Source organism: Monomorium pharaonis, chromosome 10 (genome assembly GCF_013373865.1).
Source record: "Monomorium pharaonis isolate MP-MQ-018 chromosome 10, ASM1337386v2, whole genome shotgun sequence".
Lineage (NCBI taxonomy): Eukaryota > Metazoa > Arthropoda > Insecta > Hymenoptera > Formicidae > Monomorium > Monomorium pharaonis.
In genome coordinates, this window is record NC_050476.1 from 15,735,011 (window position 1) to 15,879,189 (window position 144,179).

Sequence of the window (144,179 nt, forward strand, 5' to 3'; positions counted from 1 at the left end):
CCTTGTCCAACTTTTGCGTCTGTTACTAAGGGTGCAATTATATTTTTATATTTAGACCCTTTGTTGCCCATTACTTGATTATGTGCAATATGTCCGCGTCTATATGCATTTGTCGCCAATAGAATGTTTTTATAATTCTGCAGGTCATTATTCGTGTACATGTTGGGCATTTTCATGAAAATTAATTCGTACAGACCAGGCGTTTCCACATATATTTTACCATCTATGACTATGTTGTCATTCTTATGTATGTCGACGCGTTTATCGCCGAGCATCGTTCCAAAGTCGGTGAAGTAAACTCCGTAAACAGTATCTATTATGACTGGTTTTTTACCATTCAGAACAGCTCCCATATATTTTTGACCTAATGGACCATAGTGTGTGTGCAACTTTTCACGTCCTTCTTGCGTTGCCAACTGTTGTCGAATAGATGTCACAAGCGGTTCATTGGCTGCGATTTCAAAAACGTCTTCGACAGAAGGTGCATAACTGTACGATAAATCACTATCATGTAATATTTGCGATGTTTCATTCAAATTAGTTGGTACAGTTTTTGATCGTCTCATTTTTTTAACAGGAGTAAAGGTCATTATAGAATTGTTAAACGAAGCGTTTAATCGCTTTCGTTTCGGTTTTGGTTCTGCATATTCATCTTCCTCCGAAAAGAACGTTTCATTCTTAATCGGATCTGATACATCACCAACGGTGTTTTCAACAATCTGTTTTAATGGTTCGACAATGGGCTTAAAGTGTCTCTCCAACGCCATCTCTTCTTGCACTTTACCCGCTTTCAAAGCGCGATATTTTTTGCGAATTGAATCACTCGTTTTCGCAATCTCTTTCACAATCTTCTCACGATTCATACTGTTATCTGTGTTATCCACGTTGAGAAACGCTACTACTTGGTCAACGTATCGAAAACAACTAACTGCTTTATGGCATTGCAAAGTCATTAAATCCTTTTCGATATCGTCCATCAGCGAGTGCACTATCCTTATCTATCACTAAAAATCCATACTTTTGTTGCCAACAGGTATGACATAAATTGCTAAAATCCTCCGTAAGACATATCGGTATTTACATGATCGTTGTACGCATGTTTTAGATTAGTACCATCCTGCTTGAATAAAATTAGCAAATTCGCATTGTCGCGTATAAGATGTTTCGGTATCTTTGCATACGTCTGACAGAGATAGAAGCAGTCGACGTCCACGTGTCGCCCCATTGCAAAGTAGTCTCTTATCGTATCTTGCTTATCACACGCCACGTCATTAAAGATAAAAATGGAATTCGGAAGCGCTTCACTCGGCTGAATGACATCACAGTTATTGGAGAATGCAAAATAACTAACTTCTTCAATCGGTGTCAATAAATTTTCCAAATATCGATATTTCGGTTGTGTAATGATTTTGAGTACACATACACATTCTCAAAACGTACTCCATGCGAACTTTCCAACAAGCTTATTAATACGTTTGTCTTGCCACAATTTGACGGACCGCAAATTATACCGCGTATAGAACTCGGCAACATGTTTCCATGTCTCCGTATCTTTCGTTCGGACATTATCCTGTCATAAGAACTGATAAAAATTATATTAACAAGGGGACCTTACGGGTCATGGAACACCGATTTTTTTTATACTTATAGGATTTGAAGATCAGTACCCGGACTTCAATTTCCTAAAGCAGTACGACGCGCTTCTCAAAAATACTCGAGAAAATCGATTTTGAAGATTTCCGATATCTGTAAGTACAGAAAATTTTAACCTATTGTCAGAGCCGCTCGTAGCCGAGCGCACAGAGCTCTAGTTTCGTAAGCGCGGAGTCGCTGGTTCGATTCTCGCTCTGGCCTCAATTTTTTTTTCATAAGTTAATAAAGTTTTTTTTTAATCCTATATCTTAACATTTATCAAATTGAAATGCTAATTAATTATTAAATATTTATTCGTTATTTTTTAAATAAAAATTAAATTGGCTCATGTAATACTGACGAGTAATGTCAAATGTATTTATTATTAATATATTTTATAACATACATGAATTAATAACTCATAAAAAATAACAAATAAATATTTAATAATTAATTAGCATTTCAATTTGATAAATGTTAAGATATAGGATTAAAAAAAAAACTTTATTAACTTATGAAAAAAAAATTGAGGCCAGAGCGAGAATCGAACCAGCGACTCCGCGCTTACGAAACTAGAGCTCTGTGCGCTCGGTTACGAGCGGCTCTGACAATAGGTTAAAATTTTCTGTACTTACAGATATCGGAAATCTTCAAAATCAATTTTCTCGAGTATTTTTGAGAAGCGCGTCGTACTGCTTTAGGAAATTGAAGTCCGGGTACTGATCTTCAAATCCTATAAGTATAAAAAAAATCGGTGTTCCATGACCCGTAAGGTCCCCTTGTAAGACCGATCTATTTATAGAGACGCGCCGAGCAAAATTGCTCAGTATATAAAATGTTTCTCATATTGTCACATCCCTCTGATATACTCGATTTGAGCGCCGAACAATTAGAATTCGTATCGAAACCTATTTTGTTACGCGTGTGTGGCAACTATATCGAACACGTGTGGGACAGGCTTCCGGAACATATAAAGACTGATCCAGAGGTTCAAAGCTATCGTCGTTGTTACGAGCATTATAATCAATCGTGGCAGCAGACGCACATCGACGGCCCCGCACCATTGATAAAGAATTGTCGCGAATGCCAGCGGTAGGTCGCGGCTTGTTAAATCGTGCGATAAATGCGCTTCCTTTTGAACTGCATATATCTGGATATCAATTTTGCGGTCCGGGTACTAGGCTGAAAAAGCGATTGGCCAGAGGCGATCGGAGTATTAATCCGTTGGACGTGGCGTGTCGCGAACACGACATTGCGTACTCCCGGAGCAACGAACTCACCGACAGACACGCAGCTGACAATATACTCGCTGCGGAAGCGCGAAAACGCATTACAGCGAACGATTCAACTTTCGGAGAAAAAGCTGCTGCAGCAACCGTTTGGACAGCTATGAAAACTAAGACGAAAATCGGTATGGGCTTGAAAAAGAAAAAAAGAGATAAAAAGAAAAGACCGAGTAAACGAATACTTCCGGTAGCGAAACGCGGAGGTGTTTTACCCATTCTACCGCTATTGGGAGTTCTCGGGTCGTTGGTTGGCGGAGCGGCGGGAGTTGCGAAAGTTGTGAATGATAACAAGGCAGCGCAGCGTCAGCTAAAAGAATTGAAACGTCATAATCACGTCATGAAAGGTCATGTAGTTTATCTCGCTCCATACAAGCGTGGACAAGGAGTTTTGATGAAAAGAAAAAAAAAACGTCAAAAAGACGTTAAAAATGCCGAAAGGTGTAACTACCAACATACAATTATTACAGCTAACAAAATGTATGCGCATTCCATACTTTAGAGGAATTTTTATGCGTACGGCATTACCAACGGCTGGAGCATATCGAAACGAGAGTGGTATTGTAAATTTAGATAATGTTGAAGGATCGGGTACACACTGGATAGCATACGCAAAGAGGGGAGATCGCGCTATATACTTTGATAGTTTCGGCAATCTTAGACCGCCGAAAGAACTGGTGCAATATTTAGATGTAAAGCGGATCGAGTACAATCACACGCCATATCAACGTTACGATCAAAGCAACTGCGGTCAACTGTGTTTGCGTTTTCTCCAAACAGTTAATAATCAATTTAAAGGCTAACATTGTGCAATTTAACTCAGTATTCGTTTCAATATGTCACTGACGTTTACGCTAAGAGTAGCATCCTCGCGGTAAGCTATTTTCCAGCCGTAGATTTGAGCGATGGCGATTACGAGCTCGGCCTCACAGATTTTGAAACATATTATACCATACCTAATGTAAATTCATCGAATAACAAATTTTACTATGACAAAGACGACAAGGAAATTATGATTCCGGAAGGATCGTATGAATTGCGTGATATAGATAGATATTTGAAACGCGCAATTTTACAATCTCATCCCGATGTTGCGGGAAAGAGGACGTTTCGCAAAGAAGATGAAGACGAGAGCGAATATCCGCTGGTGATTCATGCTAACAATAATACAATGAAGAGCGAGATTATATGTGCTTATCGGATAAATTTCATTAAACCTAACAACATCGGATCGCTGTTGGGATTTTCAACGCGTCGTATTCTTGAATCGCGATTGTGGCATGAATCGAATGCACCTATAAATATCATAAACGTAAATATTATTCGCATAGAATGTAACGTGACTGCAGGTGCGTACAGCAACGACAAGTGCGTACACACGATACACGAATTTTCGCCGAGGGTGCCACCAGGATATAAGATATCGAAAACACCTGCACAGATCATTTACCTTCCAATCGTCGCACGGAGCATTACTGATTTGACGATTCGCATTGTGGATCAGGACGGTCAATTACTCGATTTTCGCGGAGAGGAGATTACCGTTAGATTACACGTACGAAGACGATAACGTGAGATGCTTGTGTTGAATGAGCAGGTGAAGGACACAATTTTTACACCAATCAAGAATATTCGGCCGTGTGACATAAATTGTACAACAGTTAAAAATATTCGATTGTCTGATAAAAAGAAACTCTCCGCGTCAAACGTTGAATTTTTAAAATCATTGGGATTCGTCGTACGAAATATCTAAGATGTCTAACATCTTGAACATTGGAGGCGAGCCGATCTTTGACAGCATCGTCAAGATTGAGACTCATACGTACAATCCGTACGCCAACACCATTTTTGGATACAGCGATGAAATAAGGATACCCATACAACAGCAGGATTTATACACGTTACCATGTGAAAGTTTTCTCTACGTCGAAGGAAGATTGGTGATGAAGAAGAAAGACGATAAGGATAAGGATGAGATAAATCTCGGAAATAATTGCGTGGCGTTCATGTTTGATGAAACTCGATATGAACTCAACGGTGTGGAAATTGATCGCAACAGAAACGTTGGAATAACCAGCACTCTCAAGAACTATGTATCGTTATCATATGACAAAGCAGTAATTATGCAGAATGCAGGATGGGAATTTTCGTATAACCTACCAGAAGGATACTTCAACTTTTGCGTACTGCTTAGTGTATTATTGGGCTTTTGCGAAGATTACAAACGTGTGATTGTTAACGCTCGTCACGAATTGATCTTGATACGAGCGCGCAACGATAACAATTCTATCGTCGGAAATTCTACGGCTCAACCGGAAATTGAATTATTTAAAGTGCAGTGGCGAATGCCACATGTTACGTTAAACGAAGTCAACAAATTATCATTGCTGCGAGCTTTGGAGAGTGGACATGTCTAAGTATGAGTTTTCGCTCCTGGGATCTGTACGAGTACCCTTTGCTGCAGAGTACGACGAAACATTCATGGGCTGTTAAAACTGCAATTCAGCTCGAGAAACCGCGCTTCGTTATCTTTGCATTGCAGACTGGTCGAAAAAATATCATGTCACAAGATGTTACAATCTTTGACGACTGTAATTTGACCAACGTAAAACTTTATCTAAACTCCGAATTTTATCCGTATGACGATATGAATTTAGACTTTCGTAAATCTAGATATGCAATTCTGTATGACATGTATCGACGTTTTGGTAAATCTTATTATGGATATGAGTGTGAAACGCTGCTCAACGTAATCACATTCCTGGAAAAAGGACCTTTTGCGGTCATTGACTGTTCGCGACAAAACGAATCCGTTAAGAGTGCTACCGTAGATGTGCGCATAGAATTTGATTGCAAAGAAAATGTTCCCGCGAATACTACCGCTTATTGTCTCATTTTACATGATCGTGTAATTGAATATTGTCCGTTGTCCAACGTAGTGCGCAAAATTATGTAACATCAAACTGATAAAAACTGAGATATTTGGTATTAAAGTACAGTCTTGAAGAGTTACTCATAATGATCGTACCGACATTTGTGGATCTGCAAGGATTCATTGTCGATAAAAAATTTATCGTAAAGGAAGTGGCGGTACTGAGAAAAGGATTTGTTCTCGCGCATTACATTTTTGCTAGCCCCATGCCATGGCGTGTTCTTACAAAATCCGACAAGTCTTGCGCTTCTTGGTTGATTGCATATCATCATGGATTGCAATGGAAAGACGGAATGATACCTTACAGCATGGTGAAACGTCTGATTACATCTGCTGTGTGTAATACGGAAGATGATGACAGAAAAATTATCGTATACGTTAAGGGACTTCAGAAACGAGAATGGTTGTTCGCGACCGTGGGATTCGCTGTAGCGAGGTTGGCGGAATGGCGGAAAAATGACTCAGACTGAGTTCACTTGCACTTTACTTTAATGATAGTTTCACACAACAAAAAAAAAATATTTACATATAACCAGTTGCCGGACACACCATTAAACTAACGAGCGCGTCGCGGTGCCCGCTAGACGCGGAACGCGCAGAAGGCGAGCGCCGGAAAATCGCGGGCGCTGAGATTGCGCGGCGTAGCGCGGAGAGAGAAAAAGGCGCGAGACGTACGGAAAATTAGTGGTGACAGCGACCCGTTCGCGGTACCGACTCGGCAGATTCTGGCGGCAGGGCGCGAAAAGTGCCCGCTATCGCCCGAGGAGATGACAACGGTCTTTTGGATGTCAGTCGTGATTGGTTCGCTGTCGCCACCACCAATGCAAGATAGTTTTCGTTGCCCAAAAAATGCCCATATAAGGCAATGTTGATATCAAATGCGGCTGCCCTTCGGGCGCCGACCGAAACTCCGGTGTCAACGGACGCGCTCGCGAAAACAAAGCGATCGAGAGAGCCACCGCCGTCACGTTCCAGATGCGTGCGCGGCTGTTAATAAGGATTCCGTTGATACGGAACATGCCGCCCGCCTCGTTAGGGAGTGCTAACGATAGACGCTTAATGCTGAACCGTGATTGGCCCGACCGCGGACCGCAGGACGCGGGGGGGTTTATGAACGCGGTAGTACGTCGCGAATCGCGGATCGTCGACGCTGAGCTAGCCTTAAAGCTTCCAGCACAACACGTGGGCGCGAATGAAAACATGATCGCGCATGGTCGCGTGTGTAGTGGCAGTGAAGTGAGCTCCAATGGTCCCTTCACTACGGTCGAGCCCGGGGATGTGCCGCCCGCCGTCCGAGGTGCAGGTAAGTGGCGAGTCGCGAGCTACTCGGTCGAAGGTCCGGGCTGACTCGCGGTATCCTCATCCTGTTGTACGACGTCGCAATCGTGACGCGGCAACGGCACGATCTTGACCACCGGTCGCTTGAGTGTTGTGGTGGCCGTACGCACTGTGACCACCCTCACCATCCCGTCGTCACCCGGATGGACCCCGACGATGCGTGCCAACGGCCATCGGCATGGTGGGAGGGCCTCTCCTCGGAGCAGACACAGATCGCCCACGAGAGGATTTGGCTCCGGCCGGCACCACTTGGGTCGCACGGCGAGCGCGTGTAAGTATTCGGCCGACCATCTGCGCCAGAAATCGTCTCGCATTTTTTGTAGGCATCGCCATCGGGTGAGACGATTGGACGGCTCCGAGGCCAGTGAGGGCGCCGGCACAACCTTGAGCGCGGCTCCCGTTAAGATATGGCCAGGAGTCAAGGCCTCCAAGTCCTCAGGATCATCGCGGAGTGCCTGTAACGGGCGAGAGTTTAGACAGGCTTCAATCTGGGACAGGACAGTGCTCAGCTCTTCGAAGGTAAGCGTAGCTTCTCCTATAACGCGTCTGAGGTGATGCTTAACCGATTTTACGGCGGCCTCCCACAGGCCCCCAAAGTGAGGAGCAGCAGGGGGGTTGAACTTCCACTCCACGCCCTTGGTTGCCAGGGCGTCCACGAGGCTCGGGTTTTCCGTGACGGCGGCTCTGAATAAGGCTCGCAGCTGGGCGTCGGCTCCTACAAAATTGGTGCCTCGATCGCTGTGCAAGGTTCGGCACAACCCTCTACGAGAAACGAAGCGGTAGAAGGCCGCCAAGAAGGCCTCGGTGGAGTAATCCGAGACCAGCTCAAGATGCACGGCTCGCGAGGAAAAGCACACAAAGATAGCCATAAAGGCCTTGTGAGCTTTGTGTCCACGGCCCGGCGCAGTGCGGACCAGGATGGGTCCCGCGTAGTCCACCCCCGTATGCGTGAACGGTCGAGAGACGGTGACGCGCGAAGGGGGGAGCTGCCCCATCAAGGGGTGCGGTGAAGCCGCCCGCCATCGCACGCAAGTCACGCAACGGTGGATGTGGCGCCTGATCTCCTGTCGGCCTCCAGGGATCCAGAAACGTTGCCGAACCAGGCCCAGGGTGAGCTGGATCCCGCCGTGCATGGTCTCCAGGTGGTAGGCGCGAATGACGAGAGCAGTTAGGTGCGACCCTCTAGGTAGGATCACCGGGTGACGCTCGTCCGGGCTCAAGATGGCATGTTTGAGCCGCCCGCCAACCCTAATGATGCCCTGGTCGTCCACAAAGGGGCTCAGTTGGGCGAGAGCGCTGCGGTTCGGCACCCCCGCTCCCCTGATCAGGGCACGCCGTTCCTCGGAGAACCAGACCGCCTGCACGACCCGGATCCAACGCTGTTGCGCCTCCTCAAGCTCCAACGGGGCGAGCCCGGCAGTGGGCGCAGGAGGTCGCTTGCGGCATGCGACCAGCCAGCGAGCGCACCACGCGGTCACCCGCAGCAGTCGCGACAGTCGGGAGAAGGCGCGCAGTATCTCAGGCTCCTCGGTCGAGGCGGTCGTCAGGTGGGTCCTGGTCCTTTCCTCCGGCGGCGACTCCACCACCGGCGGCTGGTTAATCCTGGGAGAGCCAAGTCGGTCCGGTCCACCACAGTGAATGCGAGAGGAGTTCCCGGGGAGTTAGACCCCGGGAGGCACAATCCGCAGGGTTCTCGCATCCGGCCACGTGTCGCCACCGACCCTCCGGAAGGACCCGCTGGATCTCGGCTACGCGGTTGGCGACGAAGGTCTTCCACCGGGAGGGGTGTCCCTGGATCCAGGCCAAAGTCACCGTGGAATCGGACCACAGATAGAGTGGGGCGCCGTGAAGTCCCATGACTTCCGTCACGTGCGCCGTCAGCTTGGCCAGGAGCGTCGCCGCGCACAGCTCGAGACGGGGGAGTGACACCGGCTGCACGGGGGCCACCTTGGTTTTAGCCTGCAACAAAAGAACGCGCCGACCGCCCGCCGCGAGCGGCGTTCGAAGATACACCGCCGCAGCGTAGGCTCTCTCCGAGGCGTCGGCGAAACCGTGGATCTCCAGGTCTGCGCCGGCACGGACGGTGGACAGCCAACGCGGCACGCGCAGCTGCTCCAGCAGGGGCAACTCCTCCAGGATGAGCCGCCACGACCGCTCCTCCGTCGGCGCCACCGGTTGGTCCCACTCGAGGTGTTGCAGCCACAGCGTCTGGATGATGATCTTGGCCGCGATTACCACTGGCGCCAGCCATCCCATGGGGTCGAACAGCCGGGCAGTCTGCGATAGCACGGAGCGCTTGGTCACGAGCTCCGTTGCCAAAGGTTGAACCCGGAAGCTGAAATAGTCCCGTCGCGGATGCCACAACAGCCCCAAGGCCGAATGGTCAGCGTCGGCTTCCCAGGCGCGGAGGTCCTTAATTTGGCGATGGTCGGGGGGAACGCCCAGCAAGACCTTTTCAGAGTTAGCCGCCCACTTGCGGAGGGGGAAACCCCCGGCGCTGCAGAGTCCCACCAGCTCGTCTCTCAAGGATTGCGCCTCGGCAAGAGTGTCCGCTCCCGTCATGATGTCGTCCATGTAAGTGTCGCGCCGAAGCGCGACAGCGGCGTGCGGGAAGCGCGTCTCCTCGTCGGTGGCCAACTGTCGGAGCGTCCGGATGGCGAGAAAGGGCGCGCACGCCAGACCGTAAGTAACGGTGCACAGTTGATATTCTTGCACATCCCGGGAGGCGCCTGATCGCCATAAAATCCTTTGCAGGTCTCGGTCCTCAGGATGCACCAGGATCTGGCGGTACATTTTCTCCACATCGGCAGCCAGCACAAACCGGAACTGGCGCCATCTCAATAGCACGTCGGCCAGTGCCGGCAGGAGGTTCGGACCAACGGAGAGGTAGGCGTTAAGGGAGTCGCCTGTCGGCAAGCGGGAGGAGCCATTGAAGACCACTCGAATCCTCCTCGCAGTCGGGATCCCCTTGAGGACACCGTGGTGAGGCAGGTAGCAGAGTCTCCTCGACGCGTCGTCCAGTGGCGGGCACGCCACCATATGGCTCAACTGCTCATATTCACCCATGAAGGTGTGGTAGAGTTGGCGCAGTTCGGGGTCGCTCCGGAAGCGGCCCTCCATGCAGCGGATCAGGCGCTCGGCGGCGCGACGGGTCCCGCTCAGCGGGGGCAACTCGGGGGCCACCGGGAGGCGCACCATGTACCGACCGTCAGGCTGGCGGGTGTGAGAGGTGGCGTAAAAGTCCTCGCACTGCTGCTCCTCCGCCGTGAGAAGTGGCAGCCCACCGGGAGGCTCCTCCTGATGCCAAAATTGCCGCACGAGCTCGGTAAGGTCAGCGTCGCCCAAGTGGCACTGGTGAACCGACACGGTAGCGACGAGCGCGGAGGCGTCGACCACACCGGAAAGGATCCAGCCCAGGGCGGTACGCTGGGCAATCGGAGCTTGGGGGCCGCCCTTGCGCAGACCGTCCTCGATAATGGTGGAGTATACGTCGGCGCCCAGGAGGATGTCGATTGGATCGCCAGCGCGGAAGTCGGGGTCGGCTAGACTCAAGTCGCGAAGATGGGGCCAGTCATCCGGGGTCGCCGCGACGCGAGTTCCATACGCCGAGATACGCGGAAGAACGAGGGCCGAGACGCGCAAAGTAAAGGTAGAAGTGGATGAGCTCATTTCCAGGCTGACGCGTCCGCGGGTGGCTCCGGTCCGCTGACCGCCAACACCGTATACGGAGACCGAGGCTGGCAGGCGTGGGAGACGTAGCCTTTGCGAGAGGGTCTCGCTGATGAGTGAGAGCTCGGACCCAGGGTCGATCAGCGCGCGGGCAGCGTGTTGATCGCCGTACCTGTCGGTCACCCTGACACGGGCTGTGGCCAGCAAGACTGCAGCTGCTCTCTCCTCATGTTGTTGTACGTGGTGAGACGACGCGGTGGTGTCACCCGGAGGGCTGGCCTTGGAGTATGCGTCGTGGATGGTAGTGTGGTGTCGCGCGCTGCACGCCAAGCATGACTTCTTCGACTGGCACTCCGACAAGGGGTGCCGACCCAGACAGTTGATGCACAACTGGTGGCCCTCCACAAACTCTTTCCTCTGGACGGGCGTCTTCTTCTGGAAGTCGCTGCACTGCAAGACGTAATGGTCCTTCTGGCACGCAGGACAGCGGCCCTTCCTTTGTTGGTTCTGCGCCAGGTTCGAGCGAACCGCTCGAGAGGACCCGGTCGTCGGCTTGGCGGGTGTCGTGGCTCCAGCCTCGCCCCTCGCGGAACTGAGCGCTTCCACCGTTCGCAGGCGGCGCTCGAGGAACTCGCGGAGGTCCTCGTATGTCGGTGGTTCCCGGGAATTGCTCGCGTCATCCTCCCACTCTCGGCGGGACCTAGCATCCAGCATCTCGATTACAGTGTGCACGAAGAAGTCGTTGTCGTACGCGGTTTTCCGGCCGATGCTCTCCAAATTTCCCGCGGTTCGCAGCATGCAGTGGACCAGGCGCTTTAAGTCTGCCACGGACTCGCCCTTTATCTTCGGGGTCGCGGTGAAGGCGGAAAGGCACGAGCGCACTAGGACGCGCTTGTTTTCGTATCGTTCCTCGAGGATAGCCCACGCTCGCTGGAAGTTCGGACCGATGGTAGGCAAATTTCGGATACGTTCCTCCGCTTCACCCTGCACTCTGGTTTTTAGGTAATGCAGGCGTTCCACGTCGGTCAATGCCGGATGCTGAGCCAGTATGGAGCCGAACAGGTCTCGGAAGGCCGGCCAATCTTCGATGTGACCGGAGAAATGCGGTAGCTCGATGTGCGGAGGCTTCCGCCGGGACCCGCCGTCCGACGGTACGGCGGAGGGGTGGCCCGACCGATCGTCCCCACGTGTACGGAGAGACTCGAGCATGTCCAGGAGGACTCCGCGCTGCTCGACGACCATATCTTCGGCGGCAGCGAGGCGATTGGATCGGAAGTACTCATGTTCCGCAAGGGTTTGTCGGAACTTGGCGCGAATTATGTCGTGGTTCTTTTGGAACTTCGACCAGTTCGACTCAAGGGTTTGAAGGCGAGATTCCACTGTACCTTTTGTGAGCCTTGACGTTCCCAATCTTTTCAGGTTCTCCTCGGTACGGGCGATGCGCCCCAGCAGCTCTGTTTGTGTCTCCAGCATCAATTCGGCCTCCAGACTCGTGCTGGGGTCAACGGCGGAAGCGCGCACGGCCATTGGATAGGATCACGCACAGGTGGACGTTCACACGCGATCCGGCTCGAAGGACCAGAATGTTCGCGACCGTGGGATTCGCTGTAGCGAGGTTGGCGGAATGGCGGGAAAATGACTCAGACTGAGTTCACTTGCACTTTACTTTAATGATAAAGAGTTTCACACAACAAAAAAAAAATATTTACATATAACCAGTTGCCGGACACACCATTAAACTAACGAGCGCGTCGCGGTGCCCGCTAGACGCGGAACGCGCAGAAGGCGAGCGCCGGAAAATCGCGGGCGCTGAGATTGCGCGGCGTAGCGCGGAGAGAGAAAAAGGCGCGAGACGTACGGAAAATTAGTGGTGACAGCGACCCGTTCGCGGTACCGACTCGGCAGATTCTGGCGGCAGGGCGCGAAAAGTGCCCGCTATCGCCCGAGGAGATGACAACGGTCGTTTGGATGTCAGTCGTGATTGGTTCGCTGTCGCCACCACCAATGCAAGATAGTTTTCGTTGCCCAAAAAATGCCCATATAAGGCAATGTTGATATCAAATGCGGCTGCCCTTCGGGCGCCGACCGAAACTCCGGTGTCAACGGACGCGCTCGCGAAAACAAAGCGATCGAGAGAGCCACCGCCGTCACGTTCCAGATGCGTGCGCGGCTGTTAATAAGGATTCCGTTGATACGGAACAATGGTTGATAAACATACTCGATACCGATGATGGGATATATATCAAGACATTGGATGCGGATTACGAAGACATTGAATCTTTAAATAATCTAGATGTTAGTAATACTATACGATGTGAAAAACATGTTAAGAATTGTGCTTTACAAAATGTATTTAAAATATATAACTGGTGGTCGCAACACCAAAATAATTGCAAAATTTTTTCAAAATAAAGAAAAATAAAACGCAATAAAATGTTTATTTCTACCTTTTCCTGTACATATAAGATATATAGATGTATGATGCAGTTTGATAGCTGTACAATGCAGTTTGATAGCTGTACGATGCGGTTCAATAGCTGTATGATGCAGTTTGATAGCTGTACAATGCAGTTTGATAGCTGTATGATCCAGTTTGATAACGGTTAAATAGCTGTACAATGCAGTTTGATAGCTGTATGATCCAGTTTGATAACGGTTAAATAGCTGTACAATGCAGTTTGATAGCTGTATGATGCAGTTTGATAGCTGTACAATGCAGTTTGATAGCTGTATGATCCAGTTTGATAACGGTTAAATAGCTGTACAATGCAGTTTGATAGCTGTATGATCCAGTTTGATAACGGTTAAATAGCTGTACAATGCAGTTTGATAGCTGTATGATCCAGTTTGATAACGGTTAAATAGCTGTACAATGCAGTTTGATAGCTGTATGATGCAGTTTGATAGTGGTTACATAGCGGTTCAATAGCGGATCGATAGCTGTATGATACGGTTTGATAACGGTTCAATAGTGGTTCGATAGATGTATGATGTGATTCGATAGCGGTTCAACCATGATTCGGCAGCTGTATGAAGCAGTTTGATAACGGTTCTTTATCTGTACGATGCGGTTTGATAGCATTTCAATACCATTGCATGCAATGTAATTTCATAGACATATTCGTAAACGTAGTCCTTCGTTAAGGTGTATGCAGGTATACGAGGTGATTAAGGTGAGCTATCATGTCATGATTGAGATATATGATCCCGCGTTCTCTGAAGCCTATCATCATTTTGACAGTCTCGCGACTGTCGTACGGTCTTCTCAGTTCTCCATGTTAGTCGTCTACTGTTTTTTATGGTGTGCATCACGTTGTGTATATCATGCGTGTATATATTCCATTACCCCCCGCATCGCCCATTCCGGGCATTTTGTCGATTGTAGACGCTGATGAAGATGCGGGGGAGGTAGTGGACGAATTTGTAGACCTTCGCGAAGTCTCCGATCGGGAAGAGAATGACAGTGACAGTGACAGTGACAGTCACAGTGATAGTGATAGTGACAATGACGATTTCAGCGGGGATGATGAGCTAGAATTTAATCCCTGCGAAGTCCTCCAACCCCTTGCGGTCCCCAATATGGACTACATGGGGGTATCAGACTTTGAGGAAGAGGATGAGGAGGGAGATAATGACTCTTCCAAGGAGGGGGAGGAGTGACATTAATTACAAGTAGTTTTTATGTAGTCATAGTGTAGTTGTAGTTTTAGTATTCTTGTACTTTCCCACACATACTGTTCTCACTCTCTTTCTCTCATATTCGTATGTGCTCTTTCGCTCAACCGTTCCACGGTGACGGCCACAGCTGTGGAACGTGCCTGTGAAACATGATCCCGGTGGTAAGAGCACCGCGGCGATGGCTGCTGAAAGAGATCGCGTACGGGCGAGAGAAATAGATTCGCAACAGAGGGAGAGCGCAAGCACCGCGGCGGCGGGCGGCGGGCGGCGGGCGGCGGCGGCGGCGGCGGTCGCGGACCCCGATTCCCCCTCTACCGGTCGCGGACCCGAAAATCCCGCGTCAGCAATTCCCGCACCGCGGCCGCGAACCCGAAAATCCCGCGTCAGCAATTCCCGCGCCGCGAGATCCCCCTCCTCACGTGACGTCATGCCCCGCGCGCCTACGAGTTCCCCCCGCACACCCGCTCCCCCCTCGGAGCACCTGGGTTAGAACCGGCTTAGTATTAACTACTCATATGGCAGTCAGAATGAGTGTGAGACAATGTTGACTGTACGTAAATAATTTGGCTTTATTCTGATTCTAGAACATGTGATAGTGTTGTGTGTCGATTGAAACAATAGACCTTGAATACACTTCCTTGTGACGAAGTTACTTGCTTTATTTTATTAGATCTCAGTAAACGTGACTAGTGCCGGGTGTCCATATTGTCGTTCGTGAGTTTTTTTGTCTGCACGCTTAGTATACAAGCAAAAAGAAGCTGAGTTAGCGCCACGATACGGTGGGACTTACGGTCCCCGTTCTAGGAACATTAGTTCACTAACGGTGATGCGAGCACGAATAATTAAACTGTTTGCAAATTAATAATGTTGAACAAAAATGGCAAGTGAAAGACAAATTTTACAACTAAATAAACCAACTTAACATGCCGCCCGTCTTGAAAAGCATAGCTTTACAATAATTTATTAATGATATAAGATATAATCGTGTTATGAATTACAATTTTCTTTAATTGAAAGCAAACAAGATTGACTGGTCTCTTGAAATAGTCTTTGGAACCTAATGGTAACAATTTTGATAATTCCATTCTTTCCTGGATGGATTTTGTAAACACGCCCTGTAGGCCAGTGTAATGGAGTGGTGTTGTCTTCTTGCAAGAGAACTAAGTCTCCTTGTTGAATGGAAACTCCTTGAGTTTGCCACTTGTTTCTTTGTTGAAATTGATTCAAATAATTCTTAGACTATCTGTTCCAGAAGTGTTGTTTTACTTGCTCTACTCTTTGGTAACGACTTACGCGATTTTCAATCATCTAACAGAATAGTTTCTGATATAGCGGCAAGAATGTTTCCCATCAAAAAATGCCCAGGAGAGAGGTAGGAAAAATTATTGAGATTGTTTGATAAGTTAGTCAACGGACGAGAATTGAGGATAGATTCAATTTGTATTACAAGGATTTGCATCTCTTCAATTGTTAACAAAGATGAACTTGCAACCTTTTTTATATGTGACTTAAAGGCCTTTACGGAGGCTTCTCAAATTCCTCCAAAATTTAGTGTCCTTGGAGGAATAAAATGCCATTTAATTCCTTTGGTTGTTGCTGCAGAGAACAATCTTTCTTCAGTATCTTGACTTGTGAATTTAGCCGAGTAGATGGATGGTCTTCCCCTTCTGGCTATGAAATGTTTGAGAACATTCAAAAAATTTTTTATTGTCAGATCTGAAGTGAATTTTAGGTGAACTGCTTTAACTGCAAAGCATACAAATACTGCTACATAAGACATTACTGTCTTGACATTGCGTCTTTTGAACACGAAATTCTCGAACACGAAAAGACCCGCAAATATCTATTCCTACGTTGCAAAATGGACGTGATGGTTGAACTTATTGCTCGGGCAGATTGCTCATGATTGGCTGTCTTGAAACATTTTATGCATATGTGAATGACTTGCCTAATGGTTCTGTGACCGTTCAACGGCCAAAATTTTGACGATTTGATGCTAGGATCTTCTCTACCAAGACGCGTACACACTGTATCAACTTTTACACCAAAAGTTTTCATATTTACGTTACAACCGTAATATTGACGATGTGTAGAAAGCCGATTTGATCGAACTACGGAATTAAAAGTTACAATGATGATATTCTTATTTACTCGTGATTATTGACGTGCTCAGTAAATTTGTCTGGGTAGAATCGATGCGCGACAAAACGAGCAATACTGTAATAAAAGCTTTTTATCGTGTATTCTCAAGAAGCAAAGGACGTTTACCCGTATATTTGCAAACGGACAAAAACAGAATTTGTCGCACAAACAGTGCAAAAGTTTTTGAAAGAAAATGATATCTGTTTTCGAATAACGCGTAATCCCGACATCAAAGCCGCGATGGTTGAACGTTTCAATAGGACATTCAAGGAGAGAATGTGGCGTTACTTATAAAAATACGCGATGCTACATCGACGTTTTGCAAAATATCGTTTGCGTGTACAACTATACCCGTCACTCGTCCATCAAAATGCAGGCGATCGTTACGAGAGAAAATGCGCGAATCGCGCGTGAAAATATATTTCGTCGATGGAACGACGAGGATCAAAGATGTGAATATTGCGTCGGAGATCTCGTTTGCGTCAGTAGATCGAAAACTACCTTCGAGAAAGGATACGAGGCTGGAGATATTTGGCAAACAAGGAGATATTTTGAATTCATCGCGTTCACGAGTGGCGAAAACCTCGCGTGTATGAAGTGAGAGATTTAACGGGTGAAATTATAGGCAATATTTTTATGAACAGGAATTAGCTCGATTCGAGAAGAATTTGCGAGAGAAAAAGTTCATCGTCGAGTAATAAAGAATAGAGGGCGCGGAAAAAATAAACAAGTGCTGGTCCACTGGCGTGGTTATCCTAGTAAGGTTGATACTGTTGATAGTTGGATTTCCGCTTCGAATTTAGTCGCTCTTTGAAATGAGAGACGATCGATTTTACATCTTCCGAGCAATAGCAGTATGCGACATTTTTCGCATAATATGATGACATCTTTCACTACGGAATTACCGCAGACTTTACCTTTGCGTGGCGAATGGAAAGTCGCGCTTATTGTTAGTGAGATTCAATTTCCTAATACTTTTTTCATATAAACAATGACGAAAACAAACTCAGCTTTATTGATATTGATCCAAAGGATAAAGACAAGAAAGTCTTTAAGTTAACAATGATGGAAGTTTTAATATCAGCTGGTATTTAAAAGATATTGATGAACCTTTCCACGATTAATTCCGCGTGGACAAGGTATGGTGCGCATTTGCATTTTGGACATCGTAAAGAGGAGGGGTTTAAAACTTACATCAGCATTAAATGTCCATACGAATGTAAAAAAATTCATCATTTAAACATATCCGACAATCTTCTGAAAATATTCAGTTACACACTCACACTGAAATCTCCACTGGTTGGCCCGCCGTACTACACAAAACTCATGGCATTAAAACCTAACATTAAATTCCACGAAAGATTTCTATACAGCAACTTTTATTAAACTCGATAGAGATAGATATGCTTTCTGGAATGAACAACCTTATAGTTTGATACGCGAAATTTCCAATAAAATGTTCGTTTATTGTGATATTTGCGAATCTTACATAACCGGAGATGTAAAGACTATATACCATTATGGCGAATGAATTTCTGTACGATCGAGATAGATATAAAAGACGAGCTTGATAAAAGTATACCATTTCTCATCGGGATGTTAACGGTGACGTTGCACTTTAGACGTTATAAGTAACTTGGACATTAACAAAAAGTTAAAATAAAATAAATTTAACATAAAAATAGTACTAGAGGAGGAGGAAGAAAAAGAATATTATAATTCAGCAAACATCCGACGGGAATGGATACTGCGAGTTTTCGTCGGATCGCCATGTCAACGCAGACACGGAATCAGAAGTTTTCGCGGTGGATTATTCAGAAAGACACTTTTTTACTTGAATACAGGTGTACGTGCGATCGATAAAGAAACTTTACGTGCAGGTATTAACGTGAGACGATGTTGAAAATACTCCGTTGAAGGGGGCACTCAGAAATCGATTTAAAGAATCTCAAGGAAATCTCAAAAGAAAATCCGAAAAGAAAATTAGAAACTCAATGAAGGGATCGAAATATAAAATATTTTCTCACGAGAGTAGAAGTTAAAACATTTATGTTACATTGGAACCTTGTAGGAGAATCGATAGATAACGTGATCCTCGGACAACTGCCGAAACGCGTAATTGTCGATTTTGTAGATAACAAAGTGTTTAATGGCGATAAAAAATTAAATCCCTTTAATTTTAAAAAATTCCACATAAATTTCTTTTTGCTATACGTCAATGGTATACAAGTCCCCAGTAGACTTCTACAGCCGAACTTCTTGAAAGACAAGCCGCTCTACCTCAAAGCCTATCATATACTCTTTTCAGGAATTCACCGGTATTCACTTTTTGAACGAAAATAATTCTATAAGTAGGGAAGATTATGCCGTTGGATACACGCTTTTCGCTTTCGATCTCACTCCCGATTTATCCGAAAATTTCGCCGGCCATTGGAATCTCGTAAAATATGGCAGTTTATGATTAGAAGTACGATTTGCAAAGTCACTTTCTACGACCGTTAATTGCTTTTCTCTGCCGAATTTGATGTACTAAAAACTCATTTTTCTCGTCAAATTATCGTCGACTTTTGCGGTTAGACTTTTTACGACAGCTAACATATTCGGTAACATTCCGAGCGTAAATTATATCCTCACCACCACCACCTCGGCTACTACTACCACCTCCACGATTCTTTTCGACGATATTTTCAAAATTATACAGAGAAGAGAAATCAGTTTTGTACAAGACACAAAGTCAGTCACACTTTTAAAGAGTTGAAACAAAATTTCAACCATGGACATAATCATTGACATTCAAGGCTTTCGTAATGGCGAAGAAAAATTTATGCCAAAAAACTGCTGTTGTCGCGATTAACGCTCCGATCATGAGTCATTGAATTACGCTGCTATCTTGTTCGTTTGATGAATTGCCCAAGAGATCAAGGCGTAAAAACTAATAGCTTTCGCGAAATTACCATGGTATTGGGTGGTTCGACGGCAAAGCCAATCCTAAGTATTTTGTGGGACAACTATGTGATATTACACGTGAAGTCCGCTACATCTATACCAGAAAACAAGAAAAAGCAGATTACTTGCGTAATCTCAAGAAACGTACATAATCTTGAAGCAAATTCACCGCCATTCAAAAATTTGCCTGATGCCAACAAGCTTGGACATTGTTGCAATTATCACGGATTTCGCACTAGCGCAAAATTTCTTTGCACGTTACGCAAAGCTTACAAATTGAAACGGATTCCGCGAAACGTCCGGGATATACAAAGTTTTTTAGGGCTCTGTTCGTACTTTAAGAAATTCGTGGAAAGTTTCTCGGTCATAGCCAAGCCTTTATATGATATTACTAAAAAGAATACGGAGTTCCAATTCGGGGAGACAGAGAAGCGATCCTTTGAAGCACTAAAAAATCGTTTAATCGACGCGCTCATTCTAAGCATATATTCCCCACGGGACGCAACTGAGCTACATTGCGACGCGAGCACGATAGGTTTCGGCGCGATTTTGATGCAGAGGAATACTGACCGGAAGTTGCACCCAATATTTTATTTTTCCAAACGAACGACCAACATCGAGTCGAAATACTACAGCTTTGAATTAGAGACCCTGGCCATAATTTATGCCCTCCGCCGATTCCGAATATATTTGCTCGAGCTTAAGTTTAAGATAATTATGGACTGCCAAGCATTGAGTCTAACGTTAAACAAAAAAGATATAAATCCGCATATCGCGCGATGGGTGCTTGAAATGCAAGATTTTGATTACACTTTAGAGCACAGATCGGGATCTCGCATGTTACATGTCGACGCGTTGAGCTGGCAAGTATTAGTACTCGAAGATAATTCTTTTGATAGAAATCTTGCCCTATGCCAGAACGATGATCCTGTGATCACCAAAATCCGATCGGATCTAGAGCAGTCGGAAAGCAAATTATTCGAAATGAGGAACGGATTGGTTTACAGAAAACACCGAGATAAAGTTTTATTTTATGTTCCCGCGGCATTAGAGTCGAATATTATTCACAAGTACCATAATGAAATGAGTCATGTTGGGGCTAAAAAAACTCTCCGGAATATTCAAGACTATTACTGGTTCCCGGAGATGAGATCGAAAGTTGAGAAATATATTAAGAGCTACCTTAAGTGTATCGCATTTACGCCGAAATCGGGGAAACCGGAAGAAACGTTGCATAATATACCAAAGGGCGACGTACCGTTTGCTTCGCTGCATATTGATCATTTAGCCTCTAGTTCTCGATCAAAATCCTCTAAGTTTCGTTATATATTTCTGGTTGTCGATGCCTTTACCAAATATCCAAAATTATATGTTACGAAGACTACAAATGCATCAAAAGCCATAAAATGCCTTAGGTCCTATTTCGAGCATTACAGTCGACCGTTGCGAATTATCTCCGATCGAGGTAGCTGCTTTACGTCTCGAGAGTTCGAAGAATTTTTGAAAGACCGAAATATTGAACATGTGAAAATTCCTACCGCCTCACCCCAAGCAAATGGTCAGGTAGAGAGATACAACCGTACGATATTACCGATAATAGCGAAATTAGCCGACGAAAGAAGCACGCATTGGTATAATGTCATCAAAGATGTAGAATTTGCATACAACAATATCGCATCGAAGGCCACGAATGAATGTCCAAGTATGTTACTTTTCGATCTGCATCAGCGAGGAAACGCGATCGATGGTTTGCGAGACGCATTCGAAGCCATCGGACAAATGAAACCGCTTCGCGATTTAACGAATTTACGAAAGCAAGCTAACGAGCGGATTAAGGAAAGCCAGAACGCTAACAAACGCGACTACGATCGGAAGCATAAGGTCGCGGAAAAGTACGAGGTAGGAGACAAGGTTATGATCCAGAATTTCGATAATATGGCAGGAGTTTCGCCAAAAATGGTACTGCAATTTAAAGGGCCTTACCGAGTAAGCCGTGTTTTGAGAAACGATCGTTACGTAATCACGGACATTGAGGGATTTCAATTGTAAACGCCGTATCACGGGACTTGGGAAGCATCGAACATGCGATTGTGGAAACCGGCGCAAACAGAGTAATTTAGGATAATGTTAACGTAAAATTAAGTTAGGTTAATCAATACTACGGCGATATAATAATTGTTTTATTTGCGTTTTATAATTTTGTATGATCTAGTTAAAAATGAAAACTTTCTGTTACATCCAACTTCTCTAAGTTCATTTGTTAAGTTGTTTCTAAGTTTAAAATGTCAATTTGTATCCAAAGGTGGCTTTTATAATTTTCTAATAGTTTTTGTTGCTAAAAAAAGTATCATAAATATTGATGTAATTGCAGTTTATTCTATGAAAAAAATATTGCTTTACATTAAAAAAAAAATTGATAGTGATTTGTTAAATATTGTGTGCTCTATCACTTCCGCCAGTTCAAACAACGTTATTTTGAAAAAAAGTGTTAAAAATTTCAAGTTTAGTTTTTATTGATATAAATAATGACTTTTATATTTTGATATTTACAATTAATCAGCTATATAAAGAGGGATTGGAAGATGGTGCACGGTGATTGTTGGGCAGGAAGAGTGCTCTGGTCATTGGCCTAGTTCACACCGCACGACCTGACCTATGCCCTGATCTATACCGCGACCTAAGGTAAGCTAGTAACAAATTGTTTACATCATGTAGACCTATACATAAGTTTGGACTAGGTAAGTAGTTTATATGTGTATGCTATAAAGCAGACCCATCTATTAGCATTTGCTGGTACACTTACCCGCTTTATAGTACACCACCGTTTACACGCGTTACGTTGTGTGGCCTAAAATGGGTCAGGGATGGTGAATAAGTGACCTGACCCAAACAAGTTCGCGAGTGTTTACATCGTTGTAACTTATCGTGTTTGGGTCGAATATAGTGCATAGGTCGCGGACATTATGTGGTGATAAATTATGAGCACGTTTACACCGTACGTTTAGTCCGCGACCTATACACTATATTCGACCCAACCCTATAGTTCACAACGGTGTAAACGCTCGCAGACTTGTTTGGGTCAGGCCACTTTTTGAAGATCCCTGACCCATCTTAAGCCACACAACATAACGCGTATAAACAGTTTATTAGTAGCCTACTTTAGTCGGGGCATAGGTCAGGTCGCGCGGTGTAAACTAGGCCAGTGAAAAAGATAATGAAGGAAATGATAGTAAACGGAGGAGGTTAAGGAGGTAAAGAAAAGATTTGGACATTGGAGGGAAGGGGAGAGATTTAATGGCACACAGTACAATTAGACACGTTGCAATTGCCCATCGTGCTATTAGACACAAAACATTGCGCACCGTTCAATTGCGCACAGTTAGTTTGGACACAGTTCATTTGGACACAGTTCGATCGGACACCGTTCGATTGGACACAGTTCGATTGGACACAGTTCGATTGCGCACCGTTCGATTGCGCACTGTTTAATTGCGCACCGTTCAATGGCACACCGTTCAGTTGCACACCATTCAGTTGCACACCGTTCAGTTGCACACCGTTCAGTTGCACACCGTTCAGTTGCACACTGTTCAATTGCACACAGTCCAATTGCACACATGTCAATTGCGCACATGTCAATTGCACACAGTATAATCAAACGTATATTAAGGCTGCGTTTCAATATTCACTGTCAGTACTGAAATTCTACAGTGTATGTGACGTAAACTATAGATTTTCAGTACTGGCAGTGAATATCGAAACGCAGCCTAAATATTCATATATTATGGCTGCGTTTACAATGTGTACATAGATTAGCGGCTTGGACGGGGTGGGTGCAGGAGGGGGACCGAAGGCCCCCCTTGCACTCCCCGTATGTATGTGTGTGTGTGTGTGTGTGTGTGTGTGTGTGTGTGTGTTTGTGTGTATGTAAAGCATTCACTGCACTACATGGGTTTGCGACTTAAATGGTGTGCAATTGAACGGTGTGCAATGAAATGGTGCGCAATTGAACGGTGCGCAATCAAACGGTGTCTAATCGAACTGTGTCCAATCGAACGGTGTCCAATCGAACTGTGCCCAATCGAACTGTGTCTAATCGAACGGTGTCCAATCGAACGGTGTCCAATCAAACGATGTCCAATCAAACGGTGTCTAATCGCACTGTGTCCAAACAAACTGTGCGCAATTGAACGGTGCGCAATTGAACGGTGTGCAATGTTTTGTGTCTAATAGCACGGTGGGCAATTGCAACGTGTCCAATTGTACTGTGCGCAAATGAAGGCCTCTCAGAGCGAAGCGCGGGGAGAAGGAAGGAGAGGTAGGGGATTTGAAAGATCGGATTAAGTGCTGGCGGATGAGATAGCAGTTATTTCGAAGAAGATGATAGCGCGCATGAGCAGACGGAGATGGAGAAAGAGAGGACAGGAAGTGTGTGAGACAGAGAGAGGCGCTAGAGGTAAAGAGAGTGAGCCGAGGAGCAGGCAGATGGCGTGACGGGAGGTAGGAGAGGTCAGAATGAGCGATAATTCGATTCATCAATCTACGAGGCGAGAGGCAAGGATTGGTGGAGAACACGGCGCAGGAAGAAGATTGGTGGTTTGGAAAGCAGGAGAAGATTGGGTGACAGGAGCAGAAGGGCCAATAAGAAGAAGGAATGGCGGTAGCGGGTTTGGGAACGTTTATGTTTTCATACGCGTGGTCCGTTAAGGGAAGCGTGAAAGCGGAAAGAGTTAGAAAGTGAAAGTATGAAGAATAATTAATCAATAAAGAAACACGAGTGATGGAGGAGATAGTGAAGAAACTGAAGGAGATAAGAAAAGGAGTAGAGGAGCTGATGGAGGAGATGGGACGTGGAGGGAGAGAAAAAGAAGGAGGAAGTGAGGTTAAGTCAGGCAGGAGGGAGGTGAGAGGGCAGAAACAATGCAGGGTAGACTGGTAAGAGAGGAGGAAAAGGAAGAAAGTAAGAAGAGGAGTGAGATGGAAGAGTTGCGGAGAGAAAGGAAAGCAGTGGCGGAGGGAGCGAGGAGAGGAAGAGAAGGAAAAGGTGGAAAGCAGCAAAAAGAGGGAGGAGCTGTTAGAAGATGAGAAAAAAAACGGGAAAGTACACAAGAAGAAGATAGAGAGAGAAGAGAGTTGCGAAGTAGAGGAGAAGAGAGGGAGAGAGTCAACGAGCCCAATAAGCACGGAGGTAGGAGAGAGAGAGAGAACAAGCAAGGAACGGGAAAAGCAGGTGAACAGGAGGAAGATATGAGCAAGGAGACCGGAAGAAGAGACGGAAAAGATGGTAGAAGAGAAGAAGGATGAACAGGCAAGCGGAAAACGAAGAGGGGGAGAGGAAGAATGAGGGGGAATAGAAGAAGAAGAAAGAGAAAAGAAGAGAGATGAAAGAGAGAAGGAGAGCACGAAGGATGCGGACTAAAAAGGAGGAAGAAAGGCGGTGAAAAGGAGAAGCTAGGTTAGAAGCAAGAATAGGGAAGGGAGGAGAAGGGTGTAAGGACGCATATGGCCAGGTCGCGTGGCAATGATTAAAAAGAAGAAAAGGACGTAAGAGGATAGAGGAAAGGCGGCTGGGAGCGAAGAAGACGGATTGGGAGAGGCTGGAACAGGAGGAGAGAATGAGGAGGTGGTTCGAGGAAGAGAAAGAGGCCAGAAGGAAGAAGAGGGGAAAGGTACATTAATTAGAAAATGTTGAAGATGATAACCAGGAGGTGAGGGAAGACTACGTGAAGATGATTTTGAAGAAGCGGGGAAGAGTAAAAGATTAATCAGTGGAAAGAGAGGAAAGAGAGATGTTATTTGTAAGGTCACATATGGCCAAGTCGCGAAGAGATTAATAAGGGGGATTTATGAATATACGGGCATAGATATGATAATATGTAGTACGGAATATAGGAAGATAGTGATAGAGGGTCGAGAAGGGAAGGGAGGTGTTAGCTGTGAAGCTGCAGATACCAGGGCATATAGGGCTAAAAAGTTATTCTATGTAGAGAAGAAATGAGACTGCAAACTCCGAGGGGACGCAGTATAATAAATATCTATCTGATTGTGAACTAATCAGCTATATTGTACATACTTAGGACTATCAAATTATGCAAAAAATACTTAAAAAATTTTAATGTAATTCGGTAAAATGGACCCTTAAAAGATTATTAAAATATTTTAGTTATTTTTACACTGGTCAACAAAATTAGTGCATAGGAAAAGTTGTGCCAAAATTTTACACAATTTCAAATAAGTGTAACACAGTGAAAAATTATCGCAATTTTATTTTTTAAAAAGCATTTTTAAGCTTAAACTCTCTACTTTCGAATAAATTGCGAATTGAATTATCCCTTTTTCACGAAACGGCACAATTATAAAGCTTGACCCATCAAAATAAAAATTTTTATGCAATTTTGCTGCATTACACCTGCTGTCGAAAAAATTTCGAAAACTTTCTGTTACTTGCATCTTACAGCGGAATTTTTTTCCATCTATCTTGAGTGGTCGTTCATCGCTGTGCGATTTTTTTTAACCGTGTTATTGAGATTTTAACAAAAAATGATCATTTTGATTTTCATCACTTATTACTCGTGAATAAGTCAACGTACAGCGCTCCGCAAAAAAAACCATGGAAAATTGAAAGTTCGTCCTTTTGAATGTAAATTGATAAGTTGGAAAAAGCGCTTAGGCAAATTTAGGTACGAAATTCCACGAGACATTATTGAGAGATGCATAAACATATGAGAACAAGTAGTAATTTACAAAAAGTAAAGTTTGATTAAAGAACGTTAGTATTTATTACTAGGGAGTAATTGTATTATAAAATTTTGCTTTAGCGATGTAATTAGATCTTTTTTCACTACAATATATTGAATTAAATAAAAACTGTAAAATATGCTATTTTTTACGTAATCTTTAAACGCGATTTGTTGTTAGAAAAAGTAAATTTTCGAAAAAAGCAATAATAGTATTCGAAAGTGCAAGCTTTCAACTTTCTATTGTTTTTTTGTTGAATGCTGTATGTTGATTTTTTCACAAGTTGTAAGCGATCAAAGTCAAAGTGATCACTTTTTATTCAAACATCGATAACTTGGTCAAAAAAATTGCACACCGACATAAACGACCACTTGAAATAAAGGGAAAAAATCTCGCTCTAAGATGCAAATAATAGAAAGTACAGAACTTCGCGATTTTTTCTACAGCAGATGCAATGCAGCAAAATTGCATAAAAATTTTTATTTTGACGAGTCAAGCTTTATCATTGTGCCGTTTCGTGAAAAAAAGGATAATTAAAATTGCCAAAATTTATTCAAAAATAGAGAGTTCAAGCTTAAAAATGCTTTTTGGAAAAAAAATGCGATGATTTTTCGCAGTGTTATACTTATTTAAAATTATGCAAAATTTCGACACAAATCTTTGTATGCGCTAATTTTGTTGACCAGTATGTAATTATAAAGCAGGAATTAGTAACGTGGTGAGCTACTACGATACACACAACAATGTTATATAATAATGAATAATTTTAATAACGATGAAAATTTTGTACATATTTACAAGTTTGTAAACATTTATTTGTAATACAACACGTATTAAGGGCCTTAACACACTATTTTGTATGAAACGCGTTTCTACTTGATTAATGGATATGAACGCAACGTCTCGCGCGTACCACGTGGATGTCAATTTCGCGCCTCAACGTGTCTCAAAGCGATCAAAATCACGATGCAAAATGTTTCCAAATCAATACAAAAAAAAATATGGAAAGGATCTATTTTAAGTATATTGAAATGCTGCGTATTCACGTTGATTCAAATATAATAATATAGGCGCACTACATAACTTGCGTTTTTATCCTGGAAAGAATAAAAAAACATCCAAATTTTTTATTCTACTATTGCGAACACTGCATCGGTATAAGATTATTTTAAAAAATTCTATATCGAGATGTATAATTTTAAATTACAATTTAAAAGATATATGAGCTTTTCTCTTGTCTTACATTCCCATATAGCACGATTACAGCAACATTGCATAAACATTTTAGCACAAAATTGTAACATTACAAAAATGTAGTAAAATGTTGCTATAATACAGAGTTACAATATTGCAGCGATTGTATATTATCTGGTTTTAGAAAAATAGTAATGCCATATTGCAGCGCTATTATAATATTACATATAATAATATACAATATGTTTTAGTATTTCTAATAATATTTTAGGTGCTATTGTATTAACTTATTTTGGCACATATAATTTTCAGGAATATCATATGCCTTGAATTTATTTTTACGCAAAAGAATAAAAAAATTTACTGTCAAAATATATCTCATTTACTTTTGTTTTTGAATTCAATTTTAGGGATTTCCTCAAAAAATTATCCTATCTAAAAAAATGCATGTATAGTCGATTACTTGCGTCTCTCAAAATTTATCGTTGTCGCTTTTCAACGATACCAATTGATTTTCTCGTTGCGTTTACTTCGTGTTGCGAGAGTAACTGTCGTTGCAATTAAATTTTGCAGTTGTCAAATTTATATAGGTGGTTATTTATACAATTATCGTTGTAATTTATTTTTAAAAAGAAGTGAAATAAGAAATAAAAAGTTAAGTAGCGCGCGCGAAACATGCATCTGTGTTCTACTTTCATTAAAATATAGATGAAATACATCTCATAATATTGCGACGTCTTCTATTCTAACTAGAGTGTTCTTTTTTAATTACGAAAAGTTGAATTATTTGCCATATTTATCTGACTGTGGTAACATACATTATTAACAAAAAAAAAGACAAATCAATCTTAATGTAAATTTTTACCTAATAAATTTCTAAAGATTGAGAAATTAGAAAATAGATAAATATTTTTTTGAATAGTGTTTTTTGCTTAGATAATTATACTATTAACTCTAAGTTTATATTTAAAAAAATTTTTTATTTATTTTCTTTAAATTTGTTTATTTATTTATTTGTCTTTTTATGAAATATTTTGCTTAAGATTAGAACAAAAAAGCCAATATTTATTTTTTAATAATTAAAAATTAAAATTAAGGTCTGAGATAATTACTTGATCTTAATCTTATAAAAAATCTGCAATTTTTGAGGGATAAAAAATTGATAAGATTGAAGTGACTAACAAAAAAAATTATTTGGTGACGCTTCAGAAGACTTGGGAGGACATAACTGAAAAATATCCTTAAATCTTTGTGGAGAGTATACCAAGACGACTTCAAGTAGTAATTAAGGCAAAAAAGTCTTATTAAATTGTATTTTTTTTGCTTTTATTAAATTTTCTGTAAATTTTAATACGATATTATTAAAAATAAATATAATATCTTTTCTTGTCCAAATCAATTCAAAAGAAATTTCTGAAAAAGTTAGAAATAAATTTAAAAAAAAAAGTCTTTTTTAAGCATTAAATTTAATTAATAAACAATTAATTATCTGAGCAAAAATATTCAAAGCTTTTTTCATAAATTTATCAGGTAGAAATCTGGAACATTAGAGATTTTTTAAATAATTTATTGTTATTGGTTACGTGTAAAGCGTAGAACATTATTTTTCACAATATTTTTGAAACATTGCTGCAACATTGCTAAAGTAATTTTTACAAAAAAATGTTTACTATGCTTTTGCAACATTACAATATATAATGTTGCAATATTGTAGCAATGTAACTGCACATTTACGTACTATATGGACTCTTCTCAAAAAATCGTGTAAAAATGTATAATATAAATCTGCTAAAGAGTATTCTAAAAAAAAAAAACAATGCTCTTTTTTTTACTTTATATTTTCAGAACATTTTAAAATTATGTTTATATTGACGGACTTAGTAAACGTTTATCGTACTTTTATTATTCAAGCGAAGAATAAACTTTTTGCTATGCGTTATACAACAAAAGACACATAAAAAAATTTGTCATTTAAACATGCAGAAAGTCAATGCTCTTTGTCGCACTCGTTCTTGAATATTATTCTTAGATTTTGCTATTATCTCTTCCCAGGATAAACCATGCGAAGTTGACGTCGCAGCACCAAAAAACGCGAACCTCTCCTTTTTTTAAAGATATGTGTTAATTTTTCCACGGTTTTTTTTTTAGAATGTGCAAAAGCGATAAATCTTTTCTATTTCACAAGAGAAATACACCATTTGTCGGGTTGGAAAATGTAATATTTTCGTCAAATATTTGTGTCGTATATTTTTCACCATAAAAAACGCTCCTAACGAAAGATACGTTTTCTCGCTCGAATAAAGAGAAGGAAAAAGAAAAGAACAAGGATTAAAAAACGACATATGGCGTAACGATGCTCATATCGAGAGCATTTTTTTCTGTTGTACAGTCTACAACTTTTTTTATATCGAGTACTCTCGTGGACGTGTTCTATAGACTTCGCTATCACATAATACAAACTTCAATCACAATATTTTTGTTGTTGTATCTTTTGTTAATGTAAGGTAATAACATATATGTCGCACAGCTCAGTGTACTCGCAACAGTTTTTACTCAAAGTATATTGTAAGAGCAAAATTTAATTTTTTACCGGCGTAATTGCGTAATTGATCGTAATATTTAAATATTTAATTGTAATTATATAATTGATTGGCATCAATAGTTGATAACATGCGACCTGCCCATGATAATTTTTCAGGCTTTGTACTACTTTTACATACTTTTATTTTCCAAAAATTTGTGCGTGCATATGTACGTTTATGCGTTTGTGATTAGATTTACGTTTACGCTTTTGTGCAAAAATTTAAGATAAAACCACTTTTAATTATTATATAACAATAAATAAAGCGATATTAGTAATCATCAAGTAATCGTAACTAAACGGAAGAAACTTTATTCTTAGGTTATTATTCAATAAAGTTAGTGAATAGTATATCGTCGATTGCATCAATAATCATCAGTCAATAAAAATTTCAGCAATATTTTGTTTCTTAAAGAAATACTAATGCCATGCAAGTTTGTACGAAAGAAAAAGAAAATCAAAAAATAATTTTGCAGAGGAAAGTCGCCAATGCTAGCATAAGTATAAAGAAACACATGGTATAAATAAACAAGATGTGCTCTTGCGCATGAAAATTTAACCAATTAGAATGATGGAACAAGTAACTGGCCATATATATTCATTCAATTAGCGTTTTCAAAACCCGCGATACTCAAAACATAATATAATTTATTATAAATAAAATAAGGTTAGTAAATGTATTTATTCAAGGTTTAATCAAGATTTCTATTGTGACTTTTACTACTTTTATTAATAATTTTTTCGTCTTGTATATTGTAAAAAAGAAACATTCTTTACAAAATCACAAGTTACACGGTCATTTCATTATTATTTTCCAATATGGAAGACAACTTGTTCCAACTCTATATATGTGCAAAACAGATCCAAATTTGATCTACCTTGCGAGCACACTTCTTTACACCATGCATAGACCTATTAAAGTTGCAACATTTTATTTTTCAGAAATTACACTATATTAATACTGATAAAAATATGATTTGTTTAGATTATTATTATAGAAATTATTATAAAAATAAAAGTCATATAATTCATACATTCATATGTGTTCTACATAAAATCTACCAAAAATTAATTTACCTTGTAATTTTTATAATATACATATATAGTCATGCTAGATGATATCTTTCAGAACAACCTAACATAAGCTATTAAGAAATAATGATTAAAAAGACATTGATTTGACTTCGATTCGACGTTATTCCGATGAATCATTTCTTATTAGGAAGGTATTTGTATAATTGTAAAAAACCATTTTACATTAAATTGAAAGATTTCCAGAATTTTCATATGTTTACTTATAAAAATATTGTATAAATGACTCATGTTAAAGAAAAAGAAAAAATGTAACCTATTTGCTCAATCTTAGAGCACAATTTCTCAGATGTTTAATTTTGATTATTTTGCATTAATTAATTATTACAACATATAAAATAGTATATAAAATAGTTAAAAAATTGTTACATTATCTAATAAAAAATATTTTTATTTTTAAAATTTTATTTTTAGCTTTTATTTCAAGAAATACTATTAAAAAACAAAGTAGTATGCCAGTATTAGTAACTTTCCTCTATATAAACAGTTAACAAAATTTATTTTTATAAACTTTTCTGTGACTATGACAAAAACTAATACAATTTTTTGGCTTAAAGCAGTTCGACGTTTTTTTTAATTCGATTTAAATTCGATAACAATTTAGTTCTTTCTGGTTTTATACGAATAAATATTCACTGGACGACCGCGTTATTCGTATTCGCGCACTATCGATCAATACCTGATGTAATTGTCTTGCTTTAGTGTTTAGAAGCGAGAAAAAAACGTCAATTTAAGCTATGCTTGTTGACGTTGTTTGTTTAATGCCGGCTTGGAATTATAAGATTATTAATTATGGCGACATGTCAGGGATGAGGCTAAGTGAAGGCTTATGTTCTTTAGGCTCGGCAGGCGTGTATTGTTAGGAGATATTTCAATATCGATCGAAAATACGATAGTAATTTTGTACGCGTGACATATACCCGATATGAGATTAACTATGCCTTACAATTAGTCAGAAGAGGAACGACAGCAATCCGCTTAAACGTTTCGTGTGGTTATCGAACGGAATTCAACTCAATCGCGTTGCGATGCCTATGACCTACGGCCACGGAATTCCAGTTTATATAACGAAAGACTCATTTATAAAAGATACTCTGGAACAAGTTGTAAGTCGAGATGACGCGATAAGAACGTAACTATAATGTTTGATAGAGATTGTTATATAACAGTTTCCCTTTTAAATTTTTTCCTTTTATGCGCGTGTTGTAGGGTATTGTAGAGTATTATTGTAGGGTATTATTATGCCACAGTATTATTCAATTAATAAAATATTATTTTCTTAGCAGCATTCAACATTCAGCTATCTTTACCGATCGAAATCTATTAGAAATTAAAGATAGGGAAATACCACTGAAACAATATGAGATAATATTGGAACGCGCATGGACGCTAAGATAACCTGACAAAGCGAGTTCTAAGTGTCCTATATATATATATTTTTTTAGTACAATCCAGCAAAATATTCATTGTTTATTCAGGTTTTCAAATATATAGATTCGGCATGCATATATTTTTAACGAGATTGTACGATTCTTACTATTGTCTATCACGCATACACAGTATAGCTTAAACAAAAATACCTCTTTTTTGGATCAATTCTTAACAAAGTGTTGCATGACTATGTGCATTCCAGTATTATAATATTTCAGTGGAAAATACATTTACAAAGTGATATGGTTGTTTTAACAAAACAGTTGGAAGAATAATAAAAATAAAAGCAAAGCGAATTTAAAAGCGTCATTTAAATTTAGAAGCATTAGACGCTGTATTGAATCAAGGAAAGTTGAAATAAATTAATTTTTGTAAGATTAGATATCTGATTAAAATAAGAATAACCTTGGTAAAAAATGTTTTAACTTTATAATTATACTTACAATACTTTTAAAAATTCATGTTTTAAATTTATGTTTTCTAAGAAAAAGTACTTTAAACTTCTTCAAATTTTATCAGTTTTCTTCTTCCATAAGATAAGAAATCTTAGAAATTTATATATATAATGTTTACATAAAGAATTCTAGAAAATATGCAGATTTGTCTCAGCATGTAGAAAAACATTGGTCAAAATAAAGCTAATTAATTCTATGCTATTTAATTACTGTTTTAGCATTGTATAAACAACGAAATATATTGTTACTTACATATAATTTAATCTTTGAAAAATGTGATTATTTTAAATATTTCAGCAAAATATTTTATTTTATTTTAATATTAAAATATTAAGAAAATTTTAAAAAGTTATACAGAAAAAATTATATAAATTTATATAAAAGTTCTGTAAAATTATTTAGCGAATTCTAAGAAAAAATTTTACCAAGGTAAACATTAATTAGTATTATAAATAAATTTTCGGCTAAACTTGTTTGGTTAAATTTACAGATAAAAACAACAAGGAATGTTAACGCCATTTTGTCAGTTTTAACTTGCCCTATCATTTATTCACAGCGTAGAAGCGTAAAAGAATCACTCGCAATTTTGCTTCATGACTATAGTTAAGTCTGCTTCGTACGGAGAAATCGCCGAAACGCGGGATGAAGAAGAGGGCCGATAGTAATTCCGAAATGAAAGCGTATTTGCGAAGGATTGTTCGATTTTGGAAAAGTCATCGCGCGAGGCCACATAATCGAATAAATAAAAATGATATGTTATCAAAATAAAAACATTCCTTTATAAAAATCGTAGTAAGAGTAACATCAAATTGTATCTCGAAAGCGATACACAAGATGACTTCGAAAGTCGTCTTTCGCAACGTTTCTCACTAAAGAAACCTTGGGCGATCTAAACGAAGTCGCGCGAGACGTCGGATCGTACGCGTTCGTACGATCCATTGCCCAATCGTCTGCCCCGCGCTGGCATGAAAATACATTTAGAGCCTAGAGCGCACGTTATTGTAGATTTCATCGTACGCGTAAAATGGACGTACAATCATTATATGTATATCGGTCTCACGTTTTATTTACGGTACGCGGATTAGAAGTTTGTAAATAGAGTGAAACCGATCTCCTAACATTTACATGATTAGGAAGCGACGTGGAAAAAAAGAAAAGAGGAAGAAAGTAAATAAAAACGCTCGTTGTTATTATCGCACGACTGCGATCGATGTGATCAGGATGATGACGAGAATTGTCCACTGGATTACAACACTAGCGGATCCTGAAACATTAAAGACAAATTTTTGTTAGTCTCTTTCTTTATTATCTTTCTTTTTCCTAGACAATCGCTTTGTTTGCAACAATAAAAATATTACAAATAAAACTTTGACTTGGAAATTTTCTCTCTCTCTCTCTCTCTCTCTCTCTCTCTCTCTCTCTCACACTCTCACTCTCTCTCTCTCTCTCTCTCTCTCTCTCGCTCTCTTTTTCTGACATTAAAAAATTGAGTTGTTCTGACAAATTGTTAGAAAATATTGAAAATAGAGAAAAATATATTCATATGAAAGATCAACGAAAATAGAGATTCACTGAAGAGAGAATGCAATTGTTAACGATAAACTCGTGTAAGAGAGAGACCTGCGAGGGATTGCAGCAAATTTGCGATATGTATCTTTTAAATGACTAATTCGGATGCCGAACTATCCCTACGAATTCATTTTGTGAAGCCCCAAGCTATGTTCTTGCCATAATTTAGTTCAGGATTTGAATACAGTGTGGTTGAAATTAATCAGTTTTTACTGCGATAGCACTATCGTGGATTAGAGCATCGAGTAATTAGTTCTCGTTGTGATTAATGTGTGTATACGGTCACGGAGATTTGTTTTAATACTTAGGACCTTAATCCGATACTCCTCATTACTTGCAGTACAACCGAGGCTTTTCAATGCCAAGAAACAAATTTTCCTTGTGCAATATTACGGAAACGCCATCGCGTTTTAAAAAATCATGTTTACTGCAAAAAATATAATTATAAATATCCGCACGAAGTACTCGGAAATTCGCCGTCGACAAGCGTGCGTCGAAAATTATTTGCACATTTATAATTGGTTTAAATCGCGAAATATTTTGGATGAAAAGCGAGAAGTCCTTCCATACAACAAATTAATGATTACACACGTTTATGAACGTCTGACAAAGTTACCGACAATGGTTCCCGATCGGAGTAAACTTGTAGAAAACCCACAGGCCGAATACAAAAAAACAAATAAATAAAATGCATTATAATATTTTGACACGAGCGTGCAGTACCGCTCTTCAATATGTTAGATTCGACAACAAAATAATCTGACGAGCTTCAAGTATTATAATGGACATTTATAATCCTTTGCGAAGCTTGACCTCAGTGAATTTTTTATTATCTGCACTCCTGTTTGCAATCAATGGTCCACTACAATTGTACTGGGTTACAAAAATACAAAGGGATTTAAAAAGTGTGCGCGAAGTATGAAAACGTTAAAGAACATTACGAGAAAAATTGTAAGTGACAGTAAAGTAAAAAGTGATGGAGGGAAACAACTTTTTAATTGAACGTACGTTTTATCCTCGGTAACAAAACTATACTAGGTGCGATTCTGCTAATTATGGTTATACCAATAATGTCGGTGCAACTGGACCTTAATTATTTTAACTTGCACCACCAACTTTTAGACAAGGCAAAAGTTGAATTCAGCATTCGGGAGAGTTAATCGATAACGTTGGGAAACGTTGCGCAATTGCGGTGTAGGTAGGTAGGAAAGTAACGGGTGTGATGTACGACGGGAAAAGGAGAGCTTACCGTTCAGGTCCTCGCGAGTGTGGCTCTGCGCCCGGGTTTCGCGGCTCTCCATTATAGGTGTTTTCAGAACGCTCTCGTCGCCCTCCACGCTTTCCTCGTTGCTCTGTAGATAGACCGTGGCTATTGTGGCCAAGCACTTTAGCTTCATGTCGCCTTGCCTGAAGTGCTTGTTCGCGACGCGGAATTTCAGACCAAGTCTCGCGGTCTCCAGGCCATTCCCCTCATTGACGACAGTAGGCCCTATCAGGTAGTTGGTGTCGGCCTGAAAGCCCATACGTTTTTACAACAAGCCTTGTAAAGGCGATTTTATAACGGAACCGGGACATCTTACGCGAGAAATTTATAATGAATCTAAGGGTAGAGATTGAAAGAGACTCGAGCAATTAGATAAATTTTTATTTTTATACATAAAGTCGCGACCTAGATTACATGGCATCGACGGCATCAATTAGGCGCACGAGAGATGAAAAACAGATACGCGATTTTGTAGAATGCAATTTGAAAACAATTAAGAACGAGAGATTGCGCTCTTTTGATCCTGGATGCAAATTTTTTCGTGAAACCAATTATGCGAAATTGCATGAAGCACCGAAGCAAGATTCTAATTATCGCACGATAATGATAATAATATTCATCACAGCGACGCGATGCGCGCGCTATGGAGGTAAAGTTATTTTAAAGTTAATCTTTAATTCGGTTAAACTACGCGTCTATGGGGCGAAAAATTTCGCTAGAATATAATGCAGTATAACGAATTTTTTTTGAAAAAAGACGCAGTTCCATAAATATTAACGACACATAAATGGGATCGGATAAATGGAAAATACATAAACGTTCATGGATTTCAAATCGATATTCAATGTTGACACGGGAGACAGCCGACGTTTCACCTTTAATTGGTAACGGTGACTACTGTTTTATCAAAATAAATTTTAAATTAGAACATTATCGAGAGATATTTTTCGAGATTATGGACACGAAAATGGACACGCGTGACGTGCATATGCATCTTTGTGATGAAAACAGAACAGAACGAAGCCTTGATTTATTTAGCAAATTGCATATACGGCAATTCCGTTATACTTCATTTCTCTCTGTTTTTCTATTTCCTTTCTCTTTTCATCTTTCTTCCTTTCTTTCTTTCTGTTTAAATGCGCATTTCATCGCATTGGTCAGAAAAGTTTAGCGAAGCATGAAATAAAGGTTACAATTATTTTATCGACGGTTTAAGTGTCTCACTTACCGGCTCGTCGTTGATGAACCAAGACAATAGCGCAGGTGGTTTAGAAGGTGCCGACGTGCAGTTCATGTGAACGACATCGCCCACCTGATACTTGGAACGACCACCGGTTATCTGCGGTCCTTCGTTAGGTAGAACTGAAACGTTGCCATGACCCTTTCTAGTGCTATTGTCGTACCCTCGGATTAGATTCCCCTTATCTTACCACGCATTTACTGTACGTATTCATTTATCTAGTTTTGCCTCTCGCAAATTACGTTCGAAATAACCACCGCGCTCTAACGCAGTTTACTTTAAAGTTAAAGAACTTTTTTATGTATATTTTAAATTATTTACTGATTTCGATTTCTCTCCGTTTCAAAAATCGTCTGATTTGAATACGATCGCAAGATAAAGAGCTGTTTTTTTTTTGGCATTTTTCAGGATTTTTGTTACAATTTTAGCTTAATCAGCACACATTTTCGCTTTTATTTTCCATGACAATACTTACCGACTACAGTCATGTCTCCATGATCAGAGACCGTCTCAAAGGCGGGTGCCTCGCCCGACACCTCGCATCGATACCTCCCCGAACTCGTCACATTCACGTTGTTCAAGACAACTGAACTCTCGGTAGACTCGTCCCTCTGAATGCAAATTCGCGATTACAAGCTGCTGCGCCCAATCGAGCGTAACGCGGGGCCTGCGCGATGTACGATGCAACGAACAAACCAGATTCTATTAGATTCGAGTAAAATGCTACTCGTCGTGAGAGAGAGATATACAAAATGTATGTGCCCTCAGCTTAAAAGGTTCCTAAAGTGACGGAATCACTATATTACAGGATACAAAATATTCTTGGTTTTACAGAGTTGAAAAATTTTTTACTTAACACTGTTTAACACTTTCAGCCATTTACATATTTTTTATTAAATCAAAATTTTTAAAATTAAATATTTTTATCTTTGGATTCGAAGTTTGCAATTTAAAAAAACTCCCAGGAAAACTTTTTAAATATGAGAATTGTTAATTGAATTTGAACAGAAAATTTTATACTTTATATACTCTTATTAAAAAAAACAATGTAAACAACATAACAATAAACTCTAAAAACATTTTGAAACATACTAGAGTGTACTAAGAGTATAAAAAAGTTTCCCTATTGATTTTCATAAAAGATTGGTAAAAAATGCATTTTTCCATGAAAAAGAACTAATTTTAACTATTTGTTTAAATAATGTAATATTTTTGCAATTAATTCATAACTACTTGTATGTTACACTTATTGACGTTCTAAGAACATCGGTAAGTGTAATATAGGAACAGTTATTAATTAATTGCAAAAATATATATATTACATTTAAACAAATAGTTAAAATTTAAAAAATTCTAAAAGCTTTGTAGAAACAAAAATTCGGTATTTGTTATTAAAAAACTAAGAAAAAATAAAAACTGTAAAACAGTCGTTGAGCGACCTATCATGAGGCAAAGGATTAAACTCAGTATATATGTATAGGGGAAAAGGGTGTAAAGTGGGTAAAATGACGAATCGCTAATTTTTTTTAAACTAATAACAGATATCGACCCAATGTTGAACTCATTAAAGGCTTTAGATAATAGTAGATTGTCTGTTGTAGTTTGGTTTCAATCGGTCCACAAAAGTGGATAATATAATAAGACATGTATTTTAAATACACACCCATGCGTAATTTTTTAGCATCTGTTTATAGGGAATGATATATTATAGTAAATATTTTTGGTTTTTAAATAAAATCATGATATAGTATAGTTAAAAACGCACATACTAATGCATTCATATTTTTTATTGTTTGCAGTGTAACCTTTTTATTAAATAGTGAATACTACGATTGTGAATAAGATGATGGATGACGCCAGATGACGCATTTGTACTTGTAGATTCTGCAACGAACATAATTGCGTTAATGTTATGCAAATTAAGTTTATAATTTGTGATACTGGTTATACTGGTAATCTGTAAGTAAATTTTATCATATGCAATTTATTGATTTCGTTATTTTTAAAAAATAAAATAGTTGTACCATTAATATAATATATTGTTAAATAAATAAGAAAATTGGTGTTTATACAGATAAACAATAAGTTACAATATATAGGTTACAATTAATTTGACTCTTTTCGCTACTGAAAGTCATCTTATTTACATAGGAAGGAAGGGCAGCAAAAAGACGAAATTGACACGTTCTTAGAAAATCAAAATTTCTTAAAATTCTAATTTATTTAACAGCTTTTAATTTTTATGGTAGATATAAAAGGCTTCAGTGAATCTAAAAAAAAATAGATTATTATTTTTACACCGTCGCAGAAATTAAGAAAAATTGACAAACTTTAAGGTCATCATCTTATCCCCCTTTCTCCTATGTCTTTCGAAAATTAACAAAAATTATTTTGTTTATTTTGATTTTTTTGCAACTTTATACCTAGTACAATTTTAGGTAATTATTATAGAATAACAGACCACCTCCTGATGTTAATGACCTTAACATATATTATCAAGGTCATCATCCTGAGTAATGTTATAAAGGTTTTACTCGGCGCTTGCATTTGTTAAAAGTTATAAACAAAAAGATTGATTTAATATCGCAACTCAAAGTTCGACTTTTTGTTTGGTGTAAAATGTATTATAATAAAAAATTACAATTAAACATATTGATATATTGAAACTTGAAATAATCTGAACGAAATAAATTTTGGAGTCACTGATTTTTAATCAAAATTAAAGTTTTGAAAAAACAAAATACAGAATGGCTAAAAATCATGAAAAATCTCGATAAATTTACATCAAATCTAGCGTTTTTAGAGTTTTTTTGGATCATTGATTTTGAATCCAAAATCAAAATTTAGAAATTTACAAAACGGCCAAATAATAAACCAAAATGATAAGTCATGCATTTTAATAATTTTTGTATTCTTTTTAATATTGTTACGATATTGTACGCATTTATAAATTTATTTCTTTGTCATTAAAAAAGAAAGTAAATCTCGGCAAAAAATAATCATTAATCAAGTAAGGCTATTTCACTACAATACTCGTTTAGAAATGAGGCAGCTCAAGGATTCTATCAAACTATCTATGTTGGGAAAGAAGTTTCATTTAATATGAAAAGTGGAATTATTCCTTAAAACAATATATACGCAAACTCATAATTAATATGTAAGGCTATCAAAAATAAACATGTACACTGAGAAAAAAATGTTACTAATTTGACTAAATTTTGCAACTAAATTAAATTTGGTCTATTTAAGTATTATATATTTTAATTAACTATTAAATTGAAATTTGTGCATTTAAGTTAAATGGATAAATTCTTGAACTGACGAAATTTTAATTTAGTTGGAACATTTTGTCAAATCAACAATATTTTTTTCTCAATATAGGTACCTCAAAACAACAGAAAGTTAACAAAGTTTGGTAAGTGAAAGTGAATATCGTTGAAAGTGAATATCTTTGATAGTTAAAATAAGAAGACAATAGGGGATTATTGTTTTCATTTTACAAAAATTAATCTTTTTTTTTACATTTTTAGTCTGCTATGGCCCGTTTCTACCAACGTAGATTAACTTTAATCTCAGTTTAATTTATTTGTTATCTCATTCTAGTTCCAAAAATTAGAAAGAAGTAAAGAGTTAGTTAATCCGAGATTAAGGATGTATCGGACTGAAGTTTAAAATAGTACAAAGTTGCTAAAAATTTATAAAATTGTTCTTTTAGTTTCCCTAATGTACTGCAAAAAATTGAAAACGCATCCACTAAACGGTTGCTGAGTTATAACTATTTTAATTTTCACTGATTTTACATGGTATCCTTTTCTATCTTATGAAAAAAGACGAGCTTGACGGATGAAACAGCTAAAAAAATATAGAAGAAATAGTACCAGTGTTTTGAATTTTTTTTGTACATCTGGTATATGAATAAATGAAAATATCTGCCAAGTTTCAATTGTCTTCACTACATTGTTTTAAAGAAATATAAAATATAACTTGAGATAATTGTGCATTTTCACTGTCAAAAGTTTAAACTTATAAGTGAAAAAAATCGCAAATACGTGAAAAATACCTTTGTAAGAGTAAAAATAAGACTCCAACTATCGTTCAAGTTTCTTACATCTAGATTTACTATGCGTTAGGCGTAGATATTTAAGTATTTCAAATTTCATGCACTTTTGTCTAAGATTGTATGTCCGATACACCCTTAAAATTAATCTACGTTGGTAGAAATTGGCCTATATTGAATTTACCATTTTAAATTTAAAAAATGTTTAAAATATAACTTTACATCCAGTGATCTCAAAAATCATTATGCACCAAATTTAAAGAAATTTGTATGTACGGAATAATGTAAGTTTCAAAAGATTAAAATATGTCCCGGGTTTGACTCTCGATCTTGTCTCTTCGCATCAATATTTTCCGTCAAAAACTACTTGGTTCGTCTTACAATATAAGTTTTTTTTGTGAAACAGACACCTCCTTCTGCTCAAAATTTATTTCAACTAAAAATCTTTTTTGGAGTTTAAATTGTAATTTAATATATCTATATTTTTATCTAATGTATCTATATCAGCCTTTTTCGAATATTTTATATAATGAAATTAATATGGAATCGAGAATCAAGAACAATCCAAAAAGGTTATGTTTTTCACAAAAACATTTTTAAGTATTAATACAAAAAACCTTTTCAATCCTATATAAATTGCATTCATATCTTTTTTATTAGCATTTTTATATTTTTAAAAATTTAAAATTGCAAATTTAATATGCCTAGATTTTAGAAAAAAAACACTAAAAAATATTGATTTTTTTATATTTAAATACGATAAAATAGTTATTTAAATTATAGTGTTGAATTAAAATACATAAGTCTATTTTCATTGGTATTTTTAAAAATAAAAAAATGGCAAAGACCTAATACACGTCTTAGAAAAAAAAAAGGTTTAGATGAATTTCTTCATAAAAGTAATAATATTTCTAAGTAAAAGTAGAGGAGAGAAGAGGGTTATAAACCACCATTTTGTTTTATTTAAATAACTTAGTAAAAATTTATGTAACACAGTTTTTGTTGGTACAAGTTTGTTACTCATAGAGTTCTACCAATCATTTTATAAGCAAAAGTCCTTCGGATAACGAACATAATTAACAATTTATTGACAAAGGGAAAAAAGATTGTGGTTATGGGGATATGTAACATTACCAACAAATATTCTCAACATTATTTTTATTTCTAAAAAATGAAAAATTAATATTGTTTAGCGGATCTTACATATCAATATCACAAAAGTATCAATATCTGGTACATAAGTATCACACAGAAGAATTAAAAGTATAAATATAAAAACTTTTGGCTCTTACAACTTTGCGTATTATAGAAATTTTGTTGTACCTTTCGGTACAACAAATATGTTTTTGGGATTGTTCCTGTCCAAAGAGTTGAAATTCACGAAAGGAGTGCTTGTGAGGCCCGGGTCCACAAGTCACTGAGACTTGTCGTTTATTGAAAAATGTTTATTCGCGTTTAACTCATTACCGCCCAATCGACCACTTTTGGATACTTGCATATCTTGGCCACACCTCATGAGAAAAAATTCCATAAATACATTTCTAGTAAAAAGGGTTACTCTTTTCATTTATGAAATTAGTTTTAACGCACAACCTCCGGAAAAATCAATATGGCGGCTCTAATAAAAGTGAAAATAAATCGACTGTTTTTTCAATATTGCAATCGTAATTATTGTTGACAGAATGTTTTTTGAATCTAAAAAATTACAAGATGACATCATCAAACATTTTTTACACTTTCACCCCTAATCCTTTTGTGATTCCACTTCCAAACAAAGGATGAAGATAGAATTTAAATTGAAATCTGAAACAAGCATCTTCGAAAACCCTGAGAATAAAAATGGCACAATTTTGTTATTTTTCCGATACTATACTTATTTAGGGGATAGGGGTTGAAGTCGAAAAAAATAACATAATTGTGCCGTTTTCTTAAGGTTTTCGAAAACGATCGTTTTGGATTTCAATTCGAATTCTATCTTCATCTCTTGTTTATGAGTGAAATCACAAAAGGATTAGGGGTGGGAGTGAAAATGTAAAAAATGTTTCACGACGTCATATTGTAGTTTTTCAGGATTAAAAAAAATTCTGTCAACAAGAATTACGATTGCAATATTGAAAAAACAGTCGGATTCACTTTCACCTCTATTAGAGCCGCCATATTGATTTTTCCAGGGATTGTGCGTTAAAGCTAATGTCAGAAATGGAAAGAGCAACTTTTTTTACCACTAGAAATGTATTTATGGAATTTTTTCTCGTGAGGTGTTGCCAAGATACGCAAGTGTTAAAAAATAGACGGTTGGGCAGTAATGGGTTAAGTACAACTTATTGTTAATTCGGTATACGCGGCCGTGTGTTAAGATTTGTATACCGGAGATGTCGCGTCGTGTTTCACGCGTAGCGAAGATACAGCGCACGGCACTGAGTTGACGCGTTACTCGGTCACTCGTACGATAAACGTTTTAATAATTCGTAAAGTTCCGCAAGACACCTTTGCGTGTTAATTTCTATTTGAGCCGTTAAGTATGCACTGATGCGCGTAACAACGCGTAACACTGTAACTTCTGTTTTAGCTAACTCACTTACTAACTGACCCATAGATACGCGTAACAGCGTGAGTTATTATTAATTGACCCGTGTTAAGTATTGACACGCGTGACGCACATAACAGCGTGATTTATTACTGACTGACCCGCTGCCCGCCAATGGGTAGACACTTAAATAATATCGCAAAATATGCATATTAGAGGGCAATGGGCCCTCTATCGGACCATATATAGTCATAACCGCGCACATCCGGAGCGCGGGAAATATTTGCGAGCTTGGCAACAATTACTAAATTGCAATCTAGCATTTCCGAAATGTGGCGTGATCATTGCTAAGCTGAGGTCGGTGGCATTCCAGGTGATGCTTGGTGCGTTGATTGGTGTGATGGCCGGCCGGCAGTGCACAAGGCACGTGTCACCTAATATTTCGCGATAATTTTATATAAGTTGGAGTGACTCTGTCTCACTCACAAAAATACTATAAAAGTATTATAATAAACAATACTAGTTAAGTATTGTAAAAATATTGTAAAAAATATTACGAGGAAAGAGATAATAAAACTCAGACTTGCGACAATCGCAAGGATCCATAACCCTAAGCGCAAACAATATATATAATTTTACACGTTAAATGCATGGACACATGTTACGTCAAACACTTCAATTACGTTATTTAAAAGCTATATTCAAGCCCTTTAAATTACACTAATGTTAATTAATACTCGGCATATTTCTCAAAATGAGATAAAGAATAGACACCTATAGAACTTTCGGCTATTTGCAATACTGAAATGCAGCTTTTATGACAACGAAACAAACACTAATAATCAATGGCCATGTTATAACGTCTAAATAGTACTTAAAGAAGTAATTCGGACAGTTATCCCCAGAACACAACACAAAGTATACAAAATATCGCAAATTCCATAACCTCACATTTAGTCCATAACCGCCTTCTCTTCTCTATGAATTTTAATGTTAGGCTTTTACGTTGGTATTTTTAAAATAAAAATTATAATTTGGCGATCAGAGTCGAGAAAAACAGAAACAATTCAGATTTTATATTTCATCTTTATTTTCATCTTCATGAAAAATCTTTATAGAAATAAAAATTACTATAGGGGATTAAAGATAGAAGAGAGGTGCAGCAAAACACTCTTTTTTTTGCATTTTTTAAATTTTTTAATGAAATTTTAATTTTATAACAGGTGCAAAATGCATAACTAAAATCAGCAACTTTTAAATGAATGATGTATAACGCGATAAAGACATATTTGCAAAACAGATTATATGTATAAGTTATGAGAATATTAATACATTTTAAGTCAATTTAAAAAAAATCAATATAAATGTAGAAATATTTGAATGAAACATATTAAAGATCTTAAAATACAGATTCTAGAATGATACGGCTCCTCACAAAACAAAGCATGTGTGCATGCGCCCGCTAATAGAATTGCCAGTTTTGGTGTCCGAGCAATGCACACAAGTGATGCATAGTATTCATGGTGACGTGCCGTGTCTATACTGTGTTCTGATATGCCAGTACTGAAAATTTGTACTTCCTGGCACCCTTAAATTGCTAAAGGCTGTAACCATCTTGTCTGATACTCCAAAAAAATTGCCTTGCCTATCTCGTCTTTTAAATAAATATAATTTTATTGAATAAGTAATAGAGCTGCATATATTTTGCAATTACATGAATACACATACCTTATTATCGCCAAATTGATAAGTAACTTTCAAAACTTATTAAAAAAAAAAAAAGAATTCCAAAAACGAATAAAAAATATTATTTTATTTACTCAAAAACAAATAAATAACCGCAGTTTCAACACATTTACATAGAATTATTTATAAAGTTAAAACAACTATTTACTGGACTTATAAAATGACACTTCATTATATGTTTAAAAGGACACTTCATTATATGTTTCCAACTTTATCCCTTAAGAAGATAAAGGCTATGTCTTATTATATCCCTGCGTCTCACTATACCCCCTACATAATATGTCAATATTTATTGAGCTCCGGTAAATAACATTGATTTTAATTAACATTTTTAAAAGTAATTTATATTTAATAGCATTTGGAGTATTTTTTTGTCACAGGTTCTTTTTCCATCAAAATTTAAGAAAAGTGATTTTAAAGCATTTTTGTTACAAATAATCTATTTAATTATCTTCTCATTTTATCATGTTTAACTTGCAGGAAATAAAAAGTTTTCAGAGTTCTAAAATGATAAAATGAGAAAACACAAAATAAAAAATTTAAATTGGCATTATCTGTACCGAAAGTATTAAAAAATTACTTATTCCAAAATTTTAACAAAGAAAGAGCTCCTAATAAAAATAGTACTCAAATGTTATTAATGAAACAAAGCTTACTTTAAAAATATCAATTAAAATTGACAAAATATGTATAACAAAGCTTAATAAGTGTTAATATTATGTATGTATCTTTAATTCAATTAATTTAAATTAATTTGAAATTAAAATTTTCTAAATTCTAACCATATTGAATCTCTCATTTTTAATTTTCAAAAATATGAATGTTGGAAACTAGTGTTCCAATGTACAATACGGATGGTAGTCTATATCGCCACACACCGGGGTGGCGCTGTAGTCTTTTCCCTAGACTCACTTCTGTTTTCTTTCCCCGAAAGACCAAGAATATTTCTTTGAGAACGGCACAAGACCGCCGAATTCTTTTAGAGAACGGCACAAGGCTGCCTGATTCGTAGTTGAGAACCGGTGAGCGCTTCTTAAAAAAAACGTCGGATTCATAATCTTACGAGAGCGTTTTGAGAACAGTCCACGACTGCTGTCTTCGAGGAAAGCATGCATACACAACGTTGTCGTTGGCAACGAGCGAGCAAAACAACAACTCTAAACGCCTCCGCCGATCTTCTTAACAACGAGGCCCGTCGCGGCGCGCTTTAGCAATGTCTTGCGCATTACCGACCCAAATAGCACTGGATGTTTCAAGGACGTTCATTTTAAGTCCGATTCAGGTCCGCATGTCCAGGGACATAAAATGGACATTCATTGGATGTCCATTATTGGAATTTAAACGGATGTTCTATTCAGAACGTCCTGTGCTGGATATTTGATTTATGTCCACACTTGTATCTTACTTTTATATATAATTTATCTTTATTATTTTTATTATATATATACATATATATATATTATTTACAATATTATAATTAACATTAATTTATAAATAATAATAAATTATATTATTTTTAATTTTTAAAAGGTTTATTTTAATTGTTCTATTTTTAGATATAATATGAAATAATATGAAATAATACGTATTATTTTTTTATTTATTATTAACATTATTAATTATTGATATTTTTTTAAATGTTTGTTGTAATATATTATTGTTTCTTTTTCGTTTTTTATCGTTTTGTTTTTTTGTTTCTTTTTTTTTTCTTTTTTCTTTTTTTCGTTTTTTTTGTTTCTTTTTCTGACCAAAAAAGGGACACAGCAATTGGTCCGGGTCAAGAGCTGTCTCTGTCTAACCAGTAGCATAATGGTCGCTAGACAGAGAAAGAAATTGACCCGGACCACATCTCCTCTTTGTCTTTACGCCGGACACTTTTCAAGAGCTTTTTGCAGGAAATGCGCAGTCCATGCTTTATGTCGATGATTTTTACAAAATGTAGATTAATCCACTATTGCAGCAAGCCCTTTTATTGAAAAAGGCTCAAAAGAAATAATCAAACCATAATAGGTCCAAAATTTAGTTTATTTCGAACTTTCTATGAATGTCCGAAATTGTGACAAACGTATATCCCATGGACATCCATTATAGGACTTTCTATGAATGTACAAAGTTGTGCCAAACGTATATCCTATGGACGTCCATCGAATGTCCGACGGACCTTATTTGGACTCTTAATGGACGTCCGAATGTCCAAAAGCGGATATCCATTGGACATACAATGGATGTCTTTGTGCTATCTGGGGACCGCTTCGACATCGCGCGACTCCCAATTTCATTTGACTTCTCACCGCCCGCCTTTGTTAACCAGGGTAAACGAATGATCTGGAGTTTCTTGATGAATTGGTAACGGGCAGAGTTTTACAATTAGCCGCTTCAGGATGCCGGTTTGAGTTCGTACAGTGACAACTTGCGTATGATCGTCTTTGCCAGGGTGTGTTTCAATTATCCGGCCGAGAAACCATTTTAAAGGAGGATATCTTTCGTCGATGACTAGTACCATTGATCCTTTTCCTAGAGAAGGCGTTGGATTACTCCACTTCAAAGTGTCATGGAAACTTTGCAAACACTTTTGACTACCATATCCAAAAGCTCTCTAATAACTGACGTAGCAATTGCCACCAAGATAATCGTGAACAATTGACTCGTTCAAGAGAAGGTTCTGGCACAACGGTAGGCGCATTTTCAAGGAAGAAGTGGCCAGGTGTTAAAGCTGCTACATCGTCTGGATCATCTGTCAGCGGACACAAGGGCCTTGAATTTAATACAGCTTCTATCTGGGTTAGCAAAGTCATCATTTCCTCGTAGGTGAGCAGATAATCGCAAACAACTCGTTTCAGGTGGAACTTGACTGATTTGACAGCAACCTCCCATTTATCCCCAAAGTGAAGGGCACTGGGCGGATTAAATCACCATTGCGTACCGTCGTTTGCGAGTAGCGATGCCAATCTTTCTCGTTCTTGAGATGCGGTGGAAAACAATCTCCGTAATTCTACATCTGCTCCGATCAAATTGGTTCCACAGTCACTAGATAAAGTGACGCAGATGCCTCGTCTTGCAGTGAACCTCTTGTACGCAACTATAAATGCATCGGCTGAATAGTCGGTTACTAATTTGAAGTGTACTGCGGATGTGGAAAAACAAACAAAAACTGCAATATACGCTTTGTACTGTAGTACATTTTTTTCCTTCCAAGTTTTTATCGAGAGAGGTCCAGCATAATCCACATCGACATGTAAAAAAAGGCGTGTAGTTGGAGTTACGCTTTCGGATAGGAGCTGGCCCATGAGTTGTTCGAGAATATATATTTCTATATGATTATAATAGGAGTAATGCAAATAGCAGATAATATATATTTTTATAACATTTATTATAAAAATTAGATTTAAAATTTTAAATAAAACAATATTTATAACAAAAACAAAATTTATATAACAAAAAAATAAAATAAAATGAACAAAATATATAATAAAAATAAGCATAAAATAATTCTTCATCAGTTTAATATTTTTATTATTTTACAGTCAAACCAATATATCTAATAGTAAGTGATATTAAAAATATAAGAAAATTAAATGGAATTATGTCTATATATTAAAGAATTACTGAAAGGAATACAACATTCTAACAAAAAGAAAACAGAAGAAGAATCTTCACAAATAAATTAAATTATTTAATGCATCTTTTTAAATTTAAAAAATATGGCTTTAAATATATTTACTTCAAATTTTAAAATAATAAAATTTAAAGTCCATACTTATATATTTAAAAAATGATTAAAATAAAGTTAGTCACTCATATGATTATACTAAAATTTTGTTTATAAATATTTTTAATCAATTAATGTGTGTTAATTAATATGTAATAAATTTAAATATATTTCTATTGCAGGAACAAAATAAAAGGAAATACAATATAAAATTTGGAAAATATATATTTTAAGACTTTTGTTTAAATTTTTCAATTAAAGGACAAATTTTATAAAATTTTCAATTTAAAGATTATTATATTTTATTTTCTGTTTAAATTATATTCTTTAATTATTATTAATTAATAATACGATAAACGGGTCAATATATCAAGCCAAGACAAATTATCTAATACAATATAATTTATTAAATAAAAAATATATAATTATAAATGCGACTAAAAAACAACTGTGTTCAAAAAGTTAAACAATTTTCGAAACGTTTCGACTATACATAGTCCTATTCAGTCGTAACAAAGTAGAATCTAATACCTTAACGTTATCCCAGTCAAACACGTGATCATTTTTTAGCATGTGTTCTGTTACCACGGATTGTCTAGACGATTCCAATTTAAAATTATTCGCATGTTCCTTAATTCTGGTATTTAAATGTCTTTTTATCTGTCCTACATATGACGCGTTACAACAAACGCGTTACAAAACTAAACAGGGTGCAACTGAAAGTCAACACATAAAGAAAAAACATTTTGTATTACCTTATATTAGGTACATATCTTAGACCGCCTCATCTTTTGTTAATAAAGATTTGTTCATGGTTGCTTTTGTTACCTTAACAAATTAAACATGTTTATTAGGGTGCAAAAGGACATAACCGATATATATCTAATGAATGATATTGTCTACAAAATATGCTGTAAGAAATTGTAACGCGTCATATGTAGGACAGACAAAAAGACATTTAAATACCAGAATTAAGGAACATGCAAATAATTTTAAATTGGAATCGTCTAGACAATCCGTGGTAACAGAACACATGCTAAAAAATAACCACGTGTTTGATTGGGATAACGATAAGGTATTAGATTCTGAATCAAATACCAAAAAAGATTAATTTCAGAAATGATCCATATTAAGGAGCAAGTTAATGGCATCAATTTACAGAAGGACACGGAGTGTCTTGACAATTCATATTATTGTTTGACATTTTGTCGAAAATGACTAATGGACAATAAGTTCGCTCATTCTGCCTCTGACTATCAAATATTACACTTGTTTTTGGCGCTTTGTCGAATACTCTGCGTGTCTGTTGCTCGTTCTAATATTCTCTGGGATCAACATATATAAGTTTATCGTTTTTTGCAATACGCATTTCAGTTTATGTTATTCATAAATTACATGTATTCCATTTGGGTTGATTTTTTAGTTTTCTCGACAAGACTTTTTGACTATCTATTCTGTTCCTTTTAAGATGAAAACCGACTTGCGGAAAAATTTTATTATTTATTTGATTGGATTATTTATTCGTACACGTTTTTATTTGTTATGACACATTTTTATAGACGATATGCGTTTTATGGTTGTTCAATGGCCATCATTTTTTAACTGTTTAATTATAATTTTGTTTGCGTTATTTCACTCATGTTTAAGTTCATAAATATTGGTATTTTGTTACGACTGAAGAGGACTATGTATAGTCGAAACGAAATTGTTTAGCATTTTTAACACAGTTGTTTTTTAGTCGCATTTATAATTATATATTTTTTATTTAATAAATTATATTGTATTAGGATAATTTGTCTTGGCTTGATATATTGACCCGTTTATCGTATTATTAATTATAATTAATATTTTTGAAATATATTAGCGATTAATTTTTGGCTTGTTAATGGCGCATGCGAAGCGCGCGCTGTAGTGTCCTAGTTTAATAAAAATGTTACATTGCGAGAAGTAAAAAATATTAATGGATTAATATATGCGTTTTTAACTATATTACAACATAATTTTATTAAAAAACCGAAAGTATTTATTATAATTATGTCATTCTGTATAAACAGGTGACAAAAAATTACACCCATGCATAAAATACATTTCTTATTATATTATCCACTTTTGTGGACTGATTGAAACCAAATTGCAACAGATAATTTATTATTATCTAAATGAGTTCAACATCGGTTCGAAATCTGTTATTAGCTCAGAAAAATTAGCGATTTGTCATCTTATCCACTTCATTATTTTACCTCCCTTCCCCTACTTTTTAAAAATTGTTGAAAGAAACAATTTTTTTTAACTCTTTCGATTTTTGGTGTTATATATATTAGTCCGTCATATTAAATTTTCAAAAATGCCACACGTTTAATAAAAGTAGACATGTTTAGTGACAATTTAAACACAATCAAAAATTTTTTGTTTAAATCAATTATTTTAGGCAGAAGAGGATATTTGTTTTAGAAAGAGTGCTCCATATATGGTCATTCTTTATTAACCGAAACACCATCCTTCCTAGAACACTATTAAAAAATTTCACCGAGGTTTAAAATATAAGTATTAATATAAACTATATAACGTTTTCGGTTTTTTCCGAAATTAAAATGACTGATTTAATATGGTGACATTTTAAATTTCAAGAAATTAAAAACTTTTATTTTTATAAAAATCAGTAATTTACTTTAGGATTTTTTAAATCGCTGATTACGAATTTGAAATCAGATTTTCAAAATTTAAAATAACAAATCCAATATGATGGGTCAAAAGTAAAAAATTTCAACCTATTACAACTTATGATTAGACCAGTAAAGTAAAAAAAATCTAAAAAAATAAGTTTACTTTATACTCTGATGCATTTCACAATTTTTTTGCAGTATTCTTCCTTTTAGTCGCTGTATTGAGTCAGTTATTTTGAATATTAGATTCTGCCGGATAACATTTTAAAGATTGTTTAAATGTACGCACTAGTAGAAGTTTTTGTATTAAAAACTGTTCTGGGCTTGGCGTTGTCAACTTTACACACACACACACACACACACACACACACACGTATGTATGTAATAATAATAACATATACATAATTTATGTAAATTTAAAAATAAGAAAAATTTAAAAGCTTATTATGATATGTGCTAAAAAAGTGTTCAAGTCTGTAAAACCAATTTGAAAAGAATCCCGTTGAGGATATATGTATCAGATCTCAAAATTTATTACATACCAAAAATGTAAAAATATTAAGTTGTTTTATTATTATGTTTAAGTATGTATATAAAATTTAAACATAGTTCTCTTTTGCTTTTAAAGTTATATAATTTTTTGTTTGCACTTGGTTTTTATGTAAAATTGCATACAATTGTCAATACAACTTATTTGCTTTAATAAAGCCACATATAGTATTATGAATTAAAACAAAAGTTTCTTATTACGTATACTAATAAAATTCTTATAAATATTTGTGCAATACTTATTTATATCTATTTATTTGTTTAACAGTTACTTATTTAAAACGGTTGCATAATTTGCTGTACAAACCATAATGGTTTATAATGAGTCAAACTTTTTTTTTTTTTTTCAGGTTCAAAATTGGAATATTTATGACTAAAATTTGAATTTTAAAAATGAATAAATCTAAGAAGTCCACAGTTTATAAATTTCAATAATTTTTAAATGATATCGTGGAACCAAAAACATCTTTAAATACAGGCAAAGAATAAAAAATTAAAAGTCAATGCCCTTCTATTCGCGTTCGAGCATCGCGTGGCCCCGCTCGTATATATAGTTAAACCGAAATTAAATATTAAATCAATAGAATAAATATTGTATAGAGGTGTTTAAATTTGATAAAGGGGATTGATATTTATATTTCTATCTGTTCGTTATCCGAGATAGTACAAATATTCGAATTAAGTATCTCAAATACCCCAATTAGTGTAAATACTTGAATATTACGCTTCCTAAGATGCTATGTTGCTGAAGATTGACGGTTCCCGCTATCGGAGAAGGTCAGGACTCGGACTCTATGCCACACTAAACATCCTCAGCTCTCGCAAATTCATACTTACGTTTACGTTTACTCCTGGCACCGGAAACGTTAGCACCATGGGTGCGTCTCTGGGTGTATAGCGATAAAATTCGTGACCGTCCTTGTACCACTTCACAGAGTACAATGGCGCTTTGTCCAAGTTGAAGTTGCACTGCATGCGCACCGTCTCATTCACTACGACATGCTCCGGTATCTGCAGGGACGTCATGCGTAGGGCGACGACAACACCTGCAAAAGATTTTGAATTGCGGTTTGTGGGAGAATTGCTAGGTACGCAAGTGGACCCTGCGGAGATCTCTAGTCTCTTCTCCGTTTCAACTGGCACAGCTGCAGTTGCAGCTGCGTATGAAACTTTGTGAATTCATGCGGGGTCCATGATACTCAACGAAAGAGAGAAAGAGAGAGAAAGAGAGAGACTTTCGCAAGCTTTTTGCCGTGATCGTTGTGTTACTTCGAATTACAGTTTCAAGCTTCAATATTGCACGCCACGCATGATTAATTCGACGATAATATACGTATGCATATGCGTAATTAGTGCCTTAAAGTTTACTGACAATGAGTCATACATGATTTATTGTAATGAGCTTTTTTCATCACACATGATTCATATATTCTCTTCCGTATATAATAAGAATAATATCTGCATCTCAAAGCTATTCGTAAGATTTAAAAGTACTAAAGAAAACAGTAGTGTCTGGATAGAGAGAAAAATCGTTAATACTAACATAAGTCTCCTAAAGCGACACTCTTTTTTTATGGAAAACTATGCACTGTATTAATGCTGACAAAAATATAATTACTTGAGAAATAAATTAGGAATAAAATGAGAAATAGAAAACCTATATAATTCATACAATCATTACTTTCTTTTATAAACTACACAGCACAAAGCGCGCTATTAATTTGTTATTTTTTAGTCTTTAAAAATAAATCGCAATATGATAATTGTACAGATAATCCATATCTATATACAAATTATAAATTATTATTTGCTAACTCCGTGATGAAAGCCTTTTGCAAAGTTAACGCAGCAAGAGGACTTTGCGGGAAAACAATAACATTTAGAGAGATTTGACTACCGATTTCATGCCTTATTTAGGAGTGGAATTATATAAAACCTACTAAAAACTATCTTAATCTAACTTTTATATATCGTTCACATATATCACACTACATGTTGCGAAAGAGCATAAGATATTTGCATAATCGACAATAGTATATTATGCAACGAGTGCGGTGAATCCGGCTATGGGGTAAACTCGGATATGATGGCTACACTTCCTCAAAATGCAAAAAACATATTTTTATTTTTATTAATTTTTAATAGCGTTTAGTGTATTACTTTATTAAAAATTAATTTATATAATACTATCGATATCAAAGAAAAAATATTTAATAATTTTATATTATCAAAACATTAAAACATAAATTGATTGTCTTCCACAACTTTTAGGAAAAAGATGTAGTATGTAATAGGGATGGGTGACTTGTCAAACGGATCGATTTTTTGGATTGATTTAGATCGGAGACTTGAAAATCAATTCGCCAAAAAATCGACTTTTAAAGATTTGATCTATCAGAAATCGATCTTTTTATCTAATTTAACAAAATATTAAATATTATTTAAATTTGAGATAACGAGATAATTTTCTATAATGACAGCAAATTTTTGTATAAATAAAAAACTAATAACTATTGTCAGTTAATATATACGTTTATACCTTATTTTTTATAAATATTTATTTGTACATAGTATATATATATATATATATATATATATATATACATATACATATATGTATATTGCATATATACTATTGCCATTACATATTTTATATCCATTATTGCAATTTTCTTATCATAAACTGTATCATAAATGAAAGACTTAAAACTTATAAGTTACATATTTGTGACTTAATCTGACAGATGCCAATCTATTATACTTAAGGAACTTAAAAATGAACAGGATCGATCTCGGGTCTCAAGAATCGATTCACTGGATTGATCAAAGCTGTGAGATCGGTCAAAAAAGATCGATATTTGGATACAAAGAAATCGATTTTTCAAAATATCGATTCAAGATCGCCCATCTCTAGTATGTAATATTATAGGGCATAGTGTTACAGGATAGTTGACCATATTTACTTAAGGGCATGCTAAAGTGCCTGTCAAAATGGCGAATCCAAAATAGCGTGTCATATATATGTATATAGCCGATACAACATTTCATTAAAATATTGCAAAAATACATACATATTAATTGTTAATATTAGTAAAAACATTTTTAACAAACAAAGCAAGTTTTTTGTTATGTTTTTTTTTCAAAAACATTATGAATAAACAAATGAAAAAAAAGTCCATTTTCTCAAGAAAAAATTTATTCTCTAGCAATTATTTAAATATTTTTGATATATGGGTGTTTCTAGGATCGCTGATTACGAATCCGATGTGGAAAGTTTAAAATTCAAAATGGCTGATTTAAAATAGCGGGTCAAAGTGAGAAAAAGGCTTATTCTGTAGAATACAATAAAATTAGCCTTCCCCAAGAAAACTGCAGAGCTTTGTGGAGCATGGGATAGGTGATTATATACAGGGTGTCCCAAACATATGGGTCAACGCTTGTAAAAAGGTAGAAGGGACCGAGATGAACATAAAAGTCTAATATTGTCTTGGGTTAGGTTAGGTTTTGGATTAGGTCCATCAATAATCAAGGTATTAATTTTTCAAATTATGCGAATGAGGGAAGAGCTCGATCCGCTCGAGCCATAACACGGAAGAAGAAATCTATCGTGAATGTATGATAAGCTTTCATTAATTTATTGTTCACAATTACGATAGAAATTAATTAGATTATTTGCAGATTCCACACGTTAATATCTCAATTATTGGTGGACTTGATCCAAGACAATATAGAACTTTTATGTTCATCTCGATCCCTACTACCTTTTTACGAGCGTTGGCCTACATATTTTGGGACACCCTGTATACAAAAATCAATGTATTACATAAATAATTATGTAATATTTAAATTTTATGAATATATTACAACTTTCCACATTGATAATTTTGTTTTTCTAACTTATTTAAATAAAAAAAACAATATACAGACTTCAAAATTAAAGATCTGCTAAGATAAAAAATATTTTACGAAAAGAAGTTAAAGATATTAATTTTATACATATTTGATTTTCTGTTTCTATTAAAAAGCAACCAATTATTTTTTTGACGTTTAAAAAGAGGTATTTTTAAGTATCTGCTTTAAGAATTTCTTGTTTTTGTATTAATATTTATAACTTAATTTTTGGTCACTTTTGAGGGTATTTTATTATGCATTGTAACAATTTTTAATAAACATTTAAAAAACTTTGCAGACAGTTAAAAGTAAAAACATGATATAATATTCACAATATTATTATTTCGAATAATACATGCCCATAAATTGAAATAAATACCGATTAATTACCTTTGAAAATAATTACAAAAATGTATTATGTAGCGCCCTCGGCGGGCGCCCCCGGAGGGGAAGAAAGCAAAGCGAAGGCGCATAGGCAGAACGATGTAAGATGGACGACAATAAAGACGTACAATCTGATCTTGAATACATCTGTGTATATCTGATTTCAAACTGATACAATCACCATAATTTCAGAAGTGGGATTCCACACCGAAGTTCGGCATACAGAAATCCGTGACAAACACAAATAAACAGCAAAGATAATTTGATTAGTAAGTTCCGCACATAACCAAGAAGAAGGATCTAAAACGCTTGCGCTATTGTGTGCGTGTGAGTGAGACGCATCGGCGGGTCGGTCGTGTGAGAGAGAAAACTTTCGTACTGCTATGTGCGCACTATAGTTTAAAAAAAACCGCTTTTTTCAAATCGCTGGAAAAAAAACAGAAAAAACCAGATTTTTTCGAAAAATTGGTTTTTTGAAAAAAATTACTGTTTGCTGTATATGTGCAAACAGAAATGCCTGGCTATACTAACTACATTAATTCCCAAAAATTTCTGACTGTATCTTTCTCTTTTCACATGTTTTTGTATTGGAAAAAAAGACATACTCTGAACTAGCGCAGTTAGTGTAGCCAAACGTTATTGTTTGCGAGTGTACGTTGCGCAAAGAATACGATAGCATCTCAAATATATCAGTAAGTGGTTTATGTTGACTACAAATTACAATTTACTTTAAAAACATTTATATACATATATAAACGTTTAATCATTCACACAATAATCTTGCACACACACACACACACGCGCGCGCGCGCGCGCGCGCGCGCGTATAGGGTAAACTCGGGTAAGATGGCCATAGTTTTTTTAAATACAGAAAACATACTTTTATTTTTATTATTTTTTAATAGCGTTTGGTATATTACTTCACTGAAGCTTTAAGTATGTAAAACTATCGACATTAAAGAGAAAATACTTAATAAAAATTTTTTATTATCAAAATATTGAAACATGAACATTGACCATCTTTCACAACTTTTAGGGAAAAGATGGCCATAGTATTATAAAACAGTTGGCTATACATTTTTATGTATCTAACATTTATAGAATAATAGAAAAACTTGTAATTTTAGATATTTAGTTTTATTGCCATATATTATCACAAATTTAATTTTATTTTTAAACATTTTTCATATTAAATGTTTACACAAGTTTAGGATCAATTTAACTCATTGTCATTACTATTTAAAAAAAAAAGGATATGTAAAATTAAAATATTAGGTGCATAACTTAATTCTCGTCTTTTTTAATAAAATATATACATAAATACTTATCCCGAAATGTCATGGGTTATCTTGCCCAAACTGCGAAAGGAAAATAATCATAGTATTTATTTAAAAAATAGAAAAGGAAGTAAAAAATATAATTACACATTACAATTTACATACTTTTGTTACGTAGGTAACGTTCATTGCGACAGCACAACTGTAATTTACTCGACATTGTGACAATTTCTAATGAACACGTGAAAAACTTTGCAGGTAGTCAAAAAAGTAAAAACGTGATGTGACATCCACAATATCATTATTTCGAATAACATACGCACATAAACTAGAGTAAATATTGATTATCTTTAAAAATAATTACGAGAACACATTATTTAGCAATTATTGGAGAAATTGTAGCCATTGGCCATCTTTTCCGTATGGCCATCATACCTTAATTTACCCTACAGACGTATACACACGCGAGCGCGTATTGTATTTATAATACTAAGTTTATAAAAACATTAATTGTTAGAACTGCGAATAAGGTTAAGTTAAAAAAAAAATTATAATTATTTTATTTAAAAAAATTTATAATTTATTTTAATTTGCTTAAAACATGTAAATGTTTTTATTTTTATTTTATAAAGTTTATATATAATACGGTTTTTGTTTAAATTATAAGTTATAATTTAATTTAAAAATAAAACATTTTACAATTAGTAAAAAAATATTTGAATTATTTGAAAATATATTAATTCTGTTTTTATTTACTGTAATTTGATGTTTCCCTTGTAATTAATAATAAAAGGTACTTTAAAAACAGAAAATATATGACAGATCAACTTTAAACTAACTCTAGTTATTTAAAAATACAAAAGTACATGTAAATTTTACAAAAAACATATGCCGATTTTTCGACGAATTTTTCTACCCTTGTGAAAAAAAACCAAAAAAATTTGCCAAAAAAATGAAAAAAACCGGTTTTTTTCCAAGTCTTTAAAACTATAGTGCGCACGAAAGAGGCACAGCCAAGAATTTCCGTGCATCGCTGTGTGCGAACGAAACAAACCGGCGAGCTATTTGTATAAGAACGAAGGAAGTTCTTCTTATGAAAATGGATCCTTGTTCGTTGTCAGTGCGTCAATTAAAAAATATTTTACAATACGGTTTGTCTACTTCGAGAAGAAAAGGCGAACTCTTCTCACGCATGCAATAGAACAAAGCGTCGGTCGAAGAAACAGCGAGCAAAGAAGAAGAAGAGTCGCAGAAGGATAGCGCCGTCCAGAAACAAGAAACAATGCCGTCATCGCACAAAGAGTAATCTGCGTCAAAGAGAAGATGCATTGAGGTTAAGGGAATAAGCCTTGATGCAAAAAGAAATCGAGCTGTTACACCGAGAAAATAACATGCTACGCTTATTACCCAAAAGCGCATCGTCGACAACATCGAACACTACCATAAGCATCAAAAATTAAATAAGAATTAAAGAATTAAATAAATATCAGTGAATTAATCAGTGAATATTATGAGTCGTTTGCTGACGACTTTGAGCGCTGAAAAACTCAGGTTAGCCTCCTGAGAAACACCTACAAACTCGATAAAAACGCTACCAAATTTCTGGTAAGATCGAGGCTTACAATTAGTGAAAAAGTACGAGAATGGTATTATTTATTTGCCGATAACCCAATCATACAGACGGACAAGTTGCTCAAGAGAATGGACGCCATGTTCAATCAACCAACAGGACAATTAGAAGAAGATGACACTTTGAGGCTCACAGGTGGAAAAGAGGCGAGGCATTTAGTGAGTACTGCCATGACAAATTAATATTAGGATACCGAGCTCCTGTTACTAACGAGAAAATTGGACTACATTATGAAGAGAATTCTTCCAGAAAATTTACGAAATTAAGCCCGAATGCATTCATTAAAGACGATATAAGAATTATTGAAAAGGAAAGATAAAATTAACAACGTCTAAAACCGTGTCTCAAGGCGAACTCACTGAAGTACAAAACGCCAAATTAAAAATGACAATTTCCAAAATAGGCAAACAAATCCAAACCAGAAGAAAACAGCAGCACGAGAAAGCAGCAAATGTTATAATTGTGAAGAGACCGGCCATTTTGCCGAGGATTGCCCCACCACCCAGATAGCACAAAGACATCCATTGTATGTCCAATGGATATCCGCTTTTGGACATTCAGACGTCCATTAAGAGTCCAAATAAGGTCCGTCGGACATTCGATGGACGTCCATAGGATATATGTTTGGCACAACTTTGTACATTCATAGAAAGTCCTATAATGGACGTCCATGGGATATACGTTTGTTACAATTTTGGACATTCATAGAAAGTTCGAAATAAACCAAATTTTGGACCTATTATGGTTTGATTATTTCTTTTGGGCCTTTTTCAATAAAAGGGCTTGCTGCAATAGTGGATTAATATACATTTTGTAAAAATCGACATAAAGCATGGACTGCGCATTTCCTGCAAAAAGCTCTTGAAAAGTGTTCGGCGTAAAGACAAAGAGGAGATGTGGTCCGGGTCAATTTCTTTCTCTGTCTAGCGACCATTATGCTATTGGTTAGACAGAGACAACTCTTGACCCGGATCAATTGCTGTGTCCCTTTTTTAGTCAGAAAAAGAAACAAAAAAACGAAAAAAAAAACAAAAAAGAAAAAGAAAAAAAACAAAAAAACAAAACGATAAAAAACGAAAAAGAAACAATAATATATTACAACAAACATTTAAAAAAATACCAATAATTAATAATGTTAATAATAAATAAAAAAATAATACGTATTATTTCATATTATTTCATATTATATCTAAAAATAGAACAATTAAAATAAACCTTTTAAAAATTAAAAATAATATAATTTATTATTATTTATAAATTAATGTTAATTATAAATATTGTAAATAATATATATATATATGTATATATATAATAAAAATAATAAAGATAAATTATATAAAAGTAAGATACAAGTGCGGACATAAATCAAATATCTAGCACAGGACGTTCTGAATAGAACATCCGTTTAAATTCCAATAATGGACATCCAGTGAATGTTCATTTTATGTCCCTGGACATGCGGACCTGAATCGGACTTAAAATGAACGTTCTTAAAACATCCAGTGCTATTTGGGCAATCAGACACGTCACTAAACCCAAGGAAACAATGCTTGCGGAAAGAGCAACAAAACACCAGATAGAAATAGTAGAGGATAACGAAAAGAAATCGGCCGAGGAACCAGACGACGAAGACGAGGGATCGGAGTCTGAAGAAGAGATTCACCTAATAGATTTACAAAACGAACCAAGAGTTTCAAAAAAACATAAAACTACAAATAAAAGGAAGTAATACTATTTTCTGCATCACGAGAATGATACTGAATGTCCCATAATATTAAAAAAAAAAAAAACTTAGTAAAAACCACAGCAATAGAAGGCTCAGATTTTAGTTGGAATAGAAATCGCGGAATTACTAACTATAAGCTAAATGTAATTAAGGGCAACATTATTATGGATGACACTAGTCAGCCTATCACTATCGGAATAGTGTACCCAATAACACAATGTCAACCCTCGTCGCTAGTAGGCAGAAATACATTAAAATCTTTTGGATACAAATTGCCTAAAGATGTAGAATTTAATAAAATAATCAGCAAAATATTAAATATTAATTACAAGCCACATAATATTATCAACGGCATTGACATTAACCCTGATATCCCTCTAAAGTATCGAAAAATAGTTACGAATATTTTCTTAAACCACTATTAGAAACCATCATTCGCTAATCATTTAGAATTAGTACACAAGAGTACACATAGAAGTCACATTAATATTAAAAGACAACAAAATAATCTAATTTAGTCTACTAATATTAATTCAAACGAAAAGAAAAAATGCGCGAGATAATAGACGAATTACTAAAAAGAAAAATTATCCATCAAATACGCACATCTAAATACGCATACCCAATTGTCTTAACCCGAGAAAAATGGCGACATAAGAATGTTTGTACCCACATAGAAATTGGCATCCAGTGGACGTCCAATGGACGTCCACTAAATCTCCATAGATCCATGGGACGTGCATGTCCATGGTGGAAGTCAGATTGACGTCCATTGAAGATCCAGTAAACTTCCATTGCTCCATTAGATGTTTACTTCCATGGAAGTCAGATGGACGTTCATTACAAATCCAGTAAATTTCCATATCTCCATTGAATGTTTACTTCCATGATAAAAGTTAGATAAACGTTCATTAGAGATCCACTTAACTTCCATAGCTCTATGGGATATTTACTTCCATGGTGACAGTCAGATAGATGATCCATCTTACCTTTATAATAAATTTCTATCAAACATCTTAAAGATATCCATTATGTACATTACGCGGATTATTAATAGAGGTTTGACAGAGTCTCCATGAACGACTGATGGATGTTTCATGGATCATTGGTAGAGACTTCATGGAGCTTTGATGACGACTGATGGACATTTCGTGGATCATTAATAAAGGCTTCACGGAGCCTCGATGGATGACTGACGGACGTTTCGTGGAATCGAGGATCCTCTACTAATGATCCACAAAACGTCCGTCAATTATCCACCAAGGCTCTGTAAAATATTCACGCTACCCACCGCTACGTGGCGTGTGTTTCTTGTGAATAAAATACACTTTTTAGGTGAATAAAAGGGGCTTGTCAAGAGCGCAGAAGGAAGTTAAATTTCGCCATTGACATATAGTACAAGACTAATGAACTATATCAGTTTGTAAAAAAGATTGAAAGAAATAAGAAGGACAAAATACAAACTTTTATTTAAGAAAATATGTATAAAGAAATATTTATGGAAAACGTAATAATACATTTAATTAAGAAATATTTATACTTAACGCTATTTTAAGTATAAAATATTTTTGAATAAAGGCACTTCCAATCAAGGACAACACAACATTTAATTCAGATTTCACTCCTTTGTATTATGTTAACGAAGGCATATCGATTTTAGACTTTAAGGCAATCGCGTCGAAAACAGAAAAAGGCAGTGTGTTAAAGAAAATAAAAAATTATACTATACACAACTGACCAGCAAACGCAAACGAGCTATCGCGAGCAGAAAAACCGTTCTATAATAAACGTCTAGAATTATCTTTAGAAGATGTGTGCTTACTTTGGAGCAACCGCCTAGTTATATCAGAGTCATTAAAAGCAGACGTATTGTACGAACTACACCGTCGTATCTGGGCATAGTCAAGATAAAAATGTTCGCAAGATCGTATGTTTGGTGGCCGAACATAGATGCCGACCTCGAGACATTAATCCGAGCATGTATGACATGTTTAGAAGAACGTAAAAACCACTGCATGCACAACTAACACCGTGGCCATGGCCGGACAAGGCATAGAGCAGAATCCATTTAGATTTTTTAGGGCCATTTTTCGGTCACATGTTCTTGGTGGTTGTGGACGCGCACTCGAAGTGGCCGGAAATCATAGATTTCAAGTCCGACACTACGGCTGAGAAACTCATTAAAGCAATGAGCGATGTGTTCACTTGCTATGGGTTACCACAGGACGTAGTGATGGACAACGGAAGGCAGTTTGTTAGCGAAAAATTTAGAAACTTTTTGTTAAAGCGGGGAATGAAACAGTTTTTTTCACCGCCGTATCACCCCGCAACGAACGGCGCAGCAGAAAATTTTGTAGGCGTTTTCAAAGACAAAATTTAAAAAATTGTTAAAGGAGAAAAGGGTCATGAGAAAGCGATTAGTATATTCCTGTCCGATTACCGTACCATATCGCATTGCACGACAGGCAAGAGTCCTGCATTTTTATTGTATAAGCGAGAGCTTCGCACGCGTTTCGATATGTTGCATCCGAGTGCAAAGGCCAAGGTACTAGCTAAACAAGCGGCGCAAATTACGAGTAGTAGCAGTCCCTGCAACCTCTTGTTCGAAGTAGGCGACATTGTAATGACCGACGATCACGGCATAGGCAACGCCAAACGTATCGAGGCAAAAATTGTTAAGCGTCTTACGCCGTCAACATTCGAAGTAAAAGTCGCGCCTAACAGAATTTGGAAGCGTCATTGCGATCAGCTGATAGAATGAGAGGCTAAAGGGCCAGCGAGGAGTTTGTCTGAACGTTTAAGACAAAGGGCGCTGACAAGCAATCTAAAGCGGGAGGAGTTGTAGTGTATGTCACGTCGTGTGCACGAGCGCGTAAGCGCGCAACGCCGATAGAGGTCTAAGTATCACGCATGCGAGCAGTGTCATGTCTGTCACTCGTATAGTCGTTCGGAACGGCAACAGCCGAACAGCGCTCGTCTTATCTTGTATTGCGGTCTTCTCACAATAATACATATTACTAGAGTACTTCGCTCCACCTTGTGGAATCTTCCTACTTGCTACTTCCACGCATATACTCCAATAATAAAGGCGATTTAGTCATAATAAAGAACTTTGATAGTACACCGGGAAAAAGCAAAAAGATAATCCCGCAGTTTTGTAGACCGTACAAAATAGCTAAGGTACTTAAAGAAATAACCGGTACGTTGTAATGAATCCTCCAGGGTTTCAGAATACTCAAAAATTATACACGGGCACTTAAGGCACTAACGATATTGATCCTTGGATAACTCCAAAAGATTCAGACTAACTTACAAATAGGTCACCAGTCAGTTAATCGACACCATTGTATGCATATTATATATTCTAACTTATCATAAAAAGTTCGATTTATTAATTATAAGCAGCAATTTGCGAGCCATACAGTATTTGTTAATCAGTAACTCAACGTTAGCTTTACATTACGATCTTAATCTGTAAGGTATTATGGTTTGTGGTTTGGGGACTAAACCCAGTCTATCAGTCTGGTCGAATTGTAGCGCTTTCGAGGGGGAGGAGGCGCCGCCGGAGAGAAAGAAAGCAAAGCAGGGGCGCATCGGCAGAACGATGAAAGATGAACGACAATAAAGACATACAATCTGATTTCGAGTTCTGTGTCTGATTCCCAGTGTATCTCCTGCTGATATAATCGCCACAATTACTTAGCAATAATTGGCGAAATTATAACCATGGGCCAACATACCCGAATTTAAATAGAAAGGGCTTCCGGATACATGCCGCGTCCTGGTACAGCGTTGCGCCGACGTTTCTCAAACATTGCATCATCAGGGCTAGGAACTCCAATATCGAGCTCTCTTGAATTGTAACCGTCCTTATATATCCCTTGTCTTGGTGGTAGAGATGGTGATGAGGAGAGAGAATGGAACTATTCATCCAATAGTAGCACAGTTTATTGGTTTACTTTTGGCTTACTATTGGTCAACTGTTGGCTAATCTTAATACAATATTGGCTAACTATTTGCCAGTTAATATGTGCTGTTCGGAAATGTTTTAATTGATTAATTAAAAAAATTTTATGGCATATTACCGACATTTGCATTAACCAATGTACATTGCGGAGAAGTTGTTAGTCAGATTTGTACATGTAATAGTCTAATTCTATATTTTTATCATCTTTTCCTCTTAATATTCTATAATCTGTCTAAAACATTCTTCATATCTAAAGTCGTTCCAAGATCCAAAAGGTTAGATCAAACTTTTGAGACATCTTATATTTTAATTTCTAAGTATTTCGCACAAATAACTTATGTAAATTTAATGAAAAAAGAAAAAGACAATTAGTTTACTATGTCAGTTTTAAAGTCAAATTTCTCAATTTATTTTTTATTATGTTAAACGAAAATATTAATTATGCAACATTTCGTTAGATAAATATATGTAGTAGCATATTCCGCTGCACTATCCTCAACAGGCTATTTAAAGATAAAAGAAATTTGAAGTAGGCTGAACATCGTTTACTTTGGTTGTGCGAGCTGCGACCCATATTTTCATTGTTTTCCTGTTACGCAACCTCAACAGCTTTGTGTATCTTTACGTCGTTAGTTTTTATTAATTTTCTTAGACAGTATTCTTCAGCAATGAGTAAATTTTCTTATAAATCAATGAGAAGGAAGAGTTTTTCCTCCAAGAATCGCCTTGCAATCCTCGAAGAAAAGGTAGCTTGTTTAGTTGACATATTAAAAGTTAAGGAAGTTAAAGGTCCTCTTTCCTCTTCTCACTCGTTGGCGTCTCCTTCTCGGTCTCGTCAAAATGAACGAAATCCTAACGAGGAGAGAATTTTGGAAATTATTGATAGCGACTCAGCGCACGTTAGCTTAGCTCGGAGCTCTAGTAACGTCTTTGTTTGGGCAGCGCCTGCGAGACAGAAAGGGCCTAGAAATCCATAACTGAGGTGTATTTGTATTTTCTGTGTCTGTTTTATAGAATTTAAACGGCAAGTCGACACAGCTTTTTCCGAATGATCGGATTATTTTCTCGTTTGCTGCAGACTTGTTGAATAACAAGGACGAGGCACTTCATACGTCATCGCAAGTAAATCCAGTCATGCTGGCTAATATGCCTCTGACTTCTGCACACAACGAGGTTAATGTTGATGCTCTAACTATGGAACTTTTCGGTCTCGAGACACTGAAAATATTTCCATAGAACAGTTTGGTAATGCAAAAGTAACATCTCATCCGCATCGGTCTTCCTGTGGATCAACATGATAGTCTTCTCAAGAAATATTCGCCCTTGGACGCGATAACTTTCTTTAAGGGGGGCGTCTACATTAGGAGGCCAAAATTAAGCACTTTTTTGTGATTTTCTTCTAATAAAACTAAGCAATGGATCTTTTTGCAATTTTTATCACTTATTGTGCATGTCTTTAGGTACTCAAAACAATTTTTGTTATAAAATTTTATTTATTTAATTATAAGTTGTAAGCAAAAATGCACGTGGAAAGTCGCAAACCTAATGGTACAGAAAACATGTGGGCAAGGGAGGGGGTCTGGCTCTCCCTCGTATCTTCTCCCGGTATTAACTAATAAAATTAACTAATAAAACGCAAATTGTATTAGATGAGTTTTATGAAGTTTTGAACATTTAACGTGGTTTTTCTCAAAAACTATTGTCTTTATGGCAAAAATAAATAGAACATGAAATGTGTATTTTAATTTACTTTTATTTGAAGTATTTTTTTAAATTCTCATTATTTACGGAAATAAATGAAAAAAAGGGAGCGTACAGATGCGCGCAGTAATAAACAGACACAGCAGGATGAGTGAAACAGAGATAGTGACAAACAGACATAGACCAAACAGACACAGTAACAAACGGACCCAGTGCAAAACGGGCAAAGTAACAAACGCCCACACAGAACATAATATGTATTACATATCTAATGGATATTCTCGACAGATATTAGAGATATCCATGAATATATAGGAAATATCCATTAGACATGCTATAAATATCCAGATGTCCGCAATATGCAATCTAATAAATATCCATAAAATATGTAGATCAATATACAGTCGACATATATAGAATATCCAGTGGATATCTACATAAATATCCACTAGATACTGCTATGGATGTCGATTGGATATTGATCTATATATCCCATGGATATTTATTAGATCTTATATTGCGGACATTTGGATATTTATAGCATGTCTAATGGATATTTTTTATATATTCATGGATATCCCTAATATCTGTCAAGGATATCCATTAGATATGTAATACATATTACGTTGTGTGTGGGAGGATGTCATAAAAATCATCAAAAGTGGGTGAAGGCCCGTCGAGCATGCTCTGAGAGGTCCTGCAGTTACCATAGAAACACCCTCGTCGCTGGGGAAGTCTAATTTTAGACTTGTTTCTTGCACTGCGAATGATCCTTATATAGCGTGGTTGTTGCATCTTACTTCCGAATTGCACGCCGCTCTATCGGCGACGCCGCCCACTACTCGGCTGGCGAGTGCGCGGCGACCGAATATCTAATGGATATCTTTAGTAGCTGTTTAGTGGACGTGGATATATGGACAACGCGTGGATATCTAATAGATATCCTTGGTAGCTATTTGGTGGACGTGGATATGTGGATAATGCGTGGATATCTAATAAATACCCTTGGTAGCTATTTGGTGGACGTGGATATGTGGACAACGCGTGAATATCTAATAGATATCCTTGGTAGCTGTTTGGTGGATGTGGATATGTGGACAACGCATGGATATCTAATGGATAGCTGTTTGGTGGACATAGATATGTAGATAATGTGTGCATATCCATTAGATATCCGTGCTAGTTATTCAGAAGATACAGATATTTAAGACATCTATTAGATGTCTACTAGTTATCCATAATAGATATGGACATCATATAGATATGTAGATATTTATTAAATATCTATTAGATATTTTGTTCTGTGTGGGCGGACACAGTGCGAAATGGACACAGACCAAATGCGTGCAGATCAAATGCGCACAAACCAAACGGACACAGTAACAAACTTACCACATGGGTTGCGACTTTTCAAGGCATCCCTGCCGACGGAGTGGGTGCGGGATGGAAAGCAAAGCCTCCTTGCACCCCCGTGTGTGTGTGTGTGTGTGTGTGTGTGTGTGTGTGTGTGTGTGTGTGTGTGTGTGTGTGTGTGTGTGTGTGTGTGTGTGTGTGTGTGTGTGTGTGTGTAAAGCATTCTCTGCACCACATAAGTTTGCGACTGTGTTCGTTTCGCACTGTGTTCGTTTGTTACTGTGTCCGTTTATTACTGTGAATATCTAGAACTTACTCGAAAAAAACCGTGAATTTTACGTGAATTTTTTGTGGTTTCCACTATAAAAATTAAATTTGCGCCAATTTTTATTATCACTTTCATAATCAGCGTACCAAAATACGTTAAAATACACAATTTTTAAAAAATCGGAGGTACGTCGTTTTCTGAAGTACACCCTAAAAAATTTTAACAAGAATATTTTTTAACAAGACAGCACAAATTTTTTTACTGTGTACATGTATTTGACGATGATTATATTGCATGCGTTCAGGCAGATTATGAACTACTTGCAAGTGTCACAACTCTCATCTCATTATTTCTTCGAATGTAATTTAATTATACTTTTATTTTATTAATTAGCTAAAATATTGTTTGATATAATACTTTAATAATACTTCTACAATGCGCAAAGTCGCAAGAACCAAAATTTTTTTATAAGGTAAATCCGGATTAGATAGCCGTATGGGATATTCGGTCCATTGCGATAATTTTGTTAATATACTTTAGTTGGTTGTATCAATTGATCAGTTGTGAATTAGACGAGTAAACGTATCTATTCACGCTTTACATTAATTAATTTTTTCAAGTAGTCCAAGATTGTGCGTCCAAATACATGGCGTCCAAATACATGGAAATCATATTTTATTGCGATATATGTGTGTGAATAGTCATTTCTCACATTTTCGAGGTCGCTGAGTACGAATCTTTGGTCAATTACCCATTTTTCAAAATTACAATATGCTATAAAAATCATACTTTATTAAAAACTATGCCTCTGAGTACTCATTTTATATATTTGTGAGACCACTGAAAACAAATTTTGAATCTGTTGAAATTTGTCTGTGCAAATGATCGGTGCACATTTCTTCATGTGCAAATGAGTGGTTGGCAAGTGAACGGTGTGCAAGTGAATAGTGCGCAAATGAGCGGTGCGCATCTTTTCGTGTCCAAATAGGTGGGCTTCTTTTCGTGTCCAAACGAACGTTGAGCAAATAAACTGTGGAAAAATGAGCGGTGTGCGAATGAATGGTGTGCAACTTGTACGTGTCCAAGTGAACGGTGGGCATTTTTTTGTGTGCAAGTACCCAGTGGCCAAATTTTACGTGTGCATATAACTGATGTACATTTTTAATAAAATTTGTTTTGTGTCCAAATGCAGCGTGACCATTTTAACCGTGTGCAAGATATCGTGTCCAAATGTACCGTGTCTGTTTGAACCGTGTTTAAGTGCATCGCTTTCGATGCATTATGACGTCCAAATACATGGAAATCATATTTTATTGTGATATACTACTGTGAAAATCAAAAAATAAGGTAAATTTTTCATTTTTAAATTTTGCGGATACCATAAAATCATGAAATTATTTTTTTTTTGTGGATTGGTAGTACTGTCTTTGACATCTATGCAGAGTTTCATGTCAATTTATTCAATTGCTACACGTGTTTTTGTAAACATATAAAAGTGAGCTTTTCGATTTTTACTATGTCTGATTTTGTTGAGCAAAGACCTACACAGCACACTTTATCCTGAGGATGTCCCAAATTATCCCAGACAGATCCCTTGGATGTATATCCCTTGGATATCCCTTGAATATCTCAGACGGTCCACGGATATCTAACGATATTGCGATATCCTAAAGTGACATCTTAGGAACATCCCTAGGATAAAGTGTGCTGTGTGGGGAATTTGCATTAAATTTTGCAGAATGAATATTCTGCCGCGGAAACGTTGAGGATGTTGCAGAAGGCCTTTGGTGATAAGGCTATGTCGCAAAAAAATGTTTACAAGTGGTACAAAGACTTGAAAGAAGGCCAAGAACGAGTTCAAGACGAACAGCGCCCCGGGCGAAATTGAGTGTTTTGGGAACCAATCAAGATTTGACGCGTTTGAAGCCAAAACATCTTTTAAAATGGTTCGGGTTGATCCAAATAAAATGCCCGTAGCATCAGCAAGGTCTCTAATTGTCAATCGATGATTTTCGAGCACCAAATCTGATTTCTTTGATGTGGCTTTTATCGGTAGATGTTGTGACGTGATGTTTTTCGTCCGTCACAAGGGCCGGATGGCCCGACCGGGAAAGGTCATTTGGGGTTGCTCCTTACCCCGAGGGGGAAGGCGGCCTCTCCTTTTCCAATTAATATTTTTTTTTAGTTAATAAGATACTTAGGGACCCGACAAGCAAAAGGCGCGACTCGCGAGAGAAGTGGTGTGCCGACGATACCTCATGTAAAAGAGGAGCAGCCGTCGAAGGACCAAAGAAGAATTGCAGAAGCGGCTGAGCAGCGGGACCCCGGACTATCGAATAGCCACAGAGTAAGTATACAGCCGAGTTATTATGTCAAGAGAGAGGAGAGTCGTGAGGCGATTGCTACCGCATGTCGCCTTATTTCAGGGACCGGAAAGGCGGAAGCGGACCGAAAGGAGAGGGGCGTTCCAGAGGTCGACGTCGGGAGAGTTAGAGATCGCCCTTGCACCCCGTGGACCTGGTTGGAGGACCCCCGTCGGAGCGGTCAACGACGGTCGAGGCCGACATCGGAAGGCCGGGGCCTGATCAACTCCGAGCCAACCGCATCAGAAGATGGAAATCTCGCAGCAGGCCATCGGCTCCGTAAGATCAGCGGCCTTCAAAGTGCGCGGCGTCGCGACCGGAGGCGCCCTCGGCCCGCAGGAGCGGAAAGGAATAAGCGACGTCCTATCGACGCGGTGATCCCTGTGCGCGAGTCAATGCGCAGATCGATGCACAAGGACAATGCGCAGATCCTAATCGATGCCCGCGGTGTCCCCGCTCGCTCACGCCGTCTCACTGTTCGGCGAGACTACAACGAGAACGGTTCCACGGACATCGACGACGTCACATAGTGTGTAAGGCCACCACTTCGACCACGCGGTAAGGACGGAGACGACCGGCCCGGCCTTTCGCGAGAAATCGTTGTATAATTAATCTACCGAGCGTTTGGTGGGAGAATTGATAGTAACCAGGATAAAATTACCGAGGTTAGAGTCACCGTGTGGCAGGGCCGTGTCGCTCTCCGTCTCCTAGATATAATATTTTCGCTTACTGTTTCCTCCCTCGGGGAAAATGTCGAGCCGACAGTCAAATTGTGTATAGAGAATATAGTCTAGCAACGGGATAGTACGTAGGGCGATATTGTCGGGATTCACTCGCCGCAAACATACCGAGGGTACGAGTCATGTGCTTTTTACCGAGGCGAACTTCTGTAAACGAGAGCTTCTATGAAGAAGACGCATATTAAGTCGAAGACCTATCCCGGACGCCGTTTAAGCCTAGAGCATTGCATTAATACTAGAATTATCATTAGATTTCGAGCGTGGCGTTGAGAATGGAATTTTTCGTAGATCGCGAGTCTTATATCGAGTTATGAATCGTAAACGAGAATAATGTTAGATGACTATTATGTATCCTTCGTCTAAAGCTGTTAATATTTGACTTTCAATATACAATTCTTATATTTATTAACTCATTGAATATTTAATACGAGACATCTCCTCTCCCATTCCGCGAAACGCAAGAACCTCGCCTCTCTGCCACTTCGTGTAGAGACGGGCTAGCAGGCATTTAGCCGTTGTGTAAAATACCGAGTGCTTTGTAAGTTTTGTGCGGCGCGGATTTCGCGCCTGGCGCCCAACTAATAGTTAAAGAGATTTTTAAGCACGATGAAGTTGTTGACGCGAACGAAAATCACGTCGCAATGTTGATGGTCATGCGGGGCGCTATTCATCTTGAACTTGTTCTCGGCCTTCTTTCAAGTTTTTGTACCACTTGTAAAACATTTTTTTGCGACATAGCCTTATCACCAAAGGTCTTCTGCAACATTTTCAACGTTTTCGCGGCAGAATATTTATTCCGCAAACAAAATTTAATGCAAATTCTTTGCTCAACAAAATCAGACATAGTAAAAATATAAAAACTCACTTTTTTATGTTTACAAAAACACGTGCAGCTTTGCAGCAATTAAATATAATGACATGAAACTCTGCATAGATGTCAAAGACAGTATTACCAACCGACAAAAAATAATTTCACGATTTTATACCCGCGAAGTTTAAATGAAAAATTTACCTTATTTTTTTATAATAGTAGTATATCACAATAAAATATGATTTCCATGTATTTGGACGTCATAATGCATCGAAAGCAGTGCACTTAATCACGGTTCAAACAAACACGGTACATTTGGACACGGTGTTTTTGGACACAATATCTTGCACATGGTTCAAATGGTCACGGTGCATTTGGATACAAAACAAATTTTATTAAAAATGTACATCAGTTATGTGCACATGTAAAATTTGGCCACCAAGTACTTGCATACGAGAAAATGCCCACCGTTCACTTGGACACGTATAAATTGCACACCATTCATTCGCACACCGCTCATTTTCCCACAGTTTATTTGCTCAACGTTCGTTTGGACACGAAAAGAAGCCCACTTATTATTTGGACACGAAAAGATCGTACCGCTCACTTGCGCACCATTCACTTGCACACCGTTCACTTGCCAACCACTCATTTACACATGAAGAAATGCGCACTGATCATTTGCACACGGAAAGATGCGCACCGATCATTTCACACGGAAAGATGCACACCGCTCATTTGCCCACCACCTTGTATTGGAAATCTGCAAACACATGTGAACTTTACTTTGTTTGCAATGTACATGAGTTAGCGACTTGGACGAGTTGGTGCGGGAGGGGGGGGGGGCGAAGGCTCTCCCTTGCACTTTGGGCGTGCGCTCGCGCGAAGCATTCTCTATACCACATGGGTTTGCGACTTTCCACGCAAAACGAGATGCTCGTAGTTTACATGTGTTTGCAGATTTTCAATACAATGTGATGGGCAAACAAGCGGTGTGCATCTTTCCGTGTGCAAATGATTGGTGTGCATCTTTTCATGTGCAAATGATCGGTGCGCATCTTTTTGTGTGCAAATGATCAATGCGCATCTTTCCATGTACAAATGATTGGTATGCATCTTTCCATGTGCAAATGATCGGTGCGCATTTCTTTATATGCAAATGAGTGATGAGCAAGTAAACGGTGAGCAAGTGAATAGTGCGCAAGTAAGCGGTACGCAAATAAGCAGTGCGCATCTTCGTGTTTAAATGATTGGTGGGTTTTTTTTTGTGTCCAAACGAACGCTGAGCAAATAAACTGTGTGGAAATTAGCGGTCTGCAAATAAATAGTGTGCAACTTTTACGTGTCCAAGTGAACGGTGGACATTTTTTCGTGTGCAAATACCCAGTGGCCAAATTTTACGTGTGCATTTGATTGGTGTACATTTTTAATAAAATTTTTTTTGTGTCCAAATGCAGTGTTCAAATGCACCGTGGCCATTTGAACCGTGCGCAAGATACCGTATCCAAATGCACCGTGTCTGTTTGAACCGTGTCCAAGTGAGTGCCACTCATTGCATCCACCATCCTAGACTACTTGAAAAATCAATTAATAATTATTATACTTATAATTTATATTTTAAAAAGCCAAACTCCGTCATTTCAATTGTTTACAATAGTTACAGACAAAATTTTTCGAAATTCTCTACTATAAAAAGTCAATAGTTGATGGAAAAATTTATATTGACTTTGAGCCATCATATTTAATTTCCAATAGAAAATTTTGGAATTTTGACCCCGAAATCTGAAAGAGCACGTAGAAGAACATATTTTGTTTTAAATTTTCATGTAATCTCATCACTTTTCTGAGCCAAAAACCAATCAACTATAAAATGTCCGCTTGGGAAATAATGGGTTAAGGGAATCCTGAAGCAAATTACCGAAATTTTTTATTAGAAAGTATCTTTGAATTGGCTTTACAGAAATTCAAAATCTTTTACGTAATTAAAGCATACATAAAATTGAACAATGGTCGATTTTATTTTAATAACAAAGTTTTTTAATATGTTAAAATAACATGCTTTTAGTACAGCAAGGTGTTAGCTGACGACAATATTTTCTTAAAACTAAAGGGGTGAGGCCAAAAACAGGTCAAAAATCACTTGTTTTGCCACTTGAATTCCGACTTGAATTTGATGCTAAACAATAGTTATATATAAGACATTAATTCCCTAGAAATTTCAGATTGAACCCATTCTTTATCTTCAAGACATGGGAGGTCAAAGTTTGCATTCTGCAACGCTAACACAGGCATACAATAAAAGAAATGTGATCTGTCTCTGGAACCCTACTAGTCAATCTCTTTGTATTTTGACGTGCTTTTCACAGTTTATGAAATAAAGTGATTGTCCTCTCTAACGACATGAAAATTAATGGTTATGTCATATATTGGAACTAAGACTAAAAGTGGTATTCTTTTTTAAATCACAAATTATTTATTATAAAATATATTTGAAAGCTTTAAAGAATAAAAAATTTATTTATACAATTAAAATTTGCTCAAAAAATGAAGAGCGCAAAAAGCGATTTTATGTTAATAAAAAAAAATTTAATACATAAAAATTTAAAAAAATTTTTTTGTTGTTGACCTAAAATTGCCCTTTGCTGTTTTTATTTTTGTGTGTGCTTTGACTATGTAAAAGGAAATTTCGATTTTTTTAATAAAAAATGTTAGTGACTTTATGTCGACCGCGATCAGGTTTGACAAAATTCTAGCATCCCCTTGATCTTAAAAAAAGAAATCCGCGTGAGAAACTGTATTATTAAAGAAATTTTAAGGCTGTTACAATTTTAAAGCGACATACGTGAACTTGCGCTCGACGTAGTTTCTTCGATTATCAGTTATTTGAAATCGATATCAAAGTCATGGCATTTTTCAGTTCTTCGACATGCAGTCGCGGAACTTAGAAGGAACACTCGGTTCTATTAAAATCTAATAATTAGATCAATTCATTTTAGCCGTGTTTCTTGCATATTTCTGCACTTTGTTGCAGGAACACAAATATATACGTTCTTAAATTTAGTGCATAAATGGTGTAAAATAAAAAATTAATGTAATAAAAGTGAATCTGTACGGTTTATTAAGGGGCTACATACACCAGAGACGTAAAAAATAGACCTTCTCGATTTTTTTTCGAAACTCTATGTAATCTATGTAATTAATCCTAGTTTTCTTTACTTTAAAATACATTCTTAGAACATGTTTCAGAATAAATTTGAACTGAAAATATTTAATAATGGCGGAGATATTGTCCTCGTCGCAAGATCTTGTTAAAAAAAGGTACTCCGCGGTGCCAATTGCAGCTCGTACAGGACTTATCTGAAACAGACCAGTCTAGAATTTTCTTAAAGTGAATGATATTATCTAGTCTTTATCGTGGCCGATTCTTAAAATATCGATTTTTGGGAAAATGGCAGCCGTTTAAAGAAAAAAAGCGATTTTTTAGGATAAAAATCGTTCGTTTTTTTAACTTTAAAAAAGTAAGGACTCTAAAAAAAACCGCTACGATAAAGACTGCCTTTTTGTGTAAATTAAGCCCTCCAAATTTTAAGTTAATTAGTCCAGCCGTTTCCGAGATATTTTTGGCACGCGTTTTGAAAACATGGTTTCGAGAAAAACGCGTTTAAAGTTTGACATTCGATTAAAACGTAGATAGTTTTTTTTCAAACGTACATGGAGTTATCCACTCCAGGGTCATACAGTGAGATACCCTCCCCAGATGTAGCGGCATCAAAGGCTTCGATTCTAGCTTATCGGCGTAATATTCTTGCATAAGCTACCTGCTGCGAAGAATTAGAAGGCGCCCATCGCGTTCCAGCGTCGTCGAACGCGCTTGGATCTTTCTCACTATATCTCCGACAATTTTCAAGGAATCACTTTGAAACTTGCAAGGGATATTCTCAAAACCTTATACTTTACGAATATGCAAAAAACGAAAAATGCATTTTTTCAAAATTTCTGGGTGTATGTAGCCCCTTAAAGAACGATATTGCTAAAGTATTTAAATTTAACTAAATACAGATTTGAAAAAATGTTGTTATTATCGAATCAAAATAATGTATGTTCGATCTGGTTGCTGAAATGTCAAAACTTTTAATAGCATTGTTCATTATGCTTAAATCTTTAAAATTATTTTTATTGTTTAACAAAATTAATTTTGGATCTGTATGCGCGCGCACACACACACACACACACAAAGAAGAACATTGGTATTAAATTGAAACCAATGCATACAGTTACTATTTTATTTTATGCTACAAAGCAAAAAACATACATTTGGTAAATTTTAATCAGAGCAGACTGCCCCGATGACGTTGACCTTGACATATGTTATGAAGGTCACTTTCCTGAGTAACCTCCAAAAGATTTTAACCGTCGCCCGTGATTCGTTAAAAAGTTATTAACAGAAAAAATTTCATAAATACGATACATGATATCTCTGTTTTATCTAAAGTCGCAAACCTAAAGTCGTGTGGAAGGTGAAAAACTCATGTAGTACAGTACACAATAAATACTTTATTCGGTAACATTATTATTAATGGAATAAATTTTCCTCATTATTTCAAAAAATGCGTTAAATTTTTTTTCGAAGGAATAAGTTTTGAATAAAAATACAGCACTATAATGTTTATAATGTTTCTTGCTGAATCCGTAACGAGGAATTATGCTACGCATATCACGCCATATTTTTTTGATATTTTACATATGACAACAAGTTGCAGGATCCACAAAATTTTCCGAATGGTTAACACTCATATGAATATAATTGTGTTGATTAATTGAAAAATAAGTAAGACTTTTGTATCCGATTCCCCTCCGATTTGGATAAAAACTTCCGAAAAGCCCATACCTCCGATTTTTTTGAAACTGTGTATATTTACGTATTTTGACGCACTGATTATAAAAATAATAGTGAAAATTGGCGCAAATTTGATTTTCAAAATTTCCAAAAAATGCTTTTTTTCAAGCTACAAGGTAGAATAAACTCTAGCGTATGGACTCTGTTATACGAATGCACGGTGCGTATATCAAATGTCCTGACGATCCTTTAATCACAAATAATAGTCCATTTTAGTTAGAAAAAATGCCGGTTCTTTATTAAAAAATTTTTTGTTTCCAAATAGGTATCTTGCTTGCGATCAATTTTTTACGGATTTGAAAAAGAATTTAATTTAATTAATGTACGATTGTGTGCTAACAGGGGAAGTCATGACGTGGTAACAATCGATTTCGATAAAACTCATGGTATAACTCATAGGACGATAGGTCATCATGTCAAGTATTACTGAGTAAAGGGATAAGGTGCAATACTCAAGCGTTTGCGAGAAAATCGTAATTAAAAATTATGAACGCCGTATCAACCTAAGGAAGAGAAGACTTCAGCAAGAAGCGCGTAGCACAGCAGCAGCGTGTTAAACTTGCAATATCGTTGCAGGCTCAAGTCTCGATGAGTAACTTTTTTTTCTTAAATAATTTTTTTCAACAACATACGGTTTTTTAATATAACATTTATATAATTAACAAAATCAACGGTATAATTTGAAAGTCGCCAGTAATGATTTGCAATAAATGAGACTATTTTTCAAGACGACACAATTGGCAAATTTTATTGAAACCATAACAGTTACGACGTTTTGGCCCCTGCTTTGGTCTCTTTTCAAGTAATATACAATCACATATGAATTTGTGACTCGTGTCAGCGAATCATGATTATAAGTGTTGCTAGATTAAACATTTGTGTCACGTAATAATAATAAAGATAATGATATCAAAGAGTGTTAATTTATAGAAATAATAATACAAAGGATATTGAAATTGACGATGTAGGTCTTTACTGGTGAGCAGTAACCGTCAGACATGATCAGTATTTCAATATCCTTTGTATTATTGTCTTTATATATTAACGCTTTTTGATATCATTATCTTTATTATTATTACATGACACGAATGTTTAATGAAACAACACTTATAATCATGATTCGCTAACACGAGTCACAAATTCATATGTGATTATACATTACTTGAAAAGGGCCCAAAGCAGGGACCAAAACGTCGTAACTGTTATTGTTTCAATAAAATTTGCCAGTTGTGTTGTCTTAAAAAAAATTAGTCTCATTTATTATATAATTATGTTGTGGCCCTGGTTATTGGACACAGTTCGGAATTGTTGCCGGAGTCTTTTTGGGATCAGGTTGCTCAGTAATAACGCCGAGTGTTGTAAAAAAGATATATGTATTTGTTGCAAACACTTATGCACTTTATAAGCGTTAAGTGTAAAAGAAAATTATCTTTTTTTTTAGATTTACTAAAACTTTTTGTATTTACCATAAAAATTAAGAGCTGTTAAATAAATTATAATTTTAAGAAATTTTGATTGTCTAAGAACGTATCAATTTCGTCATCTTGCCCCCCTATGTGGGTAAGATGACTTTCAGTAGCAAAAAGAGTCAAATTAATTGACATTGTAACCTATCTATTGTTAACTATATAAACACCAATTTTCTTATTTATTTAACAATATATCATATTAATGGTACAACTACTTTATTTTTTTTTAATAACAAAATCAATAAATTGCATATGATAAAATTTACTTACAGATTACCAGTATAACCAGTATCACATATTATAAACTTAATTGGCATAACATTAACGCAATTACGTTCGTTACAGAACATAATCTGCAAGTACAAATGTGTCATCTGACATCATCTGTCATCTTATTTGCAATTGTAGTATTCACTTATATTTAATAAAAAGGTTACACTGCGAGCAATAAAAAATATGAATGCATTAGTATGTACGTTTTTAACTATATTATATCATGAATTTATTTAAAAATCAAAAGTATTTACTATATTCCCTATAAACGTCATTCCCTATAAACAAGTGCCAAAAAGTTACGCATGGGTGTACCTAAAACACATTTGTTATTATATTATCCACTTTTGTAGACCGATTGAAATCAACTACAACAAATAATCTACTATTATCTAAAGTCTTTTATGAGTTCAACATCGAGTCGATATCCATTAATAGTTTAAAAAAATTAGCAATTCGTCATCTTACCTACTTCGTCATTACTCCCCCCCCTTTCCCCTACATCACTTTTCGACCTGTTGCTCGGGAGTTTCTCCCAAGACCTTTGACAAAAGAGTCCACTTGCTTAGACAGCAAGTGCTAAATAGAATCCATCGTGAAATCATAGATTTCGGGTAGCAAACAATACAAATAAATTTGAAATATGTTTTTGTGAAGTAGTTTTGAACTAACGTCCGTTTATATATAACATTATAAATGTTATAACCTTGAAGCAGGTAGAAGATCGGTAGGTAGGTTAACAATTGAACAAATACTCAGAAGGCAAGGAAAAGTACAACTCCGTTACAAAATGACGGAAAAGATTTGATCCATTTGACTGCTAACTACGAAAGGAGACAGTGTAGAAATAACATGTGCAGCAGTTATAAAGCAGTTAAAAAATGGAAAGTGTACCAGATTCGTCGAAATGTGATATAAATTCATTTCATAGTGACGAGTCCAAATTATGATTAGAAGATGCAATTATACAGCTAGAACAATTGCTTCTTAAAGGGTAACGCCATCCTTGAGGCCCTAAAATGATTACCTAAGTTCAGAAATTTTTGTGGGCAAATAAATAGTTTTTATTAAAAAAACAAATATAAATTATTCCATTATACACATATTAAATTGTTTAAAAAAATTTTATTTATCGCTATTCTTACAATTTTTATCTGATTGACTTAAAATTTTACATGATCTTCTATTCATCATGCACACAACAAAGTACGTAGGGTTTTTGCGACACATTGAAAACTTTTTTTGCAATAACATTTTGTTTATCCAATTTTCGACCATAAAAATGTACTTTTTCCTAAAAATAGCTACCATTAAAAGAAATAGATATTTTTTTTAATGGCTACGTACTTTGTAATTTCAATCAAAAATAAGAGTTTTTGAATTTTTGTCCTAGAGTAACTATCTTAGAGAAATCTTGCAAAATAATTTTTTAAAAAAGTGCGTTTGCGGAAGTATGTCAGTACGCTGCCATTTCAAGCAATTATAAATAAATAAAAAATTTTTCAATTATGTGATGTTTATAATAAAATTTATATTTGTTTTTTAAATAAAGCTATTTATTTGCCCACAAAAAATTTAAGTAATTATTTAAGGTTTTAAGGTGATGTGTTACCCCTTAAAAACAATCTCGTGACAACAAAATAGTCGGAGACAATTTCTTCCGAAGCAAAAGAAATAGGCAAAAATTTATATGAATCCATAATCAATATGCTAAGCAATAAAATTTTTGTTGATACAGAAGGATTAATTATGCAAGAATTTGACGACGAGGAAGATCAGTTTAAAAGAAATAGATTCCGATCAAGATGATTTTGAATATATGACACCAAAACAAGAAAAGAAAAAATACACTTTTATGAAATAAATAATCAAAACGTATTAATTATATCAATTTTATGTTAAAAATTGTATGTCATTAAAAAAAATTTATTTATGAAAAAAAGGTTACTCATCAAGACTTGAACGCGCAACGTCAAAATTGCAGCTCTAGCATGCTGCTGCTGTGCTACGCATTTCTTGCTGAATCTTTTCCTTAGGATACAACGTTCGTAATTTTTAATCGTGATTTTTTCACAAACGCTTAAATACTGCACCTTATCCTTTTACCTAATAATACTTGGCATGATGACCTATCGAAACAATGAGTTTCATCGAAATCGATTATTACCACGTCGTGACCTCTCCTTGTAAGATGTATAGCATCAGGCAAATTAAAAGCTGATAATATTTTTTGGCTTCCAGCAAAGAAAAAATTGCAAATTCATCGAAATTTTTTGTAAGTTTGGGGAATTCTACGTACAAAATTTGTTACAACTAAATTGCAAACATCCAAACATTCCACGCTGTAATTGTGGTCGAGCGCATTGCACAGTAATGAAAGCACGACGCGTGAGATACATTTACCAAAATCCTTTTTTCACATGCCTTCTAATCATGCTGAGCGCTTTTGTAAAATAATACAATTGAGGAGAGAAAAGGAAAACGAACAATGACGCTTTGCTTTTATAAACAAAACAGCCGCATCATTAATTCATTTTTCCTTTATACTTGGAACGAACTCGATGATTACGTTCATCGCGTCAATGTTTGCCATGTTTAAAATTCCGACGGTAGTGTCTTAAATTAAATCCACTAATGAGTGGATCGACGCGGTGAGATGAGATTTCCGTTTATATTGTGGGTTCTTATCGCGGCTATTCACACGTTACGCGTTGCGCACGCACGCGTTATCATTGATTCGATAAGCATCAGGATCACGCAACACGACATATCGCACATCCAGGCATTAACTATTAAAATCACCCAAATGCGACTCTTATTAGGGGTAATTAATTTTTATTTTACGTCTAATTCAATAGGTATATAAAATCATCCAGATCAAACAAATGAGTGCAACCATGGAATAATTCCGATATAATGCCGCATTCAAGGAAAACTTTATTTATTAAATATTATTAAGTATTTTATATATATATATATATATATATATATAAAATACTAGCGTCACATATGGCGTCACTGAATTGTGCTAGTGATAAAACTGGGAGATTTTAATTAGAAAATATTATAAACAAACAATATGTTAAAGACATGTTCAAAAAACGAAAAGGCATACAAAAAGATTTCTGTCCTTTCTTTAAAAAAAAAAAAAATTTAGTATAATAATATATTAATAAACTTTATTCAGATTAAATATCAAACGTAGTAACGCAGTAACGCAGATAGCTAATTTTTTAATCTTATTGTAATTAAATTTATTTAAAAACATTTTATTTTATAACTTTCAACAGTTTTTAACTTTTCAACACCTAAACAACTTTTTCTAATGGTATTAATGGTGGTGTTATTCAAAACTTGCATTGATGCACATTATTTGGATTTTTGAATTCAAAAGAAATAATTCTTCGGCAAGAATCAAAATTATTAAAATACATTCTTGATTGTAAATAGTAGTTACTTGGGGCTATGGGTCGTTTCTTTGAAATAAAAACTCTTTCATTTAAAGAGAATTTTTTAAACCCTTACTTGGTACTGTAGGGTCAATCTTACCCCAATTGAATTCAACTTTCAATTAACTATCGAAAATTCGTGAAAATCGTGTAACTTTTTTTACATACTTAAGATCAAATTTTAATTAAAAGAATTATTTCGTCTCAAAATATAATGTTTAAAAAGTAATTTGTAATTTTTTCAAATTACTAATGTCAATTCTTTGCGGTAAACATTTTTGTTCGTTGGAATCTCCAAGATTATGAAATTCTACTAAAATATACCGGATAAGAGTTAATTTAGTCTCAAAATTAATATTGAAATAACATTGACTTTAAATAATTTTACTGTAATTTTAATTAAATTTAGTAAAAATTTTAATAAATTTAAACAAAATTATATTCTAGTATAATTTAATAATTAAAAATAAAACATTTAGTAAAAAAAATAAAACATTTTTAGTAAAAATTTTAATAAATTTAAACAAAATTATATTCTAGTATAATTTAGTAAAATTCTTCGAAATTCTTATTTGTTATAAATTGCAAATAATGTAATTACAAATATCTAAAATTTTGTATAATTTAGAGTAAAAAGTTTACTATAATTTTGCTAAAGTTTATTATAATTATGCTGAAGAAGAAATCTAAAAAGTAAATAAAATTCAACCAATCTGTGATTCTTAAAATTTGAGATAAATTGTATGGAGGATTAACAATTATTATTTTTAAAAATAAATTTTAAGAAAAAATTATATTTGTGCACACTTTTATATTTGAATACAGAAAAGAAAAGAATCCTTACTGCAAGTAAATTTTTACTCTTGAATGCTATATACTTTGATATAAGCATGAAATGCTATCATCAACTAGAAATATTTATTTACATTGATAACAAATAGGTTTATGTAAAGTATATTTTATTCTTAAGATGATATTTTTTCCACTACTCACCGCTACGTGGCGTGTTATCTCGTGAATAAAATGTACTTTTTTATAAATAAAAGGGGCTCGCCAAGAGCGTGGAGAAAAGTAAGATTTCCACATATAAAATTCCATCCACATATAAAATTGGCTAAAATATGTCAGTCTATAAAAAGGATCGAGAAAAGTGAGAAGAATAGAATTGTGAAAACTTTTATTTCAGAAAAATAATATGTTTAAATTAAATTTATTTTGGATAAAGTTGACAAAAAAACTCATCGAGTGAAAAATTACAATTAATAAGAGCACATTTAATATTAAACTAAATGCGATTTTATTTTCTAATTAAAGCAAATTTTGTTTTTAATAAATTTTTATTTTTTTTTATTTTAAGAATAATTTATTCTTAATTGAAGAATATTTATTCTTGGCGCTATTCTAAATATAAAATATTCTTAAACCAAGGCATATTTGCATTTTTTTAAGAATACATTTTTTTGTGTGAATCATTGAAAGGTATCGGCATATTTTCCTTTACTTGAAGTTCACTTATTCACAACCGAAAAAATTAGGAATAAATCACTCGATGCATACATCAAATGCGACATTTGTTTCACGAACGTGTGTGCTTATTCGAAGAAGGAGAGTATTGGGAGAAAATCCGGAAAAATATCGGGAAAACATCCGCGTCTGACCACGTCGGGGTAAACCGGAGTCGAATTTCCAAGCGCACCAGGTGTAAGTTTCCTGTTGCAATCTTGTCTCGCACCTGATACGCCTTACGATTTTTTGCTTCTATTGTGCCTTGACTGGCGGAAAAGATTGCAAGTCTTGTTTATCGGTCGTGACATTGCTTGGTTTGAACGGTTAGGTACGTTCGTAGCAGAGGAAAGATTCAACGTACAATAAGCACCTCTTCTATTGCTTTCTACTGTTTGTCTCTTCTTCGTTTCTCTTTCTCCTCCTGTTATGCTTTGTATCTCGAAGACGTAAAGCATGACAAGATTAATGAGATAAAGGGATCTGAAAAGACGTTTTATTTCCCGCCGTTTCGTTTATACCGCGAACGAAATGATGGTGTTAGGTGACGGAATAGAATGCGGCCGTATTGTATGCTATGAACAAACCTTAGTATAGCAAATGTTTAGGAAGGCATAAAATTTCTCAACAAATAACATTTAATTTCTCAATATCTTTACTCAATTTAGTTAAATTCCTTCGGCCATATTTCGAAATGTGCACTAATATCTATCAGATAGGTAAACATATAAACGAAAATCTCTTAAAGCTATACTAATTCCATTGTTTTTCACATTTATTGTTCTTTTATTATTTAAATTTAACTTGACACAGATATAAAAAAATCTCACTATTAATATGTTGTGCCAAAACTCTTTTATTATTTAAAAGAATTTAATTAAAAGCTTTCATGATTAAAACTTTCTGTTTGAAAAAAAATAAGTTGAAAACAAATTAAACTTGAATTCTATAATTAAACTCAATACCACAACTTTTGTAATTAATGTATAGTGAAATAAGAAATGTGGAACATCTGAATAATAATAACAAAAAAATCGAGCACTGATTCGAAATTATTTGAACTTCTTCCACTAGTATTTGTCAATATTTACACATATTGTTTGCAAAGCTGTTTCCGAATAGTACCACGAAATACGGCGGTGACATTTTTAAATAATAAAACATACTGGGGAAATGTTTGAGAAACAATATTATCATAATTTAATTTATTCGTCAAACACGTCGAGTCCTTTGACGATTAACGGTCACAAGAGTCGCAAAGATCATATGCATCAAACACATCGAGCATGTTATCCGAACGGAATATGTTTATTTTTTCGCTCTTTTCTGTCGCCGAGACATAATTTCGAATCGCAGGTCAGGCAATTACCAGACGTATGAATATTTAATCGGGCCTTCGGTGACTGGTTGTGCTCAATGCAGCTCACCGTATAATCCCGAATGTCAAAATATACACCCCGTCGCGCGCGATCAGCAGAGGGTTAAAATGTTCGCGCGCCGCGACGAACTGAATATTTATGGCTCGCGCGCGCGTATACGCGGTCAACACATTATTCTTCATTACTTTTGCCCGTAAAATTCATGACGCTGGTCGCGAGGATTGTATACGCTAAGAACCCGGAGAATCCAGTATAATCTTTTTTTTTAGCAGGTCAAGATATACGGTCGCGCACTTCACGCAAATTAATGGTCAGAGATTCCCCTCCTCTCCCCCCTCCCCCCATCCCTCTCTTTGCCACGATAGTTTCCAAGTAGAGTCCGCGGAAGATCGTAGTATTCGTTGTCGTCCGCAAATTGATACGGATGCGAGGCCGCGGATAAGTTAAAAGAGTACGAAGGACTGTCGGCAAGGAGAGATTTATTAGATCGACCATCTGGTCGTGTATTTTTTCGCCGGAGCGTGAAAAAATCGTTACTCAACGGAGCGTTACCCCCTTGAGAAATGGTTCAAGTTAAAGCACCGACGTATCCACGGTATATACAGGAAGAAATATTGTACGCGAACTTTGTGTACCGCGAGAACTTACCGGTCCTTATTTCATAGTAAGGGCCAAGGTTGCAGTAGATTTTTCATGTACAGTCATCATTGGAGCTCTCTAAACCTTCTCATAATTTAGTAATCTCAATATTAAGTTGCGTATCAAAATTCGATTAAAATAAAATATCTCGTGAAGTATCGAAGTTTAAAATTAAACAAAGAAGGTTCTCTAATTCAAAAAGATGAAGGAAAATCACATAACTCTTTATTCGTACATACTTTTTAACAACTCTTGATACTGTCAAATTCAATACAATAAACAACAAATAAAATTTGAAAAACAACAATATGATTTGTTATTTAAATATGTATTTTTAAATAATTTTTAATAGTGATAAATATTGATTTAGCAAAAGTTAAAAAAATTATTCGTTTGCGCACGCGAACATGTGCGTGTGTGTATACATTACTGTTAAGTAAGAAAATACAATCAAGGTTATATTGTTAGTAGTGTTTCCTAAGTTATATATGTTTTTAAGTACTGTAAATATTAAATTTACTATGTTCCACTCGTTAATTACAAATGTTACGTTATTACTCGCGTGAAGTAGGCACATACTACGTATTTTTTTGTATTGTTTTCTTATTAATACCAACGTAGATTAACTTTAAAATCTCGGATCAACTTACTCTTTATCTCTTTCTAATTTTTGGAACTAAAATGAAATAACAAGTAAATTAAACCGAGATTAAAGTTAATCTATGTTGGTGGAAACATAGGGCCTAAATCTGTTTAATTGACAAAACAGTTGGGGATGCTGGACTGCCTCTCAAACTTGATCAGAGTCGATAATGTAGAGTCATTCGTACACATCATTAATGAGATTTTGTATATATTTTTTTTATAGATTTGGAAATTCTTTTTCAGAATTAAAGTACACATATTAATATCAATCTGTGAATTGGATTTTATATCGAGAACGAAAAAAAATTTTTTCATATTACTCTACTTATCAACTTCTTCTGAATCCGCACTCACACATACATATGAAATTTTCAGACAAATTTTTCTCTTATACCAAAAGCTTCTAGCTGTTTTGAAAGCACATTATTATTCTTGTCTATAGTGACTTGTCTATAGTGACATCCTGTATAACAGTTATTTTGTACATATAGAGTTTTTAAAACTTAAATAGTGCTGCGGATGAAAGTCACGAGACGACTGCACAAAAGTATAATTTTCTAATTTTTTCTTGTTTTTTTAAGAAAATTATATCTAGCAGGGTTTGTTATTGTCTATACTTTAATTCTGGAGAAGAATTTACAATTCTATAAAATCAATTAAGAGCCAAGCTTGTCAGAAATAATTAGCGTTCAATCGATAAAACAGACAACTCCAGCATCCCCTTAACTGCTAATAAATTTGTAATAAATGTAATAAATTTGTAAGAATTGAGTGTTTTACATGCAAGTAAAATTGAAAGACTATATATATATATGGTCTAAAAAATTTGAAAAAATAAATCACCAATTAAAATACATAATAAATAAATAAGAATAATATAATATATATAATTATAATAGAATATATTATTTATAAACTAATTCTTAAAATTTTATCAAATTCTTATATTATGTGAAAAGACTGGATAACCTTCTAAAGAAAAAATTCTCTTGTTCTCAATATTTGCGTGCTGATGATTCAATTTGCTCACTTTAAAGTATCAGGCTTTCAACACACCCTCTGTAATTTCTCTTATTAGAAACGTAAATAGAGACGGATATCTAACCGTGTTGCCGTGTCGTCGTCGTCGTCGTTGTCGCATGCCCGATCGTTTCGTGTCCGATCGTGTTTCACTTTCTCGTATGCCTTTCGTCGCGGAATCGTGTTCGGGCTCGTTTGAAAGTCACTTTGTAGGTATGGCTCGCGCCGTGCCGGGTAGTGCGATGGGTGGGAAAGAGATTGGACAGAAGGAGGGGGAGGGGGGGGGGGAATAAAAATCGCTCACGAATGTCCGATCAAGCATAGCCGATAAAACGCCTTGCGAGATAAATTAGCCCGCGCCCGTATAAATATTCCTTTCAACCGGCGGAAATAAGCTGCTGCGATAAATTCAATACCGGTGGCCCGCGATACCATTCCCGACGCTGCTGCTGCTGCTCCTTGAACCCGATAATTGATCCTCGCCGTATGTTGCCTTGTTATTTTCCCAAGCACCGCGAACCGATAACGCGGAGTGAAATATGCGCAACGGACTCGGTCGATTTTACCCGGTTAATATCTGCGTTCCTGAATTTAAATCCCACCCTCGCGACGTGAAAACGATAGAGCGAAAAACGTGGGAGGAGTTGGTTACCGCGCGGTGACGCGGAAACATTTTTGCGTAACGAACACGAACGAATGTATGTATGTGACGCTATGCTAATTATCGCAACCGATGAAATAAGCGCGATGTCAAAATAATACGCTCGCTGATACGTCGAGCGTGATTTTAACGGATGCCCCTTTTCCCGTCATTTAAAACTTTTTTTTTTTCCTCTCAAACGGGTGATAAAGCAATTGTACTATTGTTGATTCGCTCAATAGCTTTTATTTAACTCTTGAATGCGTCACGTTGTTGATTGGCAACAAAGTGATTAAATATATAGAAAAAAAATAGACGCTAGAGTAATACATATATGTATGCATATACGTATGAAAGGTACAGCCTCGCCGCGAAAGTGAAATGGTATAACAATAAACTGAATAGATGGCTGTTCATCTTTTGTGTTACAAAAGAGCTGATTGTTCCGAATTGTTTACGTCACTTGTTGGCTCGCTGTTACACGATTCTTCATAACGCTCCGTGCGGTTTGTCATATTTTTCATCCCAGATGAAACAAAAGGGGGAACAGATGCATAACATACGCATAGTATAACATACGCGAATGCAAAATATAGCGTTTTCCATTTTTTTCATTTTACTTTATGTTTAATCGAGTTTAGATTACTGATAGCCACCGATAACTAATTTCCCGCGCAAACCGAAAGAGTAAACAATTTCTGAAATTACCCTGGTTCGCCCTCGGAGCGAAACGATTACGAAAGCCGGTAGCAATCGCGAAGTCGATTGAATTGTTAATTTCTCGGAGTTCCAAAATCGATTTCCGTCTCTACCGTAGGACCTTAAGCACTCGGCAACTCGTTTATTTTTCGCCGCTATTGAATCGAGAACTAACGAACCTCTTTGAGAGACGTTTTATAGACGTTAGACCGTGCTGCTCATCGGGCAAAATTTCGGTATTAATGCAAAAGCGCGACAGGAGACGCGCGGTTGGAAATCTCCCTCCGTCGTTATTGCGTAAGACGTTTCATATTCAGTCGACCATAACTCGAAAGATTCTAATGCACCGCGCGAAACCAAATCACCGCCGGCGCCGTCGAAATAAACAGCTAGCATTTCTCTCGGTTCGGCATTCGCCCACGAGTAAAATCCCACCATTTCCCCGACTCATCCTCTTCCCCCTCTGTCTTCGCTACGCGCGCACGATTTTACTTACGTGGTCTCGGATCTCATAAGCGCACGAGACGCACGTCCCGCCCTCGCAAGGGCATGGGAGAAAGAAAGAGAGAGAGAGAGAGAGGGGGTCGAGACCGCGTTTGCCCTAAGACGCGAACAAATCTCCGGAGCTTCCTCGCCCATGTAAATATAAAGCCGCGTACGCGTTAAGCCGCTCGGGCACGCGCGGGAAATAAATTGGATAAAAGCGGGCGACGATTGTCGCGGCTACTCTCGCTCCGACGAGGATGTCGCGCGCGCAAGATGTGTGTGCCAGCGTGCGTGGCGTGCGTGCACAGATACGTGTGCGTGCGTGTGCATGCTTGTGGTCGCGTACACGCGCACGTTATCGCGATACCCGTCCCACGATATTACTCCGCACTCTGCAAATTTGCCCCGCTCGCGCTAATGAAACATTTACCATTACCGGCGTGTATCTTTTTAGCCCATCGAGAGCGACGTGACGCGGCGCGTTTGTTAGCACGTGCTCGTGACGGACGCGGATACGGTCGATTTAATTAAACGCGATTGGGGAAGCGTATACGGGAAGACAAGGAGGCTCGCGTGACACATGGAGAAACGACGACGACGACGACGGCGGCGAGAATACGGGGACAACGGGTTACTGAGTGTGAATGAGATATTTATTCCTTCGTGTTTGTCAACGCGCGCCGCGCCGGATTTATTCGAATCTGAGCCCAAAAACGCGCGGGGCGCGCGCATGATTTGGCACTGTAAATCAGATTGTAATGCGACGGATTAATCCCGCGCGCTGCTGAATGTATCGCCGACGAGATTATAAATTTGTTCGCGGTGCGGAGCACGAGTGTTAATCCGTAACTACACCTCCTGGAGACTTCCAGATTTTAGGGAATCCCGCGCCGTTGCGTGGTACTCAAAATGAGCGACGGAACGTATATACACCTCGCGAGAGTTAGATTTACGTGTTTATTTTAATGGATTTTACGTATCCGTATGTCGCCGCTAATTCACACTGCTGATACTCGGTCACGTTTATTAAATAGTCATTTCAAATCTATATTAGGACGTTTCGCGTATACATTTATTTATTCCCCCGCGCGGGGGAAATGAGTCACGAGAGTGGGAATTATTTAAATAGCCGATCCAGCGAAATTATCGAAACGAACCCGCATCCGTATCCGCGGCCGTGATGTTTCAGCGTAAGCACGGAATATTTGTAATTGAAATGCATATGCCGCATTAGTTCCATTATTATTCACATTATGTATTATTAGTCTATCCGAGCGCGTGATTATTTTAATATCCGGCGTGTGGATACAGCGCGTCATAGCTATATACAAATTCGTTGCAGTCTCTCATAGAAAACTCATACAGCACAAAAAGATTGCAAAAACATTCCAGAAATATTTTATTCGCAGATCGCAAGGTTGCAGAAACGTTACAAAATGTTACTGCAACGTTGTAGCAATAATAATATGTCCGTTTTTAAAAATGTTGCAATACAATATTGCAACAAAGTATATTAAAATATAATATATATTTAGTAATTATATTTAAAAATCTTACAAAGATAAAAAAGATTTGCCAAATAAACGTATTCAATATATGCAATAAAAATAAAAAAGAACTTTATTTATTAAAAAGTAAATGTTCAAAAATGAAAATAAAATCAGATTAATTAGTCAGGTACATCATTACAAAGAAAAAATTTAGAAAACACTATGAAAATCTGTTAAAAGATTATTTATGTAAAAATGAATATATTATCAGTCCACTTAAAAATTATTTACAAAAAATTTTTTTAAGTTGTATAAAAGCGAGTTTAAGATAGTTCTATCGTCAAACAAAAATCCTGCAAAAAATTTCATTTTTTTATACATTGTCCAAAGTAATATCTATTATCTTTTTCAAATTGAAAGTCGGTTGCACTATTTTCGTAAGAAATTAAATATAAATTATTAAATATTGATGCATACGAGACGCAAATTTTTCCAAATCTTTAAGTTTCTATACTTCTTTAACTTATGTACCTGAGCTTTCTCATAACAACTTTCTAATATATTCTTTGAACATTATTTAATTTTATAAAATTAAAATTAAAAAATAAAATATCCGATTACTTCAAAAAATTAATCTATATTGTTCTGGAAATCTAGAAATTTTCTCCTAAAATATTCCTTCAATTTGACTGCTTATAATAAATACAGATTTAAAATTCAATGAAGTTACATCTTTCTGATGGCTGATTCCTACCGATATTGCAACATTCTTAGGCTCGTACAGTGTAAAAAAATTTTTTTAAGTAAAATTTAAATGGACTCCTCTTAGACATCTCTTAATTTAAGAGATCTATATAACAGAACTATACCTTAAAGTAAAATGATCAAAGGAATCTTAATCAAAATTTGATGTGCTCGAGATACGGTTAAAAAACGTATATTTTAGAGTATGTAAGTTATTTATAAGAACTAATAATATTCATATATATAATATGTTATTAAATATATTATTAAATATTTACAAAAGAATACAATTAATGCATCCTGGACATTATAATATCGTTGACCGACACTACCTCGTTACTTGATACTGTGTATTGTGTAATATCACGATAATTAGGTGTTTTGCTTTAAACAATCTCTCTCTATGGGTTATCTATGTAAAGGCCAAAATTTAAGAAAACAATATCCTTATTATAATATTCTTAATAGAACAGAAAGATTGCAGAAATATTTTATTGTATTACAACATTACAAAACGTTGCAAAATGTTGCTGTATTATGGTTATAATATTTTGTCATAATAATTAAGATATTTTCCATGTGAACAAACTAATAATGAGATGCGTACAAGTACCAAAAATTATAAAAATAATTATATAAATAATCCTGCAATGCTCTATTAATAACATACTGATATAATGCACTAATAATAATAATAATAATAAGTATATTATATATAATATGTAATATAATATAAAGTGTATATTTACTTTAATATATATTTTAACATATACACATATACACTATATTTTATATAAAATATTATAATATTATATTTATCAGTTATACAATTGCAAATTTATATTTATACAAGTACATCTGTTTTCTTTAAATTTCTGGCAGTTCTATACATGCTTTCCTTATTTGTGATTTAAATAATAATTTTTAGAGTGCCTCAATTACATTAAAAATTTTAATATTTAGCTAGCAATACAAAATTATAAACTTTAATTATATTTTAATTTAAAAAATTTCTTTAATTACAAAAATAATTGTTACCAAGTATTTTTATATATATGAATGATGTAATGTTCTTTTTAATAAACTTTCATGCGATTGCGTGACAATGAGCTACATCAGCCTCACGTGATTAATCATGATAGACTATTATTTAAATGTAATACAAGGCTTGAAATTGTTTGAATATTAAATATGTTTTATGTATATATATTTTTTTTGTTTTAATGGAGCTTGATAAATCATAAAATGTGCAAAGTACTTAAATATTTATATATAAATATTTAAATAATTATACATATAATTAATTTTTATAAAATTTTTAAAATATTGTAACATTATTGAGATTATGTTGCACACTTATATTCTAACAGTATTTCTGAAATATGCCATTGTAATATGTAAGACTACAATGTTGTTGCAAGATTCTGTGCCGTACGAGGAAGAGGAAGGGGGGAGTAAGAGGAGTAAGAGAAAATCCGGCACATGTATATCAAGATCTCATAGATAGGAGAGGAAGGAAGGAAGGAAGGAAGGAAGGAAGGAAGGAAGGAAGCAAGGAAGAAAGAGAGGAGAGTTGCGATCGCGCGTTGCTGTTGGCTTATTATTTTATCTGCTCACTCGCTCGCGCTGTGATAGCGCGTGGCTCCGACCGTACGCGCGCTGTTTTCCCTGCTCAAGCACACAAATATTGGAATTTCTCGTGTAATAAGGGCTCAACTGAGAAAAAGAATCTGCTAAAGTCAGCCATCCGTATATGAATGGATACACACGTTGCCTGGAATACAATATAAGCACTTCGAGACAGTGGCGTACGTAAGTCAAAGTTGAGGCTAAACGGCTGAAACTACAAGCGGAATAAAAAGTAAATCGGTTGCTCAGGTAACCAGCGACAAGCGAGAAGAAGGTATAATTACGCGTTTCATCGGTGGACTTGGTCTGACAATCCGGATGCCTCGTATAACGTTACACGGTATAATGCTTTCCGACGAGCGGAAAAAGTGATAAAACGATCGAGTTGCCGTAATTAATCACGGCGCAGCACCGCGAACAGCGGGATGCCCGAGTAAGTACATAATTTTGACGTGCCGCGATGATAATGCTTTCCGATAGATTTGCTTCGCGTGTGTAATTAATGGTCCGCAAAGAGGAACAAGTTGCGCTGCGCTGTCTGCGAACAAGAATCCTCTCAGGCTCCAAGCGAACAAAACATATGCGCAATAATTATATTTGATGCTGCGTTTACAAACCTTTTTACTCATATATTGAAGAACAGGGTCATTCAGTTGTTTGCAACACAGAAAAATTAGTACCAAATTAAAAGTAGCAGTACATTCAATTTAACAATTATTGTTTTATATAAAGACAAAATTATGTTCTTGTTTATATATCAAACAATATAATATTTGGATATATATTATAATTATTCTTTAAAGAACTTGAGAATTTTAAATTTCAGCAAAATATTACATTTTTGTTTGAATATTATAATAGTCATTTAAAAAGCGTAATATGATACTAATAGTACTAAACTAAAACAAATGAAAAGACTATTTAAAAAATATAATTCTTAGATTAAAGATATTGTTATTTACTATCCATTATTTTCTTCTCTCAACTTTTAACATCATTATCTGTATAATGCGAATATATTTTCCTTGAGAAAGTTGTACAAAATTTTCTCACATAAGCAAGTTATATGACATTTATTCGAACGCTAGATAATTTCGTTTCGGTATTTAACATTTCGAAATTTGAAATTTCGAGATTTGGATAATTTCCCGCCTTTGCTTTATTTTATTATTATGCACTAACAAACAGCGGTGTAACCGCAGGTTAAAAAAAGAACTTAAATCAAGACTCAGAATATGGGCACGAGCTGGAACAGCGGAGATGTAAAATTATATGTTTACATGACAAAAAGCAGAAAAAGTATGTCCGCGAGAGAACACGTAGACGAGGGAGTGTTAATCATTCGGGCAAATGGGCGTGTTAAACGGTACATGCACTCCTTATCCGGGGCATCACAATATTTTTTCCGCGTTTTCCGCGCTCGAATAATATGAAATTAGAGGTAGCTGGGGGTAGGGGAACGGCCGGACAGATAAAAGAATTTACTGCCTTCTGGAGGCAAATTGTTCCGGCTGTAAAATAAGCCCGAAACTAGAAAAAAATATGCGCTGAGTGCAGTCACCAGTGCGAGTTGAACGTTCCGCGCGTGTCATGCGCCGTATTGTCATACACGGGAAACAACGTTCGAACTGGAAAATCGACCACGATGTTCAATGTGCCGTACCTTTTAAGACCATAACTGTTAGCACCTTGAATTTTTTTGAATTATTTTCTAAGTCGTGAATAAAAGAAAAATTTATCTAACAGAAGTACATGGTACAAATGTGATAGTCTTAATTCTTTTTCTGCGTGGAGTAGCTTCTAAGATCTAAAGATTGCTTTCGTGTGTTTTTATGGAATTACATATAATCTTTTTTACATAATATATTTCTTCTGGATATAAAAGTATTAAAGTGAAATTATATAAAAGTTTAATGAGATATTTTATTATTTAATTATAGATATACTTCAATATAAGATAAATATTTCGTAAATTTACTTTTTGCTAACTGTACTTCAATATTTTTATGTATAGAATAATGGGACGAGCCATTTGGTGTAAAGATACATAATTGTAAACATAACTAATAAAGATAAGCCTTAATCGGCACAATTGAATCGTTGTGCGTGATTTTATATACCTTCCCAAGTTCATTGAACCGTACGCGAAATAAATTAATTTTATAGGTGTATTTCAAAGAGCAAAAATGTATTCAACACAGTTCAGTGAACTTGGAAAGATATATAAAATCACACAAGAAATCATGCATGAAGATCCAATTATGACCGAGTAAAGCTCGTCTTTATTATGCTTTCACTGATTGGTCTATACTCTCCTATTATCATTATTTGACACGTAATTGTTTTTCAAAAAAGATACGTAATTATATATTTTCCAAATTATATAATACTTTAGTAAAATATGCGATTTATAGTATGTGATATATATAAAACATATCTTACTCTTTTTTATTTATTTACGGTTACATATATCGCAAACCTGCGCGGCGCATGCGGAATGATAAGCGGAATTAGCTCGACAAGTGATTCTGTTTATTTTAACGACGCGACGCGAGGACTCTCGCTTTAAACTCCGCGCCGCATGCGAAACAGCGCGCGTCCGCGCACGATATACACACACACACACGCGCGCGCGCTCGCGAATAAAAAATACAACACTCCCGCTTTGTTATCTTCCGACAACGGCGAGTACGGCGACGTGCGTGATCACGTACCGCGGAGATTCGAGATTATGAGACAATTATTAAACAAAGCCCGTGCCCCATCTCCCTCTCTCTTGTCTACGACATTCGCTATCGATTTATACGGCCGTCACCTTTGAATAAAGCGCGAGCAAATAAAAAGAATATCGACGGAAAAATTCATTCAGCAAGAGAAATGGAGATTATCGCAGCTGAACAAGATTCTGCATTGATAATGGTATAAAATTTAATTTTATCGGGCTTCGTATAAAGTCAGATTCATCTGTAACAGAAAATGGATTAAATTAAATAAATGAATTTATTAATCAATTCCCTCTTAAACACTTGATGGAATTGAGCTTTTACAAGTGCTTTTATAAGAGTATCGGTCTTGCGGCAGAAAATTGGTAAAATCCCTGCGAACCCTCGTGAATCAATTCCCATTTTTGTATCTTTTGTATTTCGGAAAAAAGAAACGTCAGACGTTCTCACGCGAAGAGAATGACGAGACACACTCGTGACAAACTAATAAATCTCGTCCGAACATAATTAAACTTGCCGGACGTTTTATATATTAAATTATGCGCGACGTTACACGCGGTACGCGCGATAAAAAATGTAGCATCTTTTGATTACTGTTTTGTATGGAGATTCGCCGAGAGGCGAGGGGGAAAATCGGATACGGGAAAACGAAAACCGAGGGATGCGTGAGAAGGAGAGAGGAAAACGGGAGAGCAGGAGCAGGAGCAGGGAGCAAAGTGTTGGTGTGCGTGGTATTGTTTTATTTAAACGTAGCCGTACGGAGTCCCCGCCGTTCACCGGGCTTTATTGGAAATTGAGCCAATTATGGTACTTGGGTTAACGATCCATTCTAATACAGTTTCGCGGGCGGTGTCTACCGATCCCAAACGAAATCTCCGTTCGCGACATCGTAGCGCAGATTGCTTTACGTGGCCGTCGACGCTTCCGATTGGAAAACGTCCTCGACGATAGACACGCCGCCGCGTCGTCGTCATCATTGTTGTTAGCGTTATCGGGCCGGAAGAAAAGGAAACCGCCGCGCCGTTCGCGATGACGATAAGCGAGAAGTCGTGTTCTTTCGGTTTCAACCGGCCGAGCCGCGATAGCGCGGCGTTAACTCTCAGCCCCGCGCACCTTCGCCATCGGGTTTTGGTTCCAGCGCCGCGATCGCGGTTCAAAGTTCAAACTCGATTTAACTTTGGAATCGGGGTCCGCACTCGCGTTGACCGACCGGTCGATGGCTAAGTGCCGTTGCCGCCGACGGTCTTCCGCGAGTGTCCCCGAGAGTTCGGGGGGGGCTGTCTCTAATTGTTCCACCGCGATATCGGTCGTCCTGACATTTTTACGCGACGTCGCCCGGGCGCGCTAATCCGGGGCGAGTTTATGCGTTTAACGAGGCGCACGCGGGGCTTTAAACGCATGGGTTGCCTTTTTCTCTCTTCCCCCCCCCCCCCTCGCTTTCCCGTGCCGTCACGCGAATGAAATTTCCGCAATCCGCCCCAGTGTATGAAATACCTTGAATAATTCGTAACGATTGTTGGAGCCGGGGGATGTAAATGCGTGTTATTTTTTTCTTTTTTTTTTTTTATTATCGTCGTTATTTTAGACTCACCGCCGCCGCGTGGATTTTCGGGGAGGGATCTTGCAAACGGTTGTTTCTGAACGGCGCGAGGGGAGACGTGTTAGGGGTGAAACGAAGTTTGAAGGTAAAACGAGGATTGATATATAAATATTCGATTCGCCGTTTTCGCTTTTGGCAGTTTTCGAAGTTAAGAACGTTAGGTCGTCGTAATGAATAATAAATGTCCTATTTTGACTTGAGAAAATTATATCTGTTTACGGGTATTTAGCAGCATACATACACACACACACACACACACACATACACACGCACAGAAACTTTATAATGGAACACATTCGGGATTCTGTCTTATAACGAGATAATCCGTCTACTTTTAAACCATGAAAACTGTGAAACTTGCTAATCGCGATTGTATCACTATCCCCACTCATGCTACTCACGTGCTTCGAGCATACGTATGGAGGGGATTTTGCGCGCTATTTCAAGGTACTCTATTATAAGAGAGTGTATACTTAAGTCTTTATACCTCAAAAACTACTTTTTGAAATAAAAGTATACAAACAACTCTTGCTTAATTTTTCGAGAATTTTTTGCTCCGGTGTTTTGATTCACGAATTTCGGAACAGCTTGTGTACTTTTTTTTTCGATGTTCTGCTTCTTAAATTAAATATTACTGTTGTTCTACTAAATCAAATTAGCTCGACTTTCTTCTTTAAAATAGTCATCAAGAGATACAGAGGTGGGAGATATTTTCCCACATGCGAATACCTGATATGTAAATTTCGGAATATATAATGCAGCGAAAACATTTGTACAAATAGCCCGGTCATCCGATAACCAGTCACGCGTATCATCGAAAAGCGTGTGCGCAGCCGCGATATGTTAATTCTTGCAAACACGATAATAATAATAATAATAATTTGCAAATGCGCGGCTCGAGGTATAATACGCAGGTCGATCGCGGCGTTTTAAAATAGCATAACTTCAGCATGCATATTGCAATAAGACAAATGGGATGAGATACGATAATTGGCCGCTTATAAATAATGGCAGATGAGCCGCGGTGACGTTCTCAGAAATCTCAATTACCTTTATATGAACGCATAACGTGACAATGCGTATTTAGTCGGCCGACTAGAGTAAGACGCGCTAAATCGCGTGGGTTTATTCCGACCACGGCCAATATAGTTGCGAACTGAAGGGGGTAATTTCTGATAATCGCTGTTTGTGAAGCTGTCGATCGTCCTATTACCTTCGCCCCCGTCCGTTGATTTACAAACGATTAGTTACCCCTCGCAAACTCCCACCGCTGCCACATATACCGCGAAGACAGCGATCGCAGCCGGCTCGCCGTAGATCGTGTCGAATGTGTTTAATTAATTAAGAGATCGTACCGAAATTTCGCAGGCGCGCGCGCGGCAGCCCGCTAAAAATACGCCCGCCAAAAAAGAATGGGGTTAAAGCGGCAAACTAATTTCAACGTTGAGCGAGCGATGTCGAGAGTTCGACGAACGGGCGTACGGAAGGCTGAAAATGGCCGAAGAGAGAGATTTTGTAATTTCTTTAGTGACAATCTCGAAATTTTGTTTATGGCGATCGATGCGTACGGCGAAGCGTGGTGAAAGGGCAATTCCCGAACGACAATGGTTCGTTCGAAGCCGTCGTCGACCGTTCCATTATCTCGACTGATTCGCAAACAGTAGTTATACACTCCACAAACTCACTATTTCATAGGTAAAGACGCTGCGGCGGCCGTGCTCCCCCCCCCTCTCTCTCTCTCTCTCTCTTGCGATCGCACGGCGAATGTTTTAATTAAGTACGAACTTAAAACAAAGTTTCGTCGTGGATACTAAAAATGCGCTCGATACCAGACGGGGAGTTAAATCAGCGAACTAATTTCGAAGCGAAACAACCGCGCGCCTTCGATTGGACGATATAATGCGAAGGAAAAAGTGCGGAGTGGCGTGGGAGATTCGGCGATTTTTCTGACCGACTGTTATTCCAATTTATACGAGCTGAACGAAAATAATTCGTGGAACTCGTCGCTATGTAAACCGAGATGCGACCATTTAAATTCCATTTGATTCTTCGAGATTCCCTCTGTTGGCCGATAACTTGGACGTAATTCAATTATATCGACTCTCGCTCCCGCGAATTTTTGTTTATCGCGATCGAAGAGAGTCCCCGGTATTTTCGTATGCGACTGGATATTGTTATTCCAGGGCGCTTTGCATGGATATACATAAATGCATAGCACTTTGTGTACTAGCTTTTATTCGTCTCTAGCTTTTATTCTTCTGGTTTTTACTCCTCCATGTCACGTTGCATTTTGCCGCGCGCGAGCAAGCTAGACGAGCCGTGCACAAGATACATATTTGTCAATATACGTGTATATCCGGCCGCTCTTTATCAACAATTTAATCGCGAGCGATTTCAAGGTAATGGCGAAATTCGCGTCAGACATTAACGGGCTCGTTAATTTATTAATTCGCCTATCATATAATGAACGTCATAGACGCGCCGACAAAGTAGCTCAAATTATTCTTCAAACGGCGCTTTAATTCGCAAATCAGTAGTGCGATTCATGTTGCTGCGCTCAGAGCTTGCAGAGCTGGCAATCAAAATATGCCTGGCACGTCAAACGCGTGCACGCATGCCAAAAAATGGATTTTGATATCTCTTACGGAGGCTCTATTCACGTAGATTCGTTATTGTCATGCTGATTCGCAGCAGTAACCGCGTCTTCTGTGTACGATCAGAATACATTTTTGCTATGAAACCTTATCACCAGCTGAACACGTTGAAATTTTTTAAATATGATGTAATTGCTTAATTTAAAGATAATTTTTTTACTTTTTCGAAATCTTTTCGCAATTAAATCTTTTAGGGTGTAATTTATTATTCGTACTGTTATCAAATTATTATCAAATTTCAAGATACCCGCACGACTGACTGTCTCCTCTGTCTCTATCTCTCGTCACTTTTCTACAAATTTTAATGTTAAGAATCCACTCCAAGATGTTAACAGAATGTCGCTTTATTCGATTGTAAAACGTACACGCTTTATCTGAGAAGAACGGAGTGCGCTTTTGAACGTACTTCACGTGACAAATCCGTCTCTCTCAATCCGCATCTCGCTGTGTAATGTATTGTACTTTATCTGAGAAATATGACCGATCGCGTACCTGAAAGGATCAGCAACGATGACAATATGAGAAGCCGGGGCAGGAGAACAGCGAGGGCCGCGCGCAACATCCTCGCTCCCGCGAGTGATCCTGGTTCTCCAAGATCGCTCCAAGACCGGGGATACTCCGCGACGATGGTGCGCTCGGCACGGCACACAGCGCAGCGCAACGCGGACGTGGCAGAAGCGGAAGAGCTCGACTTATCTCCTAACTCCCGCAACTGTCGTCACTGACAACAAGGAGTCGTCATCGCTCCCCTCGGACGCAGGACGAATGGAGGGAGAGAAAGAACCGAATCCACAACGTGATCCTGGTAAACACTCGACCGTACCGAACTTGATGCGCTCGCTCTCTCTCTCTCTCTCTCTCTCTCTCTCTCTCTCTCTCTCTCTCTCTCTCTCTCTCTCTCTCTCTCCCCTCTTTCTCTCTCTTCTCTTTGCCAAACGCTCTGAACGCGTTAGAGAGTCACCGGTGCGAAATCAATATTTCTACCGATCGAGAGAACGAAGCGAAATACGCGCGTGATGCGACGCGACGCGACGCGATATCCGCGCGCAAGAGAAGCACGCGGTTCGCCACTCGCGCGCGCAACAAGAATCAAAAAATGGTAAAATCCAAAGAGCACGATGTTGTCGGCGTTAGCGGCAGCGACGAGTGTTTCAAGTACTTGCGGCGATTCGCGGCGACACGCGACACATAATTTCCTACACAGCCGCCCCTTGACTAATTGAAAATCTATATACAGCCACGTTACACGAGTTTCCACCTTCCGCGGAAAGCAGTCGGTACTGCGGCATCGGCACCGGAGGAGGACGAGGCGCCGAGGCGCGCGCGAGAGGGTTGGTGCGGCGAGTTGAGTCGAGAGGGACGGGGGTGTACCGACATGTGAGGGAAAGGGAAAGAGAGAGAGAAAGAGAGGGAGAGAGGGGGAGGGAGAAAAAGAGAGAGAGGGAGAGAAGGAGAGAGAGAGGGAGAGAGAGAGAGAGAGAGAGTGAGAGACGCGACGAAGTCGAGGAGGTGGTAGCGACGGCAGTACTGCTTCTGCTTCTGCTGGTGCTACTGCTACTGCTGCTGCTTCTGCTGCTGCTGCTGCTGCTGCTGCTGGTGCTGCTGCTGCTGGTACCGCTGTCGACTGTGGTGCTGGTAGTGGTGGTGATGGTAGTGGTGGTAGTAATGGTGGTGGTGGTGGAGGAGGTGATGGCAGTGGTTCTGGCGGTGGTGGTGGTTGTGCCGATGGTGGTGGCGGCGCTCGAGGAGGGCGGAAGACCACCTGGCAGCGCGGAGCGGAAAGAGCGCGAGGAGGATGGAACGATCGGGTAGAGGTCGAGGGGGTTTGGGGATTGGAGCAGGAAGAGGTGGAGGAGGTAGAGAAGGACGGTGGGGGAGGGCAGGGTGAGTGAGTTCGAGTTGGTTCCTGGGCGACTGCGCCGTTCTCCAAGTCGATGATCGCTGCAAAATCTTCCGTCTCTCTCTTTCTAGCACGAGGACCGCCTATCTCTCTCTTTCGGTGCGTTTCGTACGTACACGCGCGTTTCTCACTTCCACACTCGGCGCGTGTGTGTGTGTGTGTGTGTGTGTGTGTGTGCGCGCGCGTGTTACACACACACACACACACACACACGCGCGCGCGCACGTACGTGCGGAAGGTGGAGGATGGGAGGGTGCGCTCGCGCGTCCATGCGGGCGCTAACGAAATTGGCGAAATACGGTCCGCTCGGAGGAACGCGGACGGAGGCTGTCGTCCGTCCCTCTCGGACTCGCCGGCGTATCGCGCGTCGTCGTCGTCGTCTCACTTTCGACTGCGCCGCACCACCGCACGCCGCTCTACCACGACGTCGGATCTCGGCTGCGGGAAAAACGGTCGGCGGACGAGAGGATAACGCGGAAGTTAGTTGGCGATCGTCCGGGGCGATCTTCCGTACATCGGGCTTAATCCTGTGGCCCGGTAATAGGATCGACCGGCGATCCCTCTGGGAGTATCCGCCGCGACTCTCGAGATTTTCGAATTTATGGGGGAATTGCGGGCGTACGTACGCTTCTTGAACGCCGCCGTATGGAATATGCTTCTCGCCATAAATCCGAAATTCCGAGTGGCCCGAACGACGTCGTTCCATTGTTGGGCCGAGAGTGTAAGGAGAGTCGTCGTCCCGCGCGATTGTCCTGCAGGACCGTCCAATGACATTTCCCAGAGAATCCAAGATATATTTTATTTATAAATCAAATCTACTTCGTTTCCCCTCTGATTGAATTGAAATAAAACAAAAATCTCTCTGATATGAATCTGACTTATGCGGATGGATGTTTGCACATATGTATAATAGACTTGTGTTCTCTGTGACATATTGCTTTCGAGACAACGTAATGTTTCAGCGTTTAAAACAAGCCTGTACTATATTATTCAACAAACAGAAAAGTAATCTGATTGTTTAAATTGATACATTTAATCAAGAAGATACACAAAACAAATACTTATTACAGTTATATTAAATCTTTCGAACATTCTGTAATCTCGAAATGATCAAAAATTTAAATATGTTAATCAGAAATTCTATAAACTCTCTTCTCAGGACTGTATTTTTGTGTATAAAATCTTGTTGATATAATCAAAACATTTTTATTTTTAGTGTATCCACGTAAGTGTTGTATTTTCTGTTTTTTTAATCTTTTATTTCTAATTTTATTATATGCTGCGTATAACTCATCGATGAATCTTGAAAATGTGTATTGTAATATTAACATAATGGTACTGCACTGAAAAAAAAATCAAGTTACGTACACTCAAAAAAATAATTCTGCAACTACAGCAAAAATTAGCTGCATGTAAAAATTAACTGAGTGGATAAATGAATAGCAAACACTATGATATGCATATGTTTTGCACTTAATCAGTTTAACTGACAGAAGCAGAATGTACAAATTTTATATGTGACAGTCAATATCCTAGCAGACTCAAAAATTAGCACTAAATTTTGATTGCAACATCAAACTATCTATCTGTATCAGCAAAACATTTTTTTGTAAATTGGAATTTAGCAGGATTAAATTAATATGTTAGAAATTAAACAAATCAAAATTCTTTTAGAAACTATCAGATAATCATTAATGCCCTACAAGAAGGCATTTCTAAAAGAATTTTGATGTTAAACGTACCAGAATTCTTAATAACGATACTAAATTTATGTTTAATCAGGTCAACATAACTTTTTGAGAGAAACGTCTAGTAAAAATGTAACTAGAAGTTTTATAAATCTAACCGGAAAATGCTAACCAAATCCTCAGTTAAATCTATCAAAGGTTTTAACTGCGAAATATCAAGTGGTGATAAACGGAAATTCGATTTGCTCCCTCCAAAATGCATTCTACTCTATACGTCTTGTTGATATAATCAAAATATTTTTCTCATCGTCAGTAGTATTGTTTCCCAGTAACAATGTGCAATATAATTTCCAAACTAAATCGCGAGTAAAAGAGCAGCATTATGTTAACGAACGTAATTAATGTATACCACAGCCTTTGCGACATGTAGGTAGTGTACTCGAGATATGTAACCGTACAACGCCGGTACTCGGGAAATCTCGGGATGAGTATTATTCCTTATTTGAACTATAAGCTCGGTATCAACTCGCTTGCAACGGCGCGGCGTAATGGGCTTCTCTTACGCGCTACGTCAAAAAAAGGCACAAAAAGAATAAGAGGAAGGGCGTTTCGTGCAACCACTCGCGCACTCGGGTAGGAGCACCTCCGTATATAGCGAAAGAATTTCTCTCGCATTTCGAGTTATTGCACTTGACAGGTTTCTCACCCCTGCACTCACTCCGCCACGTTACCCACGGCGAGTGCTGGCGAGCTTGCGGCGAGAAACGGGAAATGGGAGGATAAGGCGAAAGTTAGTTGGTGATCGTCCGTGCATCGAGCTTTAATCCTTTGTCCCGGTAACGGGATCCTGGCGTTAAATCCCTTCGGTCTCGCATCCGCGGAAGATCTTTCGTACTTGTCCAAATAAGGGCAGTAATTTAACACCGCGGAGACGAGCGAGAGAGCGAACGGTCATTTCCACCCGCTTGCTCGTATCTCCAGCGGCGTAAAATCCCGAATTTCCCCTCTCGATTGACTTCTACATTATTTTATCCTCCCTACCCATATTCCTCTCTTATTCGACTTTTAACCGTTATAACTTCATACAAATATCGATGATAGTTTTTTAAAATTGCAAAGACCGAAACGATAGTTTTTCAACATCGAAAAATTTCAAACCAATACAATTCCGCCTGTTTGTTCGAGAAATTCTCGAATTTTTTTTTACCCCTTTCCCCAGTCCATTCTTGTATTGCTCGGTTTTTGGCATCAATAGTTTTCGTGGTTATTCCTTAAGGCAAAAGCACCCGAAGTGATCATTTCGACCACCGGCGAATTCCAAATGGGTCACTTGATAGACTTTCCGTTCGGCTATTTGATAGACTTTTGCGGTTTTTCGACTTTCTATCCAGCCTGCCCTCTTATACTAGTTCTCTCATGCTTGAAACAACGCCAGCGGTCTTGCAATACTGCAGGAGGTATCGAATCCAACGACTTTGTCCGCCGGGGAATTTTAAACGTGAGCAAATTAGCTTTCTACTTGAGAGATTCTAACATTTTTCAGACTGTCCATTGCGCCGTCATGCTCTTTAATCCTCGGCGATAATGAGGATCGCGATATATAAATTACTCCATTTGAAAAAGAAAATGTCCGCCACAGAGATGCAGACTTCTTAACAGCTCTTTTTTAAGGAAGTCGCATACCCGCAGAATCTACTAATTAATTTTGACGAGCTCGCTCTCTCTCTCTCTCTCTCTCTCTCTCTCTCTCTTTCTCTTAAAAAGGGAGAAGTTCTGGTAACCGTGGCAAAAGCACAATATTGGCGCAAACGGTATACCACCAATGTTAAACGTTATTCGTGGATCGAATCAGAATCGCGTCTTCGTCGCGCTCTTCGCATAGTTACACGTTACATAAAGCAGGTGGAAGAGTGTTTCGCATAGTTTCTCGTTGCCACGAGATACGTGCCGTGATATCATAGAATCTCTTTCGCATTTGTGAAGTTATCGCGCTGCTTGGCTGCTCCCCTCCCTCTCTCTCTCTCTCTCTCTCTCTCATGTAAACAGGATATTTCTATAAGACAAATTTTTGTCTTTCTTATTCTCACTTTCATGTTATGTTTTCCTTTTATTTCGTGATTCTATCGAGATAAAAAAGGAGATGAGTGCCAGAAGCGCGGTTAAGATCTACCAGTGATCGTTCGAGATTTTCCTGTGTATCGAGCTGAATCCTGCTGTAATCTGATAACAAGATCAGCCGCCACGAAGTTCTTAGACGATCGAAATTTCGTTGGCTTTATTTAACGCGTTCGTTGTTCGGCGGATATCGCTCATCTTTACAAAATCCCGCAAACGAGAGAAAGGTCATCTCAATGTCTGGAAATTGTTACAATCATTCCTATCCATTGACTCAGAAATAGAAGAAAAATATCCTTGGAGAAAAATATCCCCAGAGTAAGATATCATATATTCTTTCAATATTTGAGTATCTGTCTTCGGGCGATATTAAGACTCCAACAAATAGATTCTCATCCTCTTCGCTCGATTAAACATTAAGGAGAAGGAGAGGGATGGAAGAGTAAAAGTGACTTTAAGCTGATCGTGGAGACTCCATTAGATCTCAATATTCACCTAGCGATCGAAACGCGAATTTTTACTCAGACATCAAGTTATCTGAAAGATGGCTAAAAAATTTAAATTTTTATAAAAATTTATATCTTTTATAAAGACATTCCATAGTGAGAGTATGTAGTCCGGTTATAGTCATCTTAAAAAAGCTTGTCTATATAATATCGAAAAGATGACCTTCTATAAACTTTTTTTTTAGATATTTTTCGCTTTAAATTCAATCGCCTTTAAAGTTGATGTCAGATATTTTTTAATCGTCTTTAATGTCTTTTCTTAAACATTATTCGCCATCTTAATTACAATTGCTATGAAACTATGAAAATAATCATTTACCTTTCATCTTGGAGTCTCTATTTTGGGGATTCTTTTTCAAAAAAGAGAGTATCGATACTGATATACTATTTTGTTTATAAGTTACTTTATATTTCTTAAAAGCTGAATAAAATTTGTAAAACAAATTACAAACAAGTCTTCTATCCAATAGTATAATAGTTTTTATAATGCGGTTTTTAATTTTACAGTAATTAATGTTTTTGTAACATAACCAAAAATGAGTTTCTGAGAAATTGAGTTCCAAAACTGTCATAACAGATAGAATTCAAACGTGATTTCATAGTGCAAGAGTTAATTATGAAATAAAGACAGGTTTACCGGTTTTACAATTACAAGCAGATGTTACTTTCTGTCAGACGTCTCAGATTCACATAAACAGTACATTAAACACTGTATTAATGTTAGGTTTATCCTGATTATGGTGTTCTATAGGGTGCAAATAATAACTTTTTTTGCTTTGCTAGGTTTTAAAAGTATGCGGTTTTTATCTTCTCCATGGATATAGCGCTATTAACAATAAAAATTAATTTTCTACAGATTATGTTATCAGATCTATGCTCCATTCGAGAAATGCATCGATTTATATGGCAATTTTAAACTGCATTATATGAGAAAAAAAAGACATAATTAATACTAATGGAAATATATGATTTGTTTTTAAACAAAACAGTTTTAGACAGTTATAAACGTCTAAAATAATCTTATCAGTAACCAGTTTCTTTATTGTTTAAATATATAATTGGCGCAAAATCAAATTTTTTAATAAATTTTATTCTCGCTTTTCAAAAAACTTGTTTTTGGTAAATTTTATATTAAAAGGCTATAGGTATATGAATTCCTACACAGAACAAGTGACTATCTGCCGTCTTTTTTAAACGGACTTAAAGTCGACTTTTTAAAGTTGATATTTGGTTAACTTTTTGTATAATAATTTTTTGTCGATTTTAATTGTCAACTAAAAATCCTCTATTTGCAGAAAATTAAAAATCGTTTTTCAACAAAACGCAAAGTCACTACATAACATTAACTAAAAATTAACTTTTAGTCGCCAAAGGTAACTTAAAGTTGATTTAAAATCGACTTCTAAGTTGACCTATTGGTAGACTGTAATTAACTATAGACGAGATATTTACCGGACGTTAGTCGATTGTAAGTCGACATCTAGTCTGACTTTGAAATTTTCTGCCGACTGACAGTTGACTTGGTGTTATGTGGATTATAAACTTTATTTTTTTATTATCTGAGTAAATTATGTTATCAGTATAAATATAATGCAATGTTTTCAAGAAATAAGAAAATACTATTTTAAAAAGTCTGTATTTTCACTTATTCGTGTCATTAAAACATAAATAAAAAATCTCATAATGTCTTCTGTGTTATCCTGTACATTTTCTATTTATGAGAAATAGAAGTCTGTTACATCCATCTGGTGGCAATGTTGTGTATTATTTGCTTCATCGGCAACGAAGGAAAAATGGAAAATGCCTCTTAATTTGTCTTTTCGGTAAAATTAAAAGATTACGGACATCTTATAGACATCTTGTTATTTTTTAGTTTTTGTGCTATCTGGATATTTGTATAAAACTTTATGTAAAGACGCATTTAGAATTCGTTAGATGTGTATTTCGCTCCTGCGTCGATTAAATAAATTCGTTGAAGCGCGCAGGTAGAAGGGTGAAAGAACGCGGCGAAAACATTAAAGAGTTTCCCTTCACACTCGGGAGTTTCCGTAACTCGATAGCTTTCTCGCCTTGGCGTACTCCGGTCGGATCTTCTTTGGCCGACCGGCGTCGAGCTGCACAGGATAAACGGCCAGTGGATGAGACGATAACGTGAAAGTTACTTGGTGATCGTGTAAGGCAATCGTCCGTGTATCGTGCTTAATCCTCTGGCTCTCTGGTAACAGGATCAACATCGAGGAAGAAACTTTTTGGAAGGATCGCACACGCGCGCACCGATTAAATGCATAGCGTATTTACTGGATGGTCGCGTAGTCGATTCGCCGTCGTATAAATATCTGCCGTTTTATCAAACGAGATCAACAAATTGACCAACAAGTCAGAATCCGGAAAGTGGCGGAAGATGTCGAACGTGCGTAATTGATTGAATGAATTCATAAGCGACAAGAGAATGACGACCTGTTGAAGTGACTCTTCGGAGTTTTTTTCATTTATTCTTCTCTCTCTCTCTCTCTCTCTCTTTTTCTCTCTCTCTCTCTCTCTCTGTCTCTCTCTTTCTCTCTATCTTTGTCATCCGTCACACTTTGTCGCTTAGCAATTTGCGCATTTAATTATGCGCATTGAAATTCAGATAACGTGTACGAACACTGTATTAGAGGCGAAGTCTATTATATAACAATCGAAAATAGCCAGATAGAAATGTGTCGGTTTTATATCCTGTAAAATGAGCACGCCAATCGATACTCGAAAACCATTTGATAAAATGATTGCCGTCGAGTGGATTAACCGGAAGTTCGGAACAGGCGATGGTAATTACAATAGATCGCTCGCATTTGGATCTCCATTTATGGATGGATAACTCTGTAACGTTCTCAAATTTCTGACAGCTCCGAAGTGGATTATGGTTAGGATACTTTCACAAAAGAGAGAAAGGATCGGTTTGTGTAGTAAGCATACATTGTACGTTATCGGAATTAGTGAGCCATTTATAAAGCGATCACTTTATAGTAAATGTGTTTGGTATAATTTAAATTAGCACAAAAAAATCTGTGGGGAAAGGGTGCAAGATAAAAATTTAAATAATTATACTTAGAAATTTAAACAATTTATAATTTTTAAAATTTCATTATTTTATCCATTTCTATCTTGATCAAAAAATCCGATTTATTTATTAATCCAATGCATTTTCTACTTTGTGACAGATTTTGATACGTGTATGACATCTTCAATGCAATAAATCTTTAAAAAATCTCGAACATTGTTAAAAATTTATCGATCGTGTGGTTTATATATATTCAGCTAGTTTTAATTTAACGAAGAAATTTTGGCGTCTACGTTGGATCGATACAATGTCGCTCAGGCTGCGGACAGAAAATTTCGCGCTGATAAATATTGCATAAATATAAGACGTAAAAAATGCAGGTAGAGGCGGGTTGAGGAATTTCCTTCGCGTTCTGAGATGCTAGCGAGGCTGCTGCTTTCGACGGTGCCAGGCGGCGTTGTAACTCTTCGACCGACATTACCGTAGGGCTCTACAAGAAACGCCGGCGCGGCGGGGCCCAACTACCAGACGAAACGATCCCGCATATCGATCTTAATTCCGCAGTCTGGCGAGCAGATAAGCCCCCGGATGCTTAGCATTCAGACGATTTGAATTTTTAGCCGGCTAGCCGAATTTACTCGCTTCTCCGCTCCGCACCGCTTCGTTCCGCTCAGTTCTACTCCACAGGAAATCGCCCTATGCGATTTGCTTCCAAGCTCGTCCTTGCAAATACGTTATTCAGACGCGAATCCCCAAATACCAGCGGATCAAGATATCCTGAGACACCGGCATTCTACGTCATATGTAAAAGAAAATCAATGAGAGAACCAAGGACAAGATATTTGTTATTGTATTTAAAGCGAGGAGAAAAGCCTCGGCGGTAATTTGCATTCCTCTTACTTTGATAGATTTAATATTTTACTAATATTCGCATGGTGTATAAAATTCCATTTAAAACCTTTACGCGTTGCAAAATCGCGATACATGCTCTCTAAATCTTGTAAAATAAATTTTAAACTTGTGTTATTATTCGAATAATTTGCTGTTTTACAAGCGTCAACGTTCACTCGTACGGGATTAAATATGACTCCTACATAGTCGGAAATTTGTATTAAATTTAACATGTATCGCATGTCCCAAATAGTTCACTCAAATTTTTGTATTAGCTTAACACTCGATAAATGTATTAGAAAGCAATACAAATATTATATTAAAATTAACACAAAAAATGTAACATTTTGACATAATTTGGAAACAAATTATGGAACCAAATTTATTCTATTAAAGTTGACATTATGTTAACATATACTTTATTCATTTATCTCAGAACGTACGTTTTACTCTAAAAAAGTAAAAATTCTGCTTATGCACGTAGAAAAAGGATTCGTTACCAAAGCTAAAATTTAGCCATAACAGCTAAGATGTGTCTTTAAAATAGGGACAGCTAATGTCATTGCTGCCGAGGCTAAATTTATTAGTTATTAAAATTTAGCAGTTACAGCAAAAATATTTGCTATTAAAATTAAATGCTGTTTAGCTGTATCCATGCCATTTTCGCGAATAATGCTAATAATGTTTGCAAAAGATTAAAAATTTTGGTTAAGGTATACATGAAAAAGAAGATTAGTTTTTGTAGCCAAAAATTGCGTGTGGCTGCAAAAATTTATTTGTAAAATATGTCTAGAAGTCCCATATAAAGCTTCCTTCATTAGGACGCAATAAAAACTACGAAGGCTCGAGGAGAGGTTACTAGCATAGTATAGGTTGATCTATTATTCGTCACCGTGGTCTGGTTATGTAGCCCTAGAGTGTAAATTTACATTACGAGAAAGGTCGTCGCATCGTCGCCTAGTGGCGGTCCCGCGAACTGCATCGCGGCTGCTGCGAGTGCTGCGGTCATATAAGATTGAGGAATAGCCGCCACTTTCTTAGCTGCTCGTGTTAAAACATGCTTTTTATTTTAGCAAATAAAGTTGCATCTCACAGCAAATGTATTTTACCTTTAATAGCCAATTTTTAGCAATGGTAGATAAATTTGAATCAGCTATTGACATTTAGCTAATATTTCTAAGTCATTATTTTGCATGTACAATATTATTCGAATAATTTACTGTCACACTAGAGCGTATTACTCTACACGATTCAGAGAATATATTTACAATCTGTCATTCGCCGGAAAGAAAAAAAATTATTTAATTGCAATCTTTTTTTACTCCTTATTCAGCTCGTGTGGACACGTGGCATGAAAAATGTAACGGGTAATCAAAGATATGTATGTCGATGTCTCTACCATCTCGTTCCTCCCTTGTTGCTTTTATGTCGATGACGTCCATGGCACGTGGGGAAACGGGACGTGGACGAGTATGACGTCCGGCATGAAAGTTAGATGGTTATCGTCTGGGGCGATTTTTATGTGTATCGTGTTCATCTGGTTGGCTCAAATCAAAATTAACACGCGAGCCAATGAAAGTTTTAGCATCGATTTTTCCTCCTCTTAAAATTTCGCTACATTTAGAGTCGGAAACGTGAAAGCGAAAAAGCGTTTTCAACAGCGATAACGAATTAAAAAGACTTATAATGAATTTTTTTAATTACAACCAATCTTCAAATTGAAACATTTTCATTAAGTCGGACTATACACAGAGGTACTGTTAAACTAATTAAGAAAAAAAAGTGAAACTCGCGTGGAAACTCGCATGATAGAGAAAAAAAGGGTATAAAGTGAATAGCTATTTTATCTGGAAATTTATCCGTTCTGATTCGCAATCCGCATATATTCGCGTTCTGGCTATGCCGCTTTCATCTTTTTTTAGCCAGCGTTTGTTAATTGATATGAAACAAACAAACGAAATAATATTGCGAAAAGTTCTATACACGCGATATCAAATATTGAATTAAATCGTTTTTAAAGTAATAACACACAAGCGCGGGGAAGGAGGCAACAGCATGGCGCATCGTCTGTAATCAAACCAGTTGCCATTTATAGATGAATTTTCAATAAAAATCGAAAGGTAATGCAGTGGTTTTGGCTCAATTAACTAATTCGCGAAAATTTCACTTCCGCGGGTATAATTTTATTCGAAGGTCGCGCGTTTGCTGCTAGAAAGGTCGGAAGGGAGAGGGGGAGGCAGAAGCACTGTCGCAAAAGGTACGCATTAATTCCGCTGCCTCGCTTGCATCGTTTACGTGTTGACGATGTAAATGAAGCGAATTGCCTGGCACTTACTGCGAGCTATTTAAGAAATCATGAATCCAGGCGTAGCAGCGTTTCCATATAGACCAACTCTCCCTATTTCTCTCTCTTTCCCTTCCTCTCCCCTCCCTCCCTCTCTCTCTCTCACTCTCTCTCTCTCTCTCTCTCTCTCTCTTTCTCATCTATGTGCATTTCCCGATGCTGTGATTTCACCGTCGAGGGCTCAACCTGTCAGAACGAACGATAACGCCGAAAGCCCACGATCATTGTAATTCATTCGTCGTTTAATTCATGAACGTAATAACGAATGCGACGCGCCGGCGATAATGTATTTATTCCACGATTTACATTCAGGCACGATTTAAATTATTGTAGGGACAATTATTGCACTTATATCACTCGGCGCGTAAACTAATTTTTATACGACATTTGCATATCTCCGATGAATATACACATCGCGTAATAAATGATCGTTCGGACAATTAACTGTTAAACAATTCAACTTCATCGCTGAATTAAAGTAGATATTATTTATGTCACATATTGATCGAGACATCTATACTAAGTTTCTTTATCAACAAGACGTACCATACATTCAAGTACGGCCGTTACAATAACAGTAAAAAGAAAAACAATTAGACAATATTCATATAACCATGCAGATCTTATGTTTAAAACTATCTAACTTGTCTTGAGATGTCATAGACTAATCGTAAGCCGGTATGGTTCTGTGATTGGTTTATGATACCTTATATTTAAAAAAAAATTTTATTGTTGGAACAAAAATTTATTAATTACCGATTTTAATATGTACACTGAGGAATTTATTTAAATATTGTATCTGATTAAATAAAACAAATCTTTTTGGTTGAGCCATTTTATTTGATTAAATTTGTAATTGAATTTGTTCGTATTAACAAAGAATTATGTTATTAAAAATGAATAAAATGCGATATCTTATGTTTGCACAAATTTATTTGTTTTAACAAAATAGTAGCGATAATTAACACTTTTACTATGTTTCAAATAATTATATTTGTTATTGCAAGACCACTAGCAGTACGGGACACTGTCTTTAGAGGGATGCATAACTGGTCATTTTCTCGTAAAAGAATACTACGCAGCGTATCATAATTAATGCGTTCGCGTAAGGTTCGACACTTTGAAGAGGCAAAGTTTCTACAATTGATTCAGCCAAAGTCAATGGTTTCCTATTCCCGCTGTGAAGTTCTTACACTCTAATTAACATTGGTTAATTAAATTCTTTGTTAACGCAATAAAAAAGTTTAATTAGAAAATTTGGTTTAGCGAATAAAAATTAAATAAGATACTAAGTAAAAATTCAGTTTCATATAATTAACAATTTGGTTTACTAAATCAAATTTTTAAGATAATGTTATCAAATTTTCTAATTTGCCCGTATCTAAACAAGATATTTAATTCAAATAAATTTTCGCTTAACCAAACGGGTTTCTCAGTATTGATTATCAACACGATAAAACGTATTACTCACAAGTTTAAGATGCGACAACTTACGAGGGTTGACCTATCGTTAACATGTCAATAAAATTGCACGTGGAGACGCAGCGCTGCACTTACGCGGCGGCACTGCTTAAAAAAATTATGCTAAAAGTTGCCACCCTTGGAGAACTCGAGCTCGCTTCTACGACGGCCTTTGGCCATCTTTCCACCTCGACCTTTCGAGAGAGAGAGAGAGAGAGAGCAGGATATAAAATGGATAACGCAAAAGTTACATAATGGCTAGCATGATCTGTGTTCTTAATTTCGGCCAAATAAAAAAACAGATAATGGCGGAAACTCGCTCGCATGTTTCCTCGGAAACAAAATGCCTTCAAAGACAAACGCGCCACTATTATCGTAGCGAAAAGAACATTCCTCTACGTCTATGTCTGTCCGGCCGACACCTTTTCGTATCGCGTCGTGATATTTGTGGGTGAACGAATGGACAAAGCCAACATGTAACATTCATGGCTAGTGCGCATTTCCAAAATGTCCCGCCCGACTGCCGACTTTTAAACTTAAACCGATTGTCGCTGCAGCGCAATCTATTGTATCCGTTCTCCATCCATGGGAATTAATTCTACTAAAAACTGTATGCCACTGTGTGAAATTAATAGTTCGTAGAATGTTCTGGAATTGATCCTTCGGTCTTAGCTGTCCTAACTATTTGATTAATCGACTCGAGATTAATTCAGAAACAATTTATTATTGAAAGGGCTAACGTTTGCGCGAATATTTCTCTTTTCTTGATTTTAAAATAATCTTTAAAAGTATCCTCTCTCTCTCTCTCTCTCTCTCTCTCTCTCTCTCTCTCTCTCTCTCTCTCTCTCTCTCTCTCTCTCTCTCTCTCTCGCCCTACTCCTCGAACTGCAGCTATGCAAAATTCATTTTTCATTCAATCCACTATCTTCTTAAACTCCATTCATGATCTGCTTTTTGACTCTGCTAACCATTTTCCTTATTCCTCTGATTCTTTCTTACTCTCATTACCTGCTTTTAAGATTAGTCTCCACTCTTTCCTCCTCGAACGGGACAGTGCCGCTTGGTCTCATCAGATGGAAGTTGAGGGCCTTACCGCACCAACGAACATTCCCTTACTTAATTAATTACTTATTGCGTTTGATTTGCACGCTTATTTTATTTTATTATTCTTGCATCATTCTTTTACTACTTTCTAGTTATTTTCCATTGTACAGTAGATACATATTGCACTTTAGCTTATAATTTGCAACTATAATATCTTCGTCTTTGGCGTTTTTGTGCTTTTTCTTAGGATATTACTTTCATATGTATTACAATATTATTTTCATCTTTTGTTTATAATTTATTTTATATCACTCTACGCTTTCTTTACTATCTTACTGATCTTCTGTATCCTTCTTTTTCAATTGTACTACTATTATATTTGTGTCATTCACCATATTACTCTTGGAAGCCATATAGGGTTATACTTTTTGGCTAAATATACTGTTATCAAACAATCAATCAATCTCTTTCTCTCTCTCTCTCTCTCTCTTTCTTTTTTTCTTTCTTTCTTTCTTTCTCTTTATGAGCATACGGCAGGAGGACTTTAATCACACAGTATCGCAAGAATATGGAAAATGTTTAAAAAAACTTTTTTCTTCTTGTGTCATGAAAATTAAATACAAGTATTTAATGGTCTAACGTAGGTTGTTTCACGGCGTTACCGTTTGCTCTTTACCGTGCTTTTCACCGAAAGACGCGATTAAAAAGCTGCCGCGACGACGTCGTCGTTTCTTAAAGTTGTCTTGCCTCTAAACGCTAATGAAACGGCTGAAATAAGTTGCCGGCGCTTGCCTCGGACGACTTACAAATTTACTGTATTTTGAGCAGCCGCGCTTCACAGTCCACCCCTATATCTTGCGTAATGTGAGAAAAACGAGGACGGCGGCCGGTGGAGACGGCGGCGAAAAAGTTGGACGATTACAGTAAGATTCTTTTTACGCTGTTGTCTAACTACTAATCGATTTAATGCGACTTTCGAAGATTCAATTTTGTGATACATGTGTAAAAGTTCCAATTCTCGACGTTGTCCTTTATGTATTATTGAAGCGGAAACAAAATACTTGTTATCGATCTGCCATATTAGGTGGTAAGGTAAGCATTTAATTAAGTATAAGTTACCTTACTGCATTTCTGACTGAAGCCTCTATACTAAAATCTATTGATAATACTGTAATTTAACGTAATATATAATAAGAGTCAGTAGTCGGGCATAACAGAATCGAGTTAATCAAACTGATCGATGCAACCAACTTGGCTCTTATCAAGCGTTCCGGAATCTAAAGGATAACCTTATTGTCTATATCTGTCATCAAATCGCGCATTAGAATAGCTGTTGTCGCATCCTGACGTTTATTAAATACTCGTGGTTGCGATAAGAATATTTTTCCATCAAATTGTCAAATTGTCTCGACGATCAATGAAATTCCACGGCACGATAATTTGCGCTCCGGTTGCTTGGCAAATGGAAATCGCCATTTCGGGAGAGAAACGTCGCGTCGCGGGAAAACGCGTCTCGCATATATTTATCGCGACTTATAAAAAATTGTCGTGTGTCACACTGCGAGGGGAAGAAGCGCGTTGCGTCACGTTCGCCTCTCGCGGGAGATGCAAGAAGATTTAATTATATATCGTACTCGCGGCAGCGTCGTCTCGGTATCTTAATTCAGTAGATATCTCGACGAGCACAGGCGGAGCGACTCGAAGCGAGAAGTAAAAGCAGACAGGATTACGAGGGATGTGCAGGCGTACGCAAACTCCGGGGCGAATGCCGTTGTTTCCCCGTGCGAGAGATAGTCTCTTGTTATTTTCTTGCACCGGGCGCGGGGGAAACACTCGCGTCTTTTCTCTTTCAACACGAGCAACAATCGATAATATGTTGAAACATCAAATCTGACGAAGATACGATCGTGGACGAACTCACCGATTTCCTCGGGAAATGGCGACGCCGCGCGTTACAGCCTGGCGTAAAGGAAAGGGGCGAATGAGATCGGCGTGATTTTACGTTTTACTTCTTACTTCTCTTTCGCCGTCTCTCCAGCTAGCCAACCAGCCAGCCCAGCCAGTCAACTTCGGGTCGAGGTGCTTTCTCCCGGATACTCGTTGGATCACACGCGGGTAAATGGACGGACGTTAGAAATTCCCTCTTTTCCTCGTAAACGCGCCTGAAAAGGAATCACAAACAACACCTCGTCCAAAACATTCTTGTCTCACCGTTGCTTTCCGCTACCGCGGATTTACTCCTTCCGCCTAATTTCACTCGCTGTTTTATATAATTCTGCTTGAGTGCCGTGCCTCTCGTTAAATAGTAATATAAATTGTGGTAAAATAATCTCAATGCAATCATTTTCAACGATAAATATAATTTCTATTTACTCTTTAAATTTCTTAGAGTGAAAATATTGTCACTACAATTTTTCGAGTGATTTTTCACTCAATAAAATGTGGAATTCACTCTATTAGAGTAAATTTTTAACTTCTATTGGAGTGGAAAATCACTCGAAAAATTGTAGTGGCAGTATTTTCATTCTAAGAAATTTAGAAAGTATTAAAATAAAAGATATAAAACATTAAATTAGTTTCTAAATGAGATCAAAACGATTATAATATGTTTCATAGGTTTTAAAATAACCAGTTTCATGTATGTTGAAGTGACTTCGGAGTTTTTTTCATTTATTCTTCTCTCTCTCTCTCTCTCTCTCTCTCTCTCTCTCTCTCTCTCTCTCTCTCTCGCTCTCTGTCTCTAGTTACACAAATCTAAAAACGACCTCCAATTTTAGTTAGGGAGATCTGATAAACTGATGAGTTTAAATAATAACAGGAAAAATACATTTCTTTTTAATTGAATAATTGATAAGCAAGATAAATATAAACATTAATTAAGGCCATAACATAAGTAATGATTATTTTTAAAAACTTTAGCCATTGATAATAAAAAAAATAATTTTTTGTAATTCTTGTTTTTAAAAACACAACTTTCCCAAATATATATATAAATGTATAAAATATTTATAAGAAATTTTTTGTCCAGATTTTGTATAAATATGTATGTAAAATGTATATATAATGTATGTATGTATATATGCGTTAGAACTAAATTTTTTTGTGTTGTTATTCTTTTAGTAATTAAAATTAATTTGTCATTTAGTGCTAAAATCACTTCAGTTGTAAGGTTTTCAATAATTTTCACCCTTATGCAGTTTTACAAGTCGGATACAAGTATGTTTCGTCATCAAATTTAATTCAATTATATCATTTAAAAGTCAAATTTAAAGTTTCTACGCTAAAGTTACAATTGCAATTAATACACTTTTAAAAATTACAAAAGATACCCATCTGTAAAACTTTCTACTACCTTTCGAAATCGAATTTTTGTTCTTGCAACTATACTGCAAGTACCAGCCTTCAGTTACCATATTATGACATTCAAGCTTGAACAGTTCTGACTGACTTAATCTGATCATCATCAAAGTGTAGTGTACATTCTGCCATGTACACATGTTCAGTATGTATGTCATTTTTTGAATGTATCTGCCTTCCTGATACATTTTAAGTAGCCTAAAAATGTAAATCAATCAAAAAACAATATGATCAGGCTATATTTTAAGGACTATAGAAGATTAGAGAAGTGTAAAGTGAGCGGATAGTACTCTGATTGTTTTTATTATTTGTAAAGCAGTTCCACAATGCAAATCTGTATAACATCTATACTACGTACACCTACATGTGATCAAAAATGGCAAATCTTTGGTGAATCCACTTCACCTCATTTTATTAGTCTCTTTAAAGAAGAAATAATGTCCAATAAGCCCATCGCTATTTAACAATCTTCTCTTTTTTCTTACAATAATATATAATGTGCTTTTCTAACCACCAAACGTCTGTTCTCGTAACAGTCTTTTGATAGCTCGGCAATATATATTCCTTTACTGAGGAAAAAGAATTTTTTTCGAAAAATGTGACGTTTGCGGTTCGTTTTACCTCGAATCTTTTATTGCGACGGAAATCGGCGCGCACGAGTGCTTAGCGAAATGATTCATTCATCGCGCGATTCGCGCTGATAGTCGACGAGAGTTATTCTTTCCTGCAAGGTTATTCCTGTGTAAATACGAAGGGCTGGTTTCTTGGTTGGCTGGTTGGCTGGTTGGCTGGCTGGCTGGTGGAATGGATCGGGGCACGTGCCGAGCTGCGCGCGAGCGATATCCTTTCTCCCGATCTCTCACGCTTCATTCTTCATTGGATAGAATTGGCGGTATACGCCAACTGTTATAGCTACCGTTCTACGCTCATTCTATTATAGCCCCAGGAGACAATTATGGACTAGTAATGGGCCACAGTCGAAACTGTTATTGCGGCGCGCTAATTTCTTCGACGCTTTTTTTCCCTCCTCACAACGCGGATGTTCTGATGAAATTAACGAAAACAGTCGCGTCACGGCTTACCGTGATAAAGAACTCGCATCACATCGATAATCGAAAGAATGCCATTTAAAAAGTTTGACCAAAAATTTAAAACAAAATTGACAATAACTAGATTAAATTGTTTTTTGTGCAAAAATTAGAACAGTCGTCTTTAGAGAAAACAATACGTATCTCTAGTGTCCAAAATAATTTTAACAACAATCTGACAATTAATTATTATAATTCTTCTCTAAACCAAAATTTTAAAAAGTTGTAGAAAAAACAAATATTTCTTTATTTAGTAAGATTACTTTTAATATACACTGTTTATATTTATTATACACTATTTATATATTTCTAACAAGTCACTTGTTATCGTTATTGTTACTTAAAAGGTAACAATTCTTTCTATTACACTTTTTTAGAGCTAAAACAAGATTGAATCTAATGTTTTTTTATAAAATATTGTTGCTTCCACCTCACGCTACAAGCTTACACAGTACTCATTTTTACTCGTGAAGTAGCACACCCGCACTCGTGAAGAAATAAACAGACGAAACTTTTTCCCAAAGTAACTTTAATTATACGAATTATAACGGAACTAAGGATGCCAATTTCGGACTTCTGCCACATAGCAGTGAACGCTCGGTGATTCTTTAATATAATTAATTTTTGCTTTCAGTTCTTTCCCTTCATACTTTCAGAGTTTTTTTGGCTGCAAAATCGTTCACGATTTTTGGAATACTGTAATTCCATACTAAAAAATGCAGTTACATTTTAAAAGTGCTTTGTTGCATCGTTTGAAAAAGTATAATCACAGAATAGTGATCATTAATCCATTAACGCCCAAGCAAACGCAATTTTTAACATAATATTCAGTGACTTTATTTGCAATGTTAAAAGTCTATAAAAATTTAAAAAGTATCATTTCTTATGTAAAATTTTACGCTCTTTCAGAATCTATCGTTAAAATTTGTGTAAAATACTTTACTTACAAAAAACTTTTTCTGAATATTTTTTTACATCAAAATAGTATGAAACTCTAACTCTTTTCACAACCATTAGTGCACAAAATAATTGTACTTTAAGAGTATATTTTTCAAATTTTCATTGAAAAATGACGGCTAAATCGAAAAAATTTACGAATTGTTGATATTTTTTCTATAATAATTCATAAATTTCGGATAACTAATAGCTTATTATTACCAAAAATAATCGGATTGATATTCGCAGTTTATTTTTTATCAAATACACAATTTTTTACATGGCGGATTTAATATGGCGACCAAAAAGTTACGATCGATTTTTCTACATTTTTTCAAAATTTCTCCAATAAATTCTTTCTTGAAAACTGTTTTATACGCAAACTATTATCAATTTATAAATTTATTTATTGGTATATTATCAATGGACATAAATTTATAAAGTTATAAGACAATAAATTAAAAATAATAGAAATTGATAACTATTAATCCAAAGCATACTTTTTTCTTACTTTCTTTTTCTTCTTTAAATTATGTTAAAAATGTGCTTGATGGGTTAAATGAAAAAATATGTATCTTTACTATCTTTTGTTATTTTAAATTAGAAAATAGCTACAATCTTATCCATATTCAAGAAAAAGAGAAATTATCTAAATTATAATTATACCTATCCAGATAGCACACGATATTCTATAGATCCGTTATTGATCCAGAATGTGCGTAGAATATACGGGATATTGTATACATATATATGGACAAACATAAAAGTATATAATGAACATATTATCCATAGTATATCCATATCTATGATATAAATATACAAATGAAGAACATACACGTATATTTATATACAAATGTTGTACGTATATTAATTTATATACATCAATGGATATTCAGAAATGTACCTCTTTATATATATCCGTTGAACATACTTACATCCTTACATAAATCTGGCAAATATATTTACCGGCGAACATTATATGTATATTCTATGTACATACACACGTATTTTTTCTTAAATATCCAGAAAGATACCTTTCATGGATATCCGATGAACATTCTTACATGGATCTGGCAAATATATTTACCGACAAACATTATATGTATATTCTATGTACATACACACGTGTTCCTTCTTAAATATCCAGAAAGATACCTTTCATGGATAGTGCGCGCGGCCGCCACTAGGCGAAAGCGCGGCGCTCCAACTCGTAAGTCAAATGACAGCGTTGGCCTACACGCATAAAAAGACCATCCACGACGAGAGGGCAATCTAAGCTTCCAGCTTCCAAGCTTCATACGTCGCGTATAGCGAGCTCATTCCGGGCCCATACTAAACGACTTTTTTTGGTAAAGTTCCACAAGAGCCTTGGAATCTGATATTCGATCCAAGTAAGCTCGTGGCCTTCCAAGAACTCCTTCGGGAGATTTCATCGGCATCTTGCCTCATTGCAGACGACCGGATTATGGTACTTGATCCAACCCGGTGCTCCCGTTGAATATCCATTGGATATCCACGAGAATTTAAGTTAATATCCAATGTATATTTAATGTATCTTTGAATTGGCTCCAGCAGAGATCTATTTCACATCCATAGAATATACATCCATACATATGATATACATAGGATGTATATTCTGGATGTGAAATAGATCTCTGCTGGAGTCAATTCAAAGATACATTAAATATACATTGAATATTAACTTAAATTCTCGTGGATATCCAATGGACATTCAATATCTATAGATGTATATACATTGTATATGTAATATATATTTATGTGCTATCTGGGTATAATTGTGTGTATATATTATACATATATATAAAATTAAGTAACATAAAAAATTTTTGAAAACTATATACACACATAAATTGTATTTAGAGATGTATTATGTTTATTAAGTATTTATATATATATATATTGTTACGTCCGGCCGAAATTTTTGCGCCGGCCGTCACAATCGTACGAAAAGTCGCGCCGCAAAGACGATAGCAACTGTAAGCAAGCAGACTCGCGCGCGCTTGGTGCCAGGGACCGCTCCATCACCCGCTACAAGCGTGGGCCTCGTTCCGGTGGGACGCATGCGCCACCAATTAAGGTGAATCGCTAATGAACCACGCAAGATATCGCGAAAATTCCACCGAGGGAGCAATCCTCCTACTTACCGGTCCTCTCCTGAAGCGCCTCGGCCCTTGACTTGCCAATAATAACTAGTTAAATTCATTAATTAACAAATAATTAATTAACTGCCAAAGAGGGGATGAGTCGACGCTCTCTTGCGCGCCGGTGCATCTGCACTCGCGCGGGATCACTTGCTGCGGCGCAGCAAGGGCCGACCAATCTCCTTTGATTAATAAACAACGTTAAATAATTTCGAGCACGAGGAGGAGCACGCGGTAGTTGCATAGTATAACCAGTAGTGGCGTTCAGCAAAAAAATGCGTGGTCGCGCAGATCACGCTGCGCAGCTTTTGTTTTGGACAGCCCCCAATCAGATTCAAGGCGTCAGGAATGTATGTATAACATACATACGTGTACACACGTACCTAGACTTATAAGATTATTTTTAAAAATGCGTTATAATAAGTGCAGTGTTAAACGATGCAATAAGAATACTGATAATTCACAATGTAGTTTTTTTCGTTATCCTAAAGATATTGAAAAACAAGTTTTCGTAATTTTGAAACTAGGTTGATGGGGGGGCACTATCGTTACTTTCTCTATTCGGTCCTGAATTTTAATGGCGGATGGTCACGTGGACTTTCACGCGGACATTAAAGGTACCGACACGGAGTGCTAGTGGTTATATACTGTGGTAGCTCCGTGTCGCCGAAATCGCTTATCTCCAAACTTATGATGAAAAACATCGATTAGGAATGCGCGCGATTAAAAGGCGCAGGCAATAGTTGCGCGCCGCGCGAGTGAAAAATGTGGATACGGCGGTAAAAAGTCAAGCATTTATTGTAAAATTAGACGTGATAATTAATTAATTAACAAATTGGGTGACAGGCGATAGATGATTTATCGCCACGTCTTCCTGGCCCTTCACCTCCGAACGCCCTCACTTTTTGGTATATAAGCGAAAATCGGGATTTTGCCTCCTTGTCTTGCGCCGAAAGACAGTAAGACTCGCTCGTGTATTAGCTTTTGAACTTAGAATATTTTCGATAATTTATTTTCAAACTTAGAATATTTTCGAATAATTCACCTTTGAATAATAGACTTTAAATATTTTCGATTATTCCGTCTTGAACTTAGAACAATTCTGATTTTTGAACTTAAAATATTTCTAAACTTTAGAACTTAGAAAATTTGGGATTTATGGTCTTAGAAATTTCGAATTTACAGACTTAGAAAATTTCGGATTTCCGAATTTAGAATATTCTTGATTTCTGAACTTAAAATACTTCAGATTTTCGAACTTAGAATATTTTTGTTTTCCGAACTTGGAATATTTTTGTTTTACGAACTTAGAATATTTTTGCTTTTCGAACTTAAAATATTTTTTGATTTTCGAACTTAGAATATTTCCGATTTTATACTTAGAATATTTTCGCGTTAATGAGAAAGACTCAAGAATACAACTCCCTTTTTATTCTATTAATTCGATTTCTTTAATATTACTAGAATCGGAACAACTACCGTTGCGCGTGCGCATTCGAACTCTAGAGCAAATACAGTGCTGTAAAGGTGCGAGTTCTAATTGATCAATTATTCACTTTTCTTTATCTCAAGTAAACTAGTGTTATCATCAATTTTTAATTAAGTTATTTTTTTTTTCCTTTTTTTTCTCTTTTCCGTCTGACTGATCAGTGCGTGATCGGCAATAGTTCGGTATATTTCTTCACGGATATTAAGAGAGGATGGGGAACGCTGCTCTGCGTTCTCTCAAAGAACGCAGTAAAATCCCGACTCCTCCTAGCAAGCGCTTATCAGCGTTCCCTCGGTGGTCCTGGGAAAATAGCGTTCTCTCTCTCTCTCTCTTACCCGACTCTCTCCCGTCAAAACCCATCGCACAGGAGACTGACAGCCAACGGTGCGGGAAGGTGCGCGCTAACTAGCGTTCATTCTTCCCCTGCGAAGTCCTTGTGACTTTAGACGCGGGGTCCAGCGCGCTACAAAGTTCCGCCATTCTCGACAGCATCAGAACGGACAATTCTGCCGCTGCAACCAGGCGCCTCCACCTACGTGTATGATGGCAGGTATATGTCTCCTGTTCCCGTCGATTCACGCCTTCAGGTGATCCACCCTCGACCGATTGAGAGAAACTTAAGCGTCGCGCGAAGCACTGCCGTTTACTATCCGCGTTGCATTGAGTCTTCGTCTCGGGATTCTAGAATAATCCGAATTCAAAGAAATGGCATCTCTCTGTGTCCGCTCGGCAGAGATATTCTTGAAGTCAACACTCCGCCACATAAAAAAAAGGAAATAAAATATAACATTTCGCGATCCTAACCCCGCCGGACGAACAATATGTTACGTTTTATCTTATTAATAATGGTTAAGTAATGCATTAAATAATCTTTGATAATTATATGCTTTAGCATAAACAATATGGATAACGGAATTACGAACTGATTAATTTTTTATGTCATTCTTTTTAATAGAATGTTTTAAATTTTCGCGCGCGCGCGCGCGCGCGTGTGTGTGTGTATACGCTTTGTCAAAACAAATATCCTTTCCCGAAGTGAAATTCTTTGGTAATCCGGAATGCTTTATAATGTAATATTTTCATCATACTTCTTTATTATCCCTTTCTGAGCATACATTTTTGCTTCGTTTTTGTCATGATTGCATTTTTGAAAATCAATTACTGAATTTTAGTGTGATAAATGTGTTTCTTTCAATCTTTAAAATCTTAATAAAATATATGGTTTTACTTTTTGTAACGTCTCGGCGAAGAAACGCCGGAAGGACTTTCGAGAGCTAAGAAGACGCGTTCCATTGTAATCCTTCGCATCGTTCTCTCATGCGCATGGAAGTTGGAATTTTCGAAGTAGCGGAGCTAATGCGTCCGTCCGACCAGCACGCGGTTTCATCCACTAAGTTAGCCATAGTATTAAGCCCGCGAGCTAAGAAAATGTTTCAGAATACAGGTTAGTTGTTCAAAATATGAAAAGATTTGCAATGTCAATTATGTTATTTCATTAATGGATAGTCAATTTTTTATTATGTACCTAAATAAAAAAATATATATTAAGTGAATATATATTCTTCTTCTTCTTAGAATGTTATACACAGAAAGAATGAACTTTTTTCTTTCTTTCTTTTGCATATAAAATAATTAAGCTTTATTTTTGAAATATTAAATATTGATCTAGGATTAATTGATAGAGTCATGTTATTGTCGCATCCTTCTTTCCAAGAAACAAATTTTGAATTGGTTATCTATATTTTATTAGATAATGGATATCTTCAATAACTACCACCCTCGATTAAAGTTTATATTGAAGAGGAGGGACGAAAAGCTAGATTTTTTGGACATTAAAATAATAAAATTGAACAATAGACTCCTCTATAATTGGTTTCGGAAACCTACTTTTTCAGGTAGATATCTAAACTTTTTTTCACACCATCCTTTTTGTCAGAAGAAAGGGGTAATGTTAGGATTAATTGATAGAGTCATGTTATTGTCGCATCCTTCTTTCCAAAAAACAAACTTTGAATTGGTTATCTATATTTTATTAGATAATGGATATCCATTAAAACTAATATTTAAAGTCATCAAAGAAAGAGTATCACAGAATATACATAAATTCAATTCTGCGATAACTAATAATACAACATTAAATGACACAACAGCCAAGGATAAAAATATCTATTTTACGATCCCATATGTCCCGGAAATATCAGAAAGAATTAGTAGAAGCATCAAGTGGATACCGGAAGTCCGAGCAACCTACACGAGCCAAAATAAATTGAACAAATACATTAAAGCCCTAAAAGACACGACCTTTGCTACGATCTAATGTGGTGTATAAAATTGATTGCAATGAATGTGATGCCTCGTACGTGGGGCAAACAACCAGATTATTGAGAACAAGAATAGCGAAGCATAAGAACGACATTAAGAGAAATACCACCCAGAATTCGGTAATCATAAACCACAGGAACAATTACATTATATGCATGATTTTGACTGGAAACATTTTGGGAAGAATTTTGGACAAAAGTTTAAACAAGAGACTAATTTCTGAAATGATATACATTAAAAAACAGAACAATGGCCTTAATTTACAACACGACACGGAATTATTTAACATCATATATGATGATTTGATTTTTTAGTTAGAACACTGTGTAGCTTTCACCTCTACTAATGTCATTGTATATATTACAATCTCGAGCGAGCGTTATTGATTGTTTGACTTTTGCGAAGATCGAGTCATAACAGTTACCACCAGCCGACACAATGTATCTCATCACTCTGCATGTAAGTTTTAATTTAATCACGTCCAATAATTAATTTGTCAGGGTTTAACCATATAAAAAATATTTTGACCATTGTTTCGTTGTCACAGCGCGGGAATAATTCTATCGTAATTTGATTACAAAGATTATCCTATATTATCGAAATCGCTACACCATCAAAAAATGTCTATATAGCATTACTTTCCATGTAAGTTTCAACTAACTCACGTTAAGTATTCAATCTGTTAACATTTAATTGTAAAATACAATCTGACTATTATTTGGTTGCCATTGCTTGGAAATAACTTTATCTCAAATAGATGAGTCTCTCAACAAAACAACAAAACCAAACAATGAATCTCTTTTATCATTGATAACTCCACGCCGGCAAAATAACGGGAATTTAATCAGGGACAACTGTAAAACTTTAGCACTGAAGAGGATTCAAATCGAGAGTCAAAACGTCTGCTGCGCTTCGTACGATCATTTTATTGTATTAATTGCATCCACGTTGCAACGCGTCCAAACATACTATAGATTTACAATAAACACAAATACATTTGCACACGAACAGCTTGTGCTGGCTCTTATTGGCTTATATTCCTTTGGTTTTATTGAAACACTAAAGCCTATTTAATATTTTTCTTATTTTATTAAATATTGAAATGACATTATATAAGCATTGAACAGACATATACATATATGGCTTGCTTACATAAAGAAATTTTGTATAGTTTCACAAAGAAATATATGTATATTCTTAGGTATTAATTTATACATTATAGTTTTAAATTAATTATTAAAATATCTTCTTATTATTTAATAATATTTTTTTTATAAGTTGCAAGAGAAAAATATTAGCAAGAGAAAAAAAATATTTTCAAAAAATTAAGAATTTTTTAATACTATATATATGTATTATCAAAACAATCACATTGTGTTCTTTAGATGAAGATTATGATATTGAAATACAAATATTTTACTGAAACTTAAAATTGCCAATTTTTTTTTTAACTTCAAAGATTTTATATTATTATTGATATATAAAACAATAATTGTTAAATAGAATGTATTAATTTAATATTAATGTATGATACTATTTTTTCTATGTGTAATAATTAAATTCCGTCATTGCTTTAAAATAACTTTAGAGACTTATTCAAATCAAAAACTTTGATATGAAAGATTAAAAATGTTTTAATAGTTTTCACATCACAAAGTGATCAAACTTGATGACAGTATCACATCGAATACTAATCTGTTACCTGCTATTAGTGGATAATTCAGATGACATTGATTTTTATTATTTAAGTAACTGCGTCTTTTATGTATAGATGTTATGAACATACATTCTAAATAACTTTGTTTTCAAAATATACAGGAGGTTAAAGTTAAAAAAGTTAAATTAAAACAATATATATTGAACAATGTTAATAAGAGTCAGAGTGGGATGTTAATTTATATTTCAATATTATCATTTGAGTAAATCAATAATAATTCCGAACTATCTACTATCATTCACATGACGAACAATAATTCCTAGCACAATACATATAGAGTATATAGATATAAATACACACACACACACTTTTATAGATATAAAAACTTTTCTCATGGTATTAATTACACTTTATATCTCCACACAATGTCTAGCTTACCGTTAACGTAACTTTTTAAAATTTTTCAAAAATTAACACATTGTTTTAACGCTACTCTCCGATAACGCATTCAACAATTTCGCACACATAAAAAAAAATTACAGCTAATTTATATTATATTTAAAGAAACATGACCAAAAATAACCGATTTATTTATCATACATTTATGTATCAAATTCGGAATTATTATTAATCACGCAAATAATAGTGGATAGTTAGAAATTATTACTGTTTTATATGAATAGTAAATTGAAGCATAGCAAAAGTTAATTTGGCTTTTATTGGAGTTATGTTATTTGTATATATTTTTTAGAGTTATTCATTACAGCTCACGATTCTTTCTGTTTAAATAATCATAATTCGATTTACTAATGTTTATTAATCACTTAGAAACGTTTGACCATATTAGTTTGTACCTTAAAAAGTGAAATCTAATATGGCAGTTTTAATATAGAGGCTAGGATTTGCGGAAACATCGAAAAAAGTAGTATAATTCGTAGTTTTTTGTATATTTCCGCGTACTAATGTCACTGAAGAGTACAAAAGCAACTATGTACACTATGTGCGAGTGTGTGTGTACATACATCCAATTCAGGAAATAATTATACGTAAAAACTGATGATATTACTAACTTCCAAATCGTCCTTTGCCAATGACTTTCATGTAGGCAATCGGAAACGTAGGCAAACGGGACCACTCTTCTTCAGAATACACTCGGTATTAAAACATAGTGATATAACTGTATAAACATTATGTATATTATTAATGTAAGTTATATCAAATTATTATAAATTACCAATATGTATGTATTTATGCGTGTGTGTTAAATCGGAACAGCGTACTGAATAATTTATTCTTAGTAAAATGCAAAATTCATGACAAATAAAGAATGAATTTTCGACGTTTTATTAAATATTAAACATGTTATATCATAATATTAAAGATCTTGCCAAATTTTTCTTTACTATATAATATTGTATGATATATGACTACTTATTGCATAAAAATAAGCGCTAAAATAGAGTGATATTTTTAAATCGATAGTATTTATATCGAAAACAATATATATGATTGCTACTATTCATAAGTCTGGAAGCGCTTGCATTTTTTTCATATTTTTACGAAAAGCTAAATATTAAAAATAGCTTAAAATTTTTTTAATTTATGCAAATCAAATACATAACAAACTTTTTCTCTTGTTTTTTTTATAAATTCTTTAGTTTTAAATTAAAAATGTTTAATAAGAAAGGATCGAGTTCTTGCACAAAAAGTTTGATATTATCTAAATCATTACATCAATTTTTTTAAAAATTATTTTAAAACTTAGAAATTTTACTTTAAAATAATTTTTTACTAATTTTTTCCGATATTTTATTTGTTAAGTTTTAAAGTAAAACAATATTTCAAAGTAAAAAAGAATCTTATCCCAGAGCAGATTTTATCGTAGACAGATTAAAATTTTATTTTTTCTCTGTTTATTTTTTAAAATATCTTAGGGTTTTTTTTCATTGAGATATTTAATTTATCATAAAATCCGAGAAAATTGCAAATGGTTCGAAACTTGTGAGTAGTGTAATGGCAAAAGAAAAAATGATGCGACAAATAATAATTATAAGTATATGTATATATATATATATATATATATATATAATTATTATTTGTCGCATTATTTTTTCTTTTGTCATCACTGAAAGTTAATAATACCGAATTTTTCCGGTGAAAACTTTTTTCCTATAAAATATGTTTAACTTGAAACTAAAAAATTTACGGAAAAAACCAGAGAAAAAATTTGTTATATGCTTTATTTGCATAGATTTAAAAAGACATTTTAAAGCTATTTATCGAAATTGTTTTTAAATAGCGATTTCCTAACATGATGACAAAACGGTAATGTCTTTTTTTTAATCAAATCCGGGGTTTCTGACTTCTAAGATTTCTCTATTTGCATTCTTCGTCTTCTTCAATTTATATCAGGTCGAGAAACAAGCACTCAGAATCGTGCCACTCATGAACAATTTGAATATTTTCTATGGTACTCATCTTTTGAGAGGATCAATGAAATATGGTAGTAATTGGAGAGTCCCTTTGCGGAAATAATAGCATCCGCCCTCTTCTCTTTTTGGTAGCAGATGAAGTATAATAAAATTCTTTGTATATGAAATCAGGTCGCGATGCTAGTTAATAAATATATACGCCATAAAACTATCCGACAGAATCAATTTGTCCACCGTAGCATTCGATCGATTTTTAATTCAGGTAACCATATCTAAGAATAATTTGTAATGCATAAACGTGATATTCCTTCTGTTGTATTTTAGTTCTATATTATCAGTTTTGGAATTCGGGAAATCTCATTCATAGCGTGTCATCATAATTCTGTGAGATATTTTCGTTAATCGATCCGAGAACCTGCTCCCAGAATAAAACCTTATCCATTATTTTTTCCCCGAATAACTGTAACTTTATACCGCGTGTCAAAATTTACAATAAAATTCCATCGTTTCATTGATACTCCACGAAGCTAAAGAAATATTATCTGAAGCAGGGATGGGAAAGTTACTTTTTAAAAGTAATTTGTTACCGTTATTTGTTAACGAATATACAGTGGAAACCCGCGTTAGTAGACTGTTCGGGGGCTTTGAATCTACTAACGCGGGGTGCTCTTCTATTGCTTGATTTCATTCCCACTCTGTAAAATTCAGGAACATAGCGGCATTGCCATCTAGCCAGTTTATGTTTACGCTTCAGGACTAAATGTATTCGGCACTAAATTTATAAAACTAAAAAATATATTTAAATATAAAAAATTTAATTGCTTCCGTATTTTTTGTAATGTGTCCACGTCGCAGCGGCGATCCATTCGGCGGCAAATCAAACATGTTGGCGACTGCGATCTCTTTGGCAGGCCGCTACAAACGTAATTCCGAGCGACGCATTTTTTTTCAGCCTTTTTCTTGTTTTTCCGGATCTGTCGACCATAAAATTGCAAGCAGAGCGACGTCTCAGATCAAATCAGTCTCGCACAAATCTTGATCTTTATAAACACGTCGTAACTACGAAAACTGCTTACTACGCGACTGCCTTGCTATCCCTACTTACACTACTCACGTACATCGAAAACATATGGAGGGGATAGTTTCTAACACGGAGTTCACTAATGCGGAGTTCCACTGTAACTCGTTACCGTTACTCGTTACTAATTCTCAAAGGTAACTTGTTACCGTTACCGTTACTTAAGAAGTAACAATTCGTTCCTTTTTCCGTTATTTTTTTAATGCTAAAACAAGATTAAATAAAAAAATTGTAAAATATTTTTTATTAAAAATATTAACAATATATATTTTAAATTTGCAAAATAAAAAAAATTTTTTAAACAAAGTTTCAAAATGTTTAGAATGTAAATTAAAAAGTTTTAATTAATTAAATTTATATATATAGCCAAATTTATATTTTTACTCTTGATATAATTTTATTAAACCTACAATTTTTTTAAATACAATACAATGTTTTCTTAAAATGTATAAAATTACAAGGATTATTCGGATTAAGACATAGGATTATCAATTATTCTACTAAATATAAATTTGTTAAATTTTATTGATAATTTCTATTAATTTTTAATAAAAGTTGATATTCTATTATATCATCGTTTAGATTACCTCTACAAGGTGATAAAACAGTATTACCAATACTAAACATTCTCTCAACAGTTGCGCTGCTTGGTAAAGTCATATTGAATTTAATAAATCGCTTTTTAATTTCGGACAGTCTTGCAATAAATTTAAAGGCCAATATTTATAAATTTTTTTTATAAGAGCTACAGCTCTGTAATTGGGCGCGTTCAGCAGGCGGATCAGTGAGCGCTCAGTGATTTTCTAATATGATTGGTTCTTGCCTTTAGTTCTTCGTTGGATTTAAAGCAGAAACCAATCATAATAAAGAATTACTGAGCGCTCATTGATTCGCTCCATCTGCTGAACGCACCCATTGATTCATGATATCTTAAAATTGTTTTTATAAGATGATTTTAATTGTAATAATCGGTTGAATGAAGATTGAAAATGTAAAAATTATAATATGTCCTAAGTAGAAAATTCAAACTATAAAAAGTTATGGTAAAAGTAACTGTTAAATTCGTTACCGTTATTTAAAAAATGTAACTATGTTACCGTTACAGTTGAAAAAGTGACGCCGTTACCAGTCCGTTATCAAAAAAGTAACTGTAACGATAACGGCGTTACAAGTAACGCGTTACTTCCCAACCCTGATCTCAAGTAAACTAATATACTCTACTAATTTCTATGGTTTTTTTTTATTATTTTATCGGTATATTAATATTTTATTCAAGAGCTACAAAACTTTTATTATAATGAAGATTATAAAATTTATTTCACATTATTAAACAGAATTATATTCCCTTTCAAGATGGTTAACTGAGTTAAAATGATACTATGTAGAAAACGTAGTACTAATTAAATCGTAATTTCCGTATATCTTTTATGCTCATTTGCAAACATTATCTAAAAAAAAATAAATATTTTATGTAGATGAAAAAAGGTTATAGAATATCATTTTGTATTCTAGAAGTAACTAGATGGGTATTTGTGTGACATTACTACTTATAATAAAAAGTTATTAACAATAAATTGATATTTATTATACCTATACGTAAGAGTTTTTCAAATAATTAGTCAATAAGAATTAATAAAAACGAGGAAAGCAATAAAAAACTTAAGATCACGGAAAGAATGGGGATATATACCACTTTACTAATTAGATAGGTACAAGATAATTTAGACCTAATTTACAGTCCAGTGCTAAAACATGCCAAAATAACGTGATAAGGTGTTATACAAATAAGAAGAATATTTCGCAACTGGTTCATAACCCCATCCCGTGTATGGTATAACTTTAAATGTCAGATACATGCGTATATCGTCACCAAACTAAAATCAACTATATTATTTAAAGGCCATATTCAAGGATTCCATATCAGACTAAAGATACAAAAGTATTCAGCATACTTTTAAAAATTATATGAAGAATACCCAGCTTTTTAATTTTCTGTTATCTCTAAAATCAAATTTCTTCTTATAATACAGCAAACACAATTAGTTGCTATTAACGTTTAAATAGACAATAAAAAATTAATTTAACTGCTACCACCAAAGAACAGCTAGAGAAGATATGGTGATATTTTATAATCTTCCTATTCCATAATCTTCTTCTTTCTTCTTTACACACACACACACACACACACACATTTATTTATTGGTCTATCTGTTTGTTTCTTTAACAAATTTCTTAAAACAAAAAAAAGACTGATAAATGTTTTGTATTTGAAAATAACATTTGATTTCCTCATATGTTATCTTTTCGCAATAATGTTCCTTCAACTGTCGGCCTTTATTATGAAACATGGACGAAAAGCAGTTACGATATCTCTTCCTGTGTACACGACTACGGTGTTCGCGCCATTTCCGGAACGATGAAACGACACTAGGCAGTCGAGTGCCATGTTAACGGGATTGAGTTAATTCGAAGTCAAGACAGTAAACTACCCCCCTCCCTCTACTAAACTAGTTCGCCCCCTCTACGCCTCCGTTCATAAATACGAGTAGTTCGTACAAATGTGGATACTCTTGTCCTTTCTCTGCCTCTCTTTCTCTCGCTCACTTTTCCCATCTCTACTTCTTTCTCATTCGTTGACTTAGCACGCGTAAAACGCGACAAATGCCATTTCGCGTAATGAGACTCACAACCAGGCAAAACAGTGCACCAAAATATCAATTCACTCCGGCGTGTTGAATATATATATATATATGGTTCATACAAGACTCACAGTGCCATTATAACGTAGTTTCAGTGTGTCGTATTATAGCTCAACCGTATTTCAAGCATAATCGTTTGTTATTACGGGCACAGAAAGATATATTCTGCTTCGGATGTAGAGCATCTTTTTATTATCGCAAACGCGATAGTAATTCCTGATCGCTGATTTCATTCACTGAAAGTTTTTCTCTCCCGCTTTTATATAACATATATATTCGATTAGATGAAATTGTTAGAAGTTCGTTTGAGTTACACGATGCCTTTTTACATTATTTCGTGCGCGCGACAGTTGCGATACCGAAGCTTGGGAGTACCTTCGGGCTCAGTCTTTGTATTCAAACGCAGTGCAACGCGTCCAAAGCCTCTCTCTACTCTGCGACGCAATGGTATTACCGCTCGTCGAGCAGATGCAAAGCGTACGTTTATAGTTGGGCTAAGAATCTTGCGCTACATTGCCGCCGCCGCCGTCGTCGCGTTGTGCAACTATAATAATCCTTACGTGAACGATACCTTACGTTTCGCACAGCTGTGCGAGTTCGGGGAGCTAATTATACGGCGGGTGAAGAGACGGACGACACAACGAGTCCACCTGCAATTTTCATAAACCGTAATTTTCAATAAAAGCTTCATCTCCTATCGTATTGCTTGCGCGTGCCTCGTTTCTCTTTCATTCGGCCTGTCGAGGGGATCTTATTTTCTCGAAGTCGGCTTTTTTCCCCGCCCTTTCAAATTGCACGTAGCTTTAATTACTCCTCGAAGGTTCTTCGCGCTACTTTCCTCGATACCCGTGGTCGAATCAAGCTGAGTCGCTGGCAGTGGCGCGGTGGCTTCGTTTCCGTTTCGACGAAGAAATAATAAAGCTCGATTATCGACGGTAGAAATTAACGTCTCGCGTGTGTGTGTTTTAAAAATTTATTGTTATTAACTCGCGGATATATTTATTAGCATGAGAAGAAATCACGCGTCCTTTCTTTAACTCACCTATATAGCAACGATCGAAGAGGAAAATAATGGTCGTCGATGATTTTTGCAGACAGGCCGCACGTGATTCAGATATCATATTGAAAGAATTTTTATTTAACATAGACGGGATAAATCCCGTTAAAATATTTAAATTTGTAGCACACGTCCATTATATATAATTATGGCTAATGAAAGATAAAATAATGTTACGCAAATGTAAGTTTAAAATAAATGAATCTGAGCACACGTTTTCATATTTCATTGAAATATTATTTAAGTAACGTTCTAATATTTCAATCTCCGACGTTGGCGGTTATGGAGGAAGGTGAACGGATAATGGAAAATATCGAAATCACCGTGGAAACGTAAACTCTCGTGTACACCTACAAGTACGAAGTTAAGTAATCTGTGACGCGATATTTCAGCAAGTATTAGCGATATGCGAAGAAAGCGCGGATAAAAACGCGGCTAAAGAAAAAGAAAACTAGAAGGAACGACTCTTAAGGTAGAAAGCATTTCTCCGTAAAAATTCCGCCGTCTTAAAACGGATAGACGTGAAGGGCCTCAAAAATATGCAATCTCTGTCTCGTTTGTCCATAGCAAAATGACAGCCAGTGTCCAATAACACAATTAAGTAATTCGCTAACGATGATTTAAAAATCAATTGAGTTGGACTTGGCATCGTTGAATTGTATCGGATTTTCCAATAACATAAAAAATAATTGTGATAAATGAGACAAATTATATCAATTTGTCTTGTCAAAGCCGTTTTGAGTAAGTTCTATTTTTATATTTGAACTTTACTTAACGATGTACGCTATGATTTAAAAAATTTTCCAGATTTAAAGCGTTTGATTCTACAATACCGGCTAAAAATTATCACCTAACTTTATACACACATATAACTTTTAATACAGAAATTTTTTTGACATTACGCTCAAAAATGATAAAAATAATAAAAAACAAACTTTAAACAATAATAAATTATCAATTTCTTATTTAATCATATTTTTAACGAATATTAGTAAAAATATTAAAGTGGAAAAATTATAATTGTTTATAATTATAATAATTTAAATGTAGTATTAAGCAACGACTGCCACATTTTTACAAGTACAACGAATATATTTAAAGAGAATTGTGTTATTCATAAACATTTCATACTTTTGCACAAAAATGATATGATAGAACTTTCTCTCTTTTAATTCTAAAATGTTCCTTATATAAACTTCATTCTTTTTTATGAATATAGTTTTCCAAAATTCTTATATTTTATCGATGATTAAGTTACTTGAAACTCTTTTTCCAATAAAATTTTGTCCAATGCTATTTTAAAAAGTTGCTTAAAGAAACTTAGTCGGTCAAAAAATTTGAAAAAATTCTGTAATGTCTATATATTTAGGATACAAATATTCTCACAAAATTTGATCAAGTTCTTACATTACATGAAGAAGCTAGAAAACATCCTTAATCGTACTTTTAATTGTAATGAAGCTCATATTTTTGTTGACATTTTAGGCGAACATTAACGCAACAATTCCCGAAATATCTGTGCTTGGATGCTTTCCTTTTAGGAACCAAAGTTCACTGTTGCTACAACGCCTAATGGATGAAATGGCTTTACGTTTGGTATTATTGTGCTAGCGCTGTTACTTTCCGTCGGGTGAGGCGAACGAACCTCCAATACGCTCCCATTAGGCTTTTCTCTCAACAGACGAACGAAATAATGAGTTAAAGTAGTACGAGACGAGATGAGAGGCACGCCTCACTTCCATTTTCATGGTTATATGTTCGGGATACCGGGGAATTATTTACGTCGTCTCATCTCCGGCGCGGCGACGGCAGCCAATTATCATCATCGCGCGGCCGGTGATAGCGCCAGTCGAATTTTCCGTACTCTTCGAGAGATACTACAAGACACCGCGCGAACGTTCCCCTTCTCTACCTCTCCGCTTGCAGCAACTAGTCCGGTAACTTTCTACATTACAGCCGCGTTAACGAAACAATTGTCAATGTTGCACAGGGTTGTGTCTCGGCAGCTACTTCACTTTCTTATACTTCAGCTGAGGTTTCGTAGCGAGTACACAAACGCGATCCGCCATTAAAAGTTTATGAAAATTTGGAATCTCTCGCGCCGTATCTTTAATTCGATTATGAATTTGAGCAGAGCGGATGTTTCGTTATAACAAACTTGTCGATCTCGTCTCATGGAACCGTCGCGCCGCTTGAAAAAACTGCACGACTCTCGCCATCAAAAATTAGAAACTTAGTTATAAATACAAGAAATAAGAGAAGTGATATTGTTCGGTCGAATCAGTTCTTCGTGCTTAATAATAATAATTTTTGTGTGAATTTTTATCTCATGTGTGAATCATCGCAGCTCACGCAAACTGCGCATCGCATATTTATCATATTAAAACACACAACTTACTTGAAGCCGCAATGGATCGCAAACTAAATTGAATATAAACGAATAATTTAATATTATTGATATTAACAAGCATCTATATATAAAATATCTCTCCCTGAAGAAAAACTGTAAAGAAGTTATTGCGAAACATAAAATTTCAGCCTGGATCTCCTTACATTCCGTACGGACGTTCTACCAATTCGACCATCAAGGCATGTGGTGCGATATTCTTCACAATAATCAATATATTTAGATAAAATTCTTTTTTCAGGCAACATGTATGCACAATAATAAGTTAAATATTGGATTTATAATGAATCCTCTCTCTCTGTTTGAGGTGTTATTTTTGCAATAATTTCTTTACAGTTTTGGAGGAAAGAAGGATCTCACGGATGGTTATTAGGACCAAAAAATTGCAGACCGAGAAACGGCACTTCTCTCATTTCTTATATTAATTACATAACGCTCTAATATCAAACTTATTTTTGTTATGAAATAACGCGAAATTGAAATATCGTACTGCGAAATTCGTTTTGTTTTATCTGTCATATCATATTTTTTTGAGAATTAAGGCGATCTAGACATCGAATATTTTTATTAAAAACGAAATAATCTAACGTGCTCTCTAACTTTTTTACATCTCGTTTATAATTGCATTTGCCACAGAATAAAAAGTAGATATATTAGGTGAACAGTTTTTTTTTCCTAAAAATATATGTAGCTGTATAGATAGAGATCTAAAGATAATTTTATTAAACCTTTTAAAAGTATTATATAAATAGACATTCGATAATTTTTTAAAGATTTAAAAGAAGAGAAAAATAAAAAACATCTAGCTTTATTTTGGTTTTTGTGAAAATTTTATATTTAATACTTATTTATATTTTTTTCTTATATTTTAACTTGTGTTTTTTCTGGTTTTTTTTTTGCTTTATTCTGGCCGGAACAAAATTATTCATGATATAATGCTACTGAAAAAAATGATTTGAAATCATTTTAAAAAAAAAGGTTTGTTTGGTTTTGAACATTCAATTACGTAAGACGCTTAAATTGGTTGTTAAAATATCAAAACTTTTTGAAATACTATCATACTTAAATATTCTGAATAATTATTTTGATTTAATAAAATTAGTGTTAGATTCATATTTATAGCTAAATTTCTAAATATTTCAGTACAAACCTTCTTTTCATATGATAGAACAAGTAAGTTGTCTTGATACTCTATAACTCTATACAATTCTACAGCTGTCAGAATATATCGTAAGGTAATTGTCCTCTGTGACAAAATGAGCTCAACTTTCAAGATGTTGTACTATACGGATCGTAACACGCTATATAATTACCGCTTGCTAATAAAGTTATTGATCGGACTTTGCGCATTTATTTAAAAAAATCGGCCATTAATAATTCTGACGAGTAATCTAATCAGTTATTTATCGATAGACGCATTTAATAGAACAGCAATTTTTAGCACAAAAATATTCGTACTATTTCTCAGAAGGAACAGTACTGTAATCAGAAATAAAACAGCCCTCCTGACAGAGCATGTGATTGCAACAGAGGAAATCAGAAACAGCATCCAATTCGCAATCGATAGATCCTTGATGGGGCTGATTACAGTAACTACTCCTTCAACAACTCCCTCACACACGTATTCAACCCCTGGAAAGAATCGGTGTAAAGTGTACACGAAGCTTCGCTCTTCGACTTTCTTTATTCTAATTTTAACACATCACATTTAGTATCGACGAGTACGAGAATACGAGCGACTTCTGAATTAAAAAATATGTCTCTGCAGACATATTGAATAACATGTTCTATTATTTTTCAAGTATATTTCTCTCTCTCTCTCTCTCTCTCTTTCTTTTTCAGTGTAAGTACCGGCTTTCACAGGGAAAACACGAGCGGAAATGCCGAGAATTAACCGCAATTCTAGCGGCACCGGCGCGTAATCCACCACGATATGTGGTACGAGTGCATTTCTCGAGGCCGATCGTCGATCGAATCGTCGGCGATGATCGTTGCGATCAGCTCTATACTTCTCGAGAGGATATTTTTCTCGGTGGGATGCGCGAACGTCGAAGTTACCCGAAATAAAGCCTCGGTCGCACGAAGCAGCCGTTCGTGGCTCGGGCCACGGCGTAAAGGAAGTTGCTCAACGACCGTTGCCTTTACTGTTTATACGATCCCCAATCCAATCTCCAGCCTGAAGATCTTTCAGAGAACGAGTCAACTTTCGGAGGAGTGTCACGACTGCCAGGCTCGCTCCTCCGATACTCGAGAACGAAATTACGATAACGAGGGATTTCGTAGCACGTTACACGATCCTATGCCATCTACCCTTCCTCTCTTTCTTCTTTCCCTCATCTCTTTCTCCCTCTCCCTCTCTCTCTCTCTCACACACACTTATTCACTCACTCACTCTCTTACATTTTACATTTATCCCTCGCCTCTCGGCATGAGATTCTTAAATTCCTAAAAGCACGCTAACTTGCCAAAGTTTTCGTGAAATCTGAGAGAGAGAGAGAGAGAGAGAGAGAGAGAGAGAGAGAGAGAGAGAGAAAGACATAGAAAGAAGGGAAAAGAGAAAAAGAGAAACAGGATGAAGGTATGAAAAGGAGGAGAGACATCACCCTAGAATTGGCGATAGTAATTGTAAGGATCTACTCGGCATTTTGCCGTTTCCCCCAAAGTTCGCCGTTGACGAAATTGGAGAAATATACAGCAACTGCAACAACATCAGCGGCAATACTAGTAAGAAGCGGAGAGCGGCGTAACCATTGAAATCGGTACGGTTATTGTTTCCAGTGGAGTTTCCGACGTCGGCCTTCTCCTTTACTCGTACTACTCTCCTTTCCTTTCTCCCTCTTCCTTCGTGACAGAATTGGGAAAACCTACGTATGTAAGGGGCTAAACCGACCGGTGGTGCGCGGCACCACTTGTTGCAAAAATGATAATGAAGTAATAACGGAAGAAATCGCTTACGCGATCGTTGCGGATTTTCCGCTCTTCCGCTCTCGCAGCGATATCCGTTACGTAGTAAACGTGCGCAATGCCGAGCTAAATTGTAAGGCGGAAATTGCGCGAGTGGCCGCCTAGCGGAATTTATGGAATCGGGCCCGACCTTGCGTTCGAGAAGCCGGTAATAGAGGAGATAATGATGAATATCGAGCGGCTGCTAGACTTCCCTATCTTGCTCAATTTCTTCCGGTCGCATTTACGCGTAGCGTAAGCTTAAGTCAACGGCAATTAAACGTTTTCTCTTTAGAAATGCCAAAGTTAATGTCAATAACATAACGCAGGTGTCGCACAAATTTCGGATATTCCTCATAGAATAAATCTTTACGAAGGACGGCGAAATGTAAAAGAATAATCTCGAAATGCGAGGACAAACTAAATTCGGAGTGAGGAGAAAATTTTCGAGGCGAGATCTCGAAAAATAAAAATGTAATCAACATAAAATCTGGCGCGTTGCGATTTTGATTAGGGTCTTATAGTTTCGGAACGGCCTTTGGGAAATCGTCACCGGGCCTGTATTTGTCAAAGGAGAGGAGAAGAACGGGAGAAGAATCCTTAATTCATAAGAACTTTTCGCGCGATCGCTCGTGATTTTCACGGCTTTACCGAGAGACGCGAAAACTCCTACACGACCATATTATTCCTGATCGATCGTCACGGGTATATCCCTTCGCGGCGAGTGCTGAGACGGTTGAAATCCCCGTCCCTGACGGGGAAGAAAATTATTCGCGTTGAATGCGAATCGCGTACTTTAATCTGCGCTTTAATCTTTTAAGTCCCGTATTACGTTGCACACGCGGCGTTACACGGGCGGGTGCGAAGTTTCTATGGGCCCGCAAGGCTAACGCAACTTGGACAGCAACCAAGATTTGTGCGTCCTGGGAGAGATCATTATTATCGATCTTCGATGTCGAGATTAGTTTAGAAAGTTCCCGTTCGAGAGATTTGCCGTTAAAAGCGGGGGCTCCGACGAGCTCTCGTCTTTCGCTCGGAGCGTCCACAATAATGCCTTCGATGCGCCGCTTCGCGCCGCGCCGCTTCGCGCCGCTCGAGCTAAATCCACGTCAATCAATCTGGGAATTAATGCAAATTTTTCGAATCCCTCGGGCATCGATATAACGGGCGCGCTGGTAAAAGCTGGAAAATTAGTTAAGTAGACAAAATCAATAGCGACGTCGGGATAGCTGTGACGTATTAGAAAAAATGCCCCGACAGATATCTCCCGCGGGAGTTTTCGGGATCTACACGCGGACATGGAGGACCGCGGATACGCTGTTTCTCGCGAAGCGTATTTTACGGCTGCCAAGCTAATCTCGCGTAAGCGACGGACGCAGCCGAAACTGACACGCAGCCGGCCGGCGAAAAATTATATAATAATAATGCCGGTGAATTCCGTTCCGCGTGAATGACGGAAGGGTCTGGCAGTACCCTTAAAAAACCGTAATTGCCCGGAAGCGTTTCCTAACACTAGCGAAACCGCGTGAAAAATACAATTGCCGAGTCATGCGGATAAATTTTGAATATAAATCACGCTGCACTAATCTCGGGGAAGTCAATAGGTACGTCGCGTCGTCTCTCTCGTCTTCGACGAGTTTTACGTGCGCGTGGGGCATTTATGTATACCTTATTCCCCGACCGGCGCGCTATCGCGTGTATCAAGTCGACCGTGAAACCGTCTGATAAGCTTCTTTAACATATAATATCCTAGCCTGCCCGTGGAAGATGGGACATCTTGAGAAGACAATTTTGATACTGCCTCGAGCGATGATTTGATAATAATCTGAGATATGCCATCGACCATTACTCCATTACATCACGGGTAGCGTTACATGTAGCTGGTACTTGGGGAAAGTTAGATTGTTAAGCGCGTTCGAGAAATTGAATTGCGTTCCTTAGAGAAGAAGGGGCAGGAAGAAGAGGAAGAGAAGGAAGAGTAGGAGAAAGGGAAAGAAAGAGGAACGGATAGGGTAGGTCCACGTCAGGGAAAAATGTAAATACGCGGATAAAGATCTTAATCCGTTGACGGAATATCATAAATGTCCGACGGACACATGCTAAAAATGATAAACGTCACAGTAGGAATAAATATCACGCAATTTTGTAGTTACGTTTGGCTTTAATTCCTACATATGAGGCTGTTCTACGCGTTTAATCTGTATTTATTATTTCATTTATTTTCATGCTAATAGCGTACTTTTTCAACGCGTCGTAAAGTACAGCTGTGAGGTACTCTCTGCTCGCCGTAATATCGTTGTCGATATTGTTATATATTTCGCTACGAGTTAGTATCAATATCAGATTAAGCAATCGGTTATTTATAAGGTTAATTTTAATAAACAAATATTAACGAATACACGTACACCCATATACACGATAGATAGAGTCCTTATACATTATTTAAAAAATGTTTAAAATTACATAAATATTTTCAGCAAACAAGATGACGTCAAATGACGTTTTAATATTAAAGACGTTATTAAAATGTTATTATTAAGACGTTATTAAGACATCATTGACGTCATGTTGTTTACTGGATTATATGTAAAGGAAAATATACAATATAATGTAGTATATAAAATATAATAAGGTATATAAAATTGTACTTTTTCAAAATAATTACTTTTGCCTTTAATTATAAATATATCTTTATATATTAGAAGGAATTATTATTAAAAAATGTATTTTATAGTTTTTATGTAAGTATAGAAATTTTTGGAATATTATATAACATAATAACAATATTACACAAATATTACATTTGTATCTTTATGTACGCATAACTTAAGAAAAATTGTATGTTATTCATTAATGAATTATTACCTTATTAATACTAATATTTCTATAAACTCACTTTAAATTTGCTTTTGCAAATTGCTTAATTATAAAAAAAATAATGTTATTAAAATAAAATTTATAAGTTGTAACTTTATTCTTACCCACATAAAAAGCAATGATAATTTTATTTATATATGTATAAGATAATATTCCTTGAAAAACCTGATAGTGTTAATTCTTAGCAACATGTTATATTTG

At 36.4% G+C, this 144,179-nt stretch overlaps 3 protein-coding genes across 3 annotated transcripts; 1 reads left to right on the forward strand and 2 right to left on the reverse strand.

The window, feature by feature from the left end:
* Positions 1-7,169: 7,169 nt before the first annotated feature.
* On the reverse strand, positions 7,170-12,327 carry LOC105840543. Its single transcript, XM_036292577.1, has 2 exons — positions 8,924-12,327; positions 7,170-8,787 (listed from the first exon to the last, which is right to left on the reverse strand). The coding sequence occupies exons 1-2, from the start codon at positions 12,325-12,327 to the stop codon at positions 7,170-7,172; spliced, it is 5,022 nt and encodes a 1,673-aa protein (XP_036148470.1).
* A 17,361-nt stretch (positions 12,328-29,688) lies between these two features.
* LOC105835694 (cell adhesion molecule 2) lies at positions 29,689-102,046 on the reverse strand. The gene is made up of 6 exons (XM_012679181.3): positions 100,978-102,046; positions 53,273-53,481; positions 37,660-37,795; positions 37,173-37,306; positions 35,930-36,191; positions 29,689-34,375 (listed from the first exon to the last, which is right to left on the reverse strand). Exons 1-6 carry the CDS (start codon positions 101,045-101,047, stop codon positions 34,302-34,304), a joined length of 885 nt encoding a protein of 294 aa, XP_012534635.1. The 5' UTR covers positions 101,048-102,046; the 3' UTR covers positions 29,689-34,301.
* On the forward strand, positions 101,582-102,377 carry LOC114255347 (alanine and glycine-rich protein-like). The gene is made up of 2 exons (XM_036292578.1): positions 101,582-101,640; positions 102,002-102,377. The coding sequence occupies exons 1-2, from the start codon at positions 101,582-101,584 to the stop codon at positions 102,375-102,377; spliced, it is 435 nt and encodes a 144-aa protein (XP_036148471.1).
* Positions 102,378-144,179: the final 41,802 nt, after the last annotated feature.

What these genes read in the sequence shown, in the direction of transcription:
- LOC105840543 (XM_036292577.1), bottom strand. Translation starts at nt 12,327, where the DNA reads ATGCTGGAGACACAAACAGAGCTGCTGGGGCGCATCGCCCGTACCGAG. An exon ending in AACCGCGTAGCCGAGATCCA is followed by an intron (nt 8,788 to 8,923) that starts GCGGGTCCTTCC and finishes TGGCTCTCCCAG; the next exon opens with GATTAACCAGCCGCCGGTGG.
- LOC105835694 (XM_012679181.3), bottom strand. Translation starts at nt 101,047, where the DNA reads ATGTTGCGCGCGGCCCTCGCTGTTCTCCTGCCCCGGCTTCTCATATTG. An exon ending in TGGAGACATGACTGTAGTCG is followed by an intron (nt 37,307 to 37,659) that starts GTAAGTATTGTC and finishes GCAACGTTTCAG; the next exon opens with TTCTACCTAACGAAGGACCG. An exon ending in CACTCGCGAGGACCTGAACG is followed by an intron (nt 34,376 to 35,929) that starts GTAAGCTCTCCT and finishes TTAATGTTTCAG; the next exon opens with GATCCGCTAGTGTTGTAATC.
- LOC114255347 (XM_036292578.1), top strand. Translation starts at nt 101,582, where the DNA reads ATGGTAAAATCCAAAGAGCACGATGTTGTCGGCGTTAGCGGCAGCGAC. An exon ending in GGCAGCGACGAGTGTTTCAA is followed by an intron (nt 101,641 to 102,001) that starts GTACTTGCGGCG and finishes AGGAGGTGGTAG; the next exon opens with CGACGGCAGTACTGCTTCTG.